Source organism: Geotrypetes seraphini, chromosome 3, assembly GCF_902459505.1.
Source record: "Geotrypetes seraphini chromosome 3, aGeoSer1.1, whole genome shotgun sequence".
NCBI classification, from domain to species: Eukaryota; Metazoa; Chordata; class Amphibia; order Gymnophiona; family Dermophiidae; genus Geotrypetes; species Geotrypetes seraphini.
The window spans coordinates 127,523,397-127,667,575 of record NC_047086.1 but is presented as its reverse complement, the minus strand read 5'-3'; the positions used below and the strand labels follow the sequence as shown (position 1 = coordinate 127,667,575).

The 144,179-nt window shown below is 43.4% G+C and overlaps 1 protein-coding gene across 4 annotated transcripts; it reads left to right on the top strand.

Annotated features, from left to right (window-relative positions):
- Positions 1 to 31,934: 31,934 nt before the first annotated feature.
- Positions 31,935 to 143,652, top strand: LOC117357584 (serine/threonine-protein kinase 35-like). 4 transcript variants are annotated; one of them, XM_033938392.1, is made up of 5 exons: positions 31,937 to 32,695; positions 45,641 to 45,857; positions 75,413 to 75,619; positions 93,914 to 94,101; positions 142,744 to 143,652. In XM_033938392.1, exons 1-4 carry the CDS (start codon positions 32,150 to 32,152, stop codon positions 94,012 to 94,014), a joined length of 1,071 nt encoding a protein of 356 aa, XP_033794283.1. In that variant the 5' UTR covers positions 31,937 to 32,149; the 3' UTR covers positions 94,015 to 94,101; positions 142,744 to 143,652. The 4 variants fall into 4 exon arrangements, with proteins under 4 accessions (XP_033794285.1, XP_033794283.1, XP_033794282.1 ...); XM_033938391.1 differs by lacking the exon at positions 142,744 to 143,652 and adding an exon at positions 120,463 to 120,772 and having other exon boundaries at positions 31,938 to 32,695; XM_033938394.1 differs by lacking the exons at positions 75,413 to 75,619; positions 142,744 to 143,652 and adding an exon at positions 120,463 to 120,772 and having other exon boundaries at positions 31,935 to 32,695.
- The last annotated feature ends 527 nt before the right edge of the window (positions 143,653 to 144,179 follow it).

Here is a 144,179-nt window from a genome sequence, read left to right as displayed (position 1 = left end):
ACCCTATCAACTCCACCATCAAAATTCTTGGAGTCATCCTGGACCGCTGCCTGACCTTCAAAGACCACACCAATGCCCAGGTCAAAAAATGTTTTTACACCCTTTGGAAACTCCGTACCATCAAACATTACTTCGACTTCCCCTCCTTCAGACTGCTGATCCAATCCCTAATCTTAAGTACCCTTGACTACTGCAACATCATATATCTGGACTCCTACAAGAAAACCATTAAACGTTTGAGACTCATTCAAAACACTGCCATCCGCCTCATCTATGGCCTCAAAAAGTCAGACCATATTAGCCCTTACTACAGAAAACTTCACTGGTTACCAATAGAAGCGAGAGTCATTTTCAAATTCGCCTGCCTCTGCTTCAAAACCTTAACCGGCTCATCCCCGATATACCTGTCACACCACTTTGCGTTCCCAGGTACCAATCGCACACGCAATGCCTATCTGTTTACCCACCAATCCCCAAAGGGATGCACCTACAAAAGATTCCTTAACAAAACTCTCTCATTCCAAGCTGGCAGATGGACTGACTGCCTGACTACCCTCATCTCATCTGCTCCATCCTACTCATCCTTCAGGAAATCTCTCAAATCTTACCTCTTTGATAAATTTCTTTAGTGCCTGCTCTCAACTGCACTGTACATTCTCTGACATTGTATCTTCGCTGTATATGTACAGTCTCTTACACTGTAAACTGCCCACAACTGCATTGTACATTCTCTTGCATTGTATCTTCGCTGTATATGTACAGTCTCTTGCATTGTAAACCGCTCTGAACTGTTTGTGGTATTGCGGTATACAAAAATAAAGTTATTATTATTATCTCACTCTGTCTATCAATCAAAAATACAAAGTCTATTGATAAGTAAAATCTCACCAAGTATAAAACCCCACAATATTACTGGAACTTTTCACAAGTGTGTCATCCAGTCTAAAGTACAATCTAAGGGTTTCCCAAGGTCTTTTGATTTCTATCTCACTCTGTCTATACTGCACAAGGCTTTTTGAGTGGAAAATACCATCGCTCACCTTGTCTTATGCAGCCAATAATCCTATTGCACAGTGCATACAAGAAAAATCCTGCCTATTCCATACAAGAAAAAAATTTGAATTCTACTTACCCAGATGAAATTGTCAGGAAGGACCGTGACAGAGCCCCCAAAATGTAAGAATGGTAGTGCCCCCACAATGTAAGGTTGTAGGGATTATGTGAGGCGTCCTTACAAACGCCAGGTCCCGAGTTCAATACCCTCACAGAAGATTCACCAGGAAGTATAATCACCAATACATACCCTGCCGCACGACCACTAACAGTGTTTGCATAAAGAATAGATATATTGTGCAGAGAAAGCAAGATTCATAAAAGTTACAATTAAGCATTACAATTAATGAGAGATATAAGTTTTACAATTACAGAGAATGCTTCTATGCTCTTCTCAATGAGAGAGAATAGGTGCTGTGAGGACAGAGAAGTAGAGAGAGAAAGGGGGGTGGGTGATGTTCCAAACTTTGGGTTCCAGAGATAGATAGCGAGAGAGACAGCTAGATAGAGAGATAGAACGAGGTGTGTTGCAGAGAGGAGGCTTTTATAGCTTGGAATCTTATTCTGAATATAGAAACTGTTGTACTTCCCAGTATCTTTCTGTTTATAATTTGTAAACTGTTTGAAACAATGGTTAGTTTAATTGATAAGGAAGGTATGATACTTGCAGGCATGGTAGATGGGATTCGTTTCTGGCTTCTTTGTCCCATTCAAGTAGCCTATCTTCTTGATAAACAATCCAGTCTGGCTGGATGCTTAGAGGGGTATAATCGAAAGGGACGTCTAAGTCCGTTTATGTCCATCTTGCAAATCGTCCAAAGTTAAAAAGAGCTTAAGACACATTTTCAAAAGATACATCCAACTTTTTTTTTTGTTTCAAAAATCGTCTAATTATATGTCCTGCCGATCTGATCATCCAAGCCACTAAATCGCCCATCTTTATACCACATTTTCATTCAACTTTCCGTCCAAGTCCAAAACGCCTAGAACAAGCCCTGTTGGACATGGGAGGGGCCTGCAAAGTGATGGACTGCACACCCAGACATGCCACCTAAACAGTGGGGTACCTTACAGGGCACTTCTGTGAACTTCACAAAAAGGATGCCATGGCTTCTCCTCCCTACAGCTCACTTATAGGTTACAGTGAGCCCCCCAAACCACCTACAGAATCCCCTAGACCCACTTATCTATCACCCCAATAGCCCATATGGCTGCAGGAGCCACTTATATGCCAGTACAAAAGGGTTTTGGGGGTGTATAGGGGAGTGCACATGTTTCAATATTACAGGAGCTTATGGGCATGGGTCCATCTCTCTATGGGTCCCTAACCCACCCCCAAGATGGTTTAAGACGCCTCTGTGCAGCACGACTAGGCTCTCCTATGCCAGGCGGCCAGGTGATGATGGTCTTTAGGCAGAATTTTAAAGTTATGATTAAAATTTTTATGGGGTGGGGGGGGTTGGTGATCACTGAGGTAGTGTGTGGGGGTCTGTTTTATGTGTTTGCAGGGCTTATCTGGTGATTTTAGGTAGGTTTTTGTGAGTTAGACCATGTTTTACATGGTCTAAGTCACAAAGTCCAAGTTCCATTAATCGTGGGCTGTATAACTTTCGGTTATACATGCTGTACGACTAAGTCTAAGCCGGCCCATGTCCCGCCCTCGACACGCCTTCCGAAACGCCCCGTTTAGCTTTGGTCGTTAAGCGGCACTATGAAGGTCTAGGTCATTTAGAAATACATCCAAAACCCATTTTTATTATCGGCACTTGGACGTTTTTGAGAAATGTTCGTCCAAGTGCCGACTTAGGCCGGTTTTTGGACTTTTTTCTCTTTCGAATATGAGCCCCTTAGTGTATGTGAATTCTGTGCAGGAGCCTTTAGGATCTATCTGCATCAACATTCCAGAGTCAGATTGATATAATTTCCCACGGGCCTTTGCTGACATTGGTTAGGCTAACCGAAAATGCTGATTGCTAGCAATGCTAGGGCTGACAATTGCAATCAAATGATATAATAAGTATATAACAACCCCCTCCTGTACTCTCCCATTCACCCTTCCTGGATGTGTATAACATTCATTCAAAAATCAAAGGGAAATAATAATGATCAATTCTTACAAAATTTTGTTAATGGATCCCAAACCTCCTTGAATGTATTACAGTGTCCTAATTGTATCGAATTCATATGTTCAAACTTATAAACTTGACATAGGGTTTCCCACCAAAAGTTTTAATTTAACCTGTCCCAATTTTTCCAGTTTTTCATGATTATCTGCATAGCAACTCCTGTCATGATGAGAAGCAATTTATTCTTATTTGCATTGATTGGACTCTTGGGCATTACTAATGTTCCAAACACCACCACATCATACGACAATGACAATGGAACTTCCAATATCATAGTGATTTGATCCCATATAGATCTCCAAAATTTAAGTATCAAAGGACACTAGAACAGTAGATGATCCAGTGTACCTATATCAAAATGACAGTGCCAGCATCTAGTAGACTTAGAACTATCTAACTTTTGCAAACGAACAGGGGTCCAAAAAACTCTATGTAACAGAAAAAAACAAGTTTGTCTCATAGATGCTGACGTTGTACATCTCATCCTCCAAGTCCAAATCCGTGGCCATTGAGTAGCAGAAATTGGCTGCTTTATCTCAATGCTCCAAATGTCTTTTAGGCTAGTTTTGTTTTTTTATTCACATTCTCAGATATTAATTTATACCACTTGGCTGCCTGATGCCCTAGCATACCTATCCGGAAGCATAGGCCTGGCAAGCTATACTGATTTTTTAAAATTTCGCCATTCAGGGAATCCCTTCTGAATGGCCTGCTTCAACTGCAACCACTTAAATGCTTGCGACTTTGAAATACCGAATGATTGTTGCAATCGTGAAAAATCAAGCATTTTCCCATTTGATAACACATCATCTAGTGTGCATATGCCTGCCTGCAGCCAATGCTTCCAGAGGATCTTAGACTCAGCAATTTGAATCTTGGAGTTCAACCATAAGGATTGACATGTGGATTGATGAATTGGAATAGGTATTAGGTTATTAATAAATTTTAATGTTTTTGCCATGTGAAAAATAAAATTCTATTGTCCTTATAAATCCTAGGTAACTTGATACTTAAAACATGACACAGGAGTTGCCATTCTAATATTAACTAGTCCAGAAGATGCTCCAAGACTTCAGGAAGTATCCAATACATACCCTGTCGCATAATAAAAGCTTGATGGTATCTATAGAAATTTGGAAAATTTACCCCACCCGCCGCAATTGGTTTTTGTAAAGATACTAAAGCAATTCTAGCATTTTTACCTAGCCAAATAAATTTTGTGAGAATGCCATTTAATTTTTTATAAAAGGATCCTTGAAAATAAAAAGGCAACATACTCATTTGGTAACAAACTACAGGCAAAATCATTTTTACGGTTTGAACTCTCCCCCACCAAGGAAGATATAGTAGGTTCCAATGCTCACACATTTCTGACTTTCAGCAATAAAGATTTTTCATTTACATTACATTACATTAGTGATTTTTATTCCACCATTACCTTGCAGTTCAAGGCGAATTACCGAAGAGGATTGATTCGGAGGGTTGCTTCAGAGGATTGAAATGTTTTATTCGGTGTTAGTTAGTCTTCATGGATTTCTTGAATAACAAGGTTTTTATTTCTTTTCTGAAAGTTTTGTAGTCTGGGGTCGCGATTAGTAGATTAGAGAGTTGGTGGTCTAGTTTTGCTACCTGTGTGGCTAGAAGGCCATCGTACAGTTTTTTGCGTTTGATGTCTCTGATTGGAGGGTATGTGAATGGTGTCTGGGTTCTCCTGTGTCTAGTTGTGGTAGTTTGGATTAGTCACTACGTATAAGTTCTGTCCAAGCAGTCTCGTAAAAGTTTTGGTTATACTTGCAGTATGACAGCTCATGTCCCGTCCTCACCACTCCTCCTAAAATGATTTTAGCTCTCACTGTATAGTGGCAGTAAAAAGGTCTAAGCTGCTTTTAGATATGTCAAAAACCCATTTTGATTATCAGCACTTGGACAACCTGTCTTTTTGATCATCCAAGTGCTGATTTAGGCGGGTTTTTAAGACATATTTTCATTTCGATTATAAGCCCCATAGTATACAATTTCCCTAATCCTTGATAGGCTCCCTCTCCCTTATGTATTTCCCTTTTTTTGTTACTCTTTTCTTTAATAAATGTAGTTCTTCCCCTTTTTCCTATTGTTCCATTATGGCTGTTTTGTTTGTTTATTAGTCTTTATCTTGTTGTTATGAAGTATTTTTTATATATTGCCCTTGTTTTTATTGTGCTCCGCTTAGAAGCTTAAATAAGCGGAATAACAAATTTTAAACAAACTTAGAACGCAAATGAATTGCATTCATGGCAGAATATATTAAGATGATGAAACTGATTGGACACATTGCAGGCTGAAGACCAGTGTTTCATGGGAGTTCTGCCAACGATTTCTTCCCTGCATGCATATCTTACCTCAATCAGACCTTCGCTCAAATTTTCCAGCCTACTTGTTGATGCTCTAATGAATGGAATCATTAAGTGCTTTGGTCCACTTGAAGCTAAAAATGATTTAATAGCAGCAAGTGTTTCACATCCACAAACTGACTACTGCAGTATAAGTGCAATCCCTACTACTGCTATGTCTTCCTCCTGTGGCCCCAGACCATGATTCCAGAAGTGCTGTGGCCTCTTCTATGTCAGGCCATGCACTGATCCATTCATGGCTCTTGTTTCTCTAGGGATCTGATCTGACTTTCCCAGACCTGCCTTTACAATCTAACTCTGTCACCAATGCAGGTACAGTATCCATTCAGTTGCTGTCAGAGCTCGTGCCACCCATCTGGGCAGCAGCAGAATTGCAGTGTGCTAGGCAGAGGATTACATTTGCTGGAATAATTTTTATTGGTAAAGCAGCCAATATAAAACAGTAAACAAAAGGCAAGATAGAACATAACCAGTCCAGGAGACATACCATCCAGGAAAGGAAACGAAAGCACAACAGTAGATGAACGTCAAATACAATGCCCCCAAAAGGGGGAAATGCATCAATAGGCCAGCAATGGGGGGAAATCCCTCGTACAGAAAGCAGGAAAAGGTTATAAAGGGAGAGAAGTTGGACATTAGGGATGGTGTAGATGGGGGGGGGGGATAGAGATACTGGATAGGAGAGTAGTTGGGAAGAGAAAGGGAGAGCTGGTGGACCCTAGGGTGGTGGGGAAGGAGGGAGAGACGCTGGATGAAAGGAGAGATGGTGGATCTGGGGATGGTGGTGTCCATCGCTGCAGCTGCGGGGATGGAGACGAAAAAAAGGAAAGATGCCAGGCCTTCCGGGGAAGGAAAGGGAAACGGAAGGGGAAGACAGAGATAAAAGATGGATAGTTAGCACAGAGAAAGAAGAAAATGACAAATGGGCAGGAGACCTGGCAAGTATTAGAAGATGTTTGTCGCAGAGCCTGGGACCAACATGATTTGAATAACCAGACAACAAAAGGTAGAAAAAATAATTTTATTTCCTGTTTTGTGATTGTGTGTCAGATTTGAACTGTGTATCCTGCCAGAGCTGGTATTAGACCACGAATGTAAATTAGGATTTAACAGAGAGTAAAAGTCTTTTTTATTTACACCACAGCACCAGTGTGGGTAGGAGAGGGCAAATGGGGTGGGGTGGGTGAAGAGGCTATAAAATAAACCCACCAGGATGCCCGAGTAAGGTTTAAATTCGCCTGCCTCTGCTTCAAAGTACTATATGGACTTACCCCCAAGTACATAACGGACCTTTTCTCATTTTCTAATAACAAACGCAAGAGAAACACACACTCAAAATTCATTTCCCCTCCAGTTAGAGGTTGCAAACTGAAAAAACACCACGAACACCTTCTCTCTCACCAAGCAGCCCTATAGGGTAAAGACCTAGATCAACTACTCTCGCCTAGTACCTACAGGGAAATTAGGAAACGCCCTAAAAACTTACCTGTTCCTGAAATACCTAAACAATTGACCCACTCTCCCCTCTCTCTCCCCAATAACGGTCCCCCTACCCCCTACCTTTACCCCCCTCCTTAGCCCACCTGAATTTGACGGTACTGTGATACATATAAACTTTTATCCACATCTTATCGTAATTTTTCGTTATTATTTATTCTAAACAGGTCCTGTCGGACATTACCTACCAAAATGTACATCTTATACTCTTGCTCAGAATATTGTATTTCTATACTCTTGCTTTCTTAAAGTCTCTGCTCTCTGTATTTCATCTGATCATCTGCATATTGTATTTCGCTGAATGTCCAGCTATCTTGATTGTAAACTGCCTAGAAGTCGCAAGATTATGGCGGTATAGAAGAATAAAGTTATTATTTGTAGTGTTCTCCGGCTTCCCCCCTGGCCTCCCAGTCTTACCTTTAGCTAATTACAGCAGCCGGCCCTGCAATAGGATCGCCGGTGCTGTAGCGATCCTTGCAGGCTGCCGTTGTCCTCCGCAGCACGTTCCCTCTGCTACGATCCTGTCCCTGACATCAGAGGAGGGACGGGACCATGACAGAGGGAACGTGCTGCAAAGGCTAGGATCACTACAGTACCGGCAATCCTCTCTGCAGTCTGCCAAAATTAGCTGAAGGTAAGACCAGGAGGCCGGAGCATGCTAGGATGAAGGGGGGAACATGAAGGCCTTCAGGGGGGGAGGGGGGCCTGGTGTAGAAGTACATGGAGGGAGGGAGGGTCCAAAGAGATGTGCATATGCGAAACTAGGGGGGAAGAAATAATGGATCTAAATACAGAGGAGAGGGAGAGAAATGTTGGACAATGGGATTTAGAGAGGGAAGGAACAGAAAGGGAGAGAAGTTGGACATTAGGGATGGTGTAGATGGGGGGGGGATAGAGATACTGGATAAGAGGGTAGTTGGGAAGAGAAAGGGAGAGCTGGTGGACCCTAGGGTGGTGGGGAAGGAGGGAGAGATGCTGGATGAAAGGAGAGATGGTGGATCTGGGGATGGTGGTGCCCATCGCTGCAGCTGCGGGGATGGAGACGAAAAAAAGGAAAGATGCCAGGCCTTCCGGGGGAGGAAAGGGAAACGGAAGGGGAAGACAGAGATAAAAGATGGATAGTTAGCACAGAGAAAGAAGAAAATGACAAATGGGCAGAAGACCCTGGCAAGTATTAGAAGATGTTTGTCGCAGAGCCTGGGACCAACATGATTTGAATAATAACCAGACAACAAAAGGTAGAAAAAATAATTTTATTTCCTGTTTTGTGATTGTGAGTCAGATTTGAACTGTGTATCCTGCCAAAGCTGGTATTAGACCACGAATGTGAGTTAGGATTCAACAGAGAGAGTAAAAGTCTTTTTTATTTACACCACAGCACCAGTGTGGGTAGGAGAGGGCAAATGGGGTGGGGTGGGTGAAGAGGCTATAAAATAAACCCACCAGGATGTTTTGGGGGAAAAAAAACCCAAAAAACAACACACCCAAGTGGGCAGGAAAATCGAATCGAAAAATCGATTCAATAGGCTGAATCGAATTGAAATTTTTTTTCCTGAATCAGGAATGCTTAAGCTCGCCCAAAGCTGAGCGTGGATGTAGTTTTGCCCGAAAGCGGCCTTAGGCGAACTTAAGCGGCCCTAGGCATCTCCCTAGGGGCTGCGATAGGCACCAGAAATTTGCCCCTCTATGCTACATTTGGATGTTTTTATTGAAAACGAGCCCCATATTGTCTCAACTCCAAATCTAAATGCCTATATGCAATTGGCATGATGGCAAATTACCAACCAGTGTTTAAGCAATATGACTATAACCTGTACAGAGTGGTGGTGGTAGTTCTGGCCACCTACTTGGGCAGACTGGATGGACCATGCTGGTCTTTATCTGCCATCATTTACTGTGTTACTGTGATCTCAAATCTTCTGATTTCTCTGGAATTTATAAATACTGTACCTGCATTGGTGACAGAGTTAGATTGTAAAGGCAGGTCTGGGAGAGTCAGATCAGATCCCTAGAGAAACAAGAGCCATGAATGGATCAGTGCATGGCCTGACATAGAAGAGGCCACAGCACTTCTGGAATCATGGTCTGGGGCCACAGGAGGAAGACATAGCTGTAGCAGGGATTGCACTTATACTGCAGTAGTCAGAACCATACCACAGAAATGGTTCTGGTAAGCTCTTCATTAGGCAACTGGTGCTTTTAGGAGGAGCAGAGGGGAAACAAACATTCCCTATACAGAAAGCAATCCCTCTGCTTAGTGAGAAACAGCTGAGCAGAGGTTCATGATGAAAGGCAGAAGAAAGGATTCTAATAATGATAGTTGGGCAACTGAAGACTGGGCACCAGGAGGGTAGGAAGCAGGGTGAGGAGCTGCTGTCCAAGAGGAAAATATAAGGTTGACTATAATACAGTAGTTGTTTAAAATATAACTGTACAATTGAGGTTTACCGTACTCTTATATCTGGACAGGGTACTGAAGTGGTGACTGCAACAAAACATATTTTTCTCAAGGTAGATAAGAGGGAGAGGGAGTAGATGTGTTAATATAATTGAAGAGCATACCATGAAAATGTTCTAGGTGTCAGCATAAGGAGTAAGTATTTAAAAATAAAAACTAGAAGTTCTTAAACCCCATGAGGGGGAAGTCTAAAAGATTAAAAGGAAAGATGTATTAGTTTCCTAGAGTTTGTCAGCTGTCAGAAAAGTGAATCTCTGGTGAGCTTGTCAGTCATGAGTGGTGAACAAGCTGAGAAAAAAAAGGAAGAAAGACACATGATAGATCTCTGCTAAGAAATGGACTTTTTCAGAAATTTGAAAACAATTTAAGAACTTGACTGGCTCTGGCTGCACAGAATTGGCAAATTCACTGGCAGCCTTGGAAAATTGAAGAAAAGAAAAGAAAAAAAAAACCTTGCAGAATGCATTTTAAACAAAACTGACAAGTTATTGAAAGAAAGATAAATTGAAGCCCAAAAGAAATTGATTTCCCATAGTAAAATACTGAAGGGACAGAATAAGCTTGTGAATGCATGTATGAATTTAGATAAGGGCAGTGTCAGGTAATCAATTTATTCTAACCACTGAGCTCAATACAGAGAAACTAAATAATAGAGAACATAACATCATAACAGTTGCCATACTAGGACAGACCGAAGGTCCATCAAGCCTAGTATCCTGTTTCCAACAGTAGTCAACTCAGCTCACAAATACCCAAAGAATAAAACAGATTTTATGCTGCTTATCCTAGAAATAAGCAGTGGATTTCCCCAAGTCCATCTTAATAATGGCTTATGGACTTTTGTTTTAGGAAATTATCCAAACCATTTTAAACCCTGCTGTCACCACATTCTCTGGCATTGAATTCCAGAGTTTAATTACATGTTGACGAGTGGTAGATTGGCGAGGCAAGATTTCTCTTGACTAAATCTATGCTTATGTATATGCTCTATAATTTTCTTCTATCATATCACCCCTGAGCCGTCTCCTCTCCAAGCTGAAGAGCCCCAGCTGCTTTAGCCTTCATAATAGGGAACTCAACACTATTTTATCATTATCATCACCCTTTTTTGTACCTTTTCTACTTCGACTACATCTTTTTTTGAGATATGGTGACCAGAATTGCACACAATATTTGAGGTGAGGCCGTACCATAGAGAGATACAAGGGCATTATAATAATATAATTATCATATCAAGCATCACAAGCACAAATACTACTCAGAAATTATAGGGGTAGACAAACCAGATGCCTACTCCCTCCTGCCTGAGAACCCCCCCCCCCAATACATACATCCAAAATTGGCAGGAGGGATGCCCACTCCCTCTTGCCTCTTCTGCATTCTAATGTATGAAGGGACTCTTCTACTGCAGGGAGTGAGGAGGTAGAAAGAACAACGGCAAAGTCATGGTTTGATTAAGATGGAATTCAAAAACTACCTTGGGAAGAAATGTAGGATGAGTCAATAATTGCACTTTGGAAAAAATTGTAAATAAGGATAATATGTGACTAAAGTTTTTGGCAGACCCAAGAACAAAGAATTACAGTAGTCCAATCTTGTCAAAAGCAAAGATTGGGCCACAGTTTGAAAATCATACTTATTCAGAAATGATTTTAGCCTATACAACATACGAAGTTGAGAATAGCCTTTCTGAATAATATACCCAAGAACATTGATTCCACAGTGCAAATACTTACCCAGAGATATGTCTTCTACTCCTCTCAGAAAGATGTGTCCTCTTCTCCTGTCCTCCCTGAAACAACGTCCTCTTCCCTCTTTTCTCTCGTCTCAGAAAGAATGTGTGGGCATTCCATTACAATGCTGGCCATTCCCATGTCCAAATGGTCTGATTTTGAACTTGAACTTTTTTGTGGTTGAAATGTCCAAAAGGTCCTGATGGTCAAGATGTCCAAATAAGACAATTTTTGAAAATTAAAAATTGCATGTCCAGCAGTTTTGAAAATGGACATTTTCAGCATTATGATGTTGGACGTGCTTCTCAGGATATACAAAGTTGGACAGATGCATTATTGAAAATGGTCTTTCCACGTTACAATGTAATAAAAAAAGGATGCAGGAAATTAGAAAGGACTTGGCTAAGAAATGATGAATTAAAATATTTATGGAGACATAAGGTTAGATCTTACAAGGATGAAAGCCAGAATCAGAAAAAGCAGCATTTCTCAGCTAGGATAACTGAGCTTGGAAATTTGTCTAAAGAAATTTTTAAAATAGTTAAAAAGTTTGACTTCTCCTCCAGAAATAAATGTTTTAAATCCAGCAATTACACAAGATGATCTGGCAATATATTTTCAGATTAAGATCTCCAATATTATAAGTGAACTAGATAATGAGAGAATCAGATGTGGAAATATTGTGGTTGAATCATTAGCAGTGGAAGAAATTGTTAATTTAGGTCAAGGTGCTCTAGCAGATTGTGTTTGGTCCTCTTTCTCTCTGCTGGAATCAAATTTAGTTGGCAGTTTGCTTAAGAAATTTGCTACAGGTTCATGTCAACTAGATCCCTGTCCTTCTAAACTTTTGAAATCAATGTCCTCCAATTTTTATCTCTTCTTACTAAATTGATTATTGATTGACGGAAATATGCAGGCGCTAAAGGGTTCAGATCTGGATCCCAGTCTTTGCTCTAATTATAGACCAATTGCCAATAGTCCATTTTTGGCCAAGATGTTGGACGCTGTAGTGGGGTTAAAACTAAAAGAGTATTTGAATCGGCATAAGATAATGGATGCCAGTCAGGCTTCCAAAATAACCATAGTACAGAGTCAGTTTTGATGGTTTTAATAACATCATTATGAATGAATCTGGACTGTTCCAACCATGGTCATGCAGTTAGAGTTATCAGATGCATTTGACCTGGTAAATCATGAAATCTTACTGGGAAGTTTGGCAAATATTGGCATTTCAGACTGTTTTACAATGGGTTTTAGGATTTCTAAAACATAGAAATATTAAAGTTAGGTGGAACAAATCACTGTCAAAACCATGGAAAATGATCTGTGGTGTCCTTCAGGGTTCAAAGATGGACAAGAATACTACCTGTGCACCTGACTGCTTTACCTTCTTTCCCAGAGCCACAAAGTAACTTTTGATACATTTGCAGGGGTACCTGGCAGTATCATTAGTGCCAATGTGGATGAGTCTTTGCAATCTCTGTGTAACATCTTGGATTTTAGCACCAGCTCGACAGCATACCTCCCGGGACATCATGTCTGGTCTGCAGATGGACGCTTCTGTATCCCTCAGAAGGGAATCGCCAACCACCACTACCTTACGCCTCCTAGTGGTCATGGATCCAGCAATTTTAGGGATTTCAAGCTTTGGTCCTTCCTCTCCCTGGGATGCTCTCATCTCCTCCACTTGCAGAGCTGCATATTGGCTCTTCAGTTCAAGGGCGGGTGGAGTCACAGTACCAATCTTACAGGGTTCCATAACCTAAGTCCAGCTGTCTTCCCTCAGCACAGCTTCTTCTTTCCCACTGCTGGAAATCTTTGATGCCTCATGAACCATTTCATTGATGTTTCTCTCATTCGTACAGATGTTTCTCAGTATGAGAACTGCAAGGTACGGGCGGAATACTAATGTAATGTAATGTATTGCCACCTCCTCTCTCAGTTCTTTTACTTCCTTCATGAAGGATTCAAGCTGAAGACAGCTTCCACATGGAACCACTCTCTCTGCCTGGACAACATTTTCTGTCTGCACAGAGACAGAAGCTGTAACTTGCGCAGCAGCTTTTGTGATACGATGTTTCCCAGCCATAATATGGTTGAAGTACTTACACCTGGAAGAAAAAAGAAAGAACAGAAAAATCCTACCAGCACAATGTCCTGTTCCTGCTTGGCTGAAGCGCCAAAAAAGCTCTGCTTTGGAGTGGGCGGGTAGGAATTAACCTCAAGTGTCACCTGTTTGTGATGAACACCTTTCAAGAAACAACAGAAGTTATATGGCAGACGTTCAACAAGATCTACTACTACTATTTATTATTTCTATAGCGCTGAAAGGCGTACGCAGCACTGTACATTTTAAAATACAATAGACAGTCCCATAAGAACATAAGCAGTGCCTCCGCTGGGTCAGACCAGAGGTCCATCGTGCCCAGCAGTCCATACACGCGGTGGCCCAACAGGTCCAGGACCTGTGCAGTAATCCTCTATCTATATCTATACCCCTCTATCCCCTTTCCAGCAGAAAATTGTCCAATCCTTTCTTGAACCCCAGTACCGTACTATGCTCTATTACGTCCTCTGGAAGTGCATTCCAGGTGTCCACCACACGTTGGGTAAAGAAGAACTTCCTAGCATTCGTTCTGAATCTGTCCCCTTTCAACTTTTCCGAGTGCCCTCTTGTTCTTTTATTATTCGAAAGTTTGAAGAATCTGTCCCTCTCTACTCTCTCTATGCCTTTCATGATCTTGTAAGTCTCTATCATATCCCCTCTAAGTCTCCTCTTCTCCAGGGAAAAGAGTCCCAATTTTTCTAATCTCTCAGCGTATGAAAGGTTTTCTATCCCTTTTATCAGCCGTGTCACTCTTCTCTGAACCTTCTCGAGTAACGCCATATCTTTCTTAAGGTATGGCGACCAATATTGGACGCAGTACTCCAGATGCGGACGCACCATCACCCGATACAACGGCAGGATAACTTCTTTCGTTCTGGTTGTGATACCCTTCTTGATTATGCCTAGCATTCTATTTGCCTTCTTAGCGGCCGCTGCGCACTGTGCCGTCGGCTTCATTGTCATGTCCACTATTACCCACAAGTCCCTTTCTTGGGTACTCTCCTTCAATAATATCCCTCCCATCGTATAGCTGCACCTCGGGTTTCTGCTTCCCACATGTAATACTTTACATTTCTCAACGTTGAACTTCATCTGCCATCTCGTCGCCCATTCCCCTAGTTTGTTCAAGTCCCTTTGCAATTCTTCGCAGTCCTCTTTAGTCCGAGCTCCTCTAAATAGTTTGGTGTCGTCCGCAAATTTTATTATCTCACACTTCGTCCCTGTTTCTAGATCATTTATGAATATATTAAATAGCAACGGCCCAAGAACCGAGCTCTGCGGGACACCACTCGTGACCCTCCTCCAGTCCGAGTAGTGGCCCTTCACTCCCACCCTCTGTTTCTTACACGCCAACCAGTTTCTAATCCATCTATGTACATCTCCTTCCACCCCATGGTTCTTCAGTTTCCGAAGTAGGCGTTCGTGGGGTACTTTGTCAAAGGCTTTTTGGAAGTCTAGATATATGATGTCTATGGGGTCACCTCTGTCCATCCGTTTGTTAATTCCTTCGAAGAAGTGCAATAAGTTAGTTAGGCACGATCTCCCCTTGCTGAAACCATGTTGGCTGGTTGTCAGAAGTTTGTTTCTTTCAAAATGTTCGTCGATGTTGTCTTTTATAAGTGCTTCCACCATTTTCCCTGGAACCGAGGTCAGACTGTAGTTTCCCGGGTCACCTCTTGATCCCTTTTTAAAGATGGGCGTAACATTGGCTATCTTCCAGTCCTCTGGGATCACGCCTGTTTTCAGGGATAGATTGCAAATTTGCTGCAGTAGTTCCGCTATCTCCTCCTTTAGTTCCTTCAGAACCCTTGGATGGATTCTGTCCAGACCCGGGGATTTGTCAGTTTTTAGTTTTTCTAGCTGCCTGCGTACGTCTTCCAGGCTCACTTCCATGGATGTTAGTTTTTCTGTTTGATCTCCCTTGAAGATTTGCTCAGGTTCCGGTATGTTGGATGTGTCTTCATTTGTAAATACAGACGAAAAGAACATGTTAAATCTTTCTACTACTTCTTTCTCTTCCTTCACCACTCCCTTCCTGTCTCCATCGTCCAGCGGTCCCACCTCCTCCCTGGCTGGCTGCTTCCCTCTAACATATCTAAAGAACGGTTTGAAATTTCGAGCTTCCCTGGCTAGCCTCTCTTCATACTCTCTTTTGGCTTTTCGAACCACACGGTGACATTCTTTTTGATACTTCCTGTGCTCTTTCCAGTTGTCCTCAGTTTTGTCCTTTTTCCATTTCCTGAATGAATATTTCTTATTTCCTATTGCTTCCTTCACTATTTTAGTCCCTGCTCAGAAGAGCTTACAATCTAATTTAGACAGGACATTTCAGGGTTGGGGAGGTTATAGTAGATGCTTGGGACTGGCTTAAAATTCAATCCTAGTATGACATTGTTTGGGTGGTGAATAAAAATATGGTTGTTCCTCAAGAAAAATTAAACTTGCTATAGTGGAGGTTTCACTGCAATTCTGTATAAAAAGTTCAGGAGTGTTTGTGGATTTCACATTAGATAAGGAAAAACAAATAAGTGATATAGTACAGAAATTCTTCTAAAATCCTCTGTCATCTTAAGCCATTGTTAGACCCATCTGGATTTAGAATGATACTACAATCAATGGTATTGAGCTAAATGGATTACTGTAATATTTTATTGGGGCTGTCAGATTATCAAATCCAGCAAGTTCAGATGATTCAGAATGGAGCCACAAAACTGTTATTGGGGAACAGTTTTACTAATCATGCCCTGCTGTGGTTAGATTACATTGGCTGCCAGTAATGGCCAGGATACATTTTAAGTTGATGTTTAAGATTCTTTATGGCCAGGCTCCTGACTATTGTCAAAATTTTATCTCATTATGTCTGGCTCCAAGGGAATTGAGATCTATGCAGGAAATTAGATTAGATATCTGTCTTGAAGTGTCAGAAAGCATTCCAGACAAAGATCTTTGATTGGGCAGGGCTCCGACTTGTAGAATATGCTACCTTGTAATATTTAAAAATATCACTTCTAATAATGAATTTTGGAAGGCGGTTAAGGGCTGTTTTACTTTATATTTAATGAATTAGTATCCGGGACCTTTTGTATTAGAAATATGGATCAATATTTCTTTCTGCCCAAATCTTTTTATTGTAATCCGCCTTGAGCCATTTGGTTAAGTGGAACAAAAATGCTCATGTTAGATTATATCCCATCCCCTTTCCTTTCCTGCCTTTTAAATTCCATAACCATTTTAGTCTCTACCACTTCCTTGAGGAGCCCATTCCATGCATCCACTATCCTTTCTGTAGAAAAATATCTCCTGATGTAGTTTCTTAGTCTACCGCCTTGGACCCCTAGTTCTACCACTTGCTTTCCTTTGGAATAGGTTAGTTTGTACATTAATACCTCTGTTATATTTCCTCTATTTCCATATACAGTGGGTGAGAACTTCAGTCTCAAGAGAGCCAGTCATTTCATGCCATTTTATTTTCATCCATACCAAGAGCCTTTATAAATTTTTACTTGTACTATTCTAGTATGCATTTTATGATAGTTACAATTTTTAATGTTGTGCTAAATCTTACAGTAATTTGGTTCTTTCCCGTTTTTGCATAATCAAGCCAGCATGCTACATCCCAAAGCACCAAATCGACAGCCAACAGCACAGTTTAAGAGCCTTCAAATAACATACAGACCATGGGGTGCAAATGAGCAGACTACCCACCTGCTCTTGCACTACAATCCTGTTTCTCCTTATCTCTTTTCTTAATCATTTGGCAGTACATTTTGAATTCAGTTAATGAGCCTGCCACTGTTTCACTCACAATGTCTTATGAGCACTGTGTGTAGCTGCCTAAACACTAAAATATTACATTTCAGATCATTCTGGCTTGTGTTGAGGATAAGTTAGTTTGAGTCAATTGTTTACTGGAGGGGTGCAAACGGAAACATCATCACTTGACTTTGGGCTCCTTTTACAAAAGGCGCGCTAGCCGCTACCGCCTCCTTTTAAGCAGGTGGTAATTTTTCAGCTAGCGCACACTAATCTTGTGCGTGCACTAAAAATGCTAGCGCATCTTAGTAAAAGGAGCCCTTTGACTTTTAATTAGGCTACCCGATAGCATCTCCTTAACACAGCTCTTCATTTTATAGTATTGCTCTCTTTCCCCCAAGGAAAGCATCTCTCTTAAGCAGCAGTGGACTATCAACATGTAAAACACCCAGGGAGGAGGCTATTGGGTGGCGGCGGCCCCGGGGAGCAGGAGCAGGAAGACTTTACTCCTGCTCCCAAAGATCATCGTAGGAGCAGGAGAGTCCGGGCACATCTCCTGCTCCCGAAGATGGATTTTCTTTTGCGGCAAAGGGAGGGGGCGAGGGCCAGTGTTGAGCAGGGCTGGTGTGTCGGACCGATGCCTGATCTCTCTTCCCTGCTCGCCGGACTCTCCTACTCTCTGCCGCCATTCCCCGCAGTGCAGGGGCTTGCACTTCAGGGAACGACAGCAGAAAGCAGGAGAGTCCGGGAGCAGGCAAGAGAGATCAGGGCAGGCAGGAGTACTCATAGCCTGGGGGGGGTGGGTGTCGGGCAGATCTCTCTTGCCTGCTCCCAGACTCTCCTGCTATCTGCTGCCGTTCTCCGCAGTGCTCGCCTGCTTTAAAACTACAGGCTTGCACTGCACGGAATGGCGGCAGAGAGCAGGAGAGTCTAGGGAAGAGAGATCTGGGGTAGGCTGAACCCTGACAGCAGTGACAAGAGTTTGCTTCTCCTGTCACTACTGTCAGGGTGTGCGCATGAGCGGGGATCGCTCTGGCTGTGGGTAGGGGCATCCTAACGATCATCCCCATTTGCATGCAGGCCTTTACTGAATCAGTCGGCCGGCATGCAATAGGAAACGTATTGTGCACGGTTTGTAGGTTTAGTGAATCCTGTCCATAGTGTCTTTGTGGGTCCTCAGATTCACCAACTTCAATGTGATGCATTTAGTTGTGCACTGCATGGCAAGGATAAAACAGCACAGAAAGCCTTGAGCAGTATAAGCAGCAGTGGTGATGCAGCATAGAAGACTTTTGAGCACAGACTATAAAGAGTCAGCCAGTAAAAGTGGGAGGTGTGGGGTGGTTGTGATGCCATCATAAGGAGTGCATGCAAGGAAGGGGAGGTGATTATCTTCTTTTTTTAAAACCATCTACAGGTGTTAACTGTAGATGATCCTGGTTTTTGGTGGGATTTTAATTTTTGCCTAAATTTCTCAACTTATATATGGTATATATAAAACAGATTTGGTTTTTCTTTGATTACAAACATTATTTATATAACCCTTTGTTTGAATTTTAACGTCTTATACCATGGGTCCGAACAGAGGCCTTGCAGATCTGCAACAATGCAGATGCAAAAATGAACGTCCCAACTAGATTCATTTATTTATTCAATTTTCTATACTGTTCTCCCAGGGGATCTCAGAACAGTTTGCATGGATTTATTCAAGGTCAGGGTGCTGAGGCTGTAGCTCTAACTCCTGCGCTACACTCTCAGACACAGTATGGTGGAAGATAGCATGGCAAACATGTCTGACAGAGATGTCAAAAGCATAGTTAAAGCATGGTAAAATAATATGACAAAACATGGTATAGTGAGACAAAGTTTTACATGTAGAGGACAGGTGAAATATTATGTAAAGCAACCAAACCCAGATGAAAAGACCTAGGTGTACAATGTTTTAACATTAAAATTATACTATCCAAACAGTATTTTATATATCAAAAATGTAAAAACTTAAATATCTTGGAGCAGTAGCCAATCAGCTACTGTTTCCAAGTTTGAATTCCATCAAATTTAGAACATTTTCTCTCTGAATATTTCTAAAAACATTGTAGCCCATTGATAATCAGAGACTATGTTCACCAACGTGAACTTCCTGCCAACACTTTTGCAGATAAGAAATAAACCAAATCAACACCATTTTCAAAATGCCAAAATACCACATTAATTGTATCAGAATTTCATGTAAGACAGTGTCAATTGCCACAGATAGATCTAATATGACACAAAACAAATTCAGTATTTTGGGTCTTCTGGAAGCCGTACTGAAAAGCATTCAATGCAGCAAAACAGAACTAGGGCCTGGATGCACTAAAATCATTGTTAAAATCCAGTGGGTTGCTGTGGAGCTGGCAAATTGTTTGATTTTAAAACAGCGTTCAATGGTGCGCCCGCATCTGGAATACTGCGTCCAATACTGGTCGCCATACCTCAAGAAGGACATGGCAATACTCGAGAGGGTCCAGAGGAGGGCAACGAGGATGATAAAGGGTATGGAGAACCTTTCATATGCCGAACGGTTGGACAGGCTGGGGCTCTTTACCCTGGAGAAGCGGAGACTGAGAGGGGACATGATAGAAACTTATAAAATCATGAAAGGCATGGAAAAGGTGGAGAGGGACAGATTCTTTAGACTAGCAGGGACAACTAAAACAAGAGGTCATTCAGAAAAACTGAGAGGGGACAGATTCATAACGAATGCAAGGAGGTTCTTCTTCACTCAGAGGGTGGTGGACACCTGGAACGCGCTTCCCGGAGAGGTGATAGGACAGAGTACAATTCTGGGATTCAAAAAGGGACTGGATGATTTCCTGGAAGCAAAGGGGATAACAGGGTACAGATAGAGGTTTACCTTACAGGACATTGAGCGAATAGGGTATGGATATTTTAGGTTAGGTAGGGAACACTTTCAGGTCATGGACCTGGGGGGCCGCCGCGGGAGCGGACTGCCGGGCACGATGGACCCCTGGTCTGACCCGGCAGAGGCAACGCTTATGTTCTTATGTTAATGTTCAACCGACTTTGCATACAAATTAGTTTTGTGGAGGTCAGCCATAATTCCACCCTATCAGGTCATTGGAAAAGCAACCTTCACACATGAGCAGAGCAGGCAGGGCAAACTCCGAACAGCTAAGTACGGGAAGCTCCGAAGCAGCCTCCTGTCGCTCAGCTCTTTGGGGCAGGAAGAATAGGGCTTTTTTTTAATGGGCACAGATGTTGTGTGTTACATATGCACACCTGTGCCTTTTACAAAAAAAGGTCCTGCTGCCCTCCCTCCCCTGACGAAGGCCTCCCCTTGAACTTTAAAAAAAAATTGGCAGAAGAGATGCCATTCCCAACAACTAAAAAAAAAAAAATCAGCAGGAGGGATGCCTACTCTCTCCTGCCTCAGTCAAAAGGACCCCATCACACCCCCTGATGGCCCCCCTCCCCAATTTCAAAAAAATCAGGAGGGGGTGGGAGCATGGGAGGGGGGTTCAGGTGGTCGTGAACTTTGTGGGGGGTGTTTGGCAGCGTGGGGGTCTGGGTTTCCAAGGCAGGAGGGAGTGGGCATCCCACCTGTCTCTTTTTTTTCGGGGGCCATTTCCAAGGCAGGAGGGAGTAGGCATCCCTTCTGCCTCTCTATTTTTTCAGAGGCCATCGTGGCTGACTAAGGCAGACCTGTCAGTAACACTTACTGACAAGTCTAGACCTGTTGGTAATTTTGTGTCATTTGTAGTGGTCGTTAGATTTAGTGCATGCATAACCGATGTTAGGGCATTGATCAGGGTGCTCATTTTAAAATGACCTCATTTTAATACTAAGGTCGTTTGAATAGTAGAGTCAGAGACTGCAATAAACACATAGAAAAGCCTGTGGTGAACCATTATGGACATTGGACGATAAATTATATCCGCCGTTAAGCCGGTTCAACTGTTTTAGAGATGCACAGTGAGTTTAGTGCATCCGGGCCCAGGTTTTTCTGCATATTTCAGCTTGATTGTGCCTGGCTTTGATGAGCTTGGAATGGATGTGTTAATGCTAGATCTTGTTCATCTTTTTCAGTAATTGACAATTTCTCTCTGTTTACACTCCCTTTTAGCACTGGTGAACTGAGAGACAAATATAAGATACAGCAGTGATGACAAACCTTAAGAGGTACATAACTTAAGAGCTATATACTTAACAGGTACATACATAGGGAAGGGGAACTCCATGTACAGCTATACGATGGGAGGGAGGGTACTGGGGGAAGGCAACCAAGAAAAAGATCTGGGAGTATTGGTGGATAATATAATGAAGCCGGCGGTGCAATGTGCAGCGGCCTCAAAGAAAGCGAGCAGAATGTTGGGCATTATCAAAAAAGGTATCACTACCAGAACGAAGGAAGTTATCCTGCCACTGTATCGAGCAATGGTGCGCCCTCATCTGGAATACTGCGTCTAATACTGGTCGCCATACCTCAAGAAGGACATGGCAATACTCGAGAGGGTCCAGAGGAGAGCAACGAGGATGATAAAGGGCATGGAGAACCTTTCATATGCCGAACGGTTGGACAAGCTGGGGCACTTTACCCTGGAAAAGCGGAGATTGAGAGGGGACATGATAGAGACTTATAAAATCATGAAAGGCATAGAGAAGGTGGAGCGGGACAGATTCTTTAGACTAGCGGGGACAACAAAAACAAGAGGTCATTCAGAAAAACTGAGAGGAGACAGATTCATAACAAATGCAAGGAAGTTCTTCTTCACTCAACGGGTGGTAGACACCTGGAACGCGCTTCCCGGAGTGGTGATAAGACAGAGTACAATTCTGGGGTTTAAAAAGGGACTGGATGACTTCCTGGAAGCGAAGGGGATAACAGGGTATAGATAGAGGTTTACCTTACAGGACGTTTTAGGTTAGGTAGGGAACACTTACAGGCCATGGACCTGGGGGGCCGCCGCGGGAGCGGATTGCCGGGCACGATGGACCCCCTGGTCTGACCCGTCAGAGGCAATTCTTATGTTCTTATAACATCTGAAAATGGAAATATTTTACATTCTAATGGTGTTACAATAGTTTAAATAAGAATACCATGTCAGCTGAAATTTCAGTTTACAGTGGAACCCCCCCATCCCACAATAATGCGAGCTTCCCTATAGCATAACCATGTCATGGCTCCCTTCCCCCCTCCTTTTTTTTTTTTTTACAAATAGCTCCTCTGTCAGCACGCCACTTTAGTCTGGCTATGCCTGTGCCTAAGTATAAAACAGTCTGGGCAACAGTTGGCTATGCTGGGGGGGGGGGAAGGGTGCCCCCTACAACTATGTGGTAACTTCTTCAGCCAAGGTCTGGCTATGCAGCTTAAGGCCCATACACACCTTGCCGGGAAAGCAAGCACTCTGAGAGAGTTCTGGCTAAAGGAAGATAAGCTTATGAAACCACCTAGTTCGGTGGAGAAGGAAGGAATATGTTTCTAGCCAAAATGATCTGTAGTAAGGAGGGAATACTGATAGAGATTCTTGAAATCTGGTACAAATTTGCCAGGCTAGAAATTTGCATAAGACAGGAAAACATTGAACTGCATTTTAATTACATCAGTTAACCACAACTACAGGAAACTAACTGGGCATCAACATGCTTCTCTATACTGTGTTATTCAACTTTCTTGTCTGGTTTCTTCTTAATATCCATTTCTCTGCTTGTATTTCAATGGATAAGTCATTCCACCATATTAGTAATACCACAGAGAACACCTTACCCCCCTCCCCCCACCCAGATCTTTGCTGAGCAAACTCTTTTCAAGAAAGGAACAGAAAAGAGTCGGAGTTTGGTAACAGGAAACATTCTTTCACCTTTTCTCTAAAATAACCTAGGGCTAAACCGAATGTGATTGTATACATCAGCTGTAAAAACCTTAACATTTAAATTGTATCTTGATATTGATGCCCCTCTCCGTCCAAAAGAACCTGAAGACAGACTGTGAAGACTAAGCAAAGCCACTGCAGCTATGGTTTTCTCCTATCCCGCTATCAACTTGTCACTTTTTGACCCACTGCATTTTAAGAAAAAGCACCAGATTACAATAAATATACAAATATTCTAGAACTGATATAAATGCTTCATAATCATACATATACTTTTTCTTATACTGTACATATTCAGACTTTGCTGCTTGACAAGCAGAGTTTGCATATTCCAGAATTTCTGAGACTGACACGTCAGATATTAAGTTCAATGATTCTACTGGAAACTGCATAAAACCTTAAAGTAAGTATATTTCTCAATCTCATTTTTATGTGATAAAATAAGCTGCTGAATGAAATTTGATTTCCTATTTATTAGCTAGAGCATTATTTTTGAAATATTTTCAATTTGGATAATCAAGTTCAGTAAACACTGCACAACAGAAATTTAGACTACGGTACATCAAATTATTGAAGAATATTCTATTTGCAAAAGGTTTTCCTGTTCTGTACTAAATGGATAAATTGAGATTTAGATGACAGTTAGCATACAGGCCATAAGAACCGTGTCTAGTCTCTAACTCTTTCTTGAAAGCTTAAGCCTTGTTCACATTGTTCAAACTCCTACGCATGTGGATCTAATTTTCTTTCATCAGAATCATTTAATCTTCAATTACTAACCTGACCTCAGTTTCATACTCAACCACTTCCATTTGACTTTTAACCTCTATGTAAATAAACCTAGTCAACTCAATGTTTCTACTGTTAAATATCTTAGAAATCTTAGGACAGTAAATAAATGGTGGAATCTTGGCCTTAAAAATGTGTTTTTCCTTCTAATTTTAAATTCCTCTCCCTTGATGATTACATCTAACCTGGAACTCTATTTTGCAGAATGTCTTTGTGCAGTTAATCCCAATTAGAGAATGATATGGTGACAAAATTCATCACTGTTCCCGTTCCCGCGGATAACCGTGGGAAACCATCTTCATGTCATTCTTTAAGGAGAGAGGAAAGAATCAGAGTATAATTGGGCACAACCACTAACCCGCAAGCTTTGCTTTGAAGAATGCTAATGTAAAAGGACCGAGGTTGAAATAGACACACTAGAAAATGACATGGGATTATTTCCCACGGTTATCCGCGGGGACGGGGACGGTGATGACAAGGTTTGACAAGATTCCGTATGAATGATTACTTCGGAATCATGGAATCGAGGGTAAAATACTCAGGTGGATAAAAAACTGGCTGGAGCATGGGAAACAGAGAGTGGGGATAAATGGGCATTACTCGGACTGGAAGAGCGTCACCCGTGGGCTCGATGTTTGGACCCATGCTCTTCAATATCTTTATAAATGATCTGGACATAGTTACAACGAGTGAGGTGATTAAATTTGTGGACGATACGAAGTTATTCAGAGTAGTGAAGATGCAGGGGGATTGCGAAGATCTGCAACATGACATAATCAGGCTCAAGGAATGGCAGACACAGTACTACTCGAAAGGGTCCAGAGAAGAGCAACTAAGATGGTTAAGGGGCTGGAGGAGTTGCCGTACAACGAAAGACTAGAGAAACTGGGCCTCTTCTCCCTCGAGCAGAGGAGATTGAGAGGGTACACGATCGAAACATTCAAGGTACTGAAGGGTATAGACTTAGTAGATAAGGACAGGTTGTTCACCCTCTCCAAGGTGGGGAGAACGAGAAGGCACTCTCTAAAGTTGAAAGGGGATAGATTCCATACGAATGTAAGGAAGTTCTTCTTCACCCAGAGTGGTAGAAAACTGGAAAGCTCTTCCGGAGACTGTCATAGGGGAAAACACCTCCAGGGATTCAAGACAAAGTTAGACAAGTTCCTGCTGAACCGAACGAATGCAGGTAGGGCTAGTCTCAGTTAGGGCGCTGGTCTTTGACCAGAGGGCCGCCGCATGAGCGGACTGCTGGGCATAATGGACCACTGATCTGACCCAGCAGTGGCAATTCTTATGTTCTTATGCTAGACCTTAACGCCAGCATTGAGCTGGCGTTAGTTCTAGCCACGTAGCGCGGGTTTAGCGTGCGCTAAAATCCTGCATGCACTAAAAACACTATCGCAGTTTAGTAAAAGGAGCCCTATGTATTGTCATATAAACTAGATAATCAAGTTTTTTAAATGAGTTTTTTGATTTCTTTGCACAGTATCCGGTAAAGTTATCTGTGGTATGAATTAGTAATTGACTATAAATTATGTGTTGAGTTTATGGAAGTTTTTAACACAGTCATAAGAGTGTCAATATTGTATGCTATAATTGGTTTTTGAAATATTGTTCTTGTTATTATGCAGAGCTCCTTTGTGAACCCTTGAGAAAGCCCTTGTGGGCGAAACGAGTCCCGTCGGGGCATACTAGAGACAGTGCATTAAAAGGATAAGTAAAAAAAGAAATGCTGTTTAGTATTTATTTTTGAAAAGTAATAGCAAGATATAAAACAACAAGCAAATAAGCTACATTTAAGGAGGCAATTAGAGGAGCCATAGCAGGACATTTTAATAAATCTTTTATACAGATGTGAATGGCTTTGAAAGCTCTCTTGCCAGCCTGTAATTGAACCCAAATAAGTGAGGAGTGCGATTTGTGTGGTTGTTTCCAGTTTGGCTCACTTTTTTATCTTCTGCATCCTTTTAGCATTTGTGAAGGTGATGGACCTCACACATCACCCAGATAAGATTTTAGACAGTGCAGGGGAGGAGTCTGCTGTCATGGTCCATGTGGGTACCAATGACATAGGGAAATGCAGTAGGGGGCTCTGGAAGCCAAATTTAGGCTCTTAGGTAGGAAGTTAGCATTTTTAGAAGTGCTCCTTGTTCCGAAGTCTCAATGCGTGGATGAGGTGATGGCGCGAGAAGGAGGAGGGTTTTAGATTTATTAGGAACTGGGTAAAATACTGAGGAAGGGGAGCCTATTCCGTAAAGATGGACTCCACCTTAACCAGGGGATGCAATGTTCTGCGGCTTTAACTTTAAAAGAAGCCTCCTTTTCAGGGCAGTTCCTCTCTTGTCGGGAGCTGCCCCAACCGATCTCCACTGCCGCTGCAAGGGAGGGAGTTGGGCCAGGTGTGGAAAACCAGCTCTGCCCTCCCAATGGCCCTTGAGATGCAATACGTCACCATTTAGTGGTGTGTTGCCACTCGGCGCAATGCCTAAGATACAAGCCAAAGGCAAACTCCTTAGCATGGAGGGCCCTGACCTGAGTGACCAAGGCTGCCCTGGATGTGGGAGAGCATATTCCACCCTCCTTGCCGCACTAGATGCTGAACCCCTTGAGAAGCGACTGAGCAATGTATTCATCTTTAGGCAGCGACACCAGAATCTCTCTCAGACAATTCTACTGCAACTTTACAACTTGCATCCTGATACCTTGTACCCTAGCCATCTTGTTTAAGCTGCATTTAAAAGTTTCCCCTGCATTTTGTCTTCTAGCCTTGCATTCTAGCCTTATATTTTAGCCTTGCCACCTTGTGTAACCTGCATTATATTCTTCTTTGCATTTTGAAACCTTGTATTTTAGCCACACCTTGTATTTTAGCCAACTAACCATGACATCCACCCAAAACTACCTTCTACCCTACCTGATCTTATACTTGAATCTGCTCACAATTCTGGTCCTATGGGCCATGAGTCTTTGAATCCATTCCTCACACCCACCACTCCTCCCACAAACAAGTATGGCCGGACAGCCCCCACCCCCAACCTGGCACCCCGAAACTTGGCCCTTTCCCTATCCAAGTGCTCCACACCACCCGCCATTCTTCAAAACCTAGCTCCCTGAGAAAACAATGCCAGCTAAAAACCATCACTACTTTGGAACCCACCCCCCCTCCTATGCCTACCTCAATATATGCTCCATTAGAAATAAAGCCTAACTAGTAAAGGACTGGCTAACTGACTCCCAACTTGACTTACTATTCCTAACCGAAACCTGGCACATCTCTGACAACTCATATATTATGTTTGTCTTAATCACACTCCTACTACAGGCTACCCATATACATGTGAAAAGAGCAACCCGCTGAGGGTCTATTCTCATATGTATGGACCTTCAGATCGTAGTCGGGTGCAATACTACCGAATGCTTATCCTCTTCGTCGGTCCAACCTTTATTAAAGTTTAACTTTAATAGAACCTCAGCAGGTTGCTCTTTTCACATGTATATGGGTAGTCTGTAGTAGGAGTGTGATTAAGACAAACATAATATATGATTTGATTGATCTAACAACAGTGGCTTCTGATAGACTATTGATACATCTCTGACAACAATATAATCATCCATGACATCCTGGATCATCCCCCTCTCCAGAAACTTCAAAAGAGGCAGTGGAATAGCCATTATTCTTAAAGGTCATTTCAACTTCCAGGTTATCGACTCCAAATCAACTGAAGATGTAGAATTCCTCTCCTGCAACCTCACGAAGCACGACCTGACCGACAACCTGAACACCACTCTGTTCTATATCCCTCCCAATAGATGGAGTAACGCCAATGAAGACTTCTCCGAATTCCTACTACTATACACTTCCAAAGACAAACAAAACCTGCTACTTGGTGACATCAACCTCTACCTAGAGCAACAAGACAATCCAACTGTCAAAGAATTATCCTCCTTAACTTCCCTGGGATTCTTCGTCCCCCTCACGACTGCCACCCACCAGAAGGGTCATCACCTAGACCTAATCTCCCTCTCATCTAAAGACCCTCACACCTCGCTCATCAACCTAACAGATGTAACCTGGACAGACACCATCTGATCAGATCACATGAGGACCAACTTCCAAATACTATGGAGCAACCCACACCCTTGTACTTCTACAAAACACAGAAAAGATAACCCAACCTTAAGACCCTCTCTTAATCCCACAGAATTCTGGTCCCACTTCAATCTACTTTCTAACCCAAATACCGAAATAGACTTCAATACTAACTGGATCACCCTCAGCAACCAGATCCTAGACAAAATCGCCCCACTAAAGAAAGGCAAAAAAAAAGACAACACTTAATCGACGAGTGGTACAACACGGAACTAACTTCACTTAAAAGAAAAGCATGGCCACTCCTCAGTCTGTAAATCTATACAAAAAATGCATGAAATTAGGACTAGACCAGCCTGGGATATCCATGGCAGATGATCCCTAGACAAAACAAGGAGCTATGAAGCAGAAAATTAAAACTGCTAAAAACCCAAGATGACTATCGCCAGAAAATTTACAGCAAAAATGGCCCATGAAAAATGTCAAAAAAGGGGTTTTGGAGGTGGAGGAGCCTGACTAACCCGAGAAACCCTCAAATCCGGCTTTTTCAGAGTCCCCTCTGAAATCCTCCTTAGGGAACAATGGGAGTACTCCCTGTGACTTCAGGTGCCTATAAGCTTATTTTTTTTTAATTCAATTTTCTATACCTTTCTCCCAAGGGAACTCAGAATGGTTTACATTAATTTATTCAGGTACTCAAGCATTTTTCCCTGTCTGTCCTGGCGGGCTCACAATCTACCTAATGTACCTGGGGCAATGGGGGGGATTAAATGACTTGCCCATGGTCACAAGGAGCAGCATAGGTTTGAATCCACAACCCCAGGGCGATGAGACTGTAGCTTTAACCACTGTGCCACACACTCCCTTATAGCAACCTGCCTGCAAGGAAAGCATTTCTGCCTCATTAAGGTACTGCTGAATACTATCCCCTGATGAAGCCTAGGTAGGATGAAACGGAGGCTCTGTCGGGTTTCACTAAGCAGTGAATTATGAACGCTATCGTCTTCTTACAGCTATAAGCGTTGTTTAAACAAATTATATGCTTATGAAGATTTAAAAATTAAGATATTTATGAAGATTTTAAAAAATATTAAAAAGTTAAAATATCAAAACTATGTACAAAACCATTTAAAAATATATAAAAATGATTATTATCAGGAGTTTGGGTCGATGTTTGAGACATTGACCTGCAACAAACATCAGCAGTCAACTGCCTGAATATAGGTCTCTGAGGCCCATCTCCTTTGTTAAAAGTTAGTATTCGTTGTGTGCTAATTATTTGGGTGTTTTTTATTTTGTTGATATATTTTGAACACCATATTTTGCATTTGTGTGAATTGTTACATAGGGGCCCCACAGCCTGCACTCAAGCCTCTAATAAATCAGCATGCAAGCAAGCTGCCAGGGAAATGGACCCTGAGCTCCTGAAGAGACACAAAGCAGGCTGGCTCCACAGGTACTGAAAGAGATTGACCTGTGAGCAGCAGTACGCCAATGTGCAATTTTGTCCTTTCCTAGACAGAGTAAGCCCAAGAAAAGGACCTCTGAGCATCGAAGCCACGCAGAAAAATAGAGAACAGATGGCCCAAAATACCTGAAAATAAGAAAAAAGAAAGCAAATCAGAACACACCTTCTGAGTTCATTTGCAGAAGAAAAAAATGAGTGAGCTGTTCTCCACTGCAGAAGGGAAGGAGTATAGATTTGAGTACACCCTTTTGCAGATTTGTGTCTAATGTGAAGCATCAGCTATAGCACAGAATCTCACTGGAGAGTGTGGCATAGAGGTTAGAGCTACACCCAGGGCAGGATTAACCAATAGGCCAAGTAGGCACGTGCCTAGGGCCCGAAATTGTCAGGGGGGCCCAATGAAGGAGGGCATCAACATTGAGGAGTGTGTGGTGCAGTGGTTGGATCTACAGCCTCAGCACCCTGGGGTTGTGGGTTCAAACCTCGCGCTGCTCCTTGTGACCCTGGGCAAGTCACTCAGTCCTCCATAGCCCCAGGTACGTTAGATAGATTGTGAGCCCACCGGGACAGATAGGGAAAATGCTTGAGTACCTGATTGTAAAAACTGCTTAGATAACCTTGATAGGCGGTATATAAAATCCTAATAATAATCCTAATAAACTTGTTTTTTCCAAACGGTGATGGGCCCCTCCAGCATCGATTGGGAACGCAGGCCCCCCCGATTGGCAATGCAGGCCCCACCCCAATTGGCAACGCAGACCCCCCCAATCGACGGGCAAGCAATGCGGGTAAGAAATGCAACGGGAACTGTAATTGTGCAAGTGGTGCTCCTTGCCCAAAGCTTCCCTCTGACGCAGCTTACTGTTTCCGCCTGGGCACATGGTGTGGTGGGGCGGGGCAGGGGGCCCAGTGTACTTGTGTGCCTAGGGGCCCTCGACGAATTAATCCTGCCCTGGCTACACCCTCAGAACCCTGAAGTTGTGAATTCAAATCCTGTGCTCCCTTTGACCCTGGGCAAGTCACTTAATCCTCCATTGCCACAAGAACATTAGATAGATTGTAAGCCTGCTGGGACAAATAGGGAAAATGCTTGCAACACCTGTATATAAACCACTTTGAGTATGATTGTATAACATAAACATGTTCTTAATGTGTTCTATTAGCTCTGGAGAAAACTAACCCTCTCGTCTACGAAACTGCACTAGCGGTTTTTAGCGCAGAGAGCTGTGCTGAATGGCCTGTGCTGCTCCCGACGCTCATTCAGTTCCTATGAGCATCGGGAGCAGCATGGGCCATTCAGTGCGGTTTTGTAGAAGAGGGGGAAGTTACAGTACACTTCTCCCTCCGTATTTGCAGGGGATGAGGGCAGAACATAACTATGAATACTGAAAAACCGCGAATAACTTATTGCATGTTATTTGTGGTTTTTCAGTAAAATAGACCTGAAAAAGATAATAAACCATGAATAACCCGACTTGCGATTTGCTCTGTACAATGCCAGGAGTAACGATTTCCTCCATGAACCACTGGGAGGACCGAGTGCCTGTACTAGGCTCTATCTTTCCACAGTGAGCTCCTAATGCTCAAACCACGTCTCTGCTCCTGTGCTCTTCTCAACCCCTCTCAGGGCCCACTGAACTTTATTGCAAGGAAATCACCCTACAGGCCGCACACATGCAGCAGGAACGGTGCCGAAAAAAGGGATCCCGTCTCTCTCTGATAGAGCCAATGGCCTCCTCCACAGTCTGTGCACTCACGGCAGAGCGATGTACCCAATGCTCAAGCCACACATCTGCTTTCGTTCTCCTCTCAGCCCTGGCAGGACTCGCAAGATTCCATCAGCAGGAGGACACTCTCCACTGCAGCCGGTACACTTGTGGCAAAAATGCCACAGAAAGAATCCTGTTTTGCTCAGGTAGGGCTGATAATCGAAAAGTTAGCATTTAGTTGGGGTAGCTCGCTAAATTTCTCCAAGCCAGCATGGAGTCCAGGTCAGCTCCTATGCTAGTCAGCCATTCACTTCCGCAGGGAAGCAGCGATTTCCAATGTGAAACGCTGGGTTCAGTGATGAAAATTAGGGGGTAGAGTCAGCAGCTGAAAAATCGCGAATAAGCAAATCCGCAGATTGGATATGGAGGGAGAAGTGTACATTAACTAGTCTTCTAGAAATATCACCAAGTTTAACTACTAACTACGAGTATATAATTTCTCCTCTGGGGCTTTTACCACAATTTATGAAGACTCTGATTTTTTTTTTTTAAGAGCCTCCAACACCTCAGGTGACAAATGATAATTAATCACAAACATTATCAGCAATGAACAAACTTTGTTTTGTTGTTCTTGAATACAAACCAAACCAAAATAATATATTTTTAACCTGAAGAAAAAAAATCAACATATTTGAATAAAGTACATTTGACATTTTAAGTTAAAAAATGGAAAGGAGGCGAAATAAAAATATTTTCCCACATTACATTACTCCAAATCCAACCTCCCTTTTCCCTAATTCTGAGAGCAGGGCAAGGCGGATATGCCCATAATAATCAACTACGCATTTCACCATTGGACAATATCATTGCACGTGACGTCCCGGCCGGCCAATGCAAACCAGGGCAAAGTAAAAAGTCTGGCAAAAAGTTAGTTGAAGCCGTGTGTCATCTACCGGCTTGCTTTCTCCCTGGTGCGGTGGTGCTGCGATGACGGTTCGCACCGTCTCCCGACGCCGCCAAGAAGTTCCTCCGGTGTCTGTTTGTCGACAGCCCCAGTACACTAGCTGTGGTTCTCTGGCTCTCCGTGTGGAGCGTAGCGCGGGATGGCGGTGGGCGCGAAGTACACTATTTTACAGGAGGTGGGACGGGGGAACTATGGGGTGGTTTATGAGGCCATGCAGAATTCCAATCAGACGCGCGTGGCCATGAAGCGCATGAGTTGCGTAGCGCCGGAGTACGTAGAGCTTGCGTTGCAGGAGTTCTGGGCGTTGCAGAGCGTGCAAAGCCAACACCGCCACGTGGTGCGACTCGAAGAGTGCGTCTTGCAGTGCGGCACCGACTTCCAGCCCTTGCAGCGCGGTCTCCGGAAGCCTAACAGCCAACTCATGCTCACAGAAAGCTGCTTCAAGGGTCGCGTAAGCTTGCCACCCAGGACGCCGTGTTTCCTCTGGTTCGTCATGGAGTTCTGCGACGGGGGCACCATGAACGATTATGTCCTTTCCCGGAACACTAACAGTGCGCTCAATAAGCGGTTTATGGGGCAAATAGCCAGTGCCATAACTTTCTTACACACTAACCAAATTGTGCATAGGGACTTGAAGCCCGATAACATCTTGGTTTGCACGGGACCTCGGGGGCCTGTGCTTAAAGTAAGTTATCCATTGTACAGTAACGAGCACCAGACTATATAAACCTAGTAATTTTCAATCCCTATTCATTTTCAGTTTGCTTATAATCCAGATCTTTCTTGACCCTCAACAGTTTACATGGACTTAAATTTACTAATCAGACATTACATTAGTGATTTCTATTCCGCCTTTACCTTGCGGTTCAAGGCGGATTACATAAGACTTGTTATGATAATAAGAAGAACATATTGTTAAGATATTAAGAAGTACTTAAAGAAAAGTTTTAACATTTTCTAATTTGTTAATGAGTAGTTGGTAATTGCAGGAGTTCAGAGCCTGTTTGATAGTGTTATATTGGTTTTATGTATTTTTTGAAGAGTAGGATTTTTGTTTCTTTTTTGAAGGTTTTGTAGTCTGTGGTCAAAGTCAGCAGATTGGTGAGCTGTCAGTCCAGTTTCGCTGTTCTGGTGGCCAGTAAGTTATCATACATTTTTCTTCTTTTGACATTTTTGGTTGGTGGGTGTGTGAATATTGTGTGGGTTCTCCTGTTTCTGGTTGAGGTGGGTTGGGTTAGTGGATTGTTTCAGTAGGTAGAGCTGTGTACTCTGGCTTGTATTGGGAGCCATTGTGATTCATGGTATGCTTCTGTGATGTGGTTGTATTTCTTAGGGCTGTGTTTTGTATTGTTGAAGTTGTTCTATTGTGGTTGCTGGGCAGGAGAGATAAAGTATGTTGCAGTAGTCTATTAGGCCTAGTATTAGTGATTGAACCACTAGTTGGAATTGTTTCCTGTCAAAGAATTTTCTGACTTGTCATAGGTTTCTCATGGTTGCGAATGATGTTTTTATTATTTTGTTGATTTGTGGTTGCATGGTACAGCCTCTGTCTATCAGTACTCCGAGGAGTTTTAGTGAGGGTTGTATGGGGTATGAAACAGAGTTTATTACTAGGTTAGTCAAGGTTGGGGTTTTGCTGTTTTCTAGGAGGATGAAGTTTGTTTTGTCAGGGTTAAGTTTTAGTCTGTGTTCTTTCATTCATGTTGCTACTTTTTCAAGTGTTCTGTGTATTGTGCCTATTATGGTGGGCTCAGGTTGGTCGAAAGGGAGGAGTAAGGTGATATCATCTGCGTAGCTGTAGGAGGTAATGCCTAGTTTGTCTAGGTAGGAGCTTAAAGAGGCAATGTATAGGTTGAAGAGTGTTGGAGATAGGGGTGATCTTTGGGGAACTCCACATGGGTTGGACCATGGTTCTGATTTTTCTTTGTTTGTTTTGACTCTATAGGTTCTAGATTGTAGGAAACCTTTGAACCATGTTAGTACCTTTCCTGTAATTCCTATTGAGTCTAAAGTTTATAAGAGGATGTCATAGTCAACTAGGTCAAAGGCTGCGGAGAGGTCTAATTGTACGATTAACATTTTCTTGCCTGTGCTGAGGTGTTGTCTCGCGATGTCCATGAGTGTTCCTAGCAGGGTCTCAGTGCTGTAGTTGGTTCTGAAACCAGACTGTGTAGGATGGAGTAAGTTACGGTTTTCTAGATATACATTTAGGGCTTTAGCTACTAGGCCTTCCATTAGCTTGACGTAAAGTGGGATTGAGGCTATGGGTCTGTAGTTGGATGGTTGGTCTGTTGCTTCTTTGGGGTCTCTTAGGATCGGAGTTATGATGATTTCGCTGAGATCTTGTGGGAACTGGCCCTCTGTGAGTAGAGTTTGTATCCATTGTAGGAGCAGTGTGCGGAATAGTATACTGGAGGTTTTCAGTAGGTATGGTGGGTAGTGGTTAAGGTTGCAGGCTGCATGACTGTATTTGTTGTATAATTTGTTGAGGTCAGACCATTTTATGGTTGAAAAGTGGGACCAAGTTCTGTTTGCTGCTACTGATTCTTTCTCTGTAGGGGAAGTTGAGATCTCTTCTAGGTGGATGGGTGTTCCATTGAATGTGGCTCTTATAGTTGCAATCTTATTTTTGAAGAATGTGGCTAATAAGGTGGCTGAGGGAGGGGGGAGTTGTTTTTTGCCCTCCTGGCCCTTCCCGCACACATCCCACCCACCTGCCCCGCCCACCCCATCTCATTTACCTGCTTTCTTATTCACTTCTTTATTTCCACTTGTATTTCTTTTTTTCTTTTATTTTAAAATTCAAAACAAACAACAAAGATTACCATACCAGTGCCAGTGTAGTTTTAGTTTAATGCAAGCTCCAAACATCTCTGAACAATTCCCCCTTTCCTTCCCTTCCCACCTACTTGCCCAGGACTTTAACTCTGAACCCTTTTCGTACATATATAAAAGTGTTCAAATGCATTGTACAGCAGTAATATTATCCGAAACATAGGTCTATATTAATAACCAAGTTTGCAACTCCATGTATGTTAATTTGCAACAAAACAACAAGGCAAGCGGTCCACCAAAGAATCCAATGTAGAAGAAAAGAAGATCGGCAGACAGTAAGGTGATTCAAATCAGGTTTATTTAATGTGCTCCCAGGAACCATGCCTGATGCATTTTGCCAAACAAGGCTAGTCAATGCTAACAGAAAACCATGTCTTTCATACACACTGGACATAGAACCACCCTCACCCAGTATGGAATAAGTAATCACAAACTAAACCCCCCCCCCCTTTTTTTTTTTTTTTTTTTTTACAGAAGCACGGAAGAGGTTTTTAAGCACTGGCTGGCGGGCTGAATGTTCTGCGCTGTTCTAACGATCATAAGAATTCTGTACCCATCAGAGCAGTGCAGAGCATTCGACATGATGGCTTGTGTTACAAACCGAAGGAACGGTACAGTTTAGGGAGTGAAGAAACAGTGGTGCATATCCCCCAATACTGAACAAAATATAAAGATAGCAGATGTAAATTTGTAAAAAAAGAAATAATAATAAATCACCTTGCAAAATAACAACAAAAAATGGAAAATAAGATAATACCAGTTTATTGGACTAATAGATTTTTTTAATTAGCTTTCAGAGGTCAAACCCTCTTTCCTTAGGTCAGTAAAGTATACTACTGTTACAGCATCCTATCCTGACCTGAGGAAGGAGAATTTGGTCTCTGAAAGTTAGTCAAAAATGTATTAAAATTAGTCCAATAAAATGATCATCGTATTTCCATTTTCTATTTCTAAACATTTATCAACACAGCTATAATACTACTTTATGCTAAAGCAAAAAAATAGAATTTTTTCTACCTTTTGTCATGTGGTTTCTGCTTTCCTCATCTTGTCATTCTCTTTCTTTCATCCATCCACTGTTGGCTCCTTTTAGAAACTGTCTCCCCCCTCCCCCCTGCCATCTCTCTTCTTGCCCCCCCCTTTGGTCTGGCATCCATCATCTTCCCTTTGTTCCCTCATGGTCTGGCATCTCTCTCTTTTCATCTCTCCTTCCCTCCCCCCTGTGGTTTTTAGCATCTCTCTTCTCATTTCTTCCGCTCAGATCTGATATCTCTGTATCCTTTCCTGTTCTCTGGCATCTCTCTCTCCTCTCTCTTCCCTTTACTTCTCTGGACTTCCGTCTTTATTTTCTGTCTCCGTCTAAATTAAATTTTTTCTTACCTATGCAGTCCTCAGTTTCCCTCATTTCACTGTGTCTACCCACAGCATGCTACCCCTCTCCTTCACCCCTCCACTATCTCACTCTATCTTCTTCCCCCATCCAGCATATGTCCTTTTTTTATCCCTCCTTCCATTCAGTATGTGTTCTTTCTCCACTTCCATTCAGCATTTACTCTTCCTTCTCTCCATCATCTGCCCCTTTTCTCTCTTCCTCCCTTTCCATCATCTACCCCTCTCACCATCCACCACAGGCCCATCTCTCTCCCTTCCTCTCACCTTTCTTTTCGATTTTGGCAACAAGATTGGCAACGCCCCCCCCCCCCCCCCCAGCGACACAACTCAAGATTAGCAATTCCCTCCCCCCGTGATACAAGATAGGCAACGACCCCCCCCCCCCCTCCCCGGCACTCAAGATCGGCAATGGGCCTCCTCCTCCCCAGGCATCAACAGCACTTCAGAACGGCAACGTGGTGCTCAGCCCAAAACTTCCCTCTGATGCAGCTTCCTGTTTCTGCCCCGGCAGTTCGAGTCAGAGGGAAGCTTTAGGCTGAGCACCGCATTGCCGATCTGAAGTGCTGTTGATGCCCGGGGAGGAGGATGCCCATTGCCGATCTTGAGTTGCGTCGCAGGGGGAGGGTGATGCCAATGCCACCCATCGCCGTTTGAAAAAAAATAAATAAAAAGGCTTCTTTGCTCTCTTTCAGCGAGCCCCCTAACAATTTCGGGCCCTAGGCACATGCCTACTGGACCTATCCTTTAATCCAGCCCTGATTGTGAGCCCACCATGACAGATAGGGAAAAATGCTTGAGTACCTGAATATATTCATGACAGTATAGAAAATTGAATAAATAAATAAGGGGTACTTACAAGCCCTCCTTCCTTCTCCCCCTTAACTAGCACCACCTCTTATTGGATCATTCCAAACCAAGTGGTCTAAAATAAAATAAAAAAGCTCCCCATGATCATCTCAGATTTTGTTTAAAATTTGTATGCAGAACTAGCACAACATTAAAAAAATGTTTTCCCAAATTATCAGATCCTTAGTTGCAATAGTCCCTGAGCTAGACCCCCTTGTTTTACTGGGTGCTGGTAGCATCATGCACAGCAGTAAATAGTCATTTTTAGCTGTTCAAAAAGCTGACAATAATTGATGAAAAATACTCGTTTTTGGCAAGACTGCACAACTTTCTATGCTAGTTTCAGTGATGCTAGTATGAGTGTCATGGATGCAAAAACCCTTTGTCGCAGTTTATCGTGACATTTTAATCAGTTTATCAGCTGCTATAACTCCAGAGCAAAAGTAGATAGACTTCAGATTTTTATCATAGATTATCCTTGCACTGTCAAATTTGCTGCAATTCAGTATGAATAGCTGTATCAGAACATTCCTTCAAATTTTGCACCATTGACACAAGGGCTGAAATTTGGCAATTTTCAGAGTCAATTTTAAAAGGTCTGCTTTAATCTTTTTCTAACTAGCATCATCTGAAAGATTTATATTTGTTTTGCAATGCAACCTTTATTGAAATATAAATTCACTTAAAAGTGTGGGATATTTTGTGTGCACTGCCCATGATATACACATTTTACAAGGCTAGAAAATATATATGAAATAGGTGTTGCCTTGGTCCATGGTGGCTTTGCCATTACTGGTTTCCAAATAAGCAAACCAGTATCCCCATCACCAAAGGGGCCATACCCAATAGCTATGCAACAGCCATGAGTGGGTTTCTCTTCTGCAGATTCCCAAGCCTGTTTGTGGGGTTTTTTTCCACAGGATCTCAAGCCTGTTTACATTTTGGTTTATCTTGCCAAAGGAATTACATCATTTCTTCTGTAAAGATTCATATTCAGTGAGGAAAAGAGCTTCATGATGAAGGCAAACTTAGCTTTGCTCCTGAGCGTCTGATCAGAAGCTTCTGCTCATGATCAGTAAAATCCTTAAATTTTTTCAATGTAGCCTTTTTTGCATGGAAAATTACATGGTACTTGATGCATCAGTACCTTGCCCAATTGAACAGGAAAACAAATTTATATCTTCAAAGTCTGACATCTGTAATCTAAAAATCAAATAACACAATCTGAATCAGATATCTTGGCACAGGTTAAAAGTTTTAAAAATACCTGACTAAAGCAAGATAAAATGATTGGTAATATTGGGTTCAACAAGGCCTACTTAAGCCTATCAATTCTGAGTGTAAAATCTAATACCTAGAAAATATGAATGGTAAACAAATGTTGTACATAGCAACCAACTGATAAACCCCGTGCTGCTTTTACTGGAACAGCAAATGAAGCACAAAATATAATACCAATCACTAAAATCAACCTCCAGAAAAACAAATATATAACAATACTGTAGTAGAACCTTTAGAAATCTTTGACAAGCATAAAACAGAAATAGTGGTATTTAAATTATCAAACATAAATGCAAATATTGTATGTCACATTGCTAAGCATTCCTAAATTTGAAGTGAATTTTGTATATTTGACTAGCATTGCAAAACCAAAAGGCATGTATCTTTTATAGAGTAAAATTTTCTCTTTCAAACACTGTTGCTTTTAGGAAGACATAGGCAGACAACTTTCTTTTATAATTGACCCTGAAAATTGATGAATTTCAGCCCTTGTGTCGTAACACAACATAAAAATCCCCACATGTATACCGCATAACCATTAAGTTCTATGCGGTTCACAAAAGAATTGGTAAAAACAATGTGGCTGCATCAATTACCCAAAAAACTAGAGAACAAATATGTTTTTCATCTTCCCTGTCATCCTACTATATCAGTTCAGATGAATGGGACAAACCAAAGCTCTATAGGACCCTGGATGGGTCCCACCCTGACTGCAAGCATCCCATTGCGATAGCTGGTTTGGCACTGCCCCTAGCTTCACTGAACCCAGCCCTAGATATCCAGAGACTGTGCTCACACTACCATCAATGAAGGTCCATAACTACCGCATTCCTCAAAAAGATACCTATAATCTAGGACAGAGCTGCCTAAGTCCGGTCCTCGAGATCTACTGGCAGGCCAGGTTTTCAGGATATCCACAATGAATATGTATGAAAGAGATTTGCCTGCACTGCCTTCACAATACTGCCAGAGCTGTTCACTCTACTTCTCTTCAAGTTCAGGCGTCATACATCTACAGCAAAGTAGCCTAGAGGGTGGCTACTAAAATGGTCAGTGGTTTTCATCAAAGTGCATGAAAAGGAGATTATGTACTTATCCTGGTAAGCTATTTTACTGTAGATAGGTGAGACATTCTAGACCAGGGGTGCCCAAATGCAACGTGAGTCGATCGCGTTGCCTTTGCAATCTTTTTCTCCCTGCTGCTTCCCCGAGCCAGACCTGGCGCATACAAGCGCTAAACTCGCAAGACTTCACCTCCGAGAGGAAGTTCTGGGCCAGCCAATCACTGCTGGCTGGCCTGGAACTTCCTCCCCGGCATTAAAATTGATGTTGAGATGAAGTCTTGTGGGCCCGGCGCTTGTATGCGCCAGGCCTGGCTTGGGGAAGCAGCAGGGAGAAATTGGCGTGGTGGCTTGGGGGGGGTAGGGAAATAATCGGGGAAGTGGAGAAATCAGCGTGGTGGCTTGAAGGGGGCAAGGAGAGAGAAATAAAGACAGAAAAAAAGAGGGGTAGCAGGGGGAAAGAGAAAGAAAGACAGTCAGGCAGGGGGAGAGAGAAAGAAAGGCAGAAAGAAAGAGGGGGGCAGGGGGAGAGAGAAAGAAAGGCAGAAAGAAAGAGGGGGGCAGGGGGAGAGAGAAAGAAAAGCAGAAAGAAATATTGGAAGGAAGTGCAACCAGAGACTCGTGAAATCACCAGACAAAAAGGTAGAAAAAATGATTTTATTTTCAATTTAGCGATCAAAATGTGTCCTGTGTCTGAACCGGAAGCCGCCTCTCTGACGTCGTAACGTCAGAGGGAAGGTTTCCAGATGAGGTGTGGGACGGGCACTAGGAGCCGCTGTCCACAGATTTGTGCACTGCAGCATTCAGGGAGCCGGCCCAAAGACACCATGTTGATCGCACCATGGAAATGGCCTGAAAATAACACCGGGGGGCAGGCCAGAAGGCAAGGCACAGCATGGAGGGAGAGAGACAACAACGGTAGGGGGAATGCTTTTATTTTTTTATTTAGTGATTGATTTACATCTGCTGTATGTTCAGGAAGAAATACATGTTTCTTTTTCTCTGGGGTTGTACTGCTTGCAGAGTCTTGCATCTTAGGGTGTTTGTAAATATTAGTACTTTTAGTTTTTGGTCCTGCATTTGCATGGGGTTATCTATTTTCTGGTATGAATGAATGTTGAAAAGCATACAATGTGCTTTGTGTATTTTAATTTTGTGGTTAACCATTATGGGTTGGTAATACGATTATATATATATTGTGTGTGTGTGTGTGTGTATATATATATATATATATGAAAAATGAATGGAAAAAATGATGTTACAAGTAGTACTATTATGGAGCGGGGTCTGGGGCAGAGATTGGGTGGAGATGGGCATGACTTAGCCCAGTGTTCTTCAACTGCCAGTCCGCGGATCGGTGCTGGTCCACAAAATAATTATTTTATTTCCGCCGGTCCATAGGTATCAAAAGGTTGAAGAACACTGTTCTAGACCAGGGGTGTCCACACAATTTGGCTCTAGAGCTACTTTTAAAATGACCAAGTCAAAATGATCAACCAACGATAAAATTTTATAAAACACAAAGCATACTGTACACAGAGAAAATGTTAATTATCATTTATATTTGGGTTTTTTTCAAAGAGGTCAAGGTAGATGACTTTAAAATATGTAATGTCACCTCAGTAACAACTATAGAAAAATAGACAATATACCCCCTTCCCTTTTCACTAAACTGCGATAGCTGTTTTTAACGCAGGAAGCTGCGCTGAATGCCCCACGCTGCTTGACGCCTATAGGTTCCCTGCGCTAAAATTCGCTACTGCAGTTTAGTAAAAGGGGGCCATAGTGCAAAATATAGACAGCAGATATAAATTCTCAAAATGGACATTTTGATCACTAAATTGAAAATAAAATCATTTTTCCTACCTTTGCTGTCTGGTGATTTCATGAGTCTCTGGCTGCACTTTATTCTTCTGACTGTGCATCCAATATTTCTTCCCTTCTTTCAGCCTCCTGCATGCTTCTTCTCCTCTAGACCTCATTCCATTCCCCAACCAACATCTCTCTGTCCCTCCACGAGTCCAACTTTTTCTTCCTCTATCCCTGTCTGCCCCCTGCCACCCGACACTTCATTCTCTCCCCCAACTTCTTCTTCCTCTCCCCCTGCCCCCCTTCCTTTCTCTCTCCCTGCCCCCCAAGCCACCGCCACCGACTTCTCCCTGCTTCTCCGATACCACAAAAGGTAGGCCCATACCCGGCCCACAAGCCTCCCCCCCAAAGTCAATTCTGACATCGGAGAGGAAGTTTCAGGACAGCCAGGCAGTGATTGGCTGGCCCGTAACTTTCTCTCAGATGTCAGAATTGACGTTGGGGGAGCGGAGGGGTGGGGGGAAGACTTGTGGACCTGGCACTTGCGCCTGGCTTTTGCGGTGTTGGGGAAGCAGGAAAAACACAATATCAACACGAGTCTATCGTGGAGCCCAGGATAGGGTCCGCAATCAATTCGCGTTGCCCTTGAGATCTACTGGTCAGTCGTGATCGACCTTATGGGCACCCCTATTCTAGACTATAGGGATGTACAAAAGCAGTCCTCCCCCAAAGAGTCAGGGTGGACTTTCTGCACCAGGCTTTAAGATTGAGGACCCAAAAACCAAGTCCCGTCTGGCAGCAACATCCACTCTGTAAAACTTGGCAAACGTGTGAAGAGAGGACCATGTCCCCACCCTGCAAATCTCCACAGGAGAAACAGATTGTGCTTCGGCCCACGAAGCCACACTCCTAGTAGAATGCGCCTTAACAGAAACAGGAGATTGTTTTCCAGCAAGAATGTAGGTGGACGAAATGGCCCTACAGATCCACCGGGAGATAGTGGCCTTAGAAGCGGGAGTACCTCGCTTAATCAATTGAATCAGCTTTTCCTTCTAAAAGGGGCTGGAGAGCGTGCAGCGCCAGCTGAATTGCTTGAAGCTCCAGATGCTTGATCAACCAATGTTTCTGACGAGTCCACTGCCCCGAATAGATCATGCCCCACAGTGAACACACCAACCTGACAGGCTGGCATCCGTCATGATGGTCATCCACTCTGATGTCCAATGAAGCCTGCCCTGATGGAGAACCTCTCCCTGAAGCCACCAGCTCAGGCTGCTGCGAGCTGGCTCCGTCCAGGGGAGCAGAATCTGAAGGGATTGACGCTGCGGAGACTACCGAGAGAGAAGGGACTCCTTTAACAGGTGCATATGTGCTCGAGCCCATAGAACTCCCTCAAAAGAAGCCGCCATGGACCCCAGCACCTGAAGATACAGCCAAGCTTTGGGAGCCGAGTAGCCCAGAAGAGCTCTGATCTGCTGTTAAAGTTTGTCTGAGTGCACCGGGAAGAAACACCCAACTGTTCTTGGTATCAATGAGAAGCCCCCAGATACTCCAAGGACTGGAAGGGCATCAAAATCATTCTTCTTGAAGTTGACAATCCACCCCAACGCCAAGAGTGCAACTGAGACACTAATGTCTCCACCGCATTTTTGCACTCTGACCCAGACAGAGCTAAAATCAACCAGTCATCCAGGTAAAGAAGATGAACCTAGATCCCCCGTCAGCGGAGAAAAGCCGCCACAACTACCATCATCTTGGTGAAAGTGTAGGGCGCCATCGCAAGGCCAAAGGGTAGAGCGGTGAACTGAAAATACTGTTGCAGAGCATGGAAATGCAGAAACAGTCAATGCTCCAAGTACATCGGAATAGGAAGGTAAGCCTCTGTGAGATCCAAGGATGCCAGAAATTCTACTGGAGAGACAGCTGCTATGATTGTGCGCATGGTTTCCATCCGGAAATGGGGAACCTGCAAGGAGCAGTTGACCGACTTTAGATCCAGAATGGGCCTCCAGTCTTCTGAGCCTTTGTTTGGCACGATGAAGTATAAGGAGTATTTGCCTAAGCCCGATTCTTGCTCTGGAACAGGTCATATTGCTGCGATGTCCAACAGACATTGTACGGTTGTGCAGACTCAAACCTTTTTCCATCTGACCCACCTGACAATCCAGAAATAGCTCTGGAGGCAGGCAAAAAGAAATCTATCTTGTGCCCCTTCAGAATGATGTCCAGCATCCAATGATCCGAGGAAACCTGGAATCCACTCCTTATAAAACTGAGAAAGGTGACCTCCAAAGCGAGGAAGCTCCGACTGACTCCTGGTGTCACTGGGTCTTCTTAGGAGCAGCCATTGATCGGAAGCTAGAGGCCCAAGTCTGCCTGGAATTAGAACTGTTATAACAAGGGCTTAGAGATACTCCTGGGAGTATTTTCGAGAGGAAGATCCTGCGGAACCCTGCAGGAGGAATGAAAATTACTACAATCCCCGTCCGCTGGCCGACAAGACCTGCACACAGGAAGAGATTTGGGATGACGTTCCATAAGGTTTTCCAGGCCTTTACCTAAGAGAACCTGGCCCTTGAAAGGAAGTCTGCTTAGTGGCCTTGGAGGAGGCGTCCCCTGCCCAATTACAGATCCAACACATAGGCACTGCCCGACACATAGGCACTGCATAAGTGGAGACTTTGCCAAGAACTTGAATGAGATCTTAAAGGGTGTCTCCTACATAATCCACACCATCCATGATCAGCGGAGGACAGGGAGAAATTTCCGCAGGACATACCACATAACCTGGAATAACAGGAACAAGCCATAAAGGAAGAGGCCACCGCCACCCAAAGACTCACTTCAAAGATTTTTTTTACATAATGTCCATTCTGCGGTCCTGAGAATCCCTAAGAATCACCCCCCCCACACACACACACACACTAGGGAGGGCCGTGTGCCTGATCACCTGTGCCACAGTAGAATCCACTTTAGGTTGATCAAAAACCTGCTGAAACTCAGGCACCAGTGGATAAAGATTTGATATAGCTTTCTGGAGAGTTCACTGTGCTTGAATTAGGCCAAAAAGCTGTGGATAAGATGGAAAAAAGGAAGGCAGCACTTTAGAGTGGTCTGGGACCGAAACCCGAGACGTGGAAGGAGAAGGATTCAGCTTGGGCTCTTTTAGAACATCAATGAGAAAGGAGACAGAACTATGCTGAAAGAGACTGTGTACCGCAGGATCATCCCCCAAATCTGGACTCTCAGGACAACCAAGGCGACTAGTCCCGGCAATGGTATCAGCCAGATACAAATTAGAAGCACTGTCTGGAGATATGATGAACATAATATCAGAATGGCAGCAGATGCAATCGAGGTCTGCCACGTCAGGGTGACAGGATTCCCAAACAGGAAGCTTCGCCACCAGCATTAACAGGTCAAGAAGGCTCCGCCATGCCCACAAGCTGCGACAAAACGTGCAGGGTCCATGGAAAAAGCTTTCCAGAGAAGCAGAATTCCAGCGAAAAGTCGTCCATGGCAAGAAGCTGTTGAGACACACGCACACATGCGCTCTATCACAAGAGTCCCCAGACTCGGAATGCCAGCATTTTGCACCAGAAGCCAGTAGAACTACTAGATGATATTATTTACCATGGAGGAGGCCAAATCCAAAGTTCCTGCCCCCTCCCCATGTGCTATGGCACGTGGTACATGGTCACTGATTCGGCGCCAATATGGCGCAATCACTGTATAAATTCAGTATATTAGAGGCTGGGGAGTCCAAATGATTTTTTATCAAAATCAATGGGTTTTTGAGGCAGAAATAGAAATTAGAAAAAAATGATTGATTTTAAAATCCAAGATGGCCGCAATCATGAATTCGTACCAAAAAAGGCAAAAATAAACAAAACCCGAAAATAAACAAAATAGCGATTTGGGGTCTGTGGAGGTGGGGGAGACCTGAATCCTACCCATAGAAACTGTGAAAAATGAAGTTTAAATCATCCACAAGGAAAGGAATAATTCTATTTTTAATATGAAGAATTGTAGAATTTCAAGCGATATATTTAAGTTAAAATGGTTGATACCTTTTGATGCACTTGATGTAAGTTATAAAAATGAATAAAGAATTACCCAAAAAAAAATTTAATCTCACATACTTTGTAATTAGTTTCTAAAATTTTCTGCTTTCAATAAAACTCATATCTAGAGTTGTATCTTTTTTTTAAACTATGGCCCACTGAAAAATGCTGAAGTACTCATTGTGGCCCTCGTGGTGAAATGTTTAGAGACCCCTGCTTATGTAGAAGTTCTAATAAAAATATTATTTAAAAAAAACAAAACTGGTATTTTTTTTAACTAACACTTGCTTTCTAGTTGTCAATGAAGAAGACAGTTGTATTAACTTTTGCTTGTGTTTTTAGGTGGCAGATTTTGGTCTGAGCAAGTTGTGCCTGGGAAAAGTGAATGTAAACCAGCACCGCTTTTTTTCAGCCTGTGGTTCAGATTTTTACATGGCACCTGAAATGTGGGAAGGGAGCTACACTGCCAAAGCTGACATCTTTGCACTGGGTATCATCTTCTGGGCCATGATTGAAAGGATTACTTTCAAGGATGCCAGTTCACAGAAAGAACTTCTTGGTGAGAATCAATGAATTTTTATAGATGAGCCCTTTTTGTCCAACTTTGTGACTTTAACGGAGGGTTCTAGTACTTAAAATTGAGATAGATTACCTAACTACATAATATCTATTGCAACATGTTTATAATAGTTTTCTGAGCCAGCCTTCCATGCTACTGCTATCGGAGGGCATTTATTTTATACTACAGAAAGAGGAATTGTTGTAATGGCCTGTTCTGCTGAGGAAGTAGGTTAAATTCTGGCATTGCTGTTGATAGCGCTAAATGAATATCTTGCAACAGGAAACCTTCAAGGTAAGCTGGCCATTATATGCTTGAATCTAAAATTTGCTGTCTAGAAAAGCAGGAACTTTGACCAGTGTGTTTTTCCTTCTAATGACTACTGCTTGTACTTGTGAATAATGAATTTATCACACATGTCTGTAATGAAATTTGTGGATAAACAAGTTAATCTATATATATAAAATCGGAGGTATGTATGTGTGTATGTATGTATGTGTGTGTGTATGTGCCGCAATCACGCAAAAACAGCTTGACCGATTTGAACGAAACTTGGTATGCTGATCCCTCACTACCTGGGATGATATGTTCTGGGGGTCTCGCGGCCCACCTGCACACGTGGGCTGAGCTACAAACAGAAAATCAGATTTCACCCATTCATGTCAATGGAAAAAATGTAAAAAGCTGCCATTCTCACAGTAATTCAAAAACGGCTTGACCGATTTGAACGAAACTTGGTATGCAGATCCCTCACTACCTGGGGTGATATGTTCTGGGGGTCTCGCGGCCCACCTGCACACGTGGGCGGAGCTACAAACAAATTCACATTTCACCCATTCATGTCAATGGAAAAAATGTAAAAAGCTGCCATTCTCACAGTAATTCAAAAACGGCTTGACCGATTTGAACGAAACTTGGTATGCAGATCCCTCACTACCTGGGGTGATATGTTCTGGGGGTCTCGCGGCCCACCTGCATACGTGGGCGGAGCTACAAACATAAAATCAGATTTCACGCATTCATGTCAATGGAAAAAATGTAAAAAGCTGCCATTCTCACAGTAATTCAAAAACGACTTGACCGATTTGAACGTAACTTGGTATGCAGATCCCTCACTACCTGGGGTGATATGTTCTGGGGGTCTCGCGGCCCACCTGCACACGTGGGCAGAGCTACATACTGAAAATCAGATTTCACCCATTCATGTCAATGGAAAAAATGTAAACAGCTGCCATTCTCACAGTAATTCCAACTATAAAACACTTTCTATGACACTATAACCACTAGGGACATCTTTTCTAGTCTACCACGGACACCATACATATAGAGTTTGTATGTTCTAACTGTGTTTGTAACTGTTTCCTTCAAGCACCCCAGTTCATAATGTTATTACATTACATGAGTACTCACATATCCTGAACTAGGAACACAAGTTCCATTCTGAACCGGGAACAAACTGCATGGAGTTTCTTTTCAACCTGGGTTTCCACATATTGAGTTGTTTAAATCAATACTGAAACTTTTGGATGCCACTTATTCCAACAGATCTTCCTTTTCAGTTTAAGAGATTGCAAATCCCAGTGAGACTTGCATTCTCTATCACAATCAACAAATCACAGGGACAGACTATTACATACTGTGGAGTGGATTTAAGATCCCCCTGTTTTTCCCATGGACAACTCTATGTTGCTTGATCAAGGGTGGGTTCACCCAAGAATTTATATGTTCTTGCTCCTGGAGGTGAAACTAAAATTGTTGTTTATAATCAAGTTTTGTGTTAGTTGTATTGTATTCATTTTGTCAAATATTTCACATAATTTGATTATTGTACTTTTTATAAAGCTGTAAAAAAATAATTTCATTCACCACTATAAAGTATCTTTATTTCAATCAATTTACTGTGTTATTGCTATAATTAAATACCCGTGCAACACCGGGGCATCAGCTAGTTGTTGAATATTTAAAAGCTGGGTCTAAAATAAGTTTAGGTAAGTGCATGGAGGAATAGTCCATAAGCTACCATTAGTCATATATATTTGAGAAAGCTGCTCTTAAATACTGGTAGGAGCCAGAGAAAGCGGATTTGGCATCACCGGTGAAACGCAGCTGCATGTTGGTGGACAAACATCAGAAGCCAGTACAATAGAAATTCAGGCCATAGAGCCAGTGCCACTAGAAGAATCGGGCTCAGGCAGATACTCCATATGCTTTAGTGCCCAAGAAAGGCTCAGAAGATTGGAGACCCATTCTGAATCTTGCACACTTCAATGAGGTCCTGAAGGTTCTATGCTTTCACATTGAAACCGTGCGGTTGGTCAATGCAGCAGTAGCTCCAGGGGAATTTCTAGCTTTCCCATACTTGACTGAAGCCTACTACCGCCACATTCCCATATTACCAGAACACAGGAGATTCCTGAGACCCCATGTGTTAGTGACATTATCTATTCTTGGTGTTCCCTTTTGGATTGACAGCATTACATTACACTGGTGACTTCTATTCCGCCTGTACTTTGCAGTTCAAGGCGGATTACAAAAGAGCTAACTGGACATTTCCAGGAACGTTACAATTTATTTATTTTTTTTTTTGTTACAAATGAGAATGAAGGTAGCTGGGTATTTCCCGGAAATCTTGCAGGTTTGGTAATACGAAGACTGAACATTTCAAGACAAAATTACAGATAAGATAATACATAGGATAAGAAGATAATTTCTAGGCAAAGTTACAGATAGATAAAAGGTAGGATAGCAGGACATTTCCAAGAGCTTTATAATTAAGGAACAGTGTTCTTGGTTGATATTTTGATGAGGAAAAGATTACCAAAGAAGTGGAGGCTTTGAGAGGGGATTTTATTATGGTGGAGGGGAAGGGGGGGAGAATTAAGGTAACTGGATGTATTTTTTGAATAGCATGGTTTTGATTTCTTTTCGAAACTTGATTTGAGGTCGCAGGTTGGTGATGGAGCGGTCGAGTTTTGCTGATTGCGTCGCAAGGAGGATGTCAAACATTTTCTTGTGTTGGGTACCTTTGAGTGGAGGGTAAGCAAATGTAGTCCGAGTTCTTCTTTGTCTAGTGGTGAGGTTCTGATTTAGGCGGTTGTTTAGGTAGGAGAGGACAGAGTTTGATCTTGTATAGTTTGATTAAGAACATAAGAACATAAGAAGCGCCATCTCCGGATCAGACCTTCGGTCCATCAAGTCCGGCGATCCGCACACGCGGAGGCCCTGCCAGGTATACACCTGGTTTATTTTATAGCCAACCATACTTTATATGCCTCTCTCAAGGAGATATGCATCTAGTTTGCTTTTGAAGCCTAGGACTGTCGATTCTGCAATAATCTCCCCTGGGAGAGTATTCCAGATGCCAACCACTCTCTGTGTGAAGCAGAACTTTCTGACATTAGTCCTGAACTTGTCCCCCCTTAGCTTCATTTCATGTCCTCTTGTCCGTGTCAAATTGGACAATGTAAATAATCTTCTCTGCTCTATTTTGTCGATTCCTTTCAGTATTTTGAAGGTCTCGATCATATCCCCACGCAGTCTCCTTTTCTCAAGGGAGAACAATCCCAGTGTTTTAAGTCGATCCTCATATACCAGTTTCTCCATACCCTTCACTAGTTTGGTTGCTCGTCTCTGCACCCTCTCCAGCAGTTTTATATCCTTCTTTAGGTAGGGAGACCAATGTTGGACGCAGTATTCCAAGTGGGGTCTGACCATTGCCCTATAAAGCGGCATTATAACTTTCTCCATGCTATTTTTGTATGTTCTAGGCCAGTGATGGCTAACCTTTTTGAGCCCGAGTGCCCAAACTGCCGCACAAAACCAAAGAATTTCCTCAAAGTGCCAGCACGTCAATTAAACCTTAATAACAAGATTTTAGTATCTAAAAACTCTTTATAAAGTTGCCTGAACTATGTAACATCATTTTTAAAGGTTGGAATCTTTGTATTGTCAGAGAATCAATTTGATTCACAATCCTTTGGTTTTCATTTCAATTTATTGGCAATTTATAATGTTTTAATGATTTAATTCAATTTAATGAATTTAGGAAGAATTTGATTCAGTTACACAATATATTTTAAATGTATTATTCACATAACATGTCAAATGTATCCTGAGTAAAAAAAAAAGATAAACTTCTTAAAACTGTTAACTGTGTCAAGACTCAGTGTGCATTCCCAAAGAGTCTATACATGTTTTTTTGTAAAATTTACAATCAAATTAGAAAATAGTTAAATCATTACATTTCTAATAATATGATGTAAAGAAAACAAAAGAGCTTTCAATTAAACCAACCGTTTTTATTGGAAATTCCAGATTGGAATACAACAGGGCCATGTAAAGTCCCTTTTTTAAATAACATCTTTAAATAATATTTAAATAACTTAGAAAGTGTCTTAACTGCAAACTGAAAACACTGCTTCATGTAAACATATGCATTGGGCATGCTCTGAAAAAAATTAATGTGATTTTTGTTGTTGCATGCATGCTGATAACTTGTCAATCCTTGGCTCATAGTGCGTTAATTTCAGAGCAACACATGCAGCACTCATGTCATCCGTTAATCTGTTTCTAGCATTAGATTTTATATGATTCAAAGCCGAAAACAGCTGCTCACAAGCATAGGATGACCCAAACAAAGTAAGAAGAGCAATCCCAAGTGCTTTCATGGACTTAAAATTGTCTGGCAGAGAATTCCACGCTTTTAGGATTTCATTTTCAGAACTGCTAGCAGTGATTTCATTTGTCACCCTTTCACACTCAATACGTTCAAGCGCCGCACGCAGGTCATTGAATTTACTTTTCCAGATAGAGCTTTCTTGAAATTCCAGTAGCTCCATTTCCAAATTTTGAATATCCAACCATTGTAAGCAGGAAAGATCAAGATCTTCAAATGTGGACTTTTCTGGGGAAGTTATAAATGAAAGGGTTGTCTCCATCTTACGAAACTGAGAAAATATTTTACTAAAATTCTCCTTTGCTTCGGCTACAATGGTGGAATATGCTTTGTGGATTTCCTGGTGTTTTTTATGACTGTCCACAAATGTAGAATTATCCAAATGTATTTTTAGGTTGGGAAAATATTTTAGCTGTCCACTCTCAAGGTCTTTTTCAAAATCATGCAATTTTCTCTCAAAAGCTTTGATGTCACTAAACATGCTTTCTGCTGTTTTTCCCATGCCTTGTAATTTTTTGTTTAGTACATTAAAGTGGTTAGTAAAATCTGTAAAGAACATGAGGTTGGTAAGCCAGGCCATGTTGGTGAGTTGAGGATAGTCTTCCCCCTTTTCGTTCATAAATAGCCTAACTTCTTCCAAGCAGGCCACAAATCTCTCTAACACTCGTCCTCTGCTCAGCCACCGGACATTATTGTACATCAGTAAAGTGTTATATTGTGCCTGAACCTCATCAAGAAGGGCTTGAAATTGTCAAAAATTAAGAGCACGCGCCATGATGAAGTTCACCATTTTTGTTACATCTTTGAGGACATTGTCAAGTTTTTTGCTGCTTTCTTTGGCGCAGAGAGCCTCTTGATGTATTATGCAGTGAAATTGAATCAGTGGATGTTTTGCTTCCTTAGCAAAGAAATGAATGAATCCTGATGTTGTCCCCACCATGCTAGGTGCTCCATCGCTAGTAACTGAAACTACTTTTTCTGGACTTATGTCTAGTGATGAAAAAGCCTCCATCACAGAATTGTGGATATCTATCCCTTGTGTTCTTCCAGGCAAAGACAGCAGTTTTACCAGCTCTTCTCTCATGATGTCACCAGTAGCATAACGCAAAATGAGCGCTAGTCTTGCATGGTTAGTAATATCTGTACTTTCATCCAAGCACATGGAGTAGAAGGGTGCTTTTTGTAAGTCGCAAGTAAGCTGTTGACTAACATCAGCAGCCATTCGCAGAACCCTATCTTTTGCAGTATTTCTGCTTAGCGGCATCTCAGAGATGCGCTGCACAATTTTATCCTTGTTTTGGAAATCATGGAAGAGTGAATTACTCCCAGCCAAAATTGCCTTTTTGATAAAATCTCCATCAGAGAGGGGCTTACCATGTTTTGCCATGCACAGTGAAATTTGAAAGCTGGCAACTGTAAGATGATTAGTTTTTGAAAGATAGTTGCTAAAACTAAGAGACTGGGAGTGATATTTCTTTAATTTTCCTACAAGGAACTCTTTTCTTTGAACTAAACCAAGTTCAGCAACACTGTTATGGTTGGTCTCAAAGTGACGTTTGACACTTGATGTGCGAGACACAACACTTTCATTACACATAATACACAATGCTTTCCCACTGCGTTCAATCACTCCATATGTACTCTGTCCAGGCCTCTTGGAATGGTCTTCCACTATCTGTTTTTGCTTTTTTTGCTGTACTCATTTTCTTTGTTCAAGACTTCAAGTCTACAAAAAGATAAAATTTGTATAATAAAAAAAAATCTAATGAAGTGCTGTATACAAATCCGTCCCCATAAAAAAATATGTGATTGGGGAATTTTACTAATTGTAGACATCCGTTTTGGTCAAAAAATATACTGTCCGGGTGAAAACCGGACTTGTGCAACCTGAGTGTATGGGAAAAGGACTTTTATTTTTCATTATTGGAGCCTTTGTTATTTTATTATGATGTTTACAAAAGCACTGTGAAGGGCCACATATACACTTTACTGTTTTTTGCTATATTGAGTTTTCCATAAGGTACAGCGCAGAGGATTAGTGTGTTGGTTGTTCACAGAGAGCCCAGCCCTCCTCTCAGCTTACTGAACTTCTCTATGCAATCATCATAAGCAGCTTTTTTATTTCCTCAAATTTAGCATGTCCCCCATGGAAGATACAGAGGTTTTTACAGAGGAGCACATTATTAGACACTAACTTCCCCCCATATCCTCACCTCTCTAGCATGGGAGCACTAGGAACTGTTCCTGATTACAGATGTCACATGTGGAGTCACACTACAGCCTCACTGAGTTCCTGTGACAGACTCAGTGTGAAGCTTCTCTTCCTCCCCCCACTTCCCCCTCACACACTGCCTGGCTCATAGGATACTAAGGGGAAGACAGGCAGGCTAAACATCCACTCACAGGACTGCAGCCAGCACAGGAGGATGGGCCGCGGCCCACCGGGACAATGCCCGGTCCTCCCAATGGCCAGTCCGGCCCTGTTGCCAGGTGAGCTGCAAAGCAGACACCGGCACACTCGCCTCCCGCCGTGCCGCATATCTTAATTGCGGACTAGAGATTTGCGCGGGGACAGAAATCCCACCCGTCCCCGCCAAAGTCTCACCCGTCCCCGTGAGGAATCCCTCCGTCCCCGCCCGTCCCCGTGAGGAATCCCCTCCGTCCCCGCCCGTCCCTATAAACTTCAGAAATAGTTATTTCATTTAATTATGCTACTGAATTAAAGGCTCTGGTAGAAACCCATTTACAAATAAGCAAAAAGACTTTATTAATTTGGAAATATTAATTGGGAAGAATACACACTTTGTAAACGGGTTTCTACCTGAGCCTCTTTTGTTTATAAATTTTTATCAACACAACTAATATACTACTTTATCCTGAAGCAAAAAAAAAAGAAAAAAAGAAATAGAATTCTTTTCCTACCTTTGTTGCCTGGTTTCTGCTTTCCTCATGTTTTCATTCAGTTCCTTCCATCCACTGTCTCTCTTCCTTCTGCGTCTTCCATTTGCTCTGTTACTGTGCCTTTCCCTTTCTCCCCCCTTCCAAATTGGTCTGGCACCCATCTTCTTCCCTCCGCTCCCCCCATAGTCTGGCATCTGTCTTCTTCCCTGCCAGCGTCTTCTCCCCACTCTCTCTTCCCCATTTCCTTTCAGCGTCCTCCCCCCCTCATCTTCCCCATGTCCTGTCAGCGTCCTTCTCCACCCCTCCCCCCCGTCTTCCCCATGGCCTTTCAGCGTCCTTCTCCACCCCACCCCCCATCTTCCCCATGTCCTTTCAGCGTCCTTCTTCACCCCTTTGTCTTCCCCTTGTGCTTTCAGCGTCCTTCTCCCCCCCCCCCCCGTCTTCCCCATGTCCTGTCAGCGTCCTTCTCCCCCTTCTGTCTTCCACAAATGCTTTCAGTGTCCTTCCCCCCCACCCCATCTTCCCCATGGCCTTTCAGCGTCTTTCACCCCTTTGTCTTCCCCAGTGCTTTCAGCGTCCTTCTCCCCCCTCCTTCTCTCCCACCCCGGGTGCAGCACAGCCGGCCAGGTCCCCTTACTTTTGTGGCGCTTCCACGACCGACAGACCGACAACAGCCCCGGTCTGACAAACCTCCCTGCCCTTAACCGCGAATCTAAATTTCCTTCTTACAGCTGCTATAAGAAGGTAATTTAGATTCGCGGTTAAGGGCAGGGAGGTTTGTCGGACCAGGGCTGTTGTCGGTCGGTCGGGTTAGCGCCACAAACGTAAGGGGACCTGGCCGGCTGTGCTGCGGGCGGGGCGGACCGCCCCCCTCCCTTGGAAGCCACTCGAGCCGCGAGGCTACTCCTCCTTACCTACCCTGCCTGCAGTACAGAGCCGAACGGAAGTCTTCCCAACGTCAGCGCAGACGTCGGAGGGAGGGAGGGCTTTGTTTACCGACGTCAGCGCTGACATCGGGAAGACTTCCGTTCGGCTCTGTGCTGCAAGTAGAGCAGGTAGGGAGAAAAGCCGCGCGACTTAGTACATCCAGCCCCGCAGGAACCCCGCGACCCTCGGAGGCGTCCCCACGGGATACCCGCGACCCGTGCAGCTCTCTATTGCGGACCTTCCCGCGTGCCAGCTGCAAGGCCTTCGCGTGCCACAGGTTCGCCATCGCTGTTCTATGCTCTTTTTTTTTTCCATTCTCTTTCTAGTTGACTGCAGTGTTTTTTGAATTGGAGAAGTTCGGTGTCGAACCATTTATCTGACGGTCTGCAGATTCTGAGTTTTGATTTTTCTGGAGCAAGCTTGAGGTTCGCCATTGGGCTATGAATTCGGTGGGAGCTATGTTGTCGATTACGAGGTCTGCTTTATCCCAAAATGTGGTGGGTTCTATTTTTTGGCGAGTTTTGAGGGGAGGATGCTTCTTTTTGCATTGAGCCCAGTTGATGTTAAAGGTGTATTTGAGATGGTCTGACCAGAGAGAGGGGTGCCAGGTCCCGTTTGAGATGTGGATATCAGGATTGTGAGGATGTTGAGTCATGAATGCTGCGATATCCAGTTGGTGGCCTTTTTCATGTGTGGGTTGGGGATTAAGAATCTGGTAGTTTAGAGCATTGAGGTAAGAGAGCATATTTTCAACTTGTTTGGAGGAGTGGTCTTCTAGGTGGAAGTTTGTCTCCAAGAAGCAAGTTATGAGGTGATGTTAGAGAGTTCTGGTAAATGAATTCTTTGAGTACTTGTTTGTTTGCGTTCCATTTTCCTGGTGTTATGTAACATAGGATGCAGGTTAGAGTACCTATGAGTGAGTCGTTGGCAAGCTGGAAGATCCAAGTGGGGGGTGGAATGCTTGTCTAGAACCTTTATGTTGAAATTGTTTTTGACTAGGATGTCTAGACCTCCACCTCGCTTTTTTTCTCGGCAGACCAACTCTAGGTTGTATCCCTTAGGGTGGGGGTCCGAGTCGGATGTTAGCCACGTTTCAGCTAGGAATAAGCAATTTAACTGTTCTTTAGCTATCCAATCCTTTATTAAGTCTGCCTTTGGGCCTATCTTTCTAATATTCATATATGCACAGGCTAATGAGGTATAACTTATGTGGGGAAAGGAGGTGCATTTTGGGTGGAGGAGGTTTTTTGGTTGATGGTGAGTGTTGATGACTATTGATCTCGGTTTTGGAGGTGTTCTTTTTCCCCAGCTGGTGGGAATGCTATTGAGGTTGAATGTAGAGCAGTCTATTAGATATCTGTATTGTTGTGAATGTCTGTAGGATTCTGTTAAGATTGGGATAGAGGATGTGTAGTACCCTGCAGTTTTTCGGTTAGTTAGGAATAGGAAGAGTAGTAGTTGGACGAGCATGAGTTTTGTTGCACATGGTGTCATTCTGATTGTTGTGTGCAGTGAAGATTCTACCATTGCCTGAAAGTAAGGCGCGGGAAGCTAATTACTGAAGGGTATAGAGTTGTGTTGTGGGAGGATTGAGGAGGTGGGGGGGTTAAGCGGTGTCTCCCTTCCCCACTATCCTATTTGGATGGGAGTCTGCAGTGCTCTCTGTTCTATTTGGTTGGGGAATCTACTATGCTCATTTTTGGGCTCTTTGCTGGGCTGGTCGGTGGTGGGAGTTGTATCTTATGTTCGTTTGGTCTGAAGGGATTGGAGAGAGGGGGAAGAAGCTTGGCTTCTTACCTCTTGGCTTTTCTCGGTTGTGTCGGTACTAGCTGGTTAACCAGGTATGCGTGTAGTTATAAGGTTGTACAGACTTTGGTTAACTAGGCATGCACATAATTATAAGGTTATACAGACTTAGTTTAACTAGGTTATACAGACTTAGGTTAACTAGTTATAGGTTATACAGACGTAGAGGTGCCTGCTCACGCGCCCTGCTGGAGCGAGGGTCTGTGTCTCTCTGTCAGCCTGCTCGTCTCGAACGGTGCGGGAAGGCTCCCACTACCGGCGCTGGCAAATTCAGCGGTTCTACGCAGGATCGGGAGAGGAGTGGAGCTGTGCTCTGCTCACGCGCCCCGCTAGAGCAAGGGACTGGATCTCCCAGCCTGCCTGCTCTTCTCGAACGGTGTATGTTCACCAAAATGATGGTGGTGGTAGCAGTGCCTCTCCGCAGGGTATGGTTGCAAGTGTCCCCATATCTGGACTGACTGATCAGGGCTTAGTTATTCTCAGAAGAACAAGCAGTGACTCAAGTGGTCTAGCTCTCACAGAGCCTGGGCTGGCTAGTGAATTTTCAAAAGAGCCAACTGGTTTCGTACAAATACCTGGGAGTGCTATTTAGCAAGATAGAAGGCCAGTTTTATCTTCTAGAAAAATGCACTGAAGCTTTGCACGCAGATAGTGGGACTTATGGACAAGCCAGTCCTGTCTGTTTGGTACTACCTTCAAGTGCTGGGCTCCATGGCAGCCACTATAGATGTAATCCCTTGAGCAAAGCCTCGTATGCGCCTTAGCTTATTTCTTTACTTACAGACTTAATTTATTGTCAGTTATTCTAATTAGGACAACAAGAGAATTCTTTATTTCATTACCTGAAAAGAATCGAATAACTAACCCCCCTCCCCCCCTTTACTAAAACCACGATAGAGTTCTTTTGAGCGTCAGGAGCAGCTCGGAGCATTCAATGCAGCTCCCTGTGCTAATAACCACTATCGCGGTTTACTGAAAGGGGGGGGGAGGTTAAATTGAGCATATAATATAACCCTAAGACTATCTAAGAAACAAACACTAAATAAAACATAAAATATAATTCTAATCTAATCTAAACCTTAAGTTTATATACCGCATCATCTCCATGAGAATGGAGCTCGACACGGTTTACAAGAACTTAAAATAGTGGGTAGAGAAGAAGAAAAAGGATTACATGAACTTATGTGTAGAAGGGGGGAGAGAAAGGGGGGAAGGATAGAGCTACAGTTTGCTGAAAAGCCAGGTTTTCAGTTGTTTGCAGAATAACTGAAGGGAGCTCAGGTTCCGCAGCGGGGTGGTGAGGTCGTTCCAAAGACCTGTGATTTTGAAGAGAAGGGATTTTCCCAATTTGCCTGAATAGTGGATGCCGCGTGGAGAGGGGAAGGCTAGTTTAAGCCTTTGGGCAGTTCTGGAGGAGTCGGGACTGGAGGAGTTGAAAGACAGTGGGATAAGAGGAGGCAGGATTCCGTGAATGATCTTGAAAGCCAGGCAGGAACATTTGAAATGGATTCTGGAGATTATTGGGAGCTAATGAAGTTTGGCAAGGAGTGGGGAGGCATGGTCAGACTTGCGTTTTGAGAAGATCAGTTTGGCTGCAGTATTCTGGATTAGCTGGAGTCTTAGAATACTTTTTTTTGATAGATTTAAGTAGATGGCGTTGCAGTAATCTAGTTTGGAGAGGATGATGGATTGGACAAGGATGGCAAAGTGTTGTTGGCTGAAGTAGGATCTAGCTTTCCTCAGCATGTGAAGGCTCTCTATACTAGTCTAATATATTCCTAGTAACTTAATAAAGTTATCAGCTCAATAATAAGATACAGACAATGGTCCAGCAGCAAGAGATGCAATCCAGTCTTTTGCACTGAGTGTCACATGTATGATTTTCTTCTGGTTCATGTAGTGTATCTAAATTTTCAGAAAACTTTTAATAAAGTTCCTCATGAGAGGCTCCTAAGAAAATTAAAGTGTCATGGGATAGCTGGCAAAGTTCAGTTGTGGATTAGGAATTGGTTATCGGATAGAAAACAGGGTAGGGTTAAATGGTCATTTTTCTCAATTGAGAGTAAACTGTGGAGTGCCGCAGAGATCTGTACTGGGACCAGTGCTATTTAACTTATTTATAAATGATCTGGAAATTGGACCGACGAGTGAGGTGATTAAATTTACAGATGACACTAAACTTTTCAAAGTTGTTAAAATGCATGCAGATTGTGAAAAATTGCAGGCAAACCTTAGGAAATTGGAACACTGGGTATCTAAGTGGCAGATGAAATTTAATGTGTACAAATGCAAAGTGATACACATTGGGAAGAATAACCCAAATTACAGTTACCAGATGCTAGGGTCCACTTTAGGTGTTAGTGCCCAAGAAAAGGATCTGGGTGTCATCGTAGACAATACGATGAAACCTTCCACCCAATGTGCGTCAGCGGCCAAAAAAGCAAACAGGATGCTAGGAATTATTTTAAAAGTCATGGTTAACAAGACTAAGAATGTTATAATGCCCCTGTATCGCTCCATGGTGCAACCTCATCTGGAGTATGTGTTCAATTCTGGTCTCCTTATCTCAAGAAAGATATAGCAGCGCTAGAAAAGGTTCAAAGAAGAGCGACCAAGATGATAAAGGGGATGGAACTCCTCGTATGAGGAAAGACCAAAAAGGTTAGGGCTCCAGCTTGGAAAAGAGATGGCTGAGGGGAGATATGATTGAAGTATACAAAATCCTGAGCAGTGTAGAACGAGCACAAGTAAATCAATTTTTCACTCTGTCAAAAATTACAAAGACTAGGGGACACTCGTTGAAGTAACAGGTAAATACTTTTAAAACCAATAGGACATTTTTTCACTCAGAGAATAGTTAAGCTCTGGAATGCATTTGCCAGAGGTTGTGATAAGACTGGATAGTATAGCATGTTTTAAGAAGGGTTTGGACAATTTCCTGGAGGAAAAGTCCATAATCTATTATTGAGAAAGACATGGGGGAAGCCATTGCTTCCCCTGGAACGGTAGCATGGAATGTTAATTACTCTTTTGGGTTTTGGCTAGTGACCTGGATTGGCCACCGTGAGAACAGGCTACTGGGCTTGATGGACCTTTGGTTTGACCCAGTAAGGCTATTATGTTCACTCCAGAGCGTGCTGTTGTCTCTGTGGTTTCCTCAAACAGACTCCTTTCAAACGAGTCTCCCATGGACTCTGGAATTCCACTACAGTTTGGGATGGTGGCTCCATCCAGTCATTATTGTGGGCAATGCACCTCAGGATAACATTGTGGGTGATTCTCTCAACAGAGGCCAGCTTGTTTGGCTGGGGAGACCATTGCAACAGATGCCCAGTATGGGGCAGTGGTCAGCCTCTCAGAGAAGGTGTCCATTAACAGACTGGAGCTTCGAGCCATAAGCTGGAGAGGAATTTTGAAGAACAGGTAGTCTGAGTTTTCTTGTACAGTGCTACAGCAGTGGCGTATGTCAACCATGAAGGCAGGCGTATCCTTGCACATGGTTTTTTTTTCCTTTTTGCTGAAAGTCGTTTTGGCATTTCATGTCAATCAAGAGGTAAGATTACCAGTGTTCCAGACTACAGGGTCAAAGAAAAAGGACCAGATTCTGAGAGAGCTGGATGTGAGGAGAGTCGTCCTATGATATCTAGAGGTCACCAATGAGTTCTGATTGTCAGATCATCTGTTGTGCTCATGAGTCAGGCTAGATGTGATAGACCAGCATCTAAAGCTACCTTTTCAAGATGGATTTGGATGGCCATCTGGTCAGCATATATTGCCTGTGCTAAGCAATTGCCAATCTCCTTGAATGCACATTCCACAAGAAGTGTAGCCTCTCCATGGGTGGAAGCTCAAGTGATAACGCCCAGAGAGATTTGTAGGACAGCGAGCTGATCACTCTGCATACATTCCCCAAGTTCTACAGAGTGGACGTGGCAGCATTGGAGGACAGTGGGTCCTCAGTGTTATAAGCAGGCACAGATAATCCCACCCTAGATTTTTGTGGCTGCTTTTTGTACATCCCTACTGTATAGAATGACACACCTATTGCACTAGAAAAATATTACTTTCTTACCTTGGTAAAATCTTTTCTAGTAGATAGATGTGCTATTCTGGAACCCTGTCCTGTCAAGTTTTTTCTCCACCTGCCTGTTGTCTATCAGAAGTTTGTGTCAAAACTGAAATTTTGTTGTCAGTCAGTCCTCAAAGGTATGAAGAATAATCTATTGCTATAATTCAATGGGAAAATGTTTGAGCTCCATAAATGTTTCTAATTGGTATGGTTATTTTGATGTTTAACATGTTTGTTATACTTTCAGAGCAGAACAGATATGTAGTTTGGGGAATCTCCCCATACCCCTCCTTATCTGTTCCTATTGCCTGCTTTGGTATAAACTGAAGGGAGCAACAGAGCCCTTTGGAGAAGTAGGTGGAGTTGAAAATCTGGAGTGGATTCCTTCTGCACAGCTTGCAGGCATGGGGAGAATACCTTACTGACCAGAATGGCACGCTTGTCTACTAGAAAATATATTAGCAGAGTAAGAACTTAATCCTCTTTGAGGCAGCAATTCTGAAAAGAATGGGTGAAATTAAGCTAATTGTCCCACAAGTTGTTAGATGGAACTCTGTACTGGACTGTTTTGAGCAGTATAATCGAGAACTGGCCAATTCTGATGACAGTTTGTAAATAAAACTGAGAGAAAATAGATGGCACTTACAGCCCAGAAAATAAATGGCACTTACAGCCCAAATCCTCAACTTTGGGTTTAAGAGAAATGTTGAAGATATGCTGAAAATCCTGAAACTCATTTTTGAAGCTTTAAACAAAATACAGAAAAATAGCTGTTTTATTGCTGATACTGTTGGAATTTAGAAGGAACTGAATGAGCACTTTAAAACAGAACTGTACAAGGACAGAATTAAATTACAAGCATTAAAAAAACAAATGGGCAAGCACTGTGTCTAGCTCATTTTCTTGCAAATATTGTCAATAATCTGGTACCAGGGTCAAACCATAAGTGATGAAGAAGAGGAGTTAGCTATGACATGGGTATCCAGGAATCATCCATCTGTAATGCCAATTATAATAAACTTCAGAGCTAAGGGAGAACCATTCAAGAAATATGTTTGCCGCTGATGTTTTAAAGAACATCATGCCAGTGAACTGGTGGAGGTTACTTATTAAGCACTTGGATTTAGAGACTGTTGAAGTAATGATTTCACGTTACTTTTAATAGAAGTAGCTGCTTCTGCTGGCATAGAAAGGAATTTGTTCTTCCTCTGGATTCATTCATTCCTAATTGAGAAATCATTTGTGACCCGATAAAGCAAGAAAGCTTGTTTTTTCTTTTCCAGATTAGGAACAAACAAAATGAGTGAGCTACAGAAGACAGTATTTTAAGTTTTTCAAGTGTGGACCAGATTGATAGTTTTGTTTTGGTATTTTTGTTTGTTTTAAGATCAGTTAACATGGATGTTTAAGCAAATACAAGAATACATATGCTGTAATGTTTATTTTTTGGTTAAATAAAACTATTTATTTAAATTATATTTTAATGTACAGCAGAAAAGTTGTCCAAATGTAAATAATTAACCTATTAAACTAGAGATAGTTCACCTTGCAGTAATTTCATAATTATCTATGTACAGTGATACCTCGGTTTACGAGTGCACCGGTTTGCGAGTGTTTTGCAAGACGAGCAAAACATTCGCAAAATCGGCGCCTCGGAAACAGAGAGCGCTTCGATTTTCGAGCGCCCCCCCGCGAACTGGCACCCTCCCCACTGCGATCCGGCACCCCCCCACGCCTCCATCGGGGCCCCCCCGCTGCCATTGGGCACCCCCCCGCCGCGACCTGAGGTCCCCCCCTAACCCACCCGAACCCTCTTCTTACTTTTCTGTAGCCTCCGCAGCGGCACCAGCATGTCCTGTGCGTGGTGCCGGTGTCTGAAGATCTGCTTCCTGTGCAAGGCCTGAGAGTTCACGTCGAACGGGAACTCTCACGTCGAACGTGAACTCTCAAGGCCCAGCACAGGAAGCAGATCTTCAGGCACCGGCACCACGCACAGGACATGCTGGTGCCGGTGCTGCTGCGGAGGCTACAGAAAAGTAAGAAGAGGGTTCGGGTGGGTTGGGGATACCTCAGGTCGCGGCGGGGGGGGGAGGGGGTGCCCGATGGCGGGGGGGAGGGGGTGCCCGATGGCGGCGGGAGGGGAGGGTGCTGGTTCGCGGGGGGGGGCCTTTGGGGGGGGCAATGCCGGTTCTTGGGGGGGGGGAGCAGCGCTGCTGGTCTTGGGGGGGGAAGGTGGGGGGTGGAAACATATCAAAGCAAGTTTCCCTTCCTATGGGGAAACTTGCTTTGATATACGAGCATTTTGGATTACGAGCATGCTCCTGGAATGGATTATGCTCGTAATCCAAGGTACCACTGTATTTCTAATACTGTATAACAAAATCAGTAATTTTTTTTATATAACTGTAAAACTAATCTGAAAAGTTTTTATATTTCAAAAAATGAAATCTTCATCTGCTTGTAAATATTAAGATTATACCAGCAAGAATGATTTAAATTGAGTCTTTCTGACTATTGATGAAGATGCAGCATTTTAATCAAACTGTGGCTTGTAGAAGCTAGATTTTTAAAGTGAGGAACCTTAAGTAATGTTTTTCAAGCAAAGTACTGGTCAAGCATAAGCTTATAGTGCTAGTAGGGAAACAATATTGCCATGAAATGAAGTATATTAGAAAATAATTTGAGAAATGTAGTCCTTGCATTCATTATCCCAGGACAAGCAGGCAGCATATTCTCACATGTGGGTGACGTCATCTACGTAGCCCCGACGTGGACAGCTTTTCAAGCAAACTTGATTGAAGATTCAAGTTTGCTGGGCTGCACCACGCATGCGTGCCTTCCTGCTCCACTAGAGGGCGCATCCCCTCCTCGTGGTCTCCAGTTCTTTTGTTTCCGCGGAGCCAAGAAGTCCTCTTTCTTGCCTCTGCCCGAAAGTGCCTTCTAGCACTGCGGTTTTCTTGTTTTTTTTATCGGAGAGTCGGTGTGCGCATAGTTCACATTTTTTTCTACAGCTTCTGCGAAGTTCGAGGTCTTTTTTGCAGCTCGGGCCTGTTTTTTTCTGTATGTCCCAGCCCTTATCCGGGTTTAAAAAGTGCACCAGGTGCGATCGACTCCTGTCGATAACTGATCCGCATCGGTGGTGCATTCTCTGTCTGGGGGCTGATCATCCACCCAGGTCTTGCCCCCTGTGTGCCACGTTCCAGCATCGGGCTCTTCGTCGACGACGGGCCCGCATGGCAGACCTTTTTGCGATTGACCAACCTCGGGACTCTACCCCGAAGTCCTCGGTGTCGTCGAAAGCCTCGGCTCCGGGTAAGTCCCCTCTTCCTCCAATAGGTTCCACGCCGGCAAAGAAGCCATCCTCGGGGACGCCGGCAGGGCATGGTGGGGGTTCCTTGCCGGTTGCCCCGGCGAAGCCCTCCAAGCCTTCGGGAGGTGCCTCCACCGCAAGGGAATACTCTGCATCGAAGTCGCCCTCGGTGGAGTGCACTACGGTCTCGGACATGCCGTCGATGCTGTCCGTGCCGGTTTTTCAGGACATGCCCCAGGCGATGATCTCGTCGGAGCTGTCCGCTGCGCTGGCCCATCTCCACCCGGCCCCGACCTCGCGTGCGCTGGACCAGCCTGAGCCTCGCATTGAGGCGCTTGGGGGCAAGGTGCGCCGCTCCAGGCGCCTCTTGTCGTTCTCGGACTCCTTGCCCCAGGCCTCGAGACGATCTTCCCCCTCGGGGATCCGGGGGGCGAAGCGTCGCTCGAAGCCCGCTGTGACCTCGGTCCGGAGGGTGGCCAAGCGTGCCCGAGGTTCCCCGCCGAGGCGCGGCCGTTTGCCTACTGCCCGTGCTCTGGGACCGCTCAGGGTTTCAGAGTTGTCTCTGGATAACCCTCGGTTGTTGCTCACTCCCCCTTGGTCCGGGGCTCTGGGCCGAGGTTGAGGCTTTCGCCGAGGGAGTCCGGGGATAGGTTCCCGACCCATCGTCGGTCGGTGCCTCGTACCCCGGGGTCGTCTCCGAGGGGCTCCTCGAGACGGCGTAGGTCCTCGACCCCGGCGCGCTCCTTGAGTGCCTCCTGGAGTTCTGAGCGCAGAGCAGAGAGGGAACCTTCCCGTGAAGCTTCCCCTTCATTTTCTATGCCACGGCGGTCCCGTTCGGCGACACCCCCCGAGACTAAGGAAGCGACCCGCTCGTCCTTCACAAGATTTGTGCAGGACACGAGTCGGGCGCTTATCCTTGACCTTCTGGCTGACTCACGATATACTAAGGAGTATCTGGAGGAATTGGATATGCCGTCTCCGCCTAAGGGGTCGCCTAGGCTTCCGCTGAACCCTGTGCTCTGGCAGGCTTTCATTAGAAACCTGGAGACTCCGAACGCTGTCACTGCGGTGCCCTCGAAGATGGAATCCAAGTACCGTACGGTCCCCTGTCCGGAGTTCGAGCGCGCCCAATTGTCTCATCAGTCGTTACTGGTTGAGTCTTCCCTCAAGAAATCTCACCTGTCCCGTGTTGCGGCGGCGGTTCCGCCGGGGTGAGAGGGTAGGACCCTGGACAAATTTGGCCGCAGGCTCTATCAAAATTCCATGATGGTCTCTAGGGTGTTGAACTATTCCTTCACCTTCACTTCCTATCTGAAACATCTGATTAGGTCGTTGCCCTCTTTCCAGGTGGACTTGCCTGCCTCTCGTCAGGTGGCGTTTAGCCTGCTCATTGAGGATCTGTCCCAGTTGCGTCTCCACCTGTTCCATGCGGCGTACGACGCTTTCGAACTCTCGTCTAGGGTCTCCGCTTTTGCGGTGGCCATGCGCCGGCTAGCCTGGTTGCACCTGGTCGACATGGATCCGAACCTTCAAGATAGGCTGGCCAACCTACCCTGTGTTGGGAACGAACTCTTTGATGATTCGATTGAGGCTGCTACGAAGCGCCTCTCGGAGCATGAGAGGTCGTTTGCTTCTTTGGTCCGGCTGAAGCCAAAACCGTCTACGTCGAGGCCCTATCGGGCCCCTCCAAGGCGCTATCCCCAGAAGACCACTCCTGCGTTTTCGCGTCCACCGCCGGGATGCCAGCAGGCACATCCTCGGGCTTTGCCCAAATCTCAACCGCCTTCCGCTGCCAAGCCTTCCGTCTTTTTGACGGCTCAGGCGGATGGGGGCGAGCCCCCTCCACGTTGACGTCAGACCCTCTTCCGATCGGGGGCTGGCTACGACTGTTCTATCCTCGCTGGGCCACTATCACGTCGGACGCTTGGGTCTTGAGCGTGATTGCCTCCGGATACTCTCTCAATTTCCGGGAGATCCCGCTCGACAGCCCTCCAAGCGGGTGTTTTTCCAATTGGACGCAGTTGCTCCTTCTTCTTTCGGAAGCTCGGGCTCTTCTTCGCCTGTGGGCGGTGGAAGTAGTCATAGAAACATAGAAGATGACGGCAGAAAAGGGCTACAGCCCATCAAGTCTGCCCACTCTGCTTACCCACCCCCAGTCTATGCCCTAATGACCCAATTTCCTTATCTTGACCCTCGTAGGGATCCCACATGGGTATCCCATTTATTCTTAAAGTCTGGCACACTGTCTGCCTCGATCACCTGCACTGGAAGCTTGTTCCAATGATCAACCACTCTCTCTGTGAAGAAATACTTTCTGGTGTCGCCATGAAATTTTCTGCCCCTGAGTTTGAGCGGGTGCCCTCTTGTGGCCGAGGGTCCCTTGAGAAAGAAAATATCATCTTCCACTTCGACACGTCCCGTGAGGTACTTAAATGTTTCGATCATGTCTCCCCTCTCCCTATGTTCCTCAAGAGTGTAGAGCTGCAATTTGTTTCCTAAGGTTGAACCATACTATGTTGTGGTCGCTGGAGGCTAGCGTATCTTGTCAACAGGGGCGGGGGTTTTACTCCCTTTACTTCTTAGTTCCGAAGAAGACAGGGGACCTGTGTTCGATTCTGGACTTGAGGCGTCTCAACAAATTCCTGGTTCGGGAAAAGTTCAGGATGCTTTCTCTTCCGGTTCTGTATCCCTTACTGGACGAGGGGGACTGGCTCTGCTCCCTCGATCTGAAGGAGGCTTACACACATGTTCTGGTGCATCCTGCCTTTCGACGGTTTCTGCGCTTTCAGGTGGGAGAGTTGCACCTTCAATATCGGGTCCTCCCCTTCGTCCCCTCGAGTCTTCGCGAAGTGTCTCGTGGTGGTTGCTGCGGCCCTGCGGTCCCGAGCCTTCAGGTGTTTCCCTACCTGGACGACTGGTTGATCAAAGCACCATCGAGGGAGGGGGTTATCTCAGCGACCCGACAGACTATTATATTTCTTCAAGACCTAGGATTCGAGGTGAACTTCCCCAAATCTCAGTTGTGCCCCTCTCAATCCCTACAATTCATCGGGGCTGTGCTGGACACGGTTCGCCTGCGTTCGTTCCTTCCTCCTCCTCGGCTGGAGGCGCTTGTCCGTCTGAGCCGGCAAGTTTCTCTGTAGCCTTTCATCTCAGCGAAGAGCATGATGAGTCTTCTGGGTCATATGGCCTCCACCGTCCATGTCACACCGTTTGCCCGGTTGCACCTGCGGATCCCTCAGTGGACGTTGGCCTCTCAGTGGCGTCAGGACCGGGACCCGATCTCCCGGCCCGTGGCGGTGACTCCCACTTTGACATGCTCGCTCCGATGGTGGACCAACTTTTCCAAACTTTCCAGGAGTTTGCTCTTTCTCGCCCCGCCACATCACAAGGTCCTCACCACAGACTCTTCGGAGTATGCTTGGGGGGGCTCATCTGGATGGGCTCCGCACTCAGGGTCTGTGGTCGGCGGAGGACCGTCGCTGTCACATCAATGTTTTGGAGCTTCGGGCCGTTTATTTGGCCGCTGTGGCTTTCCGCCATTTGCTTCAGGATCGGGTGGTTCTAGTCCGCACGGACAATCAGGTGGCGATGTATTATATCAACAAACAAGGGGGCACGGGGTCGTGGTCCCTGTGTCAGGAGGCTCTTCGTTTGTGGGAGTGGGCGATTTCCCACAACATCTTTCTTCGTGCGGTTTACATTCAAGGGGAGCGGAATTGTCTGGCGGACAGACTGAGTTGCTTACTGCAGCCGCACGAGTGGTCTCTTCATTCTCGGGTCTTGCGCCGGGTGTTCGAGCGATGGGGGACTCCTCTGATAGATCTGTTTGCTTCCCCCCTCAATCACAAACTGCCTCTCTTCTGTTCCCGGATATGCTCCCCGGATCGTCTCGAGGCGGATGCCTTCCTCCTCGCTTGGGAGGGGAGGTTCCTTTACGCGTTTCCGCCCTTTCCTCTGATCCTGCGGATGCTGGTACATCTCAAGTCTACGCATGCCACAATGATCCTGGTGGCTCTTCGGTGGCCTCGGCAGCCGTGGTTCTCCCTCCTTCTTCAACTCAGTGTCAGGGAGCCTCTGCTTCTGCCTGTTTTTCCCCTCTGCTGTCTCAGAGTCGGGGTTCGCTGTTACATCCCAATCTGCAGTCTCTACATCTGACGGCTTGGTACCTTTCCAACTGACTTCTTTTCAGTTATCTCAGTCAGTCAGGGAGGTTTTGGAAGCTTCTCGTAAAGCTTCGACTAGGCTCTGCAATTCTCAGAAGTGGACTAGATTCTCTTCTGGTGTTCTTCACATCATCTGGAACCTTTATCGGCCCCTGTGTCCTCGGTTCTGGAGTATTTGCTTCATTTGTCTCACTCCGGTCTTAAGACAAATTCTATTTGTGTGCATCTTAGTGCGATTGTTGCCTTTCATCAGCAGCTTGATGGCAAGTCCCTTTCTATCCATCCTTTGGTCTCTTGAATGTCCATCCTCCTCTTAAGCCTCCCCCGGTGGTTTGGGATCTTAATGTGGTTCTGGCTCAACTAATGAAACCTCCGTTTGAGCCTATCGATAAATCTCATCTCAAGTTCCTTCTTGCGCTCACTTCTGCCCGCAGGATTAGTGAGCTTCAGGCTCTGGTGGCGGATCCGCCTTTTACTGTATTCCATCATGATAAGATGGTTCTTCGCACTCACCCCAAGTTTTTACCTAAGGTGGTGTCTGATTTCCATCTCAATCAGTCCATTGTTCTTCCGGTGTTTTTTCCCAAGCCCCACTCTCATCCTGGGGAGGTGGCGCTTCACACTCTTGACTGTAAGAGGGCGTTGGCTTTTTATCTTAAACGCACTCAGTCTCATCGGAAAGTTCCTCAGTTGTTTTTGTCCTTTGATCCTAATCGGTTGGGACGTCCTGTTTCCAAGCGCACCTTGTCCAACTGGTTGGCGGCTTGTATTTCCTTTTGCTACGCTCAGGCTCTTCTCGCGCTGCATGGTCGGGTCACGGGACATAAGGTCCGAGCGATGGCGGCTTCTGTCGCTTTCCTCAGGTCAACGCCTATCGGAGATTTGCAAAGCTGCCACTTGGTCTTCGGTTCATACTTTCACCTCACACTACTGCCTGGATACTCTGTCTAGGAGCGACGGCCGGTGTGGCCAGTCGGTTTTGCATAATCTGTTTTCCTGAATTGCCAACTTCCCTCCGTCCCCTTTTGGTTAGCTTGGAGGTCACCCACATGTGAGAATATACTGCCTGCTTGTCCTGGGATAAAGCACAGTTACTTACCGTAACAGGTGTTATCTAGGGACAGCAGGCAGATATTTTCACAACCCTCCCGCCTCCCCGAGGTTGGCTTCTTAGCTGGCTATATGAACTGGAGACCACGAGGAGGGGATGCGCCCTCTAGTGGAGCAGGAAGGCACGCATGCGTGGTGCAGCCCAGCAAACTTGAATTTGTCTGCTGTCTATATTTTGCACTATATTTGTCTAGTTTTCTATAGTTGTTACTGAGGTGACATTGCATATTTTAAAGTCATCTGTCTTGACCTCTTTGAAAAATAAAACAAATATAAATGATGATTAACATTGTATCTGCATACAGTGTGCTTTGTAGTTTGTTTGTTTTTTAATTTTGTGGTTACAATTATGAATTAATAAGATTATATTGTGTGTACATGAAAAATGAATGGAAGAAATTGCATTACAATTAGTACTATTATAATGGGGTTGGGGTCAGGGGCGGAGCTTGGGCTGGGGTACTCGGTTGGTGTTTGTTAGACTTAGGGGGGTACTTGGCTTGAAGAAGTTGAGAAACACTTGTCTAGGTAACTATGGAGTTCATTCAGTAAGTGCCCATTTTACAAAGCCACAGTAGCAATTCTTCTATGGCAATTCCTATGAGCTTCAGTGCATTTGCTGTGTTAAAAATCAGATTGTCTACATTCAAAGTCAGCACAAAATTGGTGGACAAATTGAGTCGTCTTTTACAACCTCACGAATGGACCCTCAATTCCTCGCCTCTGTATCAAGTGTTTGCTCAATAGGGGACTCCTCAAATAGATCTCTTTGCATCCCCCTACAACAACAAGCTGCTTCAGTTTTGCTCCAGGATATATTCTCCGCAGCGCCTCGAGGCGGATGCTTTCCTTCTGGAATGGACAAATCTATTTCTCTATGCGTTCCCTCCATTCCCTCTGATTCTCAAGACTCTTGTCAAACTCAAGACGGAGCACGCCACCATGATTCTGATAGCTCATTTGTGGCCCAGACAACCGTGGTACTCCCTTCTACTTCAACTCAGCACCAGGGAGCCTCTACTTCTACCAATATTTCCCTCTCTGCTTACACAGAGTCAAGGGTCTCTGCTTCATCCCAATCTGCAGTCTACACTTAACAGCTTGGTACCTCTCAACCTAATTGCCTCTTTACAGTTCTCTCAATCTGTACAGGACATTCTAGAGGCTTCTAGGAAACTGTCCACTAGACAGTGTTACACCCAGAAATGGACTAGATTTTCTACTTGGTGTACTACTCATCACAAGGAACTGCAATCTACCTCCTTGTCTTTGGTACTGGATTATCTATTGCACTTATCTCACTCTGGCCTCAAGTCCACATCGATTAAAGTCCACCTAAGTGCTATTGCTGCTTTTCATCAGCCTATTGAAGGGAAACTCCTTTCTGCTCATCCTATCGTTTCCAGATTTATGAAAGGACTTTTCAATATCAAACCACCACTCAAACAGCCTCCACTGGTTTGGGATCTCAATGTCGTCCTAGCTCAATTGATGAAGCCTCCTTTTGAACCAATGACTACGGCTCATCTCAAATACCTCACTTGGAAAGTGGTGTTTTTCATTGCTCTCACATCTGCTCGAAGAGTCAGTGAGCTACAAGCTTTAGTTGCTGATCTACCTTTCACAGTTTTCCATCATGACAAGGTGGTCCTCCATACTCATCCTAAATTCTTACCTAAAGTGGTTTCAGAATTTCATCTCAATCAATCCATTGTACTTCCAGTATTTTTTTCCCAAGCCTCATTCTCACCCTGGAGAAATAGTGCTTCATACTCTGGACTGCAAACGTGCTTTAGCTTTCTACTTATATCACACTCATCCTCACAGAACTGCCCCTCAACTTTTCATCTCCTTGGATCCAAATAAGTTGGGGCATCTTGTTTCTAAGCGAACCATCTCCAACTGGATGGCTGCTTGCATCTCTTTCTGCTTTTCTCAGGCTGGTCTCCCTCTGCAGGGTCGAATCACGGGCTATAAAGTTAGAGCGATGGCGGCGTCTGTAGCTTTCCTCAGATCAATTCCTATTGAGGAAATCTGCAAGGCTGCCACTTGGTCCTCGGTTCATACATTCACCTCTCATTATTGTCTGGATACTTTCTCCAGACGGGATGGCCATTTTGGCCAGGCAGTTTTACAACATTTATTCTCCTAAATTGCCAACACTCACCATCCCATTCTGGTTAGCTTGGAGGTCACCCACATGTTGAGAATATGCTACCTGCTTGTCCTGGGATAAAGCACAGTTACTTACCGAAACAATTGTTATCCAGGGACAGCAGGCAGATATTCTCACAACCCACCCACCTCCCCTGGTTGGCTTCTTAGCTAGCTATCTGAACTGAGGAGATGCTGAGGAGACACGCACCTTAACTCGGGTGGGAAGGCACTCGTGTATGTGTGGTGCAGCACTCACAAACTTTGAAGATCTTCAAGCAAGTCTGTTGTGAGGCTGTCCACTACGGGGCTCCGTGGATGACGTCACCCACATGTTGAGAATATCTGCCTGCTGTCCCTAGATAACAACTGTTACGGTAAGTAACTGTACTTTTGGGGATTTTGTGCTCGTGCAATGGAAGTCGCCGGAAATGACTTCATTTTGCGCATTCCATGGTTCGCTTGTATTCCATCCCAGACGGGGATAGAGATACTTTGAAGTCGCCTGTGGCGAATGCGGTGGTCTCGTCTATTGTGTGTTGGCATATGGTGCTGGTTGAGGGCAGCTCGGCTTTGTGGGACTCTGAGGATTGTTGAATAGATTCTCTTCTTAAGCAGAGTTTTGATGTGGCGGTCCAGGCGGCCATGTGTGGTGGTCTGGTGGCATGGACTTGTTTTCGGTGGTCCAAGCATATTCTTCACCGGGAATCTAATAACTGGTCCTTGGTGGATCAGGAGGTAGCTAAGATTGAGCTGGGCGTATCTTATCTCTCAGATGCCATATAGGATCTGCTGCGGGCTTCGGCCAAGTCCTTGGCTCTCGGTGTGGCTGCTCGCTGTACCCTGTGTCTCTGGGGTTGGTCAGCGGATGTGGCATCTAAGGTTAAGCTTACTAAATTTCGGTAGTTCTTGTTTGGGAGGCTTTGGACAAGTTGGTTTAGACCTTGACTGACTCTAAAGTGCCCATCTTCCTGAAGACCATGCTCGCCTGTCTGCTCGGGGGAGCTGGGGGGGAGGTGTTGCTCAGGGGCATTTACTGTGATTTTCCCCATTACCACCCTGATAAGGGGGTGGCCCCTTTTCTGGCTTCCGGGTATTACAGGGGCTGTTTATTTCAGCGTATGCAGTCCTTTCGGGGAGGGGGAGGCCCCATGACTCGTTGTGGGCCCTTCCTCTTGTACCGGTGGGCGCATGGTTGTGGGAGTTTTAACAGGGGTGGGCCAAGATCACAACGGATCAGTGGGTCCTGGAGGTGATTCGGGATGGCTATTCTCTGGAGTTCTCGACCCTTGTCAGATCGCTTCCTTGCTTCTCCTTGTCAGGCAGCTTGGAAGAAGCAGGCTTTTCAGCAGACCTTGCAGAGGCTTCTTGACCTCAAAGTGCTTGTACCAGTGCCTCCTTGAGAGTTTCGCACTGGCAGGTATTCCATTTACTTTGTGGTGCCCAAGCAAGAGAGGTCTTTTCGGCCCATATTGGATCTGAAGGGAGTCAACAGGGTGCTTTGGGTTCCGTCTTTTCGTATGGAGACCCTGAAATCTGTCATTCTGGCAATACATCTGGGAGAATTCCTGGCTTCTCGGAATCTGATAGAGGCCTACCTGCATGTTCCATTTCGCGCCTCCCATCAGGGTTTCCTTCGCTTTGCGATCTTGGGATGGCACTATCAGTTTTGCACTTCCTTTTGGTTTGGCCATGGCTCCGCGGATGTTCACCAAGATTATGGTGGTAATGGTGGCGGCCTTGCACAAAGAGGGAATTCTTGTTCATCCCTCTCTGGATGACTGGTTGATCAGAGCAAAGTTTTCAGGAGAGCTCCCGGGTTACAGCTTGGGTTGTGGAGTTCCTGCACTCGCAGAGCTGGGTGGTCAACCTGTCCAAGAGCCGGTTGAACTCCGTCTCAGGGCCTGGAGTACCTTGGGACTCTTTTCGATACCAGCTTGGGAAAGGTCTTCCTTCCAGAGGCCCGAGTGGACAAGTTGCCATTGCAGATTCCCTTCCTTGTGACTTCCCGGTGTCCTCAGTCGCCTCAGTTACATGATCTGGACTCTCCCGTTCCTCTTCAGGGGTTGGTTCGTCACAGCCTCCTTTGGTGGCTACAGTCTTCCAATTTGCTGCAGAGATTGAGTCTGGATCAGACCCAATGGACACTGCTTCTCACGGATGCCAGTCTCCTCAGATGGGGAGCTCAGTGTCTCGGTTGCTCGGCTCAGGGCAGCTAGTCTCTGGAGGAAACATCTTGGCCGATCAATGTTCTGGAGACCAGAGCCATCTGGTTGGCGTTGCTAGTGTTCCAGACGTTATTGATGGTAAGTTGGTTTGGGTTCTTTCAGACAATGCCACGCCAGTGGCTTACATCAATCTTCAGGGGAATCAGGAGTTGTCTGGTGGCGCCAGATGCATCTCTGCTCATGGCCTGGACAGAGGCTCATCTTCTAGACATCTTGGCTTCCCACAAAGCGGGAGTGGAGAATGTCCAAGCGGACTTCCTCAGCCATCACGTGTTGGATCCTGGAGAGTGGTGTCTCAGTCCAGCAGCCTTCGAGTTGGTTTTGTGCCGGCTTGGGGTCAGCTGGTCATGATCCTGATGGCCAACGCCAAAGCGCCCTGGTTCTTCAGTTGGTGCTGGATGTTCTAGTGGAGCCTTGGCTGTCGAAGGGCCCTCTGTACATGTTTCCCCTGTGGCCAGTGGTGGCAAAGTCCTTCTTTGCATTGCTCAGCACCCTGGCTGCATGTTCCTGGTGGCTCTGGACTGGCCCAGTCGTCCATGGTATGCAGATCTCGTTCGTCTTCTCATGGCAGACCTTTTTCACTGCCCCTCTCACCCGATCTTCTGACGCAGGGCCTTATTCCTTTTTTTTTTTTCTTCTTTATTTACCGTAAGTATTTTCATTCAATCAATCAATACAATAGTCTCAGTACAACTTACAATTTATAAACTAATTAGAAAAAAAGTAATGCAACTTACAAATAATAAAGTTAAAAGAATCCCATTCCCTATTGCACTCACCCCCCCCCCCCCCCCGGAGACCTGCAATATAATGCTTCTGGGCTCTTGCACGTTGAAGGACCTTAATCTGAAGGTGGTTTTCCTGGTGACCATTGCTTCTGCCAGATACGTTTCCGAGCTGCAGGCTTTCTCTTGTAGGCCTCCCTTCCTGGTGTTTTCTATGCAGTGTGTAGTTCTGTGACCAGTTCCTTGTTTTCTGCCAAAGGTGTTGTCTCCTTTTTGTGTCAACCAGTCCGTGGTCCTTTCCAGTCTTGGGTTGTTGGGAAGGCTCTTTGGAGCAGAGACAGTTGCGCAAGTTGGACGTCTGCCGGGTCCTTTGCTCATGTTCAGTGGACCCAAGAGTTCCAGAAATTGGATCGTCTTTGTCCTCTTAGCAGGTTCTCGTAAGGAGGACAGTGCTTCAAAGACTACCATTGAGCGCTGGATGAAGGAGTCTATCACTTCAGCGTATCTTCTTCAAATGAAGTCTTTTCCGTAATTTCTCCATGTTCATTCTACTCTGGGTCAGGCTGCTTCTTGGGCCAAGTCTTCCCTGGTGCCTCCGGTGGATATCTGTTGAGCAGCAGTCTGGTCTTCTCTCCATTCCTTTGTAACGCATTACTGTGTTGGATGTTCAGGCACGTCAGGACATGGAGTTCAGGGAGCGCATGCTTGTGACGGCCCTTTGGGGGTCTCACTCATGATGGATACTGCTTGGGTCGTCCCATCAGTGAAGCTATGCTGGTCTGGAGAGATGCTTAAGAAGGAGAAATTAAGTTCTTACCTGCTAATTTTCTTTCTTTTAGTCTTTCCAGACAGGCACAGCCCCCACCCTGTCTGTGTATTTCTTTCGGGATTTGCATAAAGCATGTGGGTTTTATTGCGGGATCTAGTATTTTTAGTAGGAGAGATTTAAAGAACAGTGACTTTTGGCTCAGCCTGCATAGCTGATGAACTGTGGAGACGTTTGCTGAAGGTACTTCTATTCAATTTCCAACAGTATTGCTCTATGTTAGTTGTTACTCTTGTTGGGAGTGTTGTGACTGTTATAATTCGCACTTATTAGTTTCTTAGTTCTGCTTGGCTATTCGTCAGACTGAGTGTATATGGGAATGCACAGCCCACTTGTACTACAGCCAAAAGTTTGTCTATCTCCACCTGCTGGTCATGGTGAATTATTGCCCATCAGTGAAGCTGTGCCAGTCTGGAGAGACTAAAAAGAAAATTAGCAGGTAAGAACCTAATTTCTCCTTTCTCACCATAAAGTATCTTACTTTTTGAATGGTTTAGAATCTACAGCTTACTTAGATATTGCCCACTTAGTCCAGACTGACTAAAAAGGTCAACCATCCCTTAAAAGTTTTCTTCCCTCCCTGCCCCCCCCCAACCTTTCCCATCATCTGGTTTTCAAAAGTAATACCTTTCTTCCCATTTCTTTGATTTCTACTCAGGAACATATGTCTGTCGAGGCAAGTCACTAGTTCCTGTGGGTGAAGCTCTTCTAGAAAACCCCAATTTACAGCTGCATATCCCTTTGAAGAACAAGAAGGCTGTGCCCGAAGAAGTCTGCAATCTTCTCCGTAGTATGTTAGCTTGGAACCCAAAAGAGAGGCCAGATGCTTTTACGCTTGAGCTCCGAATTGAGGCACTTTCCTACGGTGAGAAGCATCAGAGATGTGGAGCGTAATCATATCCTCCCAGGTATTCTATTAGTAGAAAGTTTAAATACACAAAATTATTTAAAGCAAGAAACAGAGTTAATGTGCACATGCAGCACAAGGAGAAAGTGGTGAGACCACAAGAAATGAACATAAATATTAAAACCTCTCCCCCACCCCCCCAAAATGATAGAATAAGGGATATCTGCATTTAAAAATCTAATATGGCTGTGTTTTGGCAAAGCCTGCATCAGGGCTTTACATAAGCTTAACACAATTTTAAAGCCAGTTCTGTTGCAAATACACAGGGATTGACACTTGAGCTGTTGATTCCCACTTCCCGTGAAACTGCAGAAGGGTGTTGCTTTTAGAACTTGAAACTTTTCCCCTCCTTAGTTTGTCCTTCTGCAAGTGAACTCAGAAGATGTGTGTTTTGCTTTGATTCTTTAATATTTTCAGATATTTTCTGTCAGATTTTTGAAATATATTCAAAGCTTCAGTTCTCAGAGGTCTCCTACTCGGGCATACTCCATTGGGGAAAGAACATAGTCCCACATGGGAGGACTGCTATTCCCAGGCCAATCTCGTAGCCATCTTGCTTTGGGTCCCATCAGGAGCTCTTGGTCCATTCCCTTGAGGCAGCTCGCTTGCTGATTTTTATCAGAGGCTTGAGCACAGGCTCTGTGGTCCCTGAGTAAGTATCCTCTGGGTATCAGGGAACTGGTTGTATAATTTCTCTCCTGTCACTGTGTGAGGAATCTCAGGGATGGGAGGCAATGGCTGTGATCTAGCCGACCAGCAGCCAGAAGAATTCCTTCAATGGTTGAGGTCTGTGTACTTTTTGAGGAAGAAATCCTTTCCCTGCAGTCAGGCTGATTCAGGCAAACAGGTACCAGAAGTCACTGAATACTCCCATTATTCCCTATGGGGAACATTGGGGTGTTTGTAGTTTTCAGTTGTAGAGGTTTCTGAGGTTAAAATTTGGGTTTCCCTCATCCAAAACTCTAAAACTGTTATTTTATTTCTGCTACATCTTCAACTGCCTGTTTTTGGTGTGATTTTTATTTTTTTAACGTTGGCCATCTTGGATTTTTAGCAATCTAATTTAAAACTGATTTTTCTGCCTCAAAAGTAGCTCATTTTTGCTATTAACTCCCTCTTATAGATGCCCCAGACTTTTCTAGTCCCAGATCCTGCGTTGGTTGCATAGTTGCTGGTTGAGGAGCGGCCGCAGGATGTGGGAGGAAGGTGCAGGGGCTTCGGGCTCAGCCTCCAATCAGTCCTCCAAGACCTTAGATCCCCCCCCAAATCCTGGAAAAGCCAGTTTAAGGGGACGAGATCCTGTTCAGATGAGTCGAGCAGTGATTAGGCAAAACAAAAGTGTGTGGTGGCGGATGATTCCTCTCTTCTACTCCAGTCTGGGGTTACACAAGGAGCATTAGGCCCCCTGATGCATGGCTTCTTCAACTTTTGTCAGCCTTTTATGGAAAGCCTTATTAACAGGACTGGGAACTGCTGCTCGGTCTAAGAGGGATACTTCTCCCAGGCAGGTGTCCCCTCATACCACGCCGGTTCCCAGTGTCAGTGACCCCTAAGAGCAGGATTGGGATGATTAGAAGTCCCTTTTTTTTAATCGCAAGGCTCTACTGCGATGGTGGATGATTGGGTTTACTGACGGGGTCTAGTAGCCAGGGGGCAGGAGCGGCGGTGGATCACAGTGATGAGCCCTCGGTGCATCACCTTTTCAGGTCAGCTTCAGTTTCCCATGTCATTGCTGACACCCAGTCTATATTGAAACTTTATACCCAGCAGCTCTCCACCTCACAGTGTTCTGTAATGTTTGGTACTAATGCACAGACAAACTTTTTTCCTTCTTATCCAAATATGACCTCCTTAGTCACTGGCCAATGGGAGACACCTGAAGGTGGCCAAATCTATGTCTTGACTCTTTCCTATGGCTTTAGACTTCCAGAAGCTTTTTGTCCAGATGAAGGTGAACTCTGCAGTGCTGCATGTGACCAAGCACACCTCCCTTACTAGCGAAGGTGGAGTGATGCTGAAGGATGCACAGGACTGTAGAGTGGATGTGATCCTGAAAAGACAGTTTGAAGCGCTGGCTTGGGTACCAAAGCTGCAGTGGCTGCCTCCTTTGTGGTGCGGGTCTGCCATACCATATAGCAGACTGGTGCTTTGGAGCTTGGGTACTCATGCCCCAAATGTCTAAGGAGGGTATGGTTTATGTGGCCAATGCTCTTTATGGGATATCAGAGTCCTGAGTAAGGTTTTGACTTACTCCATTTCTGCCCATCTGATGCTCTGGATCAGACAATGGGTGGGCAATTCGGCCTCCAAGGTCATGTTCAGCAGATTACCTTTCATGGGACAGATGCTGTTTGACAAAGGGCTAAATGATCTCTTGGCCAGTGTGGTGGATTGCTGCCCCAAATCCATCCTGGATAGTAGGAGCTGTTGATCTGCTGGGGACAGTAGATACAGTTTTTGTGCCTAAAGGAGATCTTGCCAATTTTCCTCTGGCTACTCTTCTCAGAGGCCCTTTCAGGGGCTCAGGTAGAGAGAGATTTGACAGTTATAGGCACCTGGCTCCAAAAAGCAGCAATGATGCAAGGAAGATAAATGCTCCTCATATTGGAGGGTGGCTGTCAGCATTCTGGGACAAATGGGAACAGATCTCACCTGACCACTGGGTTCTGGACATTATCATGGAGAGACACTAGATTGCGATTTCTCGGCCCCCTCCAGATCTGTTCTCGACTCCCTAGCCAGCTGGAGGAGGAGGTCAGAATCCGAGCGACAGTGCAAGGACTCTTAGACATTCATGGCATAGAACCAGTTGCTGAAGAATAATCAAGATCAGGCAGATACTCTCTATACTTCATAGTGCACCATCGACCAAGGAGAGGAGAGGAGCGTGGGAGCCCTGCTCCGCACCTCCCTCAGTCCAGCGCGAGTCCTCGGGAGCCTTAAAAAGTACTCCCCACCGAAGTGCAGCCTTTCTCCTGCACCACCGGCCAAAGAGAGGAGAGGAGCGTGGGAGCCCTGCTCCGCCCCTCCCTCAGTCCAGCGCGAGTCCTCAGGAGCCTGAAAAGTTCTCCCCCACCAAGTGCAGCCTTTTCTCCTGCACCATCGACCAAGGAGAGGAGAGGAGCGTGGGAGCCCTGCTCCGCCCCTCCCTCAGTCCAGCGCGAGTCCTCGGGAGCCTGAAAAGTTCTCCCCCACCAAGTGCAGCCTTTTCTCCTGCACCAAGGAGAGGAGAGGAGCGTGGGAGCCCTGCTCCGCCCCTCCCTCAGTCCAGCGGGATCTCCAAGCGGCTCCACTCAGGGGAAGGGCTCCCTGGCTGAAACCTGCAGTTGGCAGTGTTTCCAGAATCCTCTGACCTGACTCCCCCACGGAGCTATTTCTTTCTTTTTTCTTGTTGCAAGCACCTCCGCAGAGCACTAAGCACTCTGGCTCCCTCTAATTACATTCAGATTGCATACTTCTGCATGCTTAACCTGCATATATAATTCATGTATAACTGTTTAGCATACATATATATCTCGTACAAGCTGCATGCTCTCTAACTAACATAACTGCATATACAACTTATTATAACTAGCAACAGTTAATTATTCAATCCTCATCAACTCAACTTGTTTGTTCTCTGGTTCCTTTCTTTTTTCTGTCTCCTAGCTTTCTCCTTCTCTAATTGCTCCTCCAGTTGCCCCAATAATAACAATTCGGCTCCAAGCTCCTGACTTAGCTCTGTCATAATTGACCCCCATAAGACTTTAACTACAACAGTAGGACTTAGCCGCGACTTGATAGCGAGACTCTCCTGAATTCCTCCGACCCAACGCCTCAAACCCCCCTCCTGCCATGCTTCCAACTCTTCAGGCCACCACCTTCCCCACCCCCCCTCCCACCACTTTACAAACCACCCTCCCGCCCACCCCCACCCTCACCACTTCCCCTACACTCCTTACAACACTATACTTCACCATCCCCATTATTACAGGCCAAGGCAGATACGGTGATCTCTCCCCCCAACCTAAAAAAAGCCGTACCAGAAACCCTGCCAACCTCATCCCCATTCTTCCCTCCCCACAAGCCCCTTCCCCCAATACACTCAAACTGGCACTCATCAATGCAAGATCAGTTAACAATAAATCCTTCCTCCTACACGACCTCATCTGTGACAAGACTTGGGACGCCCTCATGATAACTGAAACCTGGCTCCAAGACAATGATGGGATAACACTAGGCGAACTATGTCCTCCAGGCTACCAGGCCCTCGCCTGCTCACGTACCTCTGGGAAAGGAGGTGGAGTGACTACCATTGTCAAGACCTCCGCCACACCAAAACTGATAAACTCCATTAATATTCCCTCCCTAGAAGCAATTGCGTTCACCATAGGCCACAAACAAAAAATCGCCCTCATACTCCTCTACAGAACTCCCAACTCTCCAGCAGATACCCTAGAGACCCTCCTCGAATTCATCACCGAACTATCTATCTCACACAAACACGTGACAATCCTGGGAGATTTCAATTTCCCAGACTACCCCAACACTTCAGGACAAATTGACAACTTCCTCTCCTCCCTCTCCGACCTGGGATTCCACCAAGCTATAACCACCCCCACGCACTCAGCAGGCAACATCTTAGACTTGCTCTTCACCCTCAGAGACCCAACTGCAGAGCCCCAACAAACTTATACCACCACACCTGTCCCATGGTCAGACCACCACCTCATTGAATTCGAACTCCCACTCGAAACTACCCTAACCCCGCGTAAAGATCCTACCCCCCCCCACCCTACGTCAACTCCCTAATTCGGTCAGCCCTCAAGCCATGGCCGCGGGTATTTGCACCCTAAATGAAACCTGCACCCAACATCCCCACTCCATTGACCTGGCAGCCTCCACATGGCACTCCAACATCCAATCCCTCTATAATAGCCTTGTCCAGACAAAAACAACCCAAATAATCACCAACAAAGCACCTGCTCCCTGGTACACTAATGACCTCCGATCCATAAAACGATCACTGAGAAAAGCAGAAAGGATCTGAATCAAACACCCGTGCACAGAAACCAAAGCCCACTGGAATAACATATCCATCACCTACAAAGCAGCCATTCTAGAAGCGAAAAAGACCTACTACTCTCGCCTCCTACAACTAGCCCCTTCTAGATCTAAACAACTGTTCACCCTCACAAACCAACTCTTCACTAACGCCCAAAGAAATAATCACAGCAACCAAACAGAACTCGATAGCGAGACTCTCTCGAACTTCTTCCAGTCCAAAGTACAAACCATCCGAGATAATCTTGACGCCAACACCAAACCCGCTCCTACTCAGCCCCAGCCGATTCCAAATACCCCCTCTTCCGCCGCTCTCTCCCAATTTCATATAGCCACTCATACTGAGGTTCTCGAAACACTGAGAGAACTCAAACCCTCCAACACCATCCTCGACCCCTGCCCGTCCAGCCTCCTGCTGTCCACAGAAGATGCCATGGCAGAATCCATCCTCCCCATCATTAACACCTCTCTAACCACTGGGACTGTTCCCCTCAGCTGGAAGTCAGCTATTATCAAGCCCACTCTCAAAAAACCCACCCTTGATCCTAACGAACCTGGCAACTATCGCCCAGTCTCCAACCTCCCATTTGTCTCCAAACTCCTTGAACGAATTGTGCTCCACCGACTACACCCGTTCATTGAAGAACAAGCTGCTCTATCCCCAGCCCAATCCGGCTTCCGAAAAGGCCACAGCACAGAATCAGTACTCCTTGATATCATTGATGACAGCTGGTCAATACTCGACAAAGACAGTGATGCCCTACTAGTCCTACTTGACCTCAGCGCTGCCTTTGACACAGTCGACCACCATCTCCTCACATCCAGACCCTACGACCTCGGAATCAAGAACACAGCCCTCCAATGGATCACCTCCTTCCTCTATCAAAGGACCCAGACTGTCCTACTAGGGACACATAAATCTAACCCCAAGCCTATCAAATATGGTGTTCCTCAAGGCGCCCTTCTATCCCCCCTCCTATTCAACCTCTACATCAGGCCTGTCATCGATATAGCGCAGAAATATAACATTAAAATCCACTCTTATGCAGATGGCATCCAGCTGCTCCTCCCTCTAGGCGAGAACCAGTCGTCCCAAATTGCTAACCTCCAACACTGCCTCTCTGACATGAAAACTTGGATGTCAAACAACAAACTTCAACTTAACGCCTCTAAAACCGAACTCTTATGGATCAGAAAAAAAAACACCAAATACCCACGTCCTACACTAGCATGGGACTCCACTCTACTAACGGCAACAGATCAGGTTCGCAGCCTAGGAGTAACCCTAGACGGACACCTATCCCTATCTGCCCACATATCCCAAGTAATCTCCACCTCCTTCTACTACCTTCGCCAACTGAAAAGGATCAAACCCTACATCTCCACACCGGACCTCGCCCAACTCCTCTACGCATATGTCCTCTCCAGAATGGATTATTGTAACTCCCTATTTAATGGACTAACCAAAAATAATCTCAAACGCCTCCAACGGGTCCAAAATGCAGCTATCCGCCTCCTGCACAACCTCAACTACCACGATCCCATCTCCCCAGCACTCCGTGCTGAGCACTGGCTCCCAATTAGCCAGCGCTGTGCTTTCAAGGCCCTGGCAATTGCCCACAAGATAATTTATTCCACCACCCCCTCCTACATAAAATCCAAGCTTCCCATCTACACCCCCACTCGCACCCTCCGCTCAAAATCGGAGATACGCCTATGCACCCCCCCCCCCCCCCCGGAAGGTCCCTCCTCACAGAAACTGCCCGCAAACGATCCTACAGCCACTTCATTCCACACCTCTGGAACCAACTCCCCCCTCAACTCAGACAACAGAACTCATTATTAACATTCCGCAAATTGATAAAGACCCTCCTCTTCAACTAAAGATCACCCTCTGTCTACTCCCCCCCTTAAGCCCCCCTCTCTCCTCTCTCCCCTGCCTATCTTCTCCCTAAATTTCAGTATAGTCCTCTCTTAGTCTTTACACTGACAAACTGTATCTAAACTCATAGAACTGTACTTAAACTAAACTACTTATATTTAAACTCTACTCTTAATTTGCTGTATTCTCCCTTTATTTAAATTACATCACATTCTTGTAAGTCCAAACATTTAAACCTGTTGTACTTCTTATATGTCTAATTACTTTCCATTGTGCATGTTCACTTGTAGACCGTTCTGAGCTACTGGGAGGACGGGATAAAAATCTAAATAAATAAAATAAAATAAGATTGGAGGCTGATTCTGGATTTGAAGTATATAAATGAGGCCCTAAAGGTCGCCCACTTTTGTATGGAAATGGTCTGCTCTGTCATAGTGGCTCCGGGAGAATTTCTTGCCTCTCTGGATTTGACAGAGGCATATCTTCACATCCCCCATCTTTCTGTTTCACAGGAGATGCCTGAGATTTCACGTGCTCCAGCGCCACTTCTAGTTCATGGCACTCCCCTTCGGTTTGGCCTCGGCTCCCCACATCTTTAACAAGGCGATGGTGGTTGTATCAGCCCACCTTCGCTTACCTGGACAATTGGATGATCAGGGCCTCCTCTCTGGAGGATTGTGAGTGCATGGTGAGCCTCTTACAGGACCTGGGCTAGATAGTCATCTTCCGAAAGTCACCTTCTGCCAACTCAGTGCTTGGATTATCCAAGAGTCTGCTTTGACATGCCGCAGGGCCGTGTCTTTCTTCCCAAGCCACGCAAACAGAAGCTCAGGAAGCAAATCCTAGATATCTTGGCTCTGCCAAGCCCCATGGCCTGAAAGTATCAGCAAGTGTTGGGCTTTGAAGGTGGCCTCCTTGGAAATGGTACACTTGGTGAGGTCTTGTATGCGTCCTTTCCAGTATTCCTTTCAGTCCAGATAGTCTCCGCAAAATCACTCCCTGCAGATGAAGCTCATCTGGATTAGAGAATGACACAGTGACAAAATTCATCACTCTTCCTGTCCCCGCGGATAACCACGGGGAACCATCTCCATGTCATTCGAGGGAAGAATCAGTATGAATGGGCACAGCCACTGATCCTCAAGCCTTGCATTGAAGAATACTAGTGTAAAAGGATTGAGGTTGAGATAGACGCTAAAGAATGACATGGGATGGTTTCCCGCGGTTATCTGCAGGGATTGGAACAGTGAGGAATTTTGTCTGTGACATTCTCTAATCTGGATAGCAGAGGCGAAGCACAGCCTGAGTTAGTGGTTCCTAGGGGACAACTTGGCAAGAGGCATACCTCTCAGAATCAACTTATCCGTGAGCCTCACAACCAACACCAGCCTCAGCAGCTGGGAGGCCCCCCCCTCTGTTGCCCTGTCCAAGGCATGTGGTCTCTATTGGAGAGCAAATGGCCCATCAGTCATCTAGAACTCTGAGCCATTTTGTTGGCCTTGCTAAAGTTAGTCTTCCCTGACAGGGAAAGCAGTCGGGGTATTTTTCAGACAATGCCACCGCAGTGTCTTAAATGAACAAACAGGGTGGCACCAGAAGTGCTTCCCTTTTCTTGAAAGCATGGATGTTCCAGTGGGCGGAACTTCACTTGCAGGCCCATTCAGTGACCCACGTGGCAGAAGTGGAGAATGTCCAGGCCATCTTTCTCAGCTGGAAGACTCCTGGAGAGTGGTAACTATCCCAGAGAGTATTTTTACCTCATAGTTCAGACTTGGGGCATGCTGAATATGGATCTTATGGTCACAGCCAAGAATGTGAAGCAATCTGCTTCTACAGTTGCAGAGTTGAGTGGGAAAGCACAGCCCTGGCCCGCAGATATGCTTCTCTGTGTATTTCCATTGTAGGCCATGGTGGGTCGGATCATCTACAGCAGTAATCTCAAACTCGCAGCCTGGGGGCCACATGCCGGCCCGCCAGGTACTATTTTGAGGCCCTTGGTATGTTCATCATAATCACAAAAGTAAAATAAAACAGTTTCTTGATCATCTGTCTCTTTAGCTATAAATTACAATATTATTATTAAGACTTAGCTAAAAGGAAAGATTTATAAATTATAAAGTTTTACCTCATGCAAAATTGTCATTTCTTTAATAAGACATTAACTATTTTTTCTGAGGCCCTGCAAAGGGTTTGAGTTTGGCCCTGCAAAGGGCTTGAGCTTGAGACCACTAATGAACAGGATAGCGATCCATCGGATTCTAGTGATCCTGGTGACTTTGGACTGGCCTCGTAGACCTTTTGTATATGGATCTGTTGTGTCTATAGAGAGGCAAATCCCTGAAACCACCTGTTCATCTGGGGCTCCTCAATTAAGGCCCAGTTCTGATGGAGAAGCTGGAACACTTTGGTCTTACGGCATGGCTCTTGAGCACATGGCCTTGCATTCGGAAGGGTTATTCAGAGGTTGTGGTTACGAAGCTCCTTAAAAGCTATGAAGCTTGCGACGGTTGTGGCTTATGCTTAGACCTGGAAGACATTCAATTATGGTGTGCCAAGAAGCAGGTAGAACAAGAGAGATTTCACATTCTGGTGATCCTTGCTTTCCTGCAAGCAGGTCTCAAAAAGGGCCTTGCAGTTTCGTTCCTCATAGTGTAGATAGCTGATATCTCGTGCTTTTGGGCTTGGAGTGGCCTTCACTCTTTGACTTCTAACCCGGACGTCACTCAGTTTTTGAGGGGGGGTTCTCAGGTTGAGACCCCCGTTGTGCAGACCGTTTCCATCTTGGGACATCAATGTAGTCTTGGAAGGGCCTGGCCCATGCTTCATATGAGCTAGAGAATGACACGGGGAAAAAATCTGTCCCCGTCACTGCACCGCCCCGTCACCGCCGTTCCCTTCACCGCCCCGTCACCGTCATCCCTTTCACCGCCCCGTCACCGCCACTGCCATCCCATTCACCGCACCGTCACCGTCCCCGCAGCATCCATATAAGCCTCAGTACTGCGAAACACCATGAAGACAGAAGAGAGTCCTGCCACTACTACTACTGCACTGAGAATCTGTTTCAGTGCCTCTGCCCTGTAGTAAAAACAGAACATAAAATAAATCAATTGACTTGTCCTCCCTTGCAATGATGTGTCCCCCATGTTCATCTATAGCTCGAATCAGGTCAATTGTGCACACTAAAAATGCAGGAGGATCTGGAACGTGAGCACAGGCAGGCAGTGATACAAAAACAGCAGACACCCGACTGATTGCAGTGTTCCGCCATCTCTGTCCCTCCATGTCACCTTAGATGTAGAGTATGCCGGCTTTCTTTTTCACCCAGCCACACGTGCGGGTGCTCATTTGTTCAATATTCTCCTCTGACGCAACCGGAAACAGGAAGTTGTAAGAGAGGAGAAGATTGATCAACTCGAGCAGCCGCGCAAGCGCGGCTTTTTGAACGCGTGCAGCTGGGCGAAAAAGAAAGCCGGCATACTCTACATCAGTGTTTTTCAACCTTTTTACACCAGTGAACTGGCAGAAATAAAAGAATTATTTTGTGGACTGGCAAACTACTAGGACTAAAATTTTAAAACCCTGTTTCCGCCCCATCTCCGCAAGCTCGGTCACCTCAGTAACTATAGAAAAATAGACAAATATAGTGCAAAATATAGACAGCAGACATAAATTCTCAAAACTGACACGTTTTGATCACTAAATTGAAAATAAAATCATTTTTCCTACCTTTGCTGTCTGGTGATTGATTTCATGAGTCTCTGGTTGCGTTTCTTCTGTCTGTGTATCCTTTCTTTCATTTCTTTCTTTCTGCACTCAGGCCCAAGAATTGTCCCTTTGTATTCCCTTCCTATGTTCTTAGTGCCCCCGATGCCTCCTTCCTATTTCTTTAGTGCCCCCGGTGCCTCCTTCCCATGTCTTTAGTGCCCCAGTGCCTCCTTCCCATGTCCTTAGTGCCCCTTCCTGTCTTTAGTGCCTCCAGTGCCTCCTCCTCATGTCTTTAGTGCCTCCAGTGCCTCCTCCTCATGTCTTTAGTGCCTCCAGTGCCTCCTTCCCATGTCTTTAGTGCCCCCCGTGCCTCCTTCCCATGTCTTTAGTGCCCCCCGTGCCTCCTTCCCATGTCTTTAGTGCCCCCCGTGCCTCCTCCCCATGTCTTTAGTGCCTCCTCCCCATGTCTTTAGTGCCCCCCAGTGCCTCCTCCCCATGTCTTTAGTGCCCCCTAGTGCTTCCTCCCCATGTCTTTAGTGCCCCCCCAGTGCCTCCTCCCCATGTCTTTAGTGCCCCCCAGTGCCTCCTCCCCATGCCTTTAGTGCCCCCCAGTGCCTCCTCCCCATGTCTTTAGTGCCCCCCAGTGCCTCCTCCCCATGTCTTTAGTGCCCCCCGTGCCTCCTCCCCATGTCTTTAGTGCCCCCGTGCCTCCTCCCCATGTTTTTAGTGCCTCCTCCCTATGCCTCCTCCCCATGTCTTTAGTGCCTCCTCCCCATGTCTTTAGTGCCTCCTCCCCATGCCCCCAGTGCCTCCTCCCCATGCCCCCAGTGCCTCCTCCCCATGTCTCCTTCCCATGTCTTTAGTGCCTCCTCCTCATGTCTTTAGTGCCCCCCGTGCCTCCTTCCCATGTCTTTAGTGCCCCCCGTGCCTCCTTCCCATGTCTTTAGTGCCCCCCCGTGCCTCCTCCCCATGTCTTTAGTGCCTCCTCCCCATGTCTGTAGTGCCTCCTCCCCATGTCTGTAGTGCCTCCTCCCCATGTCTGTAGTGCCTCCTCCCCATGTCTGTAGTGCCTCCTCCCCATGTCTGTAGTGCCTCCTCCCCATGTCTGTAGTGCCTCCTCCCCATGTGTTTAGTGCCCCCAGTGCCTCCTCCCCATGTCCCACTCACTGCCTTCTACACTTTGTCCCACCCCCACCCCCGAATCCTGCCTGCCTACCTTTCTCCCTCTCTAGTCAAAGCCAGCCTGCTGCCTCCCTGCCGCTCAAAAAAAAAAAAAAAGCCTCCTTCCTTTTCCTCTGCTCTTACCGCCATGCTCATACTGCAGTGCAGCTAATAAAGCCGACAGGAAGTCTTTCCGACTCAATTCTGAAGTCGGAGAGGATGTTCTGCATCAGCCAGGCAGCGATTGGCTGGCCCAGAACGTCCTCTCCGACATCGGAAAGACTTCCTGTCAGCTTTAGTAGCTGCAGCGTGAGCATGACGGTAAGAGCAGGGGAAAAGGAAGGAGGCTTTTTTTTTTTTTTTTTTCTTTGCGCGGACCTGCAGAAATTCAACCGGCGGTAAGGAGGAGGTAGGGAGATGGCGGGGACCGCATGATCCTTGATTGCCTCACTGCGGGGACAAGTCCATTCACCGCTCCACGGGGCAGTGAATGGCCTTGTCCCCTTCCCGCAGAGGCCACTATTTTTTCTTCCCCTTTTTGGCGGGTAACCCGCCACCGTGTCATTCTCTAGTATGAGCCTCTTTCAGAGGCTTCCCTGCCAGACCTTACAGTGAAGACTGGATCTCAGAATTTCAGGCCCTCTCCTACAGGAAGCCCTTCCTCTGTTTCAGAAAATTGAGTGTTTCCTCTGCGCACAGTTCTTTCTTTTTTTCTGAAGCTGGTTTCCACCTTCCATGTAAACCAGAAACTTAATTTGCTTGCCTTTCAGGCTACAGGTTCTGCCAAATAGGACAAACTTGTGTGCAAGCTGGATACGTGCAGGGCTCTGCTTATCTACCTGGAAAGGACTAATGACTATAGGCTTTCTGATCATCTTTTTGTGCTGACCAGTCTCGAGGCGGGACAGGCCAGTTTCCAAAACTTCTATTGCCAGATGGATCCACATGGCAAGTTCATCTTCCTATATTTCCTGCAGGAAACAGCCACCTATTTCTCTTGTAGCATATTCCACAAGAAGTGTAGCGAACTGGACAGTGTCTCAGGCTGTTTTGTCTGATGAAATCTGTAGAGCAGCCACTTGGGCTACTCTTCACACTTTTACGAAGTTCTACAGAGTGGATAAGACAGCTTGAGAGGATGCTGCCTTTGGGTCCTCAGTTCTGCGGGCAGGCTCATCTATCTCCCTCTCTAGACTTATGGTACTGCTTTGGTACATCAGTTACAGTATGGACAACATAATGACAAATTAAGTTCTTCCTCAATTGTCTGGGTTCTGTTAGGAGTTCGTACTACCCTCCTTATGTGGATTTTTTTTTTTTTTTTTTATTCACCCGATTTCTGTCTCGAACATTGCTGGTGTCCTACTCGGGACTTCTGAATCTAAGATTAAGGAGAGATGTCTTCGGGTCCGAGAGGTGAGGGGGGGGAGAGGGGTGGCTCCCCTAATATAAAGTCCCCTCTCAGGAATAGGAGGTTTCCTTTTCTCTTTCCTCTTTGGAGGGTCCTATAACCAACTTTTTACTAATCTCTTACTTAAAATAAAAAACAGAAGTCTATAGCCAACCAGAGTGTACTGCTATATCATTGAAGTTTCAGAAGAAAGATCCACTGGGTGGGAGAAAAAGTACTCAGTTTGGCTTCATAGGTCATAAAAAAAAGCTCCACCATATTAAAAAGTTCTGTTTTGAATTCTGTATTATTATTCAGTTTTGCTTGCAGATCACTTTTCAACATCTGTTCAAAACATTAGTCAGCTCATAATCAATGAGTCCAAAAAAAACATGTCCAAGAACAGGATCTTCTAGGGTTCTGTCATTCAGCAGACTCATAATCCAATTGATAAGTCTATATTTTTATATTTCAAATCTGAAACTCCTGAACAGGATTTTAAGGATTCTCTGGACGTCAGTGAGCCTTTATTCCATAAACAATTTAGGTAGTAGTACAATTTGAAGTAATAGAGTGTATCATTAATGCAGCCAGGAAACAAAACAGGGGTTCCTGTTGGATTGTGTACTGTAACATTGGATTGTGGAGGTTCCTGAGTTGGAAGTGGAACTTTAAGGAAGAAACATAACCTGGATTACAACTATTATACTCTATGGTATTGTAGTTTAAAGAGTGTGCCTGCTGAATGTAAGAAGCTACAAGTTTGAATTGTAAAAGTATAAACTGTTAAATTGAACTTTGTGTGCAGTTTACAATATTGTAGCATAACAAAAACATAATTGCTACAAGTGAAGTGGATAAATATTCAATTGCAAAGTTTTGATCAAATTGACAAAGTTGAAATTAAAGTTGTGGAGCTGATGAGGCTTGTGGCTAGGTGGTTTTTCTCAGCGGGAGAATTATTTTTCCCATTAGAGTGCCGCTTCTAATGGCTCCTTTAATTGAAATCTTTTTTAATCACGTTTTTAAATAAGTGTACAGATATAAATTTAGATATGCAAGCTATTTGGATATGTATGTAAGCTATAGTGATTGGCCATTTGTATGTGATTGATGTATTTTTGCCAGCTGGAATTTGTTTGACCACGTTTAATGAATTCATAAGTGTAGCAGCATTCTTTTCTCCTGCAAACTCAGTGGTCATCTGAAATACATTTTCTGTCATTGCTTTTTCTCTGCCTTGTGGCAGCCTGCTAGCACAGTTTCAGTTAATGTGCTTTTTGATTCTTACCCAATGTTCCCAAATGTCTGCTGAAATTTGGAGAGCTTCAGAGTGATTGTGGTTGTTAATTTAGAATTTTGTTATACAGCCCCTTTTACAAAGCCATACTAGTGGGTCCCAACATGGCAAATGTGACGCAGCTAATAGGAATTATGTTGCAAAGACATAAGATTCTGTATTGAAGCTGTTGTCCTCCTATAGTCATGAACTTTGCAGAAGGGTGTTACTCAAATCTCTCAACTCCTCCCCTTCACCAGAGGATAATAGCTCCTCTTCAGTTTTTCCTTCTGCATCTTGCCTCCCTCCAGATCTGTTTCTTGACTCCACAGCTGGATGGCCAGAAAAGGAGGCCAAGGTCCAAGTGATGGTACAATGACTCTTATGCAATAGAGCCAATTCCTGAAGACGAATCTGGCTCTGGCAGATACGCCATATACTTCATAGTGCCCAAAAAAGACAAAAGATTGGAGGCCTAGGCTATCCTGGACCTAAAGTCCTTAAACGAGGCACAGAGAGTTCCACGCTTTAATTACATTACATTAGAGATTTCTATTCCGCCATTACCTTGCAGTTCAAGGCGGATTACATAAGATATAGAAGGTGGGTTACAAAAGAAGATCACTGGTCATTTCTAGTGAAGGTAAAGAGTGGATCAGGTAGTATCGGTGAGTCAGCCATTGTTAACCTGCGTTGAAAAATGAAGTGCACTTTTCTAGGGGGTTTGAAATGTGCTCTTTCTAATGAGACTGATTTGAAAGAGTTTCTAAAAGGTATTTTTCTGTAAAAGCAGGCTGAAAATACCCTATTTTTGGCCTTTTTACACAAATTAGCAACTTTACACTTAATTTATAAACTAATGGAAAGAGCTTGGAGGTTGGAATTGTACTTTTGAAAACAACGTTGTACTGAGACATGCGCCAAATTTCGCATTTATTACTCAATTATTGTGGGAGCTAAGTAATGTCAAACTTTGACTTTTTTTGGAGCACTAATTTTTTCGGCCAAGTTTACTGTAATTCAGCCATTCACTCAGTGCTCGACAAAAATTATTATTGGTAGCACTGAATAGAGCTCCAAAAGTTGTGCAGGGTAGCTAAGTTTCAGTTTTTTTGGAAACACAGCTCGGGAGATATTGTGTCTCAAAGTTGTCAGAATATCATTGTCGTACTGTATTTCATTGTGGTATGGGGATCAAACAAATGGCTATATCTCCACAAATATTCCACAGGCGAAACTAAAACTTTACCAAAGTTCGTTTGAGACATGGTGGACTCTGCATATGAAGTTTCATCAAAATCCGTGATGGTCATGCAGGGCACTTTCCAAGAATCTGATCACTTGACATGGAATGACCCGTCTGTAGCCATTTTTATCTCTCCTTTCAGCTTAGACCACTGTCTTTCCACTTCTCTTATGTCCTCCCATCCTAACATCTCTTTCTTCAGGTACTTTCCCATTGCATTAAAGTCCGTACGTTTGAAATCTAGGACTTTAAGTAACGTGTGGCCGCTCTCCACTTTAGCCATTATATCAAACCAAACCGTTTGATGATCTCTACTTCCCAGGTGAGCACCCACTCGAACATTAGCGATACTCTCTCCATTTGTGAGGACCAGATCCATTATCGCTTTTTCCCTTGTGGGTTCCGTCACCATTTATCTGAGCAGAGCCTCTTGAAAGGCATCCACTATCTCCCTACTTCTTTCCGATTCCGCAGACAGAACATTTCAGTCCGCATCCGGCAGGTTGAAATCTCCCAACAGCAGAACCTCCTCTTTCCTTCCAAACTTTAGGATATCCACAATCAGATCCTTATCAATTTGCTGCAATTGAGTCGGAGGTCTATAGACTACACCCACATAGATAGAAGTTCCATCTTCTCTTTTCAGAGCAATCCATATCGCTTCTTTCTCTAACCACGTCCCTTGCATTTCGGTCGCTTGGATATTGATCTTTACATAGAGAGCTACTCTTCCACCTTTATGAACATCTCTGTCCTTCCTAAAAAGATTATATCCCGGTATGTTTGCATCCCATCCATGTGATTCACTGAACCATGTCTCTGTGATAGCGACAATATCTAGATCTGCCTCTAACATCAGGGCTTGCAGATCATGAACTTTGTTACTTAGACTGTGAGCATTTGTGGTCATCGCTTTCCAGCTATTTTTCAGCGATAATCTCCTTTTTTGTATGGATTATTGTGTCGTTTCACTTTCCGTTGCAATACTAAGAAATGAGTTGCTGATATTGCTTATGTTGCAGTCTTTACTGCTATCACATCTTTTCTTTTGCCGGGGGTGGTTTCTATAATTGTCCTTCGTACATACACCACCCCCACCTTCTAGTTTAAATGCCTAGAAAAATATTGTCTAAATTTCTCTGCAAGGTTTCTTTTTCCTGCTGTAGTAATATGTAGCCCATCAGTGCAATATAGCTTCTTGTCCTTCCATATATTTCCCCATCCTCCTATGTACCTGAAGCCTTCTTGATGACACCAGGCTCTGAACCATCTATTAAAGTACTCTGTTTTTCACTCTTTGCTCTCCCTTTCCATATGCATGCAGTATTTCAGAAAAAGCTAAAGTCTTTACAGAAGGTTTCATGCCCTCACCAAGCTCCTGAAAAGCTTTCTGTGCTGCAAGTATGGAGTTGTTGGCCAGGTCATTTGTTCCCAGATGGATAACAACATCAGTGTTAAAATCCTTAGTTTCTTCCTTAATTATAGTCAGTATTTGCCTGGAACTCCTGGTAGCTGAGGATCCTGGAAGACATTTCACTATTTTGGTCTCCTCACCCTGTGTTCCAAGGTTAATGCCTCTGATGATGGAATCCCCCAACAGTAATAGTTTTCTGTTTTTGGCTTTTAGGGTGCACTTGTTCTCTTGAGTTACCTTCATTGGTTCCAGTCCCACCTCCCTTCTGTTTTCTTGAGTATCGCAGTGCACTAGTGGAGCGAAGGAATGCTGTAGAGGTAATATTAGTGAAGGTGGATGTTTCTGTGTTACATGTCGCAGTCTTCCTGAGCCTACTGTGACCCATTTATTCCTGGGCTGTTTTATTCTTTGAGGTAGAGGTGTTAAGTTGGTATGATTTTGTGGAGTGATGGAAGATGCTTTAATTGTATTCAATTCCTGTTTAAGTTTGCAGAGCTCCTCCTTAATACTAGCAAGTTGAAGACAGATGGGGCAAGCCTTAAGCCTCCAAATAGTATGTCTTGGAATTAAAGCACCACAGTGATTGCATAGAATAAAGGTCATCTTGATTGGTTGTGAAGTGACTTGATTTGAGTAGTCCTGATTATATGGGTCTCTATATATGAATAGTGGTCCCTGGGGTTGGTGGGACTATAAGTCTTACCCTTATTCCTATCAAGGGAAAGGGAAAGAGGAAATAAGATTTAACAGTGGAAAGAGAAGGGTTTATTTTTTTTTTTTTTTAGTAAGAAACAGGGATGAGAAGAGAAATTAAGCAGATATAATGCTGAAAACCAGTGAAAAGAGCAGAATATGAAATGCAGAGCAACTTATCTTATTGAAGTTCACAGGGCAGCCTTGTTCACAGCACTGTCCCAAAGATAATGCAGTTAACCTTAGAAGTAAAACAGAGCCCCTCCCTTATCTTTAACACTGTTTACTGGTATATAATGCAATTATAATATCATGATCTTAAACACATTTTGTTTGGCAGTTTGCTACCAGTAGCTACATGATTATTGTCGTTCATCTGAAGAACTGTAATCATCATCATCAAAATCATCATAAGAATTATCCATGTTTTCTGCAGCTACTGTGGCCATGTCTGCTTCTGTGTTGGTAAATCCTTCAAAGAACTTTATCATCATCATCGTCACCACTGCACCAGAGGAGATATTCACTGTCATCTAAAGCATTGGCTATGCCCATTTTCAAGGAGCGTTTCCAGATGATTCCTGTGTCTAGATTAAGCCATGCTTCCTTCACCTATTTTAGAAGGTGAGTTTCCAGCTTTCCCCTATGAACACCACCCTTGGTGTACAGTATACACTCTAATATAAACCAATCCATATATAAATTGATGTGACCTTTCTCCCCTCTCAAAAAAAAATGAGGCGAAAGGATGACTCAAGTATAAACTGAGATTAGAAATTTGGGTGATCCTGGTGAGCCAGTCTACAAAATCTTGAGAATATCCACTGCTTTTTTTTCTAGGCTAAGCAGCATAAAATCTGTTTTATTTGGGGGGATTTTCCCAGATAATTCTTAACAGGATTGGCCGTTGATGGAAGCAGGATACTGGGCTTGATAGACCTGCAGTCGGTCCCAGAATGGCAACTCTTATGCTCTTAAATAAGAGAATAGGCAACAAGATCTGATGCCCCTTTCCATGTATTAAAATTAGTCCAATAAAAAGGATCACTTTTATTTCCATTTTCTATTTATAAACGTTTATCAACACAGCTACAAGGTTCTAGACTTTAAAAAAACTAACTTTGTTCAGATGGGGGTTTACATCAAGGAATTGTCTGGGTGGGAACGTCTGGAAGGAGTGGAAATGTGGTAGGCAAAACTGAAAGGAGCAATTGTTAGGGCGACAAACCTTTTGTTAGGCAAGTAAGTAAAAGTAAGAGGAAAAGAAGGTCGCATTGGTTCTCAAAAGTAGTAGCTGAGAAAGTAAGGAATAAGGTTAGCTTTCATAAACTACAAGAGATCGCAGAAAGAGGAAGATGCAAAAATATCTGGAAAAGTTAAGAGAGGCTGGTCATGTGGTCAGGAAAGCAAAGATGCAAATGGAAGAAAAAAATAGCTAAAACAGTAAAAAGAGGAGACAAGACATTTTTTAAGATTTATTAGTGATAGGAAGAAGTGCAAAAGTGGCATTGTGAGACTCAAAGGTGAAGGGGACGAATATGCAGAAGCTGATAAAGAAAAGGCCGAATTGCTTAACAAATATTTCTGTTCTGTGTTCACGGCTGAAGCACCGGGAGCGGGGCCACAGAAGACAATGTGAATAGGGATGGAGGAGTAATAGATCCTGATCAATTTTCAGAGGGTTGTGTTCGTGAGGAGCTAGCTAAAATAAAGGTAGACAAAGCGATGGGGCCGGATGGTGTACATCCGAAGGTGCAGAAGGAACTTAGAGCAGTTCTGGTAGCTCCGCTGACCTTGTCAACGAGCCTCTAGAGTCAGGAGTGGTACCGGAGGACTGGAGAAGGGCGGATGTGGTCCCTCTCCACAAAAGTGGAAATAAGGAAGAAGTAGGGAATTAGAGGCCGGAGTCTGACTTCTGTGGTAAGAAAATTAATGGAAACTCTTTTAAAACAGAAAATGGTGAAGTTTCTGGAATCCTGTGGATTACAGGACTAGAGGCAGGTCTTGTCACAAAAATCTGATCAATTTCTTTGATTGGGTGACCAGAGAGTTGGATACAGGATGTGCGCTTGATGTGGTATATTTAGATTTTAGCAAAGTCGTTCCATACAGACGTCTAATAAATAAACTCAGTGCCCTTGGAATGGATCCCAAAGTGACGGGCTGTGTCAGGAACTGGTTGAGTGGAAGGCGATAGGGAGAGTGATCAATGGCGATCGGTCTGAGGTAAGGGATGTTACCAGTGGTGTGCCTCAAGGTTCTGTTCTTGGGCCTGTTCTTTTTAACATTTTTATAAATGATATTACTGAAGGGTTGTCGGGTAAGATTTGCCTCTTTGCGGATGATATGAAAATCTGCAATAGAATAGAAACGCAGGATGGTGTGAATAACACGAAGAAAGACCTGATGAAGCTTGAAGAATGGTCTGAAATTTGGCAGCTAAAATTTAATGCTAAGAAATGCAAGGTCATGCATTTGGGCTGTAAAAACCAGAGGAACGGTACAGTTTAGAGGGTGAAGAACTTATGTGCACGACGGAAGAGCGGGACTCATTTGGAATACTGTGTGCAATTCTGGAGGCCACACTACCAAAAAGATGTGCTGAAAGTAGAGTCGGTGCAACGGATGGCCACCAGGATGGTCTCGGGGCTCAAGGATCTATCATATGAGGAAAGGCTGAAAAATTTGCGGCTGTACTCACTCGAGGAACGTAGGGAGAGAGGAGACATGATCGAGACGTTTAAGTATATTACCGGCCGTATCGAGATGGAAGAAGAGATTCTCTTTCTCAAAGGACCCTCAGCCACAAGAGGGCATCCGCTCAAACTCAGGGGCGGGAAATTTCATGGCGACACCAGGAAATATTTCTTCACCGAGAGAGAGTGGTTGATCCTTGGAACGAGCTCCCGGTGCAGGTGATCGAGGCAAACAGTGTGCAAGAATTTAAGAGCAAATGGGATGCCCATGTGGGATCCCTTAGAGGGTTAAGCCAAGGGAACCTGTCATCAGAAGTGGGATCCCTAGGATAATAGACTTGGGGATGGGTCAGTAGAGTGGGCAGACCTGATGGGCTATGGCCCTTATCTGCTGTCATCTTCTATGTTTCTATGACTTGGGTGTGATTGCATGTGATGATCTTAAGGTGGCAAACAGGTTGAAAAGGTGACGGCGAAAGTTAGAAGGATGCTAGGTTGCATAGGGAGAGATGGCCAGTAGGAAAAAGGAGGTATTGATGCCTCTGTATAAGACTCTGGTGAGAACTTCTTTACAATATTGTGTACAATTCTGGAGCTATGATTTTGTTAGAAATTTTTCTTTTTAATTATAACTATAAATCTTTATATAAATTAGTTGTGAAGTGCTCAGACCAAAAACCCATATAATAGTGATGTCACTACAATGAGATTTTCAAGGGGACCATCATTGCCTTCACATGTCCCTGCCCTCCCTATCTTTAGATCTCTTGTATTGCCTATCTGATTGATATATTCAACCTTTTACGGTGTTCTATTTCGGGGAGCTGTCAGCGATATTACTGCTCATTGGTGACATATTAACATAACGACCAAATAAACAAAACAATATAAAAATAATAGTGCTTATCTAAAATGTAGTACTGCTCATTTTTCCATTGTCTGATTAGAATCCCGTCCCTCCGACCCGGATTTCGTTTCTTCGTCAGAGAGGAACACTAAGATAAAATCAAACAAACACTATATGTCAAGTCTACTCAACGTGTTAAATAAAAACCATAATAAACCTACTGTGTCATTCTAGGTCTAAACTCTATTGAGATTTTATTAAAGGGCAAGAAAACCCTTTGTTTAGATACTTATAATTTTATAAATTCATTTTTTACCTGGTGAAGGCTCACTTGAGGCTTGAACAGTCCAAGCGGACGGGACGTCTGAACCTATCTGCTACCTAAACGTTATTTATATTAACAGAACGGAAATGAAAACCCCGCAACCGGAAGTAGACACAACATCGACCAGAGATTCTCTGAGTATCTAAATGGCCAGCCAATCAATATCTAGATTCAAGCCATTGGGCTCCAAGGTGTGCCAGTTATATATCAGGCGCTGTTCTTTTTGTATTAGGGATTTTGATATATTCCCATCAGTTTTTCTTGTTTGAATCAATACCGTGTATTTTAAATCTTGAAGTGTGTGTGAATACTCGGCCCAATGTGAAACCAGGGGGGCAGTGATCCGATTTGTTCGAATATTACTTAAATGTTCTGTAATTCGTGTTTTAATTTTACGGATCGTTTGGCCAATGTATACTTTTTTGCATGGGCATTGTATATAATATACTACTCCCCTGGAATCACAATTGGTACCACTGTTGAGAATAAATTTTTTCCCAGATGTTGGAATCTTCACATGATTAACATCCAAAATATGATTGCATGTTCGACATTTTCCACAGGGTTTGTGTGGAGATTTAATCTCCATAGTCTGATTAAATTGGCTATGTTTAAGCATTTCGCCCAAATTAGAAGCACGTGAATATGCAAATTTTGGTAAGTTATTCAGTGACGGATGATATTGCAATATTGTCCAATGTTTTAATATGATATGTTTTATTGCCGTACTATTGTGTGTATGAGGCATCACACACACTAAATCTTGTTGATTTTGTTTAGCCTGTTCTTTAAGCATTAACCAGGGGCGATAACAATTTTTAGCTCTCATCCATGCTCTTTTGACGATTTTCCCAGGATACCCCCTTTGAATGAATTTATTATACATTTCATTAGCTTCTTTATCGAAATCAGCTTCCTCCGAGCAGATCCTTCGAAGGCGGAGGAACTGCCCGGTAGGAATGCTGTTTCTTAAAGTTTTAGGGTGGAAACTCTGATACTGTAACAGTGTGTTGCGATCTGATTTCTTCTTGTAAAGAGTGGTGGAGAAAACTTGTTGATGTTTATTAATCTGTATATCCAAAAATGAAATTTGATACTTGCTATAAGTATAGGTGAATGCTATATTGGGATCCTTGTGATTTAATTCATCCATGAAAATCTTTAAAGTTGTTTTTCCACCACTCCAAACAAAAAATATATCATCTATAAAGCGTTTCCAACATGAAACAAAATGGAAATACGGTGAGGTGTAAACATGTGATTCCTCATACTGAGTCATATATAGACACGCTAGTGTGGGAGCAACCGTCGCTCCCATTGCTACTCCCTTAATTTGGAGATAGATCTCATTCTCAAATTTAAAATAGTTATTATAAATGACCAATTTGGCAAATTCTTTCAACAAATTCTTTCTAGAGGGAGAATATTTCATTTTTGACAATTGAGATTCTACCAACTGAACTGCTTCTATCTGAGGAACGTTAGTGTATAACGCAACCACGTCTGCTGTGACTAATAAGGTTTCCCCAGGAAGAGGCTGCTCAGAAAATTGTTCTATGAATTGCAAGAAATGTGTCGAATCTTTAATATATGACTCAGCATGGGGAACCAGATGTTTTAATTGACTATCCAAATATTGGGAGACCGGCTCAAGAACTGAGCCGATACCCACAACTATTGGACGCCCAGGTGGTAACCTATCAGACTTGTGTATTTTGGGTATGAAATAGATTCTGGGTATCCTGGGAAAATCGTTAGTAAGAAATCTAATTTCCTTAGAGGTCAATGTTTGTTCTATATTGGCTTTATTAAGCAGTCCATCAATGTTGTGTTTAATTTCGGCCGTGGGATCTTGATGTAATATTGAATAGTAAGTCCCGTCTAATAATTGACGTAAAGCTTCATTTCTGTAATCTGAGTAATTCTGGATTACAATTCCTCCTCCTTTGTCTGCTCTAGAAATGTATATAGAGGTATCATTTTTCAGATTCTGTATAACTTGACGTTGTGATCGAGTCAGATTGGGATAATTATACACATTAGTGTTGGCTTCCAATGTGAGTATATCTCTGAGGACTAATTTCTCAAATGTGGCAATTAAAGGATCTGGTTGTCCTGGTGGCATCCAATTGGATTTATATTTTAGTCCTTCTGGTAAAGACCCTTCATTGGGTGGTTTGTCTTGAAAAAATTGTTTCAATTTGATTGTGCGAAAAAACCTCTGCAGATGGGCTCGAGTGTCAAAGCTGTCATAATTGATACTTGGGACAAAGGAGAGGCCCTTCATTAATAATTCTTGTTCTTCTCTATTGAGCTCTCGTGAAGATAAATTAAAGATACCTGTTGGTGTCAGTGCTGTTATTTTCTGTCTTTTTTGCTGCGTGTTTCTATTTGACATATCGACCCAACCATCTTCTGGTCAAAGGTAGACGAAACCATCCAAGACTGCGACCCAAAAAATTTCATCTCCCACTGGAAAAATGTATCCGCCAACATACTTGATAATCTGGCACCCCTACATACCAAAACCAGAATCAGAAGGAAATCAGACCAATGGTTTGATAATGAATTACTCCAACTCAAAAGACAGTGTAGAAGATTAGAAAGAAAATGGAGAAAAAAGAATCAAGAACAAACAAAAACCGACTGGAAAAAAAATCAACAAACAATATAAAAATCTACTAAAAGACAAGAGGAAAAGTTACTATACCAAGCTCATAGGCACAGAAACACAAGATTCCAAAAAAATCTTCCAAATACTAAAAGAATTAACAGACACCAAACCATACACTACCACCACCAACACACCTCCACCATCACCCACCATCTTAGCAGAACATTTCAAGAATAAAATCACCAACACCAGAGCCACACTCATACTCAACCCATCCAACCAAAATCCAATCACAATCCACCCCACAGGAAAAGAAGCAATCGCAGCAGACAGAACTTGGTCTCAATTCCCAAACATAAAATGGCCAGAATTTAACAAATTATACAAAAAATACAGCCATGCCTCCTGTGACCTCAACCATTGCCCCCCATATCTCCTTACCACCTCTAGTATAAAGTTCCGCACCATAATTCTACAATGGATCCAATTCACACTCACAGAGGGCACATTTCCGGACAACCTCAGCGAAATTGTCATCACCCCAATCCAAAAAGACCCAAAGGCACCACAAAACCTCCCTTCCAACTATAGACCTATAGCCTCAATTCCGCTATATGTCAAAATAACAGAAGGCCTAGTAGCCAAACTCCTCACCAATTACATAGAGGACCACAACCTACTACACCCCATGCAATCAGGATTCAGAACAAATTTCAGCACAGAGACATTACTAGGCTCCCTCATGGATACCGTCAGACAACAACTTAGTATAGGGAAAAAAATGCTACTCATACAACTGGACCTATCGGCAGCATTCGACCTAGTAGACCACAACATCCTTCTACAGATACTAGATGCAATAGGCATCTCAGACAAAGTATACTCCTGGTTCAAAGGATTCCTAAAACTCAGAACCTACAGTGTAAAATCAAACAAAGAAAAATCAGAATCCTGGTCAAACCCATGCGGTGTACCACAAGGATCTCCACTGTCCCCCACCCTCTTCAATCTATACACTGCCTCTCTAGGAACCCATCTGGATAATCTAGGCATAACATCCTATAGCTATGCAGATGACATCACCATCCTCATCCCATACGATCATTCCAAACATACCATGACAGAGGAACTTCACCACACACTGGAAGCAGTCACAAACTGGATGGAAAATCACAAACTTAAACTCAACCAAGACAAAACCAAATTCATCCTCCTAGAAAACGACAGGATCCAAACCACAACCATCCTAGACATAAACGCAACCAAATATCCCATCCAAACAACCATAAAACTACTAGGCATGACCATAGACAGATGCTGCACAATGCAGCCACAAATAAACAAAACAACTCAAAAATCATTCGCAATCATGAGAAACCTGAGACAAGTCCGAAAATTCTTTGAAGGCACACAATTCCTACTTATAGTACAATCACTAGTACTAGGAATACTGGACTACTGTAACATTCTCTTCCTCCCATGTCCGGCGACTACGATAAGACAACTCCAAACAATCCAAAATACAGCCTTAAGACTCGTCTATTCATTGAAAAAATACGACCACATCACTGAAGCCTACATCAACTCACACTGGCTCCCAATCCAAGAAAGAATCCAATTTAAATTTTACTGCATATTATTTAAAACACTACACGGAGACAGCCCATCATACCTGAATAATCGCCTCATCCAAGCAACCAGCACCAGACACAGAAAAACGCACTCCCCATTCATACCCCCCCCATCCAAAGAAGTGAAAAGAACAAAACAACATGACGGCCTCCTAGCCACACAAGCTGCAAGACTGGATAACCAAATCTCCAACCTTCTGATGACCACCCCAGACTATAAGACGTTCAGAAAAGAAATAAAAACCACACTTTTCAAGAAATTCCTAAAACAGAAATAAAAACACGACCACTAAAAGCCCTCAAGATCTTCATATTACATCTCTAGCTATGCTCTACAATTCATATAATTCTGTCCTTCTGTAACGCTGTAATTCTTTATTCATTGTAATTCTGTCCTTAAACTAACCTTTTGTAATCCGCCTTGAACCGCAAGGTAATGGCGGAATAGAAATCCCTGATGTAATGTAATGTAATGTAATGATTTGTTGAACGTGGGGGTGCCTCGTTTGGTTGTAGTCTTAAAAAAGATTCAGGAAGAGCTGTTTGGTTGATAGTTGTAGTTATTGGCTGCACGTTTGATTCATTGTCATCTGACAAAGATGAATTGCTAGTGGATAAATTGAAGGTTATTTTTTTGTTGTTTTTATTATTAAAGGCTGTTCGTTGCCTTCTGGTTTTAATATTACGATTCATCCATGGGTATACATAACCCTTAGTGAAATCGTTTTCATCTCGTCTAAACTTCTTTATTTTTAATTGTCTCTGTTCTTTTTGATATTTATCCATTAGACTTAAGTGCTCTTGATAATTGTTGATAAACAACTCATCTGATAGCTGTTGTTTAATCTGTTCCAATTTACAACCCAACTCTTTTTGTTGAATATCAATCAGGGGTGCTAATGCGTCAATAGTTAACAGCATAAGATCAATGGAACACCGGGTTAATGTTTCATTCCAGTTTTTTATGTAATCGATATTCTCCTGGAACCTTGGTTCTTTATAAAGGCGGAGCCCTCTAGGTACTCTCATGGAATGACAATATTCAACTAGAGCCGCCGAATGTAATTGTGATCTTATCAGTGCTTTGTGGGTAAATTTAATGTCATCCCATGTGATGCTCTGATCCGGTACTCCTTCTTCGAATAAACGGGCACCCCCCATTAATGATGAGATACGTTCTTCAGTTAGTCCTGACTTTGACGTTCTGCCAAGAGTAGCCATTACTCTCTGTTGTACTAAGATAACTACCAATTAGATAACAAAATCATAGCTGTGATTATAAGAATATATAGTAATTAGTGTCACAGATTACTAAATATAATATCTCTCTAATTGGTAGTTATCTTAGTACAATTCTGGAGGCCACACCTTCAAAAAGATATAAATAGGAGGCTACTAAAATGGTGTGTGATCTTCGTGATAAGGCGTATGGGGACAGACTTAAAGATCTCAATTTGTATACTTTGGAGGGGAGAGATATGATAGTCATTTAAATACCTACATAATATAAATGTGCAGACACAACCAACATACCGGAACCTGAGTAAATTTTCAATGGAGATCAAGCAGAAAAATTAACATCCATGGAAATGAGCCTTGAAGACGTACGCAGGTAGATAGAAAAATTCAAAACTGATAAATCCCCAGGTCCGGATGGAATCCATCCAAGGGTTCTGAAGGAACTAAAGGAGGAAATAGTGGAACTACTGCAGAAAATTTACAATCTATCCCTGAAAACAGGCGTGATCCCGGAGGAGTGGAAGATAGCCAACATTACGCCCATCTTTAAAAAGGGATCAAGAGGTGACCCGGGAAGCTACAGACCAACAAGTCTGATCTCTGTTCCAAGCAAAATGGCGGAAGCACTGATAAAAAAAAACATTGAACATCTTGAAAGAAACGAACTTCTGATAACCAACCAACATGGTTTTTGCAAGGGGAGATCGTGCCTAACAAACTTATTGCACTTCTTCGAAGGAATTAACAAACGGATGGACAGAGTAGACTCCATAGACTTCATATATCTAGAATTCCAAAAAGCCTTTGACAAGGTACCCCATGAACGCCTACTTCGGAAACTGGAGAACCATGGAGTGGAAGGAGACGTACATAGATGGATCAGAAACTGGTTGGCGGGCAGGAAACGGAGGGTAGGAGTAAAGGGCCACTATTTGGACTGGAGAAGGGTCACGAGTGGTGTCCCGCAGGGCTCGGTGCTCGGGCCACTGCTATTTAATATATTCATAAATGATCTAGAAACAGGGATGAAGTGCGAGATAATAAAATTTGTGGACGACACCAAACTATTTAGTGGTGCTCGGACTAAAGAGGACTGCGAAGAATTGCAAAGGGACTTGAGCAAACTAGAGGAATGGACGATGAGATGGCAGATGAAGTTCAACGTTGAGAAATGTAAAGTATTACATGTGGGAAGCAGAAACCTGAGGTACAACTATACGATGGGAGGGATGTTATTGAATGAGAGTACCCAAGAAAGGGACTTGGTGGACATGACAATGAAGCCGACGGCACAGTGCGCAGCGGCCGCTAAGAGAGCAAATAGAAAGCTAGATATAATCAAGAAGGGCATTACTACCAGAACGAAAGAAGTTATCCTGCCGTTGTATCGGGCGATGGTGCGTCCGCATTTGGAGTACTGCGTCCAATATTGGTCGCCGTACCTTAAGAAGGACATGGCGTTACTCGAGAGGGTTCAGAGGAGAGCGACACGTCTGATAAAAGGGATGGAAAACCTTTCATACGCTGAGAGATTGGAGAAGCTGGGTCTCTTTTCCCTGGAGAAGAGGAGACTTAGAGAGGATATGATAGAAACTTACAAGATCATGAAGGGCATAGAGAGAGTAGAGAGGGACAGATTCTTCAAACTTTCGAATAATAAAAAGAACAAGAAGGCATTCGGAAAAGTTGAAAGGGGACAGATTCAAAACGAATGCTAGGAAGTTCTTCTTTACCCAACTTGTGGTGGACACCTGGAATGCGCTTCCAGAGGGCGTAATAGGGCAGAGTACGGTACTGGGGTTCAAGAAAGGATTGGACAAATTTCCTGCTGGAAAAGGGGATAGAGGGGTATAGATAGAGGATTACTGCACAGATCCTGGATCTGCTGGGCACGATGGACCTCAGGTCTGACCCAGCGGAGGCATTGCTTATGTTCTTATGAAACTCTGCAATAAGAGGGCATAGGATGAAGTTAAGAGGTGATAGGCTCCGGGAGTAATCTAAGGAAATACTTTTTTACGGAAAAGGTGGTAGATGCATGGAACAGTCTCCCGGAAGAGGTGATGGAAACAGAGACTGTATCTGAATTCAAGAGGGCCTGGGATTAGGCACATGGGATCTCTGAGAGAGAAAAATGGTTACTATGGATGGGCAGACTAGATGGGCCATTTGGTCTTTATCTGCCCTCATGTTTCTATGTTTCATATCAGCAGAAGCTGAAAGCAAATAACTTCTTTAGTCATCTTAGATCATTAAAAAACTCTACCGGTGTGTGCAATAATTATATTCCTCTTCCTACAGTAGGTTAAGCAACGTGTAGAAAAGATGAAAGATGTGTAAAGCAGCAATCATGGAAAACAAAGCAGTGATAAGTTGAAAACAGTTCCAAGTGTCAACCAGGCCCAAAGCAAGTGGAATATAAAGTTCAAAACCTGGCAGTTTCCCAAGAAAAGTTTATAATCTCAAAAGTTCCACAATAACTGGTAAACAATGAAACATCCAAAAAACAATTAACTTCAGTCTCGTAATTCAAACCACTCATACTGGTAACAAAGGTAACTGCTCTTCATTTCAACTCCAGAAGACTTGTATCGAATGACCCCTAATCCACAATGGCATCATCCAAGGTGCCAAATAATCCTTATGGGAGAACCCATTTCACATTCTGCATCATTTGGGGGGGGGGGGGTTAAAGAACACAACAATAGCTATTATATGTTGTACATTTTTATTTCTCTACCTCAGTAGAAGAGGATAAAGTGTTTGTGTATACAGTATGTAATTTCAATTACCCCAACATTGACTGGTTAAATGTTACATGAGGGAATGCTAAGGAGGTAAAATTCCTGGTCCTCATAAATGACTGCTTCTTGGAGCAGCTGGTCCGGGAACCAACAAAATGAGGAGCTATTTTAGATTTGGTCCTTAATGGAATTCAATGTATAGTAAAGGAGATCACGGTTTCCCAGCAGACCCAACACCATTATCATAACGTGATCAAATTTGAGCCGATACCGAGAATGACGTTGTAAAAGAAATCTACTGTAGAGGCATTTAATTTTTGAAGGGGCGACAATGATAAAAAGAGGAAAATGTTTAAAAAGAAGCTAAAATGATCAGTTGCAAGTGTTAGGATTTTAAATCAGGCAAGGATGTTATTTAAAAGTACCATCGTGGAAGCCCAGACCAGATGTATCCCACGTATTAGCATAGGTGGAAAGAAGAGGAAACGAGAGCCAACATAGTTGAAAAGTGAAGTGAAAGAGGCTATTGGAGCAAAAAAAAAAAAATCCTTTAAAGAATGGAAAAAGGATACAATGAAAAGACAAGCACTGGCAAGTTAGATGCAAAGCATTGATAAATGAGACCCTCGAGGAGACCTCTCAGCAACAAGCCCTGAGATGCAGGGCCAAAGAACTGCCTACAGGGAAAAAAGGCAGGCATAAGACAAGATGGATTCTGTGAGCACAAGATGAATTCTGTGAAACTTCAGTCTTGCAAGCCTTGCAAGGGCTGAGGACATTTCTACAGAGAGGTGCTGTGCTGGCTATCAGATAAGAACTAAAAGCAGCACACTAAAAGCAGAACAAGCTGTTGCACTATATATAGTTCTATAGAAGACAGTTGCAGGTAGTGCCTCAGAAAAATAACTGATATGACCTGAGCACAAGATGTTCTGCACATATCCACTGACCACAACACCTAAGAAGGAGGATAAAAGAGGAAGAAGAGGAGGGTGGGGCCACTGAGAAAGGTGAAGGCCATGCTCAGAGGGTCTTGTGGTCAGTCCTAGGGACAAGCTGTCAGGGTAGATAAGAAGTTGTTTCTCAGACAACACCCCAAGTCTTGAAATTAATTGAGGAAATATAAGAAATGACCAATTAGAAAGTAAAGTATGTAACCATAGCCAGTCAATTAAATTGCCAATGTAACTGCCAATCAAATTAAGCTAAGTAACTTTTTCATGCAAAGATGTGAAACAATAAAAGAAGCTGTAGAAAGGGGAAGTAGCTCAGCGTGGACTTAAGACTGCATAGACAAGCTAGAATCTGTGTGGTTTTCTCTACTTGCACGATTACTGTACACCAATCATGTAAGCTGCCTTTTGCTTTATTTCTCATTAAACTTATATTTTCAAGCTATAGCAAAAGTGTGTTATAGATGAGGTTATTTAAAAGCAGCGAAAGGGCCAGCAGCCCCCCCTTTCATAAAGAAAGCTTAGAGAGAATATGAAGAGAAACTTGCCAAAGAGGCAAAAACTCATAACAATTTTTTAGGTACATCAGAAGCAGAAAACCTGTGGGAATCCGTGGGACCATTGAATGATCAAGGAGCAAAAGGGGCGCTGAGGAAGGTTAAGACCATAGCGGAGAGACTGAATGAATTCTTTGCTTTGGTCTTTACGGAAGAAGATGTACGAGATCTACCTAAACCAGAAATGGTTTTCAAGGGTGGTGATGTGGATGAACTGAAAGAAATATCGGTGAATCTGGAAGATGTACTAAGCCAAATCGACAAGTTAAATAGTGATAAATCACCTGGACCGGATGATATACATCCCAGGGTTCTAAAAACTCAAACATGAAATTACTGACCTGCTGTTAGTGATCTGTAACCTATTGCTAAAATCATCTGTAGTACCTGAAGATTGGAAGGTGGCCAATATTATGCTGATTTTTGAAAAGGGTTCCAGGGGAAATCTGGGAAATTACAGACTGGTAAGCCTGACTTCAGTACTGGGCAAAATGATAGTAATTATAAAAAATAAAATTGTACATATAAACAAACATGATTTTAATAAGACAGCATGGGTTTAGCTGAGGGAGATCTTGCCTCACCAATTTGCTTAACTACTTTGAAGGTGTGAATAAACATGTGGATAAAGATGAACCGGTTGATGTAGTGTATCTAGATTTTCAGAAAGCTTTTGATAAAGTTCCTCATGAGAGGTTACTGAGAAAATTAGAGTCATGGGATAAGTGGCAAAGTTCAGTTATGGATTAGGAATTGGATATCCAATTGGTTATTGGATAGAAAACAGAGGGTAGGGTTAAATGGTCATTTTTCTCAATGGAGGAGAGTAAACAGTGGAATACTGCAGGGGTCTGTACTGGGACTGGTGCTATTTAACTTTATTTTAAATGATTTGGAAATTGGAATGACAAATGAGGTGATTAAATTTGCAGATGATACTAAACTGTTCAAAGTTGATAAAACGCATGCAGATTGTGAAAAATTGCAGGCGGATCTTAGGAAATTGGAAGACTGGGCTCCAAGTGGCAGATGAAATTTAATGTGAACAAATGCAAAGTGATACACTTTGCGAAGAATAACCCAAATCAGTTCCATGCTAGGGTCCACTTTGGGGGTTGATGCCCAAGAAAAGGATCTGGGTGTCATTGTAGGCAATACGATGAAACCTTCTGCCCAATGTGCAGTGGCAGCCAAAAAAGCAAACAAGATGCTAGGAATTATTAAAAAAGGGATGGTTAACAAGACTAAGAATGTTATAATACCTCTGTATCGCTTTTTGGTACGACCTCACTTAGAGAATTGTGTTCAGTTCTGGTCTTCTTATCTCAAGAAAGATACAAAGGCACTAGAAATGGTTCAAAGAGCATCCAGAATGATAAAGGGGATGGCACTCTCTTCTTATGAGGAAAGACTAAAAAGGTTAGGGCTCTTCAGCTTGGAAAAGAGACAGCTGTGGGGGAGATATGATTGAAGTCTACAAAATCCTGAGTGGAGTAGAATGGGTACATGGTGTATCGATTTTTCACTCCATCAAAAATTGCAAAGACTAGGGGACACTCAATGAAGTTACAGGGAAATACTTTTAAAACCAATAGGAGGAAATATTTTTTTCACTCATAGAATAGTTAAGCTTTGGAATGCATTGCAAGAGGTTGTGGTAAGAGTGGATAGGGTAGTTAGTTTTAAGAAAGGCTTGGACAATTTCCTGGAAGAAAAGTCCATAGTCTGTTATTGAGAGAGACATGGAGGAAGCCACTGCTTGCCCTGGATCGGTAGCATGGAACTTTTCTCTTTGGGTATTTACACCAACAATTGGGGGTATCAATATAACATCTAGTCCAGAATACGGAAAATTATTTTATAGAACAATTGGCCAAATGGATGGTTAACACGCTACTGATACTTCATACAGACTCTGCTTCTGTATTGTAGTAATGTGTAATAAATCCCCTATTGTATTGTAGTAATGTGTAATAAATAAATTTATATATATATCTTTCCCATATAATCCACAAAATACTTCTACTGAATTAGTTTAAATCTGGAAGGTAGATATATCATATAGTCATTTTAGGATCAGATTATAGGACCTCCTATAACCTATATGTTATTCCAGGTCTGCATCCTGAAGTGACAGTTTTAATAATTTATACATATACCTCCTTCCCTTCCCTTATTTTCACCCCCAAAAATGTGAACAATAATCAACTGACATAATCATCTTTGTTCAACAGTTACTACTACTTGCATTTGTATAATTTTAGCCTGCAACATTATATGCCATTAATCTATCATGCTGTAGTAATGTTGAAAATAATTTTTTAACACAAAAGAATGGCAATACTTATCTTCAGTGGTAAGTACCACGCCCACCACCGGTGTTCATTTGTACACACTATGAATTTTTATCAGGTACTACTGACCATGAGAACTGGCTACTGGGCTTCATGGACCATTGGTCTGACCCAGTAAGGCTATTCTTATATTCTTTACCTCAGTCTTCTTTCTAGTAGAAAGGCATATGAGTCTTGATTGATCAAGGAGATTTCAATTTAGCCTGTCAGATTTCAATTTAGGGGCTTACTGTTTTAGACGTGTGTGTTTTCTAGATGCATGACCTCCTTTCAAACAGGTCTGAAGAGTGATGAATACCCCTCGGAAGGTCTCCACAATGTCTAGAGCTATCCTACTCGAGAGGAGAGGTTTGTAGATAGCTCTCTACTGCTTATATTTAAAAAAAAGTTTTAGAAAATGGGAGACTGCAGGAACCACGTGTGTTAGTGCCAGTTGTACTCAGATAGGTGGTTTGTTGGGTTCCACCTTGATTTTTTATGTTCCTGTTGGCACTGGTTTTCTTTCTTTAAAACATTTGTATATCGTACATCCCAAAATCTGAGCAGGTTACACAAAAACATTCATAGTCTATATAAATAACATATTCCTCATTCATCTGTTTCCAAAATTGACTTAAATAATATAATTACATCACATATTTGAAAAGGCTTCAGAGAAAAAATGTGCCTTCAAATGTTTACGAAAAGGTATAAAAGAAGTCATACTGCAAACTGAATCTGGAAGAGTATTCCACTTTGTGGACCTGCCACACAAATCACACTAGAATGAACCATTTTACTTATGTATTTGCTGTAACGGGGGAATTTCCAACATCTGCTAAGTAGTGCTAACCCTTCGAATGACGTGAACGAACTGGTACATATGGTATAATTTCCTTAGCTACCACCAGAGGCAGCAGATCTTGATACAAAACCTTATAAACCAACATTGACATTTTAACCTGGGATTCTCCATGCCACTGGGAGCCAATGCAAATCAGCCAGCAATGGGGTCACATGTTCTACATGATATACCCCCCCCCCCCCCAGTCATTCTGGGCCATATTCAGGATCCTTAAGGTTTTCTGGGGCAACCCACTTAGGAGAGCCTTGCAATAATCCAAATGTGGTAATTCAAAACATTGCATAACATGATAGAAATTATCCAAATTCAGCAAGTCGCAGAGTCTCAGTATTAACCATATTTTGAAAAACACAGTTCTCGCCACTGTTGTAATATGGTTTCTAAAAGATAGGAGTCTTAATAGTACCCACAACTTTTTATCACAGATTTGATAAAAATCTGTATTTCATCATACTCGAAAACCAGAGGAGCTCTCGAGGATCCAAATCCAGACAGCTATAGAATTTGCATTTTTTACACATTCAAGCTTAATCAATTAAATTTCATCCTATCTCTAATAGCAGTCAAATAAGATAATAAAAAATGAAAACCCTGATTGCAGTCCTCTCGAAATTCAAAGAAATATTGTTCATCATCAATCTGATATTAACTCCTAAATTATCCCTGAGGGACACCTGTGATCAGTGGATAAAATGAGGACTTTTCAGTTCCTCCTGAAACACAAAAACTCTGATCAGTAAGAGAAGAAGCAAAAAAAACAATCATACTATGGCGAGAGTGTGGCACAGTGGTTAAAGCTACGGCCTCAGCACCCTGCCAGGACAGACAGGGAAAAATACTTGAGCACTTGAATAAATTCATGTAAACCATTTTGAGCTCCCCTGGGAGAACAGTATATAAAATGGAATGAATAAATAATTTGATCACCCAATCTAAAAATTCTTCCAAATAAAAATTCCACCAAATGTCTATTTAGCATTTATAACTCGCAGATCTCCACCAAAAATATAACAGAAGGTTCAACATTACAACAACTAGTCGCAGACAAACTGGCACATTACTTTTAAGAAAAAAATCAAAACTGTGAGTTCGTCATTCACACACTACCCAGAGTATAATGTAGATCTATACCCAGTCAAATACAGTGAGAACGAAGGGATCCCAGTTGATTGATGCTGGTTAAAATTGACCTCGGATGAAACACAAGAGATTTCTCTAGCTGACTGAAAAGAATATCCCAAAAAATATTGTCACTTAGATAAATGCCTAGCTGGTCTGCTAACTCATGCCCATGAGACCAAGCAGGAAGCTCAAAGGTTGCACTCCTGCATTGTGCTTCGCAGCCAATCACAGACCTGGTTGTGCCACTCTGTGTTTGGCTGCAGTCAGTTACTGATTGCAGCCAATCACAGAGCGGCGCGGGACCAGGCAGGAATATCCAAAAAAAATATTGTCACTTAGATAAATGCTTAGCTAATCTGCTAACTCATGCCCGCCTCCCTAACTTTCTGTTATGTTCGACAAACCTAGTAAATACTAGTGCTGCCCGATTTGCCAATTCAAATCGATTCACAGATTCACGTCGGTGAATCAGTTTGAATCAATTCGTTGTCTGAGAAGATTGGACTTGCCAATTCAGTGACCCCCCCACTCTGGTGAGGCCTGACATACCTCTGAGGTCTCCTAAAGCAGCAGCACTCTGAATGACTGCAGCCAATCACAGAGCGGCGCGAGACCAAGCAGGAAGCGCAAAGGTCACGCTCCTGCGTTGTGCGTCGCAGCCAATCACAGATCTGGTTGTGCCACTCTGTGATTGGCTGCAGTCAGTTACTGACTGCAGCCAATCAGAGCGGCGCGGGACCAGGCAGGAAGCGCAAATGTCGTGCTCCTGCATTGTGTGTCGCAGCCAATCACAGACCTGGTTGTGCCACTCTGTGTTTGGCTGCAGCCAATCACAGAGCGGCGCGGGACCAGGCAGGAATATCCAAAAAAAATATTGTCACTTAGATAAATTCCTAGCTAGTCTGCTAACTCATGCCCGCCTCCTTAACTTTCTGTTATGTTTGACAAACCTAGTAAATACTAGTGCTGCCTGATTTGCCAATTCAAATCGATTCACAGATTCACGTCGGTGAATCAGTTTGAATCAATTCGTTGTCTGAGAAGATTGGACTTGCTAATTCAGTGACCCCCCACTCTGGTGAGGCCTGACATACCTCTAAGGTCTCCTAAAGCAGCAGCGGCAGCACTCTGAATGACTGTAGCCAATCAGAGTGGCGCGGGACCAGGCAGGAAGCGCAAAGGTCACACTTCTGTGTTCTGTGTCGCTATTCTAAGACAAAGGCAGCTGTCCAGGAGGCTCCACTGGACCATCGTCACTAAAAAAGGTACCGGCGGGTGGTGGGCTTCCCAGCACCAGACTACCAGTCATACCTACATGTAGAGGAGGACAAACCAAAAAGAAAAAAATTCTGAACCAAATTTTTTTTTTCTTGGTTTTTCTTCCTCTATAGGTCTTATGGTCCAGTGCATCTTATGGGCCAAAAAATACGGTAAATACACAACTAGCTAAATTCATAGACCAAACAGATTCCACAAATTGTAACAGGCTTCTTCAGGTCAAGGCACAGCACCGAATCTATTACTTGAACTAACATCTAAAGCAGTGTACCGCAAACTGTGTGTTGCGGCACACTAGTATGCCTCTTTAGATTTCAGGTATGCCGCGGCACATTGGGGAGAAGAGGTGCCGGCTGACTCCCTACAGGATGTGCCTCTGGCAAGTCCTCTCCAGCCCTCTTCCCTGCTGGTACCCCTACTGGTGTCTCGGGCATGTCTGACCACTCGCGTTTATTTCTCAATTGAACTTGAAGCACAGGGTGTGGAATACAATGGTTTACACTTTACACAATTCTTAAAAAACAGAACATAAGAGGTTTGGCAAGATGACTAGAAATCCCCAGCAATGGAAGACCAACTGCGGTGGTTTCACAAGACTCTCTGCTATCACCTGCACTGTTTAAAATTTATTTCAGAGCTCTGAAAAACATCTTCCATCAACCCAGGATCACCTTATTTCCTTTGTACAACCAAAGAATCCTTTGATAATAACTCTTAGGTCATCAATAGTATTTTTCAAGTAATTAAGTGCATGGATGATGAGAAACTTCTTCAACCAAACTAAACAAATCAAAGACAAGAATACTATGGTTGGGAGACTATAGCACTCTACCTAGCACAGAACTAGAACTCTTTACATGTGAGAGACTAAAGATAGAAAATCCCTCCAAAGTACTGGGAGTTATGCTAGACTCGAACTTAACCTTCAACACACACATCAACTCACTAGTAAAAAAAAAAAAATTCAAGATGAGACAGCTGATGACAATAAGACTAGTCCTAACTCAGGCCAGTTTCAGAACAGTGGCACTAATACCATACCTAATACCATACCTGGACTATTGTAATTCGTTATTGTTGAATTACAAAAAAAGAACACAAGACAACAACTATTACAAAACACTGTCACCGGACTAATTTTCAGTAAGAATAAGTATTGAGAGGGCAAGTCTGCTATTGGAACAACTACACTATAAATGCCGCTATAAATGTGAATCCAATTCAAAAAGCCTGCATGATTCATAAAGTGATCTATGGAGAAAACTCAGATTGACTAACCTCTGATATTAAAGTCCCACACTCCTTCAATTCACAAGTATCACAACGCTTCAATACGATCCTTCCCTTCTCAACAAGTTCAGCGGAAGATAATGTTTGAGGCTACCTTTGAATACCAAGGACTTCTTATCTGGAACAAACTGCCTACATACCCAAGACAACCCACCACTTACCTTGATTTTTGAAAGTTAAAAACATATTTCTGCTTTCTATAGCCATTCTCCTACCCCTTACCTCTTCCTCCTGACGACCACAAGATCGGGCTTAAATATGTAAATTTCAAAATCTTGATCTAACTCTTATTGTAAACCGCATTCATTCCTTGAAGAGAATAGCGGTATATAAGACAATATTGTTAGATTGAAACCACTTAATAAACCACTCCTGAAATACCAAATAACTGCAGTTGATCTAGCACTATTCCAGGATCTTCAGAATTGAACACTGCAGTTACATCAAGTCATATCAGCAATTACTGCTTCCCTTCATGAAACCTTTTCCATATTTCATCACATAATGACATTAATGGTAGTAACTCAGTGTCATATTCCTGACAAAATCCAAACTGGAAATTATCTAGGCAGCCTTGTCACAAAATCATCCAGTTGCTGTAGCACAATTTTTTTCAACACCTTTGGCAAAACATAAGATTTGAAATAGGACGAAAGTGTTCATCTTTTGATAAATCCAAAGAAGCATCTTTAGGAATGGGACAACATTTCTGGAATACAACCAGTAAATGTGGAACAATTATATTTAACTATTTGGTTAATGGCAGAGTAGACTTGACTTTGTCTGGAAGTTCCCTGTGCCCTTCCTCTTTTTCCTTTTGTAGTGGTTGTCAATGCTTTGGTATGAACTGAGAAGCAAGAGCACATAGCAGGGCTAGAGGAGGCAAAGCTGAAAAAGTAAATGATTCTTCTACACAACTATTAGAGGTGAATTACCAATTGGTTCAAGACTCGTATGCTTTTCTACTAGAAAGAAGATTATCAAGGTAAGAACCTAATTTTCCCTTATGAACAAGTCTGAATCAAGCATAGCAGGTATTGTTTTTTAAACCTTAAATTTGACACTTAAAATTCATATTGAATGGGTTTTAATGTACAGTAGTCATTAAATAGAAGGTTTTTATAAAATATAAAACAATTTTGGTGACGGTTTAAATTTAAAGTACATATTTCTATCTTTTAATGAATACCCACAATAAATATTTCTTAGCCATCTAAGTTTTAATAAATGTCTTGTGCATAGTGACACATGTCAAGTGGGAAATACACTGAATATATTAAAAAAATCACATTAAAGGATTTATAAAAAGAGAATTCTAAGAGCAAGTCACTTAATCCTCCATAGCCCTAGGTACGTTAGATAGATTGTGAGCCCACCGGGACAGATAGGGAAAATGCTTGAGTACCTGATTGTAAAACCGCTTAGATAACCTTGATAGGCGGTATATAAAATCCTAATAAAAACTTAATAAAAAGTAAAGAGGCTAGATATAAATTTGTACAATTACTTTGAAAGGGCAGTAAATCAAGTTCTTAATAAATAAACATAACCATTTTGAAAAGAAATATAAAATTAGAATAAAATCTAGTACTTAATGCAGATTCATAAAGGTGAACAGACGTAACAAAACCCGACATGTTTCAGCATGGTCTTTAGTTACAAATTCACATTGTACTCCACCTTCGAAGTATGAAAAATGAAAGGTTGAGGCAATCCTGGGAAGAAAGACAAAGACCAAATGTTCTGCCCCATGTTATTTGGGCATTTGCTCAGTTAATTGTTTGCATTAGATGTTTAGTTATGGGTGCTCTGTGGACTCAAATTCCCAGAGGGCTTAGCTTTCCTGAGGACTGGGCTTTGTTTCCACAGAGCATGTGCTTGCCTCCTTCTCCAGTCTGGGGAGAGCAGTGGCCATTAGTGCTGCCCGATTCACGATTTGAATCGGTTCACCGATTCACTTCAGGTGAATCGATTTAAAACAAAACAAAAAAAAAATCGGCTTCCTGATTCGGCTGACCCTCCCCCCTAAAGCAGGAGCAGCAGCAGCAGCGCTGCTCTTGCTGGCCAGCCGCTGCCGCACCTGCTTTGGAGGATGAGTGGGGAGGGTCAGTCGGGAAGTGCTGGTGTCCGGTTCCCCCCCCCCCCCGGCTTCTGGCTTCCCCCATGGCCTCTCCGCACCATTTACCTTATAGGAGCAGCCTGCAGAGAAGATCGTGGTGCTAGCGATCTTTACAAACTGCTTCAGAGCTGTTTACTCCGCCGTGATCCTGCCTCTGACATCAGAGGAGGGGCAGGACTGCAGCAGAGGAAATAGCTCTGAAGCAGTTTGCAAAGATCGCTAGCACCACGATCTTCTCTGCAGGCTGCTCCTATAAGGTAAACGGTACGGGGAGGCCAGGGGAAACATGCAGGCCTTCCGGGGGGGGTAAGGCCTTCAGGGGGGACAGGCAGGCAGTCCTTTTAAGGGGGGGACAGGCATTCAGGGATGATGGCACAGGCCTTCAGGGGTGGGATGCAGGCCTTTAAGGGGGGAAACAGGCCTTCAAGGGGGGGGGACAGGCAGGCCTTCAGGGGGAGGTACAGGCCTTCAGGGGGGACAGACCTTTATGGGAGGGGGCCCTGGTGTAGAAGTACACAGAGGGAGGGAGGAAGGGAAAGGGGGGGGGTTCAAAGAGATGTGCATATGCTGGACTTTGGGGGGGGATGAAATAATGAGTCTAAAAATAGAGGAGAGGGAGAGAGATGATGGACAATGGGATTTAGGGAGGGAAGGAACAGAAAGGGAGAGAAGTTGGACACAAGGGATGGTATGGAGGGGGGGGAAGAGATACTGGATAGGAGGGTAGTTGGGAAAAGAAAGGGAGAGATGGTGGACCCTGAGGTGGTGGGGAAGGAGGGAGAGATGCTGGATGAAAGGGTAGTTAAGAAAAGGTGGATCGTGGATGGAGACGAAAAAAAGGAAAGATGCCAGACCTTCGTGGGAGGGAAGGGGAGGACAGAGATGGCAGATGAATGGTTAGCATGGAGAAAGGAGACCCTGGCAAGCAAGTTATCAGAAGATAAACCAACAAGATTTGGGACCAACAAGATTTGAATAATGACTAGACAACAAAAGGTAGAAAAACTAGTTTTATTTTCTGGTTTGTGATTACAATATGTCAGATTTGAAACATGTATCCTGCCAGAGCTGGTGTTGGACCGCAAACGTGAGCTAGGATTTAACAGAGAGAGGAAAAGTATTTTTTGTTTGTTTATTTTGTATACACCACAGTGCCAGTGTGGTTAGGAGAAAGCAAAGGGGGTGAAGAGGCTATAAAATAAACCCACCAGGATGTTTGAAAAAAACACCCAATTGGGCAGGAAAATCGAATCGAATCAAAAAACCAATTCAATAGGCTGAAATCGAATCAAAATTTTTTTTTCCCTGAATCGGGCAGCACTAGTGGCCATATTGCTGAGCACATGCCTGGATGAGAGCCTGAGTGTGGTGTTTTCCCACCAGGTTTTTTCACCCCTTCAATTCTAATGATCTAACACAGCTTAGGTTATTTCCTAAGTCTGGAGAACAGTGTCATCTCCTTAGGGTGGACATTCCCAGCGTGGCCCTGATATGCTGGTGGAGTGAGAAGAAATGTAACAGGCTTGAACTGCATTGAACTACCATCTGACTGTAAGTTGTTTGTTTCATTATTGAAGAACTGTTCAATTGATTCAGAGTCTGGCTGGTGACATCAACATTACAGAATTAGGGGTTGATTGAACAAGAACCTCTTTAACAGTGCCAGTAACTTAGATGAGTCCTTGCTTTCAGCACAAAGACCTGAAGACTATGCAGAGAGCTGTATCTGTATAGTAGAAGTTAGACAGCACACCAAAGCAACCAAACTAAGAAAAATGTTCTAAGGAATACTTATTCCTTTTCTGTATGATTAGCCTGAGTAAGAGGCATAATTAACTAGTATTTTTTTAAATTAGTTTTTGGATACTTTTTGTTGCAGCAAGAGTAAAATATGCCTATAATGGAAAAATTTAGTCAGGACTTGCACTTTTGCCCTTTTAGAAGACCAAGAGCCAGATTCTCAAAAATTTAACGCGGTCAATAAACTGGTTTCCAGTGGTTTAGCTTGCATGCATTTTACTGCCTTTTTTACAAAGCCGCGCAGCAACGGCCCCGAAGCCTTTTAAATCTCTATGGGCTTCGGGGCCATTAGCGCAGCACAGCTGCTAGTGCAGCTTTGTAAAAGAGGCCGTTAGTGGCGGATTATCAAAACAGCTTTTTGCAGTCTTTAGCGAGCTTTTTAACGGTGTCCAACCCTGCCATGCAAATGGGCTCTTCAATATTGAAATGAGCACTGGTGGATTCTTCAATATTGCTGAGCCATTCTCCAAGAGCGGTGTTGGCTTTTGGCGACAAAAATCAGCAACTGGTCCATGGGTGTCGGTACAGTGACAGCACTGTTTAATACCCTGGCAGCGGGGAGGGGCTTGAGGCTCTGGTTGGCCCAGATGCATAAGGCCCCTCTGCAGGGTATGTGTGTTGGTTGGCAGCAGGAGAGATTGGACATCTCTCCCGTTGTTGTGTTTTTGTTTTTGTTCTTTTTGCATTCTGCACATGTGCCCATCGCTGTAACTAAGAATGGGCACATGCAAATTTAGTGAGTCTTCACTACTCTCCGCCAACCTCATTTGCATGAGCACTTTTTGGAAAATGACTTGCTTTTTTAAAATTGCTACCAGCACGGATATGATAGCAGCCCGTCGATTAACGCCATTTTTTGAGAATCTAGTTTACTTTGTCAGATTTATGCTGCAACAAAAGCATTGACCAGGTGTCTGAGTTAGGAGGTAATGTATATTATAAAATCTATGTTTACATCGATTGTTTTCATAAGAGGAACGTTTGACATGCTATGAATTTTTATTTTTTTTTTTTTTGGTTGCTTGTCTTTTTTTTTTTTCTGGGGGATCTTTCTTGAGGATCACCCTTGCCCATTATTTCTCTGTCATACTCCCTATGGGATTTAGGGATCCGCCCAAAAACTAAAATTATCCTTCCCCTCTTTAAAAGGCATATCCCATGTTGGTAAACTAGGGTCTTTCCTCCCCTTCAGAATCATGGAGCTCTGGAATAATCTTACCTCCCCACTTCGTAACTTGAGCTCCCTTCAACTATTCTGTAAGCATCTGAAAACTTGGCTATTCTCTAAAATGTAACTTTTCTTTCCCTCTCTGGTACACTAAGCCCTCTAACCTCTCTTCATACTTATTTCTAGAATTCCATTGGAGTTCTGTTCTTTTCCAACTCCTGTAAACCGTGCCGAGCTTCACATTGTGGAGAAGATGCGGTATATAAACCCAAGATTTAGTTTAGTTTATGAACTTTAAGGTCCGTGGTGCAGGCATCACACTGAAACATGTTGTGTATTATGTATCTGATTTGCTAATGGACTTTAGCAGCCTATTTGGAAACCGCATATACATATGTTTTAATTTTATATTTTTATAGCAAGATCAACTCAGATGTGTGAAAATTCAATAATGCTCAGATGTACACTTTCACCAAAAAGATACAAGAAATATCATTTAAGTGAACAGTGCTGCTGTAGTTTAAATAACAGGAGTATCAAAAAAAATGGAGGAAAAGCCTCAGACTGGAACCCTCCCACCACCACAATGATGATCCAAGGTGGTTGGGCGATCACCTCACTGGCAAAAAACCTCCATTTACTCTCCCACAATATAAAAACTTTATAAAAACTTTAAGCAGGGCTGTTTGTGCAAAAATGATAGAAGAAACTTTCAACTTATCTTCAGTTGATCGGTACACCAACGGTGGCCAGCGTTTCACAAGTCTGCTGCCTCAGGGTGTAAAACGATCCGATCAAACTTTAAATGGGACGCTGAACCGCGTCTCCTGATCAAAAGATCAAACAGCCCTGCTTAAAGTTTTTATATTGTGGGAGAGTAAATGGAGGTTTTTTGCCAGTGAGGTGATCGCCCAACCACCTTGGACCACCGTTGTGGTGGTGGGAGGGTTCCAGTCTGAGGCTTTTCCTCCATTTTTTTTATATTCCTTTTATTTAAACTACAGCAGCACTGTTCACTTATGACATTTCTTGTATCTTTTTGGTGAAAGTGTACATCTGAGCATTAATTTTATATTTTGACATATAATTTGTATATTAAAGATTTATATCTAGCCTATTTGCTTTTTATTTTGTCTTGGGGTTCATTCTATCATTTTATCAATATTTTCATGTTGCATACCTCCCATTTGCTCTTTGTTTTTTTTTGACTATTTGTATTTCTGGTTAGGTTGGCCTCCTGTTTTCTTTTTGTATAGTGTCAAATGGTATTATATTTAAGTATCTTACTATACACTCCTTTAAAAGACAATGTGAAAGAAAAAATTATATGCCTCTCCAGAATGACATATATTCCATTTTACATTTTGTCCTACATCCCCTCCCCCCCACTTGTTTACCAATTAGTTGGGATGACTTGTGCTCAGAAGAAATGAAACACATTTAAAGTACAGCATGGAGATTAGAGACTTGAATCATGCCAGCAATTGTGAAGAGGCTCTTAAGTGCGCATGTAAGCAACTGTATAAAAGGAATGGAGATGTTCTAGCACTTTGGAACTTCAAAAGATGCTTTCGTGCTTGGAGATACTACACTGACACTCACTGCTGGAATTGGAACGCCCCCCAGCCAAGAAGGAAAGTAATCATGTGCTGCTCTCAGTGTATTTGGGCTGTGTTGTAATTACTGTTGTGAATAAATGCTGTCTGCAGTCTAAGTTCAATGTCTTTCCCTTAGGACTTCAGTTCTTGCAGAATGAGATTGGTGTAGCTGGCAGGATTTTTCAACATCTGGCATAAGATATGAAATAACTCTTTTTTCCTTTATCCCAGGTTGAACAGCTAAATCATGGGTGCCAATTTATTTTATTAGGTTTTATTTAGTAGATCAGGCTAGGTAGCCAAAGGAATTAAAGGTAATGGATGCAGTTCTTCCAGTGAGAGAATCAATAATCTTAGGAGTTAGACTTGATTCAAGTCTTACAACGAATTGTCAAAAGGCAAAGACTGTACAAACGTGTTTTGCACAAATACATCTATTGTATTGAGTGAAGCCAATGCTGGCATCCTTTGATTTTCATACTGTAGTGCAGGCAATGGTCCTGTCAAGGCTTGATTATTGCAATGGAGTGACTAAGACAAGGTACAGGGCATTGCAAATAGTACAAAATGTTGCAGCCAGACTGATCAAGAAGCACATGAAAAGGAAATCCAACGGAATCTGCAGTAAACAAACAGCAAGCAAAAACAAAAACTGCAGACCATGTGCAAGATGTAGGCGCCATTTATTACAATATTAATGCAGTATGGTAAATATACTACCTTATTACCTACCAGTGGACCCTGGTCCACTGGTTGGTAATAAGATGGTATATTTACCATACTGCATTAATATTGTAATAAACGGCGCCTACATCTTGCACATGGTCTGCAGTTTTTGTTTTGGTTTTTGCAGCCAGACTGATTACAGGAACATCAAAATATGCTCATATTACACCTTGACTTCAGCCACTGCACTGGCTGCCAATGGCATTAGTACAATATAATATTGTGATGATTTGTCATCAAGTTTCTTTATTTTTGATATACCGTCTATAAAAACAAGTATACAAGTCTAAACGGTATACAATATAAAAAGATTAAAGAAAACAATTAAAACAGGTAAACAAAACCAATATTTTTTTTCAAATATTAAAAATACTTGATGGCTTCACATTGACGTACATGGAACAAAAAGGGAAGTTGAGAAGGGAAAGGTTTTTTAAAATACATCGAAGTAAAATTATTAAAAAAGGAAGGTAAATGGGGAGTGGTAGAACATTAGGACGGGGATCGCTTCAGAAGAAGCGTTTGGTGTTTCAAGGCTTCACAAGAGTTAAAGGTTTGAGAAGCGGAAGCTGGTACTAGAGAGTAAAGGCCCAAAAGATTGTTGCATTCTGAAAATTCTGCTTTGTTAAAGGCCAACGTTAATCCGAAATATGTAGAAACCTGTGCAGTGACTTTTTGTTGTGCTGGGGTGAAATTATCCTTCCCCTCTTTAAAAGGCATATCCCATGCAGGAAAATTAGGAACTTCCCTCTTCTTCAGGATCACCGAACTCTGGAACAGTTTTACTACCCCGCTTCGGAGTCTGACCTCCCTCCAACTCAGTGGTCTCAAACTCAAACCCTTTGCAGGGCTGCATTTGGGATTTGTAGGTACTTGGAGGGCCTCAGAAAAAATAGTTAATGTCTTATTAAAGAAATGACAATTTTGCATGAGGTAAAACTCCTTATAGTTTATAAATCTTCCCCCCTCCCCTGAAGGCCTGCATGTTCCCCACTTCTTTGCAGCGTCCTCCAGCTTCCCCCTGGCCTCCCAGTCTTAGTTTCAGCTAATTAATGCAGCCTGCAGAGAGGATCGCCGGTGCTGTAATGTTCCTTGGAGGCTGCCATTGGCCTCCGCAACACGTTCCCTCTGCCGCAGTCCCGCCCCTCCTCTGATGTCAGGGGCAGGATTGCGACAGAGGGAACATGCTGCCGAGGACCACGGCAGCCTGCAAGGATCGCTGCAGCACCGGCAATCCTCTCTGCAGGCCACGGTAATTATCTGAAGGTAAGAGTGGGAGGCCAAGGGGAAGCCAGAGGACACTGCAAAGAGCGAACAGCACTCGCTAGTAGAGGCCGCGGGCTGCAAAATAGTACCTGACGGGCCGCATGTGGTCCCCGGGCTGCGAGTTTGAGACCACTGCTCCAACTCTTCCGAAAACATTTGAAAACTTGGCTTTTCTCCAAAATGCAATGACCTCCCCCTCATTGATATACTAAGTCCCTCTAAACTTCTCTTCTTAGTCCTTCTACTTTCATTGTAGTTCCTTTCTATACCAATTCCTGTAAACCGTGCCAAGCTCTACTTCTATGGAGATGAAGCGGTATACAAACTTAAGGTTTAGTTTAGTTTAAAACTCCTCAAAACACAATTTGTTAATGCTTTTTTATAGGGTCTGACTTGTCCTGATGAGGATTAACTGCGAACTTAAATTCTGATGATTTGTCCCTCTTTTCTACTGCTTTTAAGTATTATGTATGTGGATATATTGTAAATTGCCTAGGAACTAGACGTATAGTAATTTTAAAAAATAAATAAATTCACTGCCTTTTTGAAGGGATTCACTCAAGGCAGGATAGACCGGATAAGGGATTAGCTCTTGCTTCCATGAAGGTATAAGTGACAGCATTAACTTTTTATAGAACTAGTAGAAGCTAAGTTTCGCCTTCCAGAGTCTAAAACTATTTTGTTTGCTGAATTAAGGAAGTAATTGAGTCGGCTTAAGTTCTCCATGGACGTTCAGTTTTAAAAGTTGACTCTACTAGAGGTATATTCCACTTCATGAGTAGAACACACTTTTAATTCCACCTCATGAAATTTGTAAAGTAGCAACTTGTTTCCATGTACCGTGTTTCCCAGAAAATAAAGCACTGTCTTATATTAATTTTGGGCCCAAAAAAAGGCACTAGATCTTATTTTTGGGGTAGGTCTTCTTTTTTTCATGTACATTGATCATCTCTCCCTTCCTGTCCTCCACCCCATTTCTTCCTATTTCCTTTCTCGCCCCATACCCTTGTGCAGTGTCTTTTTATCACTCCCATCCCTTGTGCATCAGAACCCTTGCAGCTTGTATCTCCCCCCCTGCCGACACTTCCATCTCTCCCGCTGACTGCGAGACTGAAATACTGTATCTTGTAACAAACAGCAGCATCGCAGCAATGTAGACAGACTGCTTCGCGGCCTTCTCCTGCCCAAGCGCTCCTCTGCTGCATCACTTATTGTCATCAGCAACGTGGCACACGTGCCCGGGCAGGAGAAGGCCGTGAAGCAGCCTGTCTACATTGCTGCCACGATGCCGTTTGTTACAAGATATAGTATTTCAGTCTCGAAGGGGGGGGGGTGCATGGAGAAGCGCTGATGCGGCGACTAGGGCTTATATTAAGACCTACCCTGAAAATTATGCTAGGGTTTATTTTCAGGGAAATACAGTATTCCTTTCTGTGGATTTGCAGGCAAGAGGTGATAGCCCTTTGGGCTAAGGTTTTGAAAGTGGGGATTGCAAAGTCCTGCCCTATATAATTTCCTACTTTGGCATGTCCCAAGCATCTAGATTGGTCTGTTGTGACAATAAAGAAGGTTAAATTAGGTTTTACCTGCTAATTTTCTTTCCTTGATTCCCTACAGACCAGTTCAAAACCCATCTATAACTAATGTTCATTAGTATATTTTTTCTTAAGGAGTGGTAAGTTGTTTTTTTTTTTTTTTTTCTGGAAGCTACATATCTGATGTTTATAAGGTTCAGAATTTATGCTTTTCTGTTGAACATTTTAATTCTTTAGAGAGAGAAAAAATATTTTGTCTTTTACGTACTTGTCCTCTGATTTGTTCAAATACTGTCTGGCCAAATTTTACTTTATTCAGATTTGCTATACCACTTTACCCAACAAGAGGAACCAAGTGGTTTGTAGGTTAGATCCCCACAAAATTAGGAAAGAAAATATAATTCAGTTGATATGATAGTAAAACATTCATACCCAGGTAAGTTAGGAAGAAAGAGGGAATAGATGAGTGATAAGGAGAGAGAAGCAGGGTAAGAGATATAGAAAGTGGAGACAATCACAAAACCTCTTCTATTGGCAACCTAGGATGCCCTTTCAAAAAGCCAAGTTTTGATGACAGATTTCAAGTTGTAGAGAGCGTTTACTAAGAATCCTCAAAGGGAGTGTGTTCAAAGGCAGGGGCAATAAAATAGAAAGAAGAGATCCTGATACATTCATGCAGAGCTTGTTGTAATCTCAGGGAACATAGCCGGTGGTTGTCAAAGGACCTAAGAGAGTGAGAGGGGGTATAAGGAAAGGTGAGCAAGGAAAGATAGGGGAAGTTCAAATCAAAGAGCTTAAAAGTGAGTAGTAAGGTCTTGTAATGAATATGGACATAGTGATGAGGAAATGTGGTCAGCTTCCACACAGGGTTTAAAGCTATGACATCACATCTCATTAGTTTCTTATGTCTCTACCTGCTGGTAGGATGGCACAAACCCAAACATCTCGACTGCTCCGGAAGGCAAGAAAAAATAGCAGATATAAACAGGATGGAGTCAGTCCAGAGAATGGCTACTTAGAAATGTATTGTCTGAAAAAAAGATCACTTAGAAATTAGACACTTTGAAGTTCTACATTTTTACATGGACATAAATAACCTAGCTCAGCAACAAAACTCCTTCACAAACAAATGAGTCTTTAGCAGTCGCCTAAATTGTTCAACATTCTTACAGAGATGTACTTGTCCTGGTAATAAATTCCACAATCTGGTTCCTCCTATGGAGAAAGGTGCCTGACTTGACACCTAATGTGTTGAGTCCACCAATATTGCATTGCTGCTTCTGACCTTAATGATCTCTTTGGCATACGAGATCTGACAATTAAGTTTGCACTTGCCTCCATGCGCTTATGTTTGTAGCTGAGCTTGGGCAGGCAAGCAGGAGAGAAGCAGCGGTTGGAGAGTGAAGTTAGAGGGTAAAGGGAAGCAAAAGGAGTGAAAAAGAGCAGGAGAGGGGACGAAGAGGCAGGAGACTATGAGGGGAATCTGCGAGAGTTAGCTCCGCCCACCCCTGATGTCAACCACCGAAGCTCCCCCTTAAAAGGGGAGGGGCCAACGGAGCGAAGTCCAGCTGAGCTTGGGCAGGCAAGCAGGAAAGAAGCAGTGGTTGGAGAGTGAAGTAGAGGGAAAAGGGAAGCAAAAGGAGTGAAAAAGAGCAGGAGAGGGGATGAAGAGGCAGGAGACTACGAGGGGAATCGGTGAGAGTTAGCTCCGCCCACCCCTGACGTTGACTACCGACCACGTTGACCCCTTAAAAGAGGATGGGCCAACGGCGCTCAGCCATTCGGCGCGTGTTGAAGACGAGCGTTAAAGGCGCTCGCCGTAGCGAGAACACCTTTGCGAAAGGGCCTTGAGAAGGGACGAGCCACCACTAAAGGAGAGCAGAAGGAAACCACAGCAGGCGCAGAGGACACACAGCCAGGCAGACACAGCAGGCGAAGCGGACAGAGCAGGTGCAGAAGACACACAGGCAGACACAGCCACAGCAGAGGACATCCACAGCAGACACTAAAGACATCCACAGCAGACCGGCAAGCGGGCAGCAATGGAAGCAGCAGACAGAAGCAGGATGTTGAACTGCCCAGTTTTCTGCACTGTCTGCCATATGTATGACTGCGTCCCCTCTGGGAGGCGGTCTTACATATGTGCTCGATGCGGAGAACTGGAGAGCCTGAAGAAACAAGTCAGACTCCTGGAGGGCAGAATATAGGAACTGGAGGCACTTCAAGCAGTGGAGGAGGAAGACAGAGATACAGAGAACATCAAGACAGGACACCTTCGAGGAAGAAGTTCGAGAGCTGGAGAAGTTTAATTGAGGAGGCATACAGGGAGGCCGTGGAAAATCACCAGCAACAATGTTTCTGCCGAGATACACTTACAGAGAGTGTGGACCACCCGACGGAGAACCACCAGGAAGAAATGGGTGACACAGCAGTGAGATCTGGAAACAGCAGAGGGAACCCACAATAAGACGAGTCTGGTGCAAGCCAACGCCAGGATGAGAGAAAATGGATGGGAAAGAGGGACACGGACCTACGGCTGAAGAGATGGACATCCACTAGGAACACGGACTTGCGGCTGGAGAATCAAGAGAAGACAGAGAGGACAGCAATCGTTGTGGGGGATTCCATCATCAGACAAGTCGACAGCCACATAGCGGGAGGAAGACTGGATCGGCCTGGTGACCTGCCTACCGGGAGCCAAGATAGAAGACATAGTGAGCTATATCGACAGGATAATCGACAGTGTGGAAGAAGAAGAAACGGCAGTGGTGATCCATGTGGGGACGAACAACGTGAGCAACAGGGAAGTACTGAAGGACCAGTTCCGGATGCTAGGAAGGAAGCTGAGGACCAGAACACAGAGGATAGCATTCTCGGAGATCCTGCCAGTACCAGGGCAGATGAGAAGAGACAGATGGAGCTGCAAGCAGTCAACGCATGGATGTGGCGCTGGTATGAGGAAGAAGGATTCAACTTTGTGTGCAACTGGACGACGTTCTGGGGGAAGAGCAAACTATTCAGGAAGGACGGACTCCACCTCAGCAGAGACAGAACGAGGCTACTTGCAAGCAACATCAAGAGAGAAGTTGAGAAGTTTTTAAACTAGGAAGAAGGGGAAAGCCGACAGTCGACCGAGAGAGTCAATGGTTCGGGAACCAGTATACCCAGAGGATACCGTATAGGAAGATAGAGGGGAAGACTCACTGGATTACAGGCAAGACAGATCGAAAGGGACACAGGAGGGAAGGAAATGCAAGAAAGGAACGCCACAAACTCAAGTGTATGTACACGAACGCAAGGAGCCTAAGGAATAAGATGGGTGAATTAGAAGCTATGGCACAAAGGGATAACGATATCATCGACATCATGGAGACATATTGGACTGAGGAAAACGTTTGGGACACTGTGCTACCGGGATATAAACTATACTGCTGAGACAGAGTGGCTGAAAAAGGTGGGGGCATTGCCATATACGTCAAAGAGCGAATTTAATCTACTGGAGAGAACACGCCACAACAGACGGATAAGCTAGAGTCTCTATGGATCAAAATTCCAGGAACAAATGGACTGGAAATGAAGATCGGCATCTTCTACCGACCCCCAGGACAGTCTGAAGAAATTGATGAAGAAATGATGGACGAGATTAAACGCAACTGCAAGGGAGGCAACGCAGTTATTATGGGTGACTTCAACTATCCAGGGATAGACTGGAACCTAGGCACCTCTGGCTGCGTTAGGGAATCCATGTTCCTGGATGCTGTAGGCGATTGCTTCCTGGAACAACTTGTCAAAGGAAAATAAAAGAGGAAATGCAATTCTGGACTTAATTCTAAATGGACTGCGAGGACCGGCACAAGGGACGCTGGGAAATATCGATCACAACATGATCTGCTTCAACCTGGTCGCAGGGGCGAAACATTGGTCTAGAATGACAGCCACAGCACTGAACTTCCGAAAAGGGAATTACGAAGGAATGAGACTCATGGTGGGGAAGAAGATTAAGAAGAGGATAAACAATGTAAAAACGCTAGAGCAAGCTTGGTCCCTTTTTAAGGACACAGTCATCAAGGCGCAAAATCTATATATACCGCATATCAACAAGGGATCCAAGAGGAAAAAGAATAAGGAACCGGCGTGGCTCGCTGTAACGATGAAGGAAGCGATCAGAGACAAGAAAACTGTTTAAAGAATGGAAAAGGTCAAAAACGGACGAAAACTGGAAAAAGCACAAACAGCATCAATGCCATAAAGTGGTAAAAGGGGCCAAAAGAGACTAAGAGGAAAAAATAGCCAAGGAGGCGAAAAACTTCAAGCCGTTCTTTCAATATATAAAGGGGAAAACGACCCGCGAAGGAAGCGGTGGGACTGTTGGATGACCGTGGAATAAAGGGAGTGCTGAAGGAGGCTAAAGCAATCGCCGACAAACTGAACACATTTTTTACATTACATTACATTGATTTTTATTCCGCCAATGCCTTGCGGTTCAAGGCGGATTACATTAAAAGTTTGCAGGAACAGCATAAGCGATGTCCTAATATTGACTTAAGAAGTATCAAAGAGTTGTTGAGATCTTAAGGTGATAAATTTTGGATAATAAGAATTACCAAAGAGAAGTCGAGATCTTAAGGTGATAAGTATTGGGTAAATTAGAAGCATTTTAGACTTTGTTGGGTAGTTAGAAGCGCATTAGAGAGTATTAAGGGTATAGAGAGGGTTGGGGGAGGTTGGGTTGGGGCTGGTCGTGCTAGATGGGTTTTATGTATTTTTTGAAGAGTATGGTTTTAATATCTTTCTTTAAGGTTTTGTAGTTTGTGGTCGATGATAATAGAGTGGTGATTTGTCTGTCCAGTTTAGCTGCTTTGTAGGCTATTAGGTTGTCATATAGTTTTTTTCATTTGACATTTTTGGATGATGGGTGTGTGAATAGTGAGTGGGTTCTTCTGTACCTGGTTGAAGAGGATTGAGTTAGTCGGTTATTCCAGTAGGTTGGACTTTCTCTGCTAATAGCCTTGAAAAGTAGGCAGTAGAATTTGAAGTGTACTCTTGCTTGTATTGGAAGCCAGTGTGAGTCATGGTATGCCTCTGTGATATGGTCATATTTTTTCAGTGAGTAGATGAGTCTCAGGGCTGTATTTTGTATTGTTTGTAATTGTTTTATAATGATCGCCGGGCATGGGAGGTATAGTATGTTGCAGTAGTCTATTAGTCCAAGGATAAGAGATTGTGGCTCGCTGTAACGATGAAGGAAGCGATCAGAGACAAGAAAACTGTTTAAAGAATGGAAAAGGTCAAAAACGGACGAAAACTGGAAAAAGCACAAACAGCATCAATGCCATAAAGTGGTAAAAGGGGCCAAAAGAGACTAAGAGGAAAAAATAGCCAAGGAGGCGAAAAACTTCAAGCCGTTCTTTCAATATATAAAGGGGAAAACGACCCGCGAAGGAAGCGGTGGGACTGTTGGATGACCGTGGAATAAAGGGAGTGCTGAAGGAGGCTAAAGCAATCGCCGACAAACTGAACACATTTTTTACATTACATTACATTGATTTTTATTCCGCCAATGCCTTGCGGTTCAAGGCGGATTACATTAAAAGTTTGCAGGAACAGCATAAGCGATGTCCTAATATTGACTTAAGAAGTATCAAAGAGTTGTTGAGATCTTAAGGTGATAAATTTTGGATAATAAGAATTACCAAAGAGAAGTCGAGATCTTAAGGTGATAAGTATTGGGTAAATTAGAAGCATTTTAGACTTTGTTGGGTAGTTAGAAGCGCATTAGAGAGTATTAAGGGTATAGAGAGGGTTGGGGGAGGTTGGGTTGGGGCTGGTCGTGCTAGATGGGTTTTATGTATTTTTTGAAGAGTATGGTTTTAATATCTTTCTTTAAGGTTTTGTAGTTTGTGGTCGATGATAATAGAGTGGTGATTTGTCTGTCCAGTTTAGCTGCTTTGTAGGCTATTAGGTTGTCATATAGTTTTTTTCATTTGACATTTTTGGATGATGGGTGTGTGAATAGTGAGTGGGTTCTTCTGTACCTGGTTGAAGAGGATTGAGTTAGTCGGTTATTCCAGTAGGTTGGACTTTCTCTGCTAATAGCCTTGAAAAGTAGGCAGTAGAATTTGAAGTGTACTCTTGCTTGTATTGGAAGCCAGTGTGAGTCATGGTATGCCTCTGTGATATGGTCATATTTTTTCAGTGAGTAGATGAGTCTCAGGGCTGTATTTTGTATTGTTTGTAATTGTTTTATAATGATCGCCGGGCATGGGAGGTATAGTATGTTGCAGTAGTCTATTAGTCCAAGGATAAGAGATTGTGGCTCGCTGTAACGATGAAGGAAGCGATCAGAGACAAGAAAACTGTTTAAAGAATGGAAAAGGTCAAAAACGGACGAAAACTGGAAAAAGCACAAACAGCATCAATGCCATAAAGTGGTAAAAGGGGCCAAAAGAGACTAAGAGGAAAAAATAGCCAAGGAGGCGAAAAACTTCAAGCCGTTCTTTCAATATATAAAGGGGAAAACGACCCGCGAAGGAAGCGGTGGGACTGTTGGATGACCGTGGAATAAAGGGAGTGCTGAAGGAGGCTAAAGCAATCGCCGACAAACTGAACACATTTTTTACATTACATTACATTGATTTTTATTCCGCCAATGCCTTGCGGTTCAAGGCGGATTACATTAAAAGTTTGCAGGAACAGCATAAGCGATGTCCTAATATTGACTTAAGAAGTATCAAAGAGTTGTTGAGATCTTAAGGTGATAAATTTTGGATAATAAGAATTACCAAAGAGAAGTCGAGATCTTAAGGTGATAAGTATTGGGTAAATTAGAAGCATTTTAGACTTTGTTGGGTAGTTAGAAGCGCATTAGAGAGTATTAAGGGTATAGAGAGGGTTGGGGGAGGTTGGGTTGGGGCTGGTCGTGCTAGATGGGTTTTATGTATTTTTTGAAGAGTATGGTTTTAATATCTTTCTTTAAGGTTTTGTAGTTTGTGGTCGATGATAATAGAGTGGTGATTTGTCTGTCCAGTTTAGCTGCTTTGTAGGCTATTAGGTTGTCATATAGTTTTTTTCATTTGACATTTTTGGATGATGGGTGTGTGAATAGTGAGTGGGTTCTTCTGTACCTGGTTGAAGAGGATTGAGTTAGTCGGTTATTCCAGTAGGTTGGACTTTCTCTGCTAATAGCCTTGAAAAGTAGGCAGTAGAATTTGAAGTGTACTCTTGCTTGTATTGGAAGCCAGTGTGAGTCATGGTATGCCTCTGTGATATGGTCATATTTTTTCAGTGAGTAGATGAGTCTCAGGGCTGTATTTTGTATTGTTTGTAATTGTTTTATAATGATCGCCGGGCATGGGAGGTATAGTATGTTGCAGTAGTCTATTAGTCCAAGGATAAGAGATTGTACCAAAAGTAGGAATTGCTTCCTGTCGAAGAATTTTCGGATTTGTCTTAGATTTCTCATGGTCCTGAGCGATGCTTTTATTACTTTGTTGATTTGTGGTTGCATGGTACAGCCTCTGTCAATTATTACTCCCAGAAGTTTTAGTGTGGGTTAAATTGGGTATGAGATCGAGTTTATTACTAGATTTGTTAAGGTTGGAGTTTTGTTGTTTTCAAGGAGGATGAAGTTTGTTTTGTCAGGGTTAAGTTTTAATTTGTGCTCTGTCATCCATGTTGCTACTGTTTTGAGTGTTCTGTGTATTGTGCTTTAGAGAATGACACGGGGAGCGATCCCCGCAGCGAACCGCTGCGTGGCTGCGGTTTGGCTGCGGGTTATGGTGACCTCATTAGCAAATCGCCGCAGACGCGGGGACAAATCCTTTCACCGACCGCAAAAACGGTGAATAGATTTGTCCCCGCAGGCCAATGTCCCCCCCTCTAGGAACCGCAATTTACCTGTGTTTTCACCGTGCCCTCCCGACAATCGCAGCAGAAGGGTACCCAACCCCTCCTGCCGGTCCTCCCAATGGCCTCCCCTAAGATCGCCGGCAGGAGGGTACCCAACCCCTCCTGCTGGACCCCCCCCAACGAACCCTCCCACCCCGGAACCCCCTTAGTCTTACTTTCCAAGTTGGACCGGACAGCTCCTCGCTCGTCTGGCCAGCAGGCCTGCCTCCGTCCAAATGAGGCGGGCCCGCCCCTCCCCTCCCCTGCCTAACCCACAGGATCCTAGGGCCTGATTGGCCCAAGCACCTAAGGCCCCTCCTATAGCGGGAGTGGCTTTAGGTGCCTAGACCAATCAGGCCCTAGGATCCTGTGGGTTGGGCAGGGTAGGGGCGGGCCCGCCTCATTTGGACGGAGGCAAGCCTGCTGGCCATACGTGTGAGGAGCCGTCCGGTCCAACTTGGAAAGTAAGACTAAGGGGGTTCCGGGGTGGGAGGGTTCGTTGGGGGGGGGGTCCAGCAGGAGGGGTTGGGTACCCTCCTGCCGGCGGTCTTAGGGGAGGCCATTGGGAGGACCGGCAGGAGGGGTTGGGTACCCTTCTGCTGCGATTGTCGGGAGGGCCGTTGGGGGGGTCTACAGGAGGGGTTGGGTGCCCTCCTGCCGTGATCGCTGGGGGGAGGGGAGACTTGCAGCCGTAGCCGCGATCACTATTTTAATCACGGCAGGGAGATCTTTGCCGCGATTAGGTACAGCGGCCGCGTCTACTTACCATATAGGCTAACATTGTAAGCATTTAAAGTACATGTCGTGTTTGTTTTTGCATTGCTAGCCCCAGGGGTGGTGGAAGATTAGTGATTGAAAAACTGTATGAAAAATAACTATTTTAAATTTAGTGATCAAAATGTGTCAGTTTTGAGAATTTATATTAATTAATTTTTTCTCTGCGTGTTTTGTTTTTGTATAGTTATTAACTAATATTTAACTAAGTTTTAAAGTTTTAAAGAATGTTTCCTTTATACGTAAATAAAGAAAAGTGAATGGGATTGCAGTGGCGGTGAATGGGGTGGCAGTGGCGGTGACGGGGCGGTGAAGAGGATGGTGAGACGGGGACGGGGCGGTGACGGGGATGGTGAGACGGGGACGGGGCGGTGACGGGGACCAATTTTTTCACCGTGTCATTCTCTATTGTGCTTGTCATGGTGGGTTCTGGGTGGTCGAAGGGGAGGAGAATAGTGATGTCATCTGCATAGCTGTATGAAGTTATGCCATGTTTGTCTAGGTAGGAGCTGAGGGAGGCTATGTATATATTGAATAGTGTGGGTGATAGGGGTCATCCTTGGGGAACTCCGCAGGGGTTGGACCATGGTTCTAATTTTTTTTGCATTGTTTTAACCCTGTATGTTCTGGATTGTAGGAAGCCTTTGAACCATGCAAGTACTTTGCCTGAGATTCCTATGGAGTTCTAGGGTTTGTAGAAGAATGTCGTGGTCTACCAGGTCGAAGGCTGCAGAGAGGTCTAGTTGTATGAGCAGGATTTTCTTGCCTGTACAGAGGTATTGTCTTGCAGTGTCCATTAGTGTTCCTAGTAGGGTCTCCGTGCTGTAGTTGGCTCTGAAGCCCGACTGTGTGGGGTGGAGTACATTGTGATTATCTAGGTATGAGGCTAAAGTTTTGGCTACGAGACCTTCCATCAGTTTGACGGAGAGTGGGATTGAGGCTATGGGTCTGTATTTGGATGGTTGGTCTGTTGCTCCTTTGGGGTCTTTTAATATCAGAGTTATGATGATTTCGCTGAGTTCTTGTGGGAAATGGCCCTCTAGTAATAGAGTGTATCCATTGTAGAAGCAGGGAGCGGAATAATGTACTTGAGGCTTTCAATAGGTATGGGGGGCAATGGTTAAGGTCGCAGGCTGCATGGCTGTATTTATTATAAAGATTGTTGAAGTCTGACCATTGTGGGTAAGAAATGGGACCAGGTTCTATCTACTGCGACTGGTTCTTTTTCTGTAGGGGAAAATGTGTGTGAGTGTTCCGTTGAATGAGGCTCTGATGTTTGCGATCTTGTTTTTGAAGTATGTGGTTAAGAGGGTGGCTGAAGGTGGAGGGGAATTGCTGTTGGCTATGTAAGGTGTGGTGTTTGTGAGGACTTTTAGTAGCTGGAATAGCTTTTTTATGTCTTGGGATCCTTCTCCTATTTGTTTTGAGTAGTATGTCTTTCTTTTTTCTTTCAGTTTTTGTTTGTATGTTTGGTTTGTTACTATCCATGCTGTTTTTATGGACTCTTGGCTGCTTTTTCTCCATTTTCTTTTTAGTTGTCTACATTGTCTTTTGAGTTGGAATAGTTCGTTGTCGAACCACTTGTCTGATTTTCTGTGAATTTTGGTTTTGGGTTTTTCTGGGGCTAGTTCGTCCAGGGTAGCAGTACTTAGATGGTTCCATTTTGAGATGAAGTCTTTGGGTGTGTAGTGTTGGATTATGGTGTCTTGTTTTTGTCCAGAATGTGGTGGGATCTATATGTTTGCGTGAGTTGTAGGTTGTCTGTTGAGTAGTTGGAATATTTTTGTTACTGGTCCAATTGATTTTGAAGGAGTAAGTGTAGTGATCAGACCAAGTTTGGATCTCTGGTTGTGTGGTCTGTTGGGACATGTAGGCTGCGATGTCTAGTTGGTGTCCTTTTTCGTGTGTGGTTTGGGGATCTAAGATTTTATATGTTAAGGCTTCGAGATATGCTAGTAAGGTTTCTACATTTTTGGAGGATTGGTTTTTGAAGTGGAGGTTGAGGTCTCCTAGAAGGAAGTTGTAGGTTGTAGCTAGAGAGTTTTGATAAATAAATTCTTCAAATATTGGTTTAGCTGTGCTCCAATTACTTGGGGTTATGTAGCATAGTATGCATGTTAGTGTTCCTTTAAGTGATGTGCTTGAGAGTTGACAGGCTAGTAAATCCATATATTGGTCGGTTGTTTTGTCTTGTATTTTTATATTTAATTTGTCTCTGGCTATGATGGCAATTCCTCCTCCTCTTTTATTTTCTCTGCATACTAATGTTGTTTTGTCTTGTATTTTTATATTTAATTTGTCTCTGGCTATGATGGCAATTCCTCCTCCTCTTTTATTTTCTCTGCATACTAATGTTATTTTGTGGCTTTTTGGGCAGACTTCAGTTATTCTGAGGTCTGTGTCAGAGGTAAGCCAAGTCTCTGCATCTGTATTTACCGAAGAGGATATACACAGCATACCAGAACCCATCAGGCTATATGATGGAAACGAAGACGGGAAACTGACAGGGTTGATGGTCAGTTTAGAAGAGGTATGCAGGCCGATCGATAGGCTCAAGAGCGATAAATCCCCAGGACCGTATGGCATCCATCCAAGGGTCATCAAGGAATTGAAAGGGACTGACTATAGCTGAACTGCTTCAACTAATAGCCAATCTGTCGATCAAATCGGGAAAGATTCCGGAAGACTGGAAGGTGGCGAATGTTACGCCGATCTACAAGAAAGGTTCGAGGGGAGATCCGGGAAACTACAGACTGGCAAGTCTGACCTCGGTACCGGGAATGATGGTATAGGCGCTGATAAAGGACCGCATCATTGATCACTTTGACGGACACGGTCTGATGAGGACCAGCCAGCACGGTTTTAGCAAAGGCAGATTTTGTTTGATGAACTTGCTACACTTCTTTGAAGGAGTAAACAGGCAGATAGACAAAGGCGAACGACTACTTTGGAAAATTGCAAGCTATGCATTCGAGGGTGAAATACTCACGTGGATTAAAAACTGGCTGGAGCATAGGAAACAGAAAGTGGGGGTAAATGGACAATACCCAGACTGGAGGAGCGTCACCAGTGGGGTGCCGCAGGGCTTGGTGCTTGGACCCTTGGATTTTTTTTTTTTTAAGATTTATATTGATGGTTATGCGCAGCCATTTTTCAAAATTGTCACTTAACCACCTTAGGCATTCAGGACTATTTCTGTGCTAACCAATTAGCATGTGGAAATGAAGATGCACTAATTGGTTAGTGCAGCGATGCCTATTCTCTGCTCCTGACATGCCTCCTCAAACTTTTTTTTTAGCTCATGCAGATTGCAAATTTGCCATGGACATCTGAACACATCCCAAAATGCTCCATTTTTTTGTGTGTGTGTAGCTGGCCATCAGTGCCTAATGCAGCCTAGTGCTCTTCAACATTTTTATAAACGATCTGGACATTGGTACGACGAGTGAGGTGATTAAATTTGCGGACGATACGAAGTTATTCAGAATAGTGAAGACACAGGGGGATTGCGAAGATCTGCAATGTAACATAATCAAGCTGGAGAAATTTCAAATTTCATTAGGATTTTATATACCGCCTATCAAGGTTATCTAAGCGGTTTTTACAATCAGGTACTCAAGCATTTTCCCTCTCTGTCCCGGTGGGCTCACAATCTATCTAATGTACCTGGGGCTATGGAGGATTAAGTGACTTGCCCAGGGTCACAAGGAGCAGCGTGGGGTTTGAACCCACAATCCCAGGGTGCTGAGGCTGTAGATCCAACCACTGCGCCACACACTCCTCGACATGGTAAATGAGGTTCAAAGTGGATAAGTGTAAAGTGATGCATGTCGGTAACAAAAATCTCATGCACGAATACAGGATGTCTGGGGTGGAACTTGGAGAGACCTCCCAGGAAAGAGACTTCGGAGTTCTGATCGACAAGTCGATGAAGCCGTCTGCGCAATGTGTGGCGGCGGCGAAAAGGGCGAACAGCATGCTAGGAATGATAAAGAAGGGTATCACAAACAGATCGGAGAAAGTTATCATGCTGCTGTACTGGGCCATGGTGCTTCCTCACCTGGAGTACTGCATCCAGCACTGGTCACTGTACATGAAGAAGGACACGGTACTACTCGAAAGGGTCCAGAGAAGAGCGACTAAAATGGTTAAGAGGCTGGAGGAGTTGCCGTACAGTAAAAGATTAGAGAAACTGGACCTTTTCTCCCTCAAACAGAGGAGATTGAGAGGGGACATGATTGAAACATTCAAGGTACTGAAGGGAATAGACTTAGTTGATAAGGACAGATTGTTCACCCTCTTCAAGGTAGGGAGAACGAGAGGACACTCTCTAAAATTGAAAGGGGATAGATTTTGTACGAACTTAAGGAAGTTTTACTTCACCCAGAGAGTGGTAGAAAATTGGAACACTCTTCCGGAGTCTGTCATAGTAAAAAAACCCTCCATGGATTCAAGACAGTTAGACAAGTTCCTGCTGAACGCAGGTAGGGCTAGTCTTAGGGCGCTGGTCTTTGACCAGAGGGCCGCCGCATGAGCGGACTGCTGGGCACGATGGACCACTGGTCTGACCCAGCAGCGGCAGTTCTTAAGCTCTTATGTTAGCACTCGGTAAATTCTCACAGCTGTGTTCTTGTCGACATGTAGCGGTGTCTTGCTGAGTGGCGTTCATTATCGTTGTGTGTTTGTGTGCCATCACAAGAATGTTGGAGCTTGAATTAGAGCAATGAACAAACATTACATTTCTTGTTAAACTTGGCAAGAGTGGAAGTGAAATCAGGGACATGTTAGTCCAAGTTTATGGGATAATGCCATGAAGAAAACGGCAGTGTACAAGTGGATTAAATGTTTTTCTGAGGGGAGAGAAAGCGTCGCTGATGAAGAATGGTCAGGGTGGCCAGTAACGAGCAGAACTGACGAAAACACTGCAAAAATTTGTCAAATTGTGTTAAAAAATCATTGGTTGACTGAGACAAGCATTGCAGACCAAGTAAACATTGATTGAGAAACAGGAAAATCTTAGCATGAGAAAGGTGTGTTCAAAAATGTTAAAACAAGTTGAAATGTGCACACTTTGCATGACACTATGATGCATGTTTTTTCCTTTCATTTACAGACCTAAGCTTGTTGTCATGGATGATTTGATGGGTAAAGACAGGAAAAATGTCTAAGTACCAGGGAAAGGTTGTAAGAGTATAGGTTGTCCATGTTATGAATAGTGCTATATGCAAATTCCATGTCTGTGAGTAGTATGTGCATGTTATATGCCTATGTGAAAAAACAGACGTCAGAGGAGGGGCGGGACCACGGCAGAGAGAAGGCAGCTCGGAAGACCCGATGGGAGCTTGCAAAGATCGCTAGCACTAGAGATTTTATCCAGGCTGCTGAAATTAGGTAAATTGATGCCAGGGGGAACACGCAGGCCTTCTGGGGGGAGGGTGCAGTCCTTCGGGGGAGGGAGTTGTAAAGGTCTTCAGGGGGTGCAGGCCTTCAGGGGTGGAATGCAGGCCTTCAGGGGTGGGGTGTAGGCCTTCAGGGGGGAGAGGCAGGCCTTCAGGGGTGGGGTGTATGCTTTCAGGGGGGACAGACAGACCTTCATGGTGGGACAAACCTTCAGGGAAATGGGCCCTGGTGTAGAAGTACACAGAGGGATGGAGGAAGGGAAGGGGGGGTTCAAAGAGACATGCATATGCCAGACTTTGGGGGGAAGAAATAATGGGTCTAAAAATAAAGGAGAGGGAGAGAGATGATGGGCTATGAGATTTAGGGAGGGAAGGAACAGAAAGGGAGATAAGTTGGACACAAGGGATGGTGTGTAGGGGGTGATAGAGATACTGGATAGGAGGGTAGTTGGGAAAAGAAAGGGAGAGATGGTGGACCCTGGGGTGGTGGGGAAGGAGGAAGAGATGCTGGATGAAAGGGTAGTTGAGAAAAGGTGGATCTGTGGTTGGAGGCGAAAAAAAGGAAAGATGCCAGACCTCCGGGGGAGGGAAGGGAAACGGAAGGGGAAGACAGAGATGATGGATGGTTAGCACGAAGAAAGAAGGAGACCCTGGCAAGCAAGTTATCAGAAGACAACCAGAGCCTGGGACCAACAAGATTTGAATAATGACCAGACAACAAAAGGTAGAAAAATAATCATTTTATTTTCTGTTTTGTGATTACAATGTGTCAGATTTGAAACATGTATCCTGCCAGAGCTGGTGTTAGACTGCAAATGTGAGCTAGGATTTAACAGAGAGAGGAAATGTCATTTTTGTTTGTTTACACCACAGCACCAGTGTGGTTAGGAGAAGGCAAAGGGGGTAAAGAGGCTATAAAAGGGGTGAAGAGGTTATAAAATAAACCCACCAGGATGTAAAAAAAAAAACACCCAGTTCGGCAGGATAATCAAATCGAAAAATCGATTCAATAGGCTGAATCGAATCAAAATTTTTTTCCTGAATTGGGCAGCACTAGTGTGCAGCAATATCCAAGCAAAGATTGATATATAGTTTAGCTTTAATTACTGCTCTTGGGACAAGTATCTATGAAGATTTACACCTGCTGACTTTATTTTTCTGGCCCAGAATCACAATTTTTGAAAATCAATGAATGTTGCATGCATTTTTATTTCCCTGACCCAAATCTGCCCACTAGAACACTTCTAAACAATGCAGGTACCTGTAGCATTCAGCAGTGGACATAATTTAGCAAACGGAGGATAAACAGTATTCCAAAAGTGTACTTCTACTGATAAAACATTTGTGTTATGCATACAAGTGGCTTTGAAATGCTCTTTAAGAAAGTAACTACAGTATTATAAGTCACCTAGGTGGGGAAGGCGGATATGTTGCACCTATTTTGTGGAATTTATTACCAGGACAAGTACGTCTATGTAAGAATGTTGAACAATTTAGGCGACTGCTAAAGACTCATTTGTTTGTGAAGGACTTTTATAAAATAGCCTACCGAACAGCTTCCTTGCAATTTTGCACATCTTAGAGGCAATGCTAGAAATCGGGCATGAATGCATAAAAGTAAGCACTCAAAATATAGTGACTGTTTTTTTTTTTTTTTTATTATTATTTATTTATAATTTTCAACTTAAATTTCAAGTATTACACTTGTACAGAAAGCAAGAATAGGATAGATATCAAATACAAAGCAATATAAATCTTAAACAAATATACTATTTATGCTCAAGTCCACAATTAGGATCCAAGAATTATTGAAAATTGGTGAAATTATCTAAAAAGAAAATTGTAAAAGAAGCTGAGAACTATAGCACTGAGATGAGGTCACAATATCCTAAATATAGGGCTCAAAGATTGTTAACATTCAGGCGAGACATAGCCACAAAGTTTGTCAATTGTGATGGTTCAAAAAACACATATTTAAGAGTACGGATACAATACATTTACATGGATGTCTCAAATAAAAAGTTGCTCCCAAAGATAAAACCCCAGGTTTCAAAAGAAGAAATTCACGGCGACGCCTTTGCGTCTCCCATGCCAAATCTGGGAACATTTGTATTTTATAACCAAGAAAGCTTTTTTGTCTATTTTTAAAGAAAAGTTTTAACAACCATGTTTTATCAATTGGCAAAGCTAAAGTAATAATCATGGTGGCTGGTGATGCTAAATCCTTCTCAGATGTTTCTAAGATCTGTGATATATTTGGAAGTTAATGCTCTTTAAGAAAGTAACTACAGTATTATAAGTCACCTAGGTGGGGAAGGCGGATATGTTGCACCTATTTTGTGGAATTTATTACCAGAACAAGTACGTCTATGTAAGAATGTTGAACAATTTAGGCGACTGCTAAAGACTCATTTGTTTGTGAAGGACTTTTATAAAATAGCCTACCGAACAGCTTCCTTGCAATTTTGCACATCTTTGAGGCAATGCTAGAAATCGGGCATGAATGCATAAAAGTAAGCACTCAAAATATAGTGACTGTTTTTACCTAGTATACAAACGGATGCTCCTGGGGACACAAGGGTGGAATTTGTATTTGTGTGTATCTCAAACACATAAACATAGCGGTCCTTTTACTAAACTAATCTAATCTAGTCTTTTATTTATATACTTGATCATCTCCTAGCGGAGTAAAACTCGGTTTACAAGTAAAGACCAAAAAAAAAGCAAACTTAGCATAGGAGAAAATAAGTGTTGTAGGGCAATCAATTCGTTTAATCTTTAGGTCAACTGTTCAAGTATTGTGTAAATAATAAAGTTTTTAGGACTTTATGAAATTGTTGTAACTGACCTATCAATCTGACAGAATCAGGAAGCCCATTCCACATTTCTACCAATTTATAAGTGAAAGATTGATTGAGTTTCCCGGCTGATTTAAGTCCTCCGAAGGAAGGGAACAGTAGTTTATATCTCTGTGAATTCCTCGAATGGCAAGATCTAAGGGTATTCCAGTATAAAGGGACCAAAGGACAAAATATTCCATAGAGAAGCTTAAAAATGACGCATGTAGAACCAGTAAAAATACATTTTAGCACATCAATATGCAAGTCTTCTCAACATGCTAAGGTCATTTTTACCATGGACATAAAACCCTTGATTTTTTTTTTTTTAAGAATTATATTGATGGTTATGCGCAGCCATTTTTCCAAATTGTCACTTAACCACCTTAGGCATTCAGGACTATTTCTGTGCTAACCAATTAGCATGTAGAAATGAAGATGCACTAATTGGTTAGTGCAGCGATGCCTATTCTCTGCTCCTGACATGCCGCCTCAAATTTTATTTTAGCTTTGCAGATTGCAAATTTGCCATGGATATCTGAACACATCCCACATTGCTCCATTTTTTTTGTGTGTGTATAGCTGGCCATCAGTGCCTAATGCAGCCTAGTAAAAAGATCCCCTAAGTCTTTGTGTATGTGATGCACACAAGTACAAATTCCATTCCTATTTCATCCCTTCTGTGTCTCCAGGAACATCTGTTTGTATACTAGGTAAAGAAGGCACTATATTTTGAGTGCTTGCATTTATGCCTGCCTTGGGACAATTTTTATGAGTACCTACTTAAGCATGTAAAACACAGTCACTAAATGTTTGTCAGAGCAAGGTACTTCTTGTTCCAGGCCATTACTCCGCAATTACTACATCAGTTTTCATAAGACATTTAAAAAGACCTCAGTATCTGTTTGACCTTTAAATTTGTCAAAAGCTTACCTGGAAAATTTTGTATTCGGTTCACCCTGCAGTTAGATGAGGAGATAACTACTATTATTTCTCTTCCCACTGCACTCTCTTTATGCCTTTGCTACTCTTCAGAAAATAGAATTCTGTGGTGGTTACATCTTAAGAAAACAAAACAAAACTGCAGGAAAATGTACAGGGGCAGGAAATTTATTAAAAACACAAAAGTTAAAACATTAGTACATATACCACATAAAAATGCATTCAAAAACTGGTCCTCAGGGATCTCAATCATTGATAATATGGACTATCAGAAAACCAGATAGGATGAAAACCAAAATAAAAAATGAACGAGAGAACCTGTGTAGGCACTGTGAAATCCAAAATGCAGGGTCCGGTCCACATGACCATTAGGACCAGTTTTTGGATGCATTTTTATGTGGTTTATGTACTAATTTTTTAACTTTTGTGTTTTTAATAAATTTCCTGCCCCTGTACATTTTCCTGCAGTTTTGTTTTCTTGTTGTACACCTTTTCTGCAGGTTTTTGTTGGGTTTTTTTTGTTTTGCCTGTGTTTACATCTTAAAGCAGCATGTGACAGAGAGAGTTTCATATATCCCAAGCATCAAAATTCCATATCTCCTGCAAAGGGATATTTTTTTCCCAGTAAATCTTCCTCTTTGACCAAGATGGTATTCCTGGTTGTACTTTTGAAATTGAGAGTTGTGGATTTTATTTCCATTTGGGTTTGCTTCCTTAACAGGTGTGTTCCACGGTTGCAGAAGTCAAGGTGCCGGCTGTGCTGAACTGCTTATCCAAGATCTTTGGATGGATATCTTGGCCGGAGAAAAAGTACTTGGATCAGAAATTTAAAAAAACAAAAACAGTGCAAATGTATTTGTGCCTTGCAGTTACAATGGGACAGTAAGATACAAATGTAGTTAGTGTGTTTTATTCAATTTTTACTGACATATTTGCCTTCACTTAATATAAAATAAGACCACTGAATGTTGGGTTTTTTTGTTCTGTAGATCTGTGGTAACATTACCTGATTTTATTCACAAAAGTGATCAGTGCAGCAATTACTTGAATACTATGTGAAAGCAGTGATATAAGTTCCCTGTGAAAATAGAACACCCTTCCTCCCCCTCCCCCAAAAGCTATATGTTTTTAATTAATGGTTCCAAGGTCCTATGTACCAATTTACTGTGCAGATTGTTGAATAATATATATTTGCTTTATATTTTGTTATAGGCATTATACCCACATGAAGTGTATTAGTGTGTTAGGTTTTAGTCTGCTGCTGAGTTTTAGGGTCATATACTGACTCAAGCATGCTGTATTTATTTGGCTCATCTTACTGTATATATGCAGAATTGAACAGAGATCTGCGCATAAGTCAAGCTTGATTACCTATTTATTGTAAAATTATTGGGTACTGGAGTAGCTGTCTAATATAAAAGAAAACATGCTTTCAGCATTGGAGCTAGAAATGTTTTCTTGTGATTTAATTTGGCATTAGTGTTTAAGAAACCCATTTTCTCATTATGTGGGATATTTTTTAAAAAGTTTTTAGATCTTGAAGGTGGTGTATAGTGTTTAAATGTTTATTTTTTTCCATTATAAATATTGTGTATTGTAAGTTTGTCTAATAAAATAGCTAAAAATGGAACAGCTTACTGTAAGTTTAATTATTAAGAAGAGAGGCAGAAAAATCAAACATTAGCAGCCTTTTTTAGTATGCATGAGCCACTCTATCCTTTTTCCTTTTCAACTGCCCTATTTGAGAGAGAAAAAAAAGACTTGGACCTCCCTGAAATAGGGCTGTAGGGATCCCCACATATGTGAAGTGTTTATATTCATTGAAGAGTGGCATTAAAACAAATGTCTATATTCCAAATTTTATATACGATTCTTAATCAGTTTGAAGTCTTGAGCAAACAGCATTGTATTTTCATGTCTGAGTGATGTCATCAATGGAACCTAGCATAAACAGTCAAAAAGTGTACTGTCACTTTAAAACTTTAAGACCACACCCATGCTGAGGCTTAGAGAATGGTACATTGACAGTTTGTCTTCATCCCCACCCTGTCCCCGTGAGCTCATTCTGATTCCATCCACACTATCCTTGGTTATGATTTTATATTTAATTCATTCTATTAAAGTATAAAATAATGTTCTGTATAACTGTCATTTTAT

What these genes read in the sequence shown, in the direction of transcription:
- LOC117357584 (XM_033938392.1), top strand. Translation starts at nt 32,150, where the DNA reads ATGGCGGTGGGCGCGAAGTACACTATTTTACAGGAGGTGGGACGGGGG. An exon ending in CTCGGGGGCCTGTGCTTAAA is followed by an intron (nt 32,696 to 45,640) that starts GTAAGTTATCCA and finishes TTGTGTTTTTAG; the next exon opens with GTGGCAGATTTTGGTCTGAG. An exon ending in AATTGAGGCACTTTCCTACG is followed by an intron (nt 75,620 to 93,913) that starts GTGAGAAGCATC and finishes TGTTTTCTGCAG; the next exon opens with CTACTGTGGCCATGTCTGCT.